General features: G+C 37.0%; 1 protein-coding gene across 2 annotated transcripts; it reads left to right on the top strand.

Moving 5' to 3' along the window:
* Positions 1-35721: 35721 nt before the first annotated feature.
* SPRED1 (sprouty related EVH1 domain containing 1) lies at positions 35722-143471 on the top strand. Of its 2 annotated transcripts, none has more exons than XM_010358441.2 (7): positions 35722-36613; positions 83791-83965; positions 106834-107002; positions 109347-109393; positions 124430-124588; positions 134375-134476; positions 137249-142696. In XM_010358441.2, exons 1-7 carry the CDS (start codon positions 36582-36584, stop codon positions 137897-137899), a joined length of 1335 nt encoding a protein of 444 aa, XP_010356743.1. In that variant the 5' UTR covers positions 35722-36581; the 3' UTR covers positions 137900-142696. The 2 variants fall into 2 exon arrangements, with proteins under 2 accessions (XP_010356743.1, XP_030787321.1); XM_030931461.1 differs by lacking the exon at positions 35722-36613 and adding an exon at positions 81463-81551 and having other exon boundaries at positions 137249-143471.
* The last annotated feature ends 708 nt before the right edge of the window (positions 143472-144179 follow it).

Raw genomic sequence — 144179 nt, 5'->3', positions numbered from 1 at the left:
GGGAATATTCCAGGTAATTAGGACACAGGCAGGGTTTTTTTTTTGTTTTTTCTTCTTCTGATGCCTCCTCCTTCACTCCCCACATTCCCTCCCACCTCTTGCTACTCCCAAAGTCAGAAATCTTCTCTTTGAAGCAGCAGCCCCCTCCTACTCCCCCCTCCCACCTCCCACTTCTTGGTAGCCTATGAAGATGAGGTTGGAATAAAAGATAGTTACAGGGTTCATGTAAGGTGACAAAGCTGGCACATGTTAAACACTTAGTATTATACAGCCACCCCTTAAGAGTGCTCCAAATCCATCAGTCATCATGGAAAAATTAGAAGCTTTGCTGGATTCCTGCCTCTCCAAACAGATCTTCTGAACTCCTTAATGGACGCTATAATTCAGCACTTGAGAATAGAGCCTCAGACCAGCAAGCCTGTCTCTGAAACACACTGTCAGGCAACTTGAAACAGACAGAGAGGAGCAAGTCAAAACAATCAGCAATTTCATTAAGAGGATAAGATAAATCCTGAATGAGGCCCAAGTCTGACTCACATTGTCAATTATTATATATGATCTCTATGAGCAGGCCATTTTCCCAATTCACTAAAACATCTGTGCATGTCAATGGGCTAAGCTTTACTCTGCCCACTGCCCTCTAGCTGTTTTTGTTGTGGATTATGTAATTTGGTGAGTGATGCAATAAGAAGAATGCTTTCTACCTGTGCTTTGTACAAGATATTATCCAATGATTAGTGCGACAGGCTCGATGGCTCAGAATGTTGAATTTCAACACTCTAATTTGTTCTATGACCTTGGGCCTATTACTTCCTCTCTCCTGGCATCTGCTATAAAAATAAGAAGGAGCAAATATCCTTGCCTCTTTTTATCACCTGATCTGAAAACCCATTGTAACTGCCATGAAAATAAGCACTGGTCCATGAGACCAATGCCCAGAAAATTCAGGCTAAGATTCCTGGAAAGTGGGCAGTGGGCATCATTTAAAACACACATACAAAATTTACCTTTTGTATTTGCTTTTGCCTTTAGCTGTGTGGGAAGCTTTGGTGAAAGGGATTTAGATTTTCATTTAGTGATGTGAAGAAGAGAAAGAGGAGTTACAGAAGTCTAAGAGGCAAAAAGTTTGCTTTGAGGGCTGGGTGTGGTGGCTCATGCCTGTAATCCCAGCACTTTGGGGAGGCCAAGGTGGGAGGATTGCTTGAGCTTGGCAAGTCAAGACCAGCCTGACAACAAACGCCAAAATTGACAAATGGAATCTAATTAAACTAAAGAGCTTCTGCACAGCAAAAGAAACTACCATCAGAGTGAATAGGCAACCTACAGAATGGGAGAAAATTTTTGCAGTCTACTCATCTGACAAAGGGCTAATATCCAGAACCTACAAAGAACTCAAACGAATTTACAAGAAAAAAACAAACAACCCCATCAAAAAGTGGGCAAAGGATATGAACAGACATTTCTCAAAAGAAGGCATGCATACAGCCAACAGACACATGAAAAAATGCTCATCATCACTGGCCATCAGAGAAATGCAAATCAAAACCACAATGAGATACCATCTCACACCAGTTAGAATGGCAATCACTAAAAAGTCAAGAAACAACAGGTGCTGGAGAGGGGTGTGGAGAAATAGGAACACTTTTACACCGTTGGTGGGATTGTAAACTAGTTCAACCATTATGGAAAACAGTATGGCGATTCCTCAAGGATCTAGAACTTGAAGTACCATATGACCCAGCCATCCCATTACTGGGTACATACCCAAAGGATTATAAATTATGCTGCTATAAAGACACATGCACACGTATGTTTATTGCGGCACTATTCACAATAGCAAAGACTTGGAATCAACCCAAATGTCCATCTGTGACAGACTGGATTAAGAAAATGTGGCACATATACACCATGGAATACTATGCAGCCATAAAAAAGGATGAGTTTGTGTCCTTTGTAGGGACATGGATGCAGCTGGAAACCATCATTCTCAGCAAACTATCGCAAGAACAGAAAACCAAACACCGCATGTTCTCACTCATAGGTGGGAACTGAACAATGAGATCACTTGGACTCGGGAAGGGGAACATCACACACCGGGGCCTATCATGGGGAGGGGGGAGGGATTGCATTGGGAGTTATACCTGATGTAAATGACGAATTGATGGGTGCTGACGAGTTGATGGGTGCAGCACACCAACATGGCACAAGTATACATATGTAACAAACCTGCACGTTATGCACATGTATCCTAGAACTTAAAGTATAATAATAATAAAACAAACAAACAAAACAAACAAAAAATAGTGCAATGAACTATAAAGACTTAGAAGTCAAAAAAAAAAAAAAAAAAAAAGACCAGCCTGAGCAAAACAGTGACACTCTATCTCTTCAAAAGAAAAAAAAAATTAGTTGAGTGCATTGGTATGCATCTACAGTCCTAGCTACTCAGGAAGCTGAGGCAGGAGGATCATCTAAGCACAGGAGTTTGAGGCTGCAGTGAGCTATGATCACACCATTACACTCCACTCTGGGCAGCAGAGAGAGAACCTATCTCTAAAATAAATAAATAAATAAATAAATAAATAAATAAATAATCAATTAAAAATTATTTTAAAATGAAAAATAAGTAAAAATGAACATAAAAGTTTGCTTTGTTAGGTAAAAATAAGCTCTCACTTTACCCTAAAATATATTCTGTAAAGATCAGTAACTTAAATGTAAAAAAAAAAAGTGATGCCATAAAAACACTAGAAGAAAATGGGAGAATATTTTTGTAACCTAAGGATGTCATAAAATCCAGATGCCACAAATGCATACTGATGAATTTACTACATTAAACTGTAAAACTTCTTTGGAGAAGAGAAATAAAAGATACACACAAAGCCAATGTATCCAAGAAGAACTGGAGATGATGTTTGTATTTCACATATCTCCTTCATGTGAGGTGCTCTTTAAAAATCAATATGAAAATCATGAGTACAAAAACGAAGAAAGGATGTGAAAAGGCCACTTAGAAAAAAAGATATCAAAGACCAAGCAACATATGGAAAGATGTTCAACCATGTTTACAGTTGAACACAAACTAAAATCAGGTAGAGTTGTTTTTACCTATCACATTGAAAAACATTTCAATGCTTTTGGTGGAAGTATGGAGAAATGGGTATTCTACTTCTTAATGGCGAGAGTGAAAACTGATAGAAAACTGGCAAACTGGCAAGATACATTAGAGTCCTACTTATGAAGTCAAAGTTATTCTCTTTGTAGAAATTTATTCTGCAGATAGGCTTTCAAAAGTGTACAAAGATTGTTCATTTTAACACTGTAATAATGGAAACCTGAAAATGAACATACAGTGCACAGTTCTAGACCATTAGAAAGACACAGTAATCTGGATGTACGGACAATGTAAGATGTCTAAGACATGCTCTTGAGTGAAGAAAACAAGTTCCAAAACAGTAAGAATAGTATACTCCCATTTGAAGTTAAGAAAAGGATATACAATATTTAGAAGTGTGTGTGTGTGTGTGTGTGTGTGTGTGTACTTTTCCTGTTGTCTCTGAATTTGGGCTGAGGTTTCAAAATTGATAACAGTCAGTAACATGTTCCACCATGTTCTAAATAGAGGTGCTATCTTATCCATTTAGGACTTGCTAAATGGTGAACAAAACCCTATACTGTGACCCTTAGCCCTTCACCTACCGTCAGTCTCTATGTAAGAGTATATTAGAGGTTGATCAGAGTGAGGAAGAAGAGGAGAACCTGGATAAGAGTTGTTGGCCTACTAGTGTTAGAGCTCCAGGGCGTTGCCCGCCTCATGAGACAAGCTGCACAGGGTGCCAAGTTAGAGGAAAAGAGAGAACTTCGGAGAGAATGGGGGGCTCACTAGAGGGAGAAAAGCCATCCCACCCCCAGCTGGACTGTTGCCAGTCTTCAAAAACTCAGAGGGCTTCCTCCTCTGGTAAGAGTGTAGTGAGAGAACTTTTGGGTGAGTTGACCTTTGTTCCCTAGAACTCAGGGGTACAGAACGAAGTGCCTGCCTGTTGAGGATGAAGCTAGGATGAAGCAAAGAAAGACGGCTGTGGTGGGAATAGGCTGTTCTTCCAGGCTTCTGTGGGGCAATGATGCCAAGCTTTCCCATGGGCTAAGTGATCCTCCTGGAACATTGCCAGGCTAGTGCCATCTTGAAAAGAACTTGCCCCCAGAGAGCTGGCTGCCAGGCCAAGATAACCCCAGCTGAAACATTCTGTGGAAGGAGGGGAACCACTCTGCTAGGCTGAGAGAGCATCTCCCAAAACAAATGGTTCAGGGAACAGAGAACGAAAGTACTGCTTCAACAGAGGGCATTCTCCGAAAAACCTATAAAATCATCCGTAAAGGAAAAAGCCCGCATTAGGTATGCACTATCCAGAGGGCATTGGTCTGATTACAAAGCACCTGTTGAGCAAGACCTTGTTCTGTTACCTCTCCTCCTGCCCCTCAGCTCGGTCCTGGAGTAGCCAGGTTCAGCAGGGGATCCAGAGGAGTGGGAAACCTAGGCAGAGTGGACAGACAAGCCAAATCCCACCTTCCTCTTCCTCACGGCAGATTTCTGACCCAAGGCCAGGCCTAAACTAAGAAGAGGGGAGAAGTTTAAACTGAGATATGAGAAGGAACTTTTGATTTTGATCAGATTGACCTTTTAAATACACTTGAAAATAAAAGAATGTTTTAACATCTAGACATGTTTGGAAAAGCCATAGGATCTGCTCAAAATACTGTCTAAGGTCTATGGAGGGAGACTAGTGAATGGGTTTGAAGGGCTTGGGTTAGAGAATAAAACAAAGCTACTTTTCTGATTTCACCCTATTTAGTCTAGCCCATTCACTATACCAGATACACACGCACTAAACACTCCTGGAAAGATAAACAAGACACTGTTAGCTGTGCTGACTCAAATTGTAGGATTAGGGCATCACCACACAGGAGGGGGACTTTTTACCTTATATTCGTCTATGCTTTTTATATTTTTAAATGACAAACATAAATAACTCTTAAAAATTAAGATGTTTTAAATAAGGAAATAATACACACTTTGTGGCCAGATTTATGAAAACTCATTGCCTAGGGCATTTATAGTATCTTTCCCAGAATCCTCGCCTTCACCTTTCACACAGTTAACTACTGCCTACTTGGCCTAATCAGCTTGTATTGGGTGGAGTTCCCTGACCATCTAGTTGGCCCTACAAGGCACCAGAACCTTCTGGCATCTATCCGTCAAAGTGTGCTAGAGAACAAATAGACCAGGGAGGCAGGCTCCAGACAGCCAGTGCTGTGGCCAATCAGTCTCACATAACCAGGAGCATCTGCAGCTGCATTCCTTAAGACTTGAAAGCTGCTGTCAGGGCTCCTGAGGTATATATGATGTTTCAGAAGGTGTTCCCAGTATGAATAAGCCCAGGTCGGGAGAATTCCATTTTTTTTTTTTTTTTTTTTTTGAGACGGAGTCTGGCTGTGTCGCCCAGGCTGGAGTGCAGTGGCGCGATCTCGGCTCACTGCAAGCTCCGCCTCCCGGGTTCATGCCATTCTCCCGCCTCAGCCTCCGAGTAGCCGGGATTACAGGTGCCCGCCACCACGCCCGGCTAATTTTTTGTATTTTTAGTAGAGACGGTGTTTCACCGTGTTAGCCAAGATGGTCTCGATCTCCTGATCTCGTGATCCGCCCGCCTCGGCCTCCCAAAGTGCTGGGATTACAGGCTTGAGCCACCGCGCCCGGCCGAGAATTCCATGTTTTAAACTGGGATGCCCTTTCATCACCCATCGATCCTTCATTCAATACATACTGTCAACCTAGTACACTGTATTATGCCTGATACCTATTTAGCATGTCATGAAAAGAAAACAAATTGCTGACAATGTTGAGAAAAGGAAAGAGGAAAGTTCTTCAATGGCCCTTTTTCCTATGAATTATTTTGTTTATATTCTGTTGTCTTTTCATGTCAAGCCAAAGGCATAGATAGTCTACGTACTTATTAACACCTATGACTGTGGTAAGCTAGTTGCTCACCTTCAGGTCCAATGGTCTGAGAGTGGGCTGCTTACCTGATGGCTCCGTCAAAAGAACAGAAGGAATCCAAGAAAGGCTAAGCTCAAAGGACTCCATCACAGCCAAAGGCCTCATGCCTTTATTATTATTTATTATTATTATTATTATTATTATTCTTTAGAGACAGAGTCTTGCTATGTTGCCCAGGCTGCAGTGCAGTGGCACGATCTCGGCTCACCGCAACCTCCGCTTCCCAGGTTGAAGCGATTCTCCTGCTTCAGCCTCCCAAGTAGCTGGGATCACAGGTGCCTGCCACCATCCCTGGCTAATTTTTGTATTTTTAGTAAAGATGGGTTTTCACCATGTTGACCAGGCTGGTCTTGAACTCCTGAGCTCAGGCAATCCTCTTGCCTCGGCCTCCCAAAGTGCTGGGATTACTGGCATGAGCCACTGCGCCCTGCCAGCCTCATAAATGACAGTAGCCAAAAAACGTACCTCACTTTGCAAATCTCTGTCCTCCTTTTCACTGTGGGGGAGTTTATGTATCTCACCATATTTACTCTTCTGAAACCTATAATTAGAGAGCGATATACTCCAGCCTCAGGGGGAAACAACCAAGACCTCTCTCCATTTGCTCCAGGGAATACTGAGGAGACTGTGGAGAAAAAGGCAGAAGTAGATGGTGCGCTGCTACCTTGCTCAACCCTCAGCCCCTGGAGCCCCTTTCAGGCCTTCGACTCCCAGGGTGCCTAGGCCTCCTTACATGCAAGCACCACTCTGGGGTATGTGCCAGGTTGACTCTTGGCAGCTGTCATCCAGTCCTGTGGGTTGCAGGGCCCGAATCTCTGAAATCCAAGACAAGGTGAGAACCAAGGAAAAGGAGGGCCAGATGTGGGGAACAATCGGAAAGGAGTATAGAGAGAGAAGGGCAAAAATCAGGCAGCATCTCTAGCAGTAGCCCAAATCCAGACCCATGGTCAGGAGCCCAGGTAGGTGCCTGAGGCCAGTGCAAGGCAGCAGAGGAAAAAAAGGATTGAGGGAGGGTGGAGAAAAGGATAGGTCGAGAACTAGATTGTTTTTGAAAAGTGGAGGCAAAAAAGAAACTTGAAGTAGAGGCAACTTCCATTTAGGCTTGGAAGCTCTCTTCCTCTTTCAGTAGGCTCTCACTGTACTTAAGGAATATGACCTGCTAGGGTCATGCCACCGACAGCCAGCCCCTCCCCACTGCCCCCGCCCCGCACCGTGGGTAGCAAGGCTAGAGAAATGGCTAATAAAATAATTAACCTGGATTTTGGAACATGCATATGATGATAAATATAGATCCTATCTCTCTGACTAGTTAAGCACCACCACAAGACTGCTGGGAAAGGAAGTTGCACAAGGCTGAAATATAACAATTAATTAACAATGCAAAAGAACATACTCTGAAAGGTAAGGACAGGAAGCACTCCCTAATCCTATAAATTATTCCTGCTTATTGAGTGCTAAAAGCACAAGTTCCAGACGTATATAAATAATATATTTGTATAAATAATTGAAAACACAGGGAAAATTACATAAGCAAGAACCAAATCTAAATTTAGCAAGGCCTCTGGCTTTTAGAACCCCTACACATTACGCTTCTCACCAAGCCCCAGGATCTTATCCAGGAGAAAATCAAGATGAGAAATATTTCACAGTATCATATGGACCTGGCCACAGCATTTCCTTTCTCTGGTTTTCAGTTTTCGCACCTACCAAAAAAAAAAAAAAAAAAAAAAAAAGAGAGAGAGAGAGATCTGAAATCAATGAGCTCTAAAATCCCTTCCAGCTCTAACATAGTCTCTGAGCATCCCAGGTATCTCTGAATTTCAAATGGATGGCTTGACCTATCCTTAAGCAGCACTTCCTGTAATGACATTGGTAATCTTGGTTTGGTGTTATTTAAGTAAGCTAAGGGATGATTATCTTTGGCCAAAAGAGTATACTGTGACTACAATCTCAGTTCATGAATTAGCTAATTGTTTCTCCCTCCTTGGGAAATTAGCCTGTTGTCTGTTTCCTCCAGAGGAAGACTTTACATGGTGCCAAAAGCTCTGGTGTAAATTAAATAAATGGGCTTCATTTTCTAAGTTGTGTGAAATATAGGAGTATGCATTCCACAGTCTTCTTTCCTCCAGCAATGGTCATAATTGAATTTAGAGATAAATTATCAAATAACCACCAGTAGCCTTGGTTAATGACAAAGGAAAAAGTTAAGTGCGCTCCAAATTTGACATAGCTTTCTTTCTTTATAACTCTGTTTGGACTCAGAGATAACAGTTAAATCACAACTACCATGTACTGAATATGGACCATGTGACATTATCTCTAATCTTATGATAATACGGCAAAGTAGGTATTACCAGGGAACTGAGTCTCAAAGCTTAAGTAACTTGCCTGTGGGCCCGTAAGAGACAGAAATGAGATTTAATCCAGATCTCATCATGCTCCAAATCAAATGCTCTTTCCAGTATTCTCACAATAATTCTGAGGTCCTTCTCAAGAAACACGCTGTGCCAATTAAGCCTATAGGCCTTAGAGACAGTATATCAGTGTTTGAATCCTTGATTTAGAATTTACTAGCTCTGAGGTATTGCATAAGTTTCTTAGCTTACTTGAGCCACTGTTTTCTCATCTGTTGATAGTAACAATATTTATTACATAAGGTTAAATATGCAACACTACAATAACACAATGAAGCAAATATATGCACTTAACACATTCCTCATATGCATCCCTTGGGGCTGGAGACCTTGGTATAGTGATCCAATTTTACAGGTCTGTTCACCTTAAGTACACACCCAACTAAATCACATGCAATGGTCACTTCAACTCTTTCCACAAGTAATAGCTCTTCACTTTGGAATGACGTGGTTTCATCCTCACACAATTACTCTGTTTCAAATTGCATCACAATTCTTCAGGACTTTTTCAATGGCATTTTCAATCCTCATACAGAATTCTGGGATTCATGTTAAGGAACATTACCCAAGTACAAAAGTAACAGCAAAAGTAAGAGTATTTCCCAACTACAGTGTAGAATAGTTGTTTTCCACTCCCAAAGTTTTAAGTTTATGTGAGTGAGAACACTATTTCAGATTCTAGTGCCGTACTATCTCAAGATTACTCATCCTTACCCAGTGTTATTATTTGAATATTTGTGCCCCTCAAAAATTCATTTAATTTCCAATGCAACAATATTAAGAGGTGGGGCCTTTAGGAGGTGTTAGGTCATGAGGGCTCCTTCTTTACAATGGTTAAGATTCTTCTAAAAGAGGCTTCACATGGCCTTCTGCCCTTTTTGCCCTTCCACCTTCTACTATGTGAGGACACAGAACTCAAGGTACCATCTTAGAATCAGATACCAGGCCCTCACCAGATACTGAACCTGCCAGCACCTTGATGTTGGACCTTCAAGCCTCCAGAATGGTAAGAAATACATTTCTATTATTTATACATTGCCAAGTCTCAGGTATTTTGTTACAGCAGCATAAGAGGACTGAGATACTTGGTCATACAGCAGTTCTATTCAACTACTCAACTATGTAATTAAGAATAATTTCTTTGATGTCACCAAAATATTTCTACCCTGTATTACTACATATCTGATATCATAAAAAGAGAAAAAAATAAATTGTGTTATAACTACCACAACTTCACACCCTTATTCATTTTTCCCTAATTTTTTATATACATTTTCCCCTTAAAGTTGATCAATAGTCACAAATCAATATAAGTATTTATTACCATTTGCCATGTACATTTATAACTATTGATAACCAGATTAATGAATATAAAACTGAAGGGTCTCATCCTTTTTAAACACAAAACATATGTTGTGAGCTTCAAAATATTTGAAAACTTCTACCTTCAGATTTGTCTTAAAATCAATTCTGTTATCTTAACCAGAAATAATTGAATCTAGCCTGGGGTGGTTGTTAAAATCAAAGTGACTTCAAAAAGTGGATCTAATTCAAGTGAGAGTAGGCATATAAGCCCTAAACTTACCAAGCATGGATCTAAGAGCATTGGAAATGCTGAATGGTTGTTGTAACATGTGGAGCTTTCTCTTGATACAGAATTACTTGTAGTGTTGAACAGAGGATTACCAAACAATTTTTTAAAATCTCATGCAAAAGTAACAGGATTCAATGTGTCTTTGATGAATGATATTTAAAGAAAAAAAATTCTTTAAAAAAAATTCCACTCATATAAAACCATCCAATCCCAATTGGCCATCATCACTGTGATTTCCTGATCTATGACTTCTTTGTCTCCAACTCCATGCTCTGATTGCAACTGTCACTGAGTCACACAGCCTGCTCTAGGCATGGAGCCAATTTGATTACAACAACTGCTTGTGTGAGAGAGAAAGGTAGTTTTCAGGCCTTAGCAAATGGTTCACCCAAGCTTCTGACTCTGGGGCATACATTTTGACTGTCATTCACAAGATGTAAAATAAATAGGCACTAACCTAGTAAACCAACAACCTGGAAAATACATATAAACACCGAGTTCTATAACTAGGACACAGAAAGAATGATTAGGTTGATCCCACGCTAGTCTTATAAAAAGCACACAGGAGCTCAACCACATTCCTCAAAAGCACAATTTTCATGTTCTCAACACTTTGGCAATCTTATTATTTTCCAGGTTACAACTGTGGCTTGCTCATTTTTGAAACCCAGGTGGCTAGTACATGGTATATGAATAAAAAATATATGTTTAACTGAAGTGGAATAAAAGTAACTAAGCTACCTAGAGGCAGAAAGGTATCTGCTAGGTAGCCTCTTCCATGCAAAAAGCTGCTAATTCAGGGTTTTGGGGGGTGGGCGGGGTGAAGAGAAATATAACTACTCTTTTAGTCTTTAAAATTGGACTGAATTGTTCAATTTTAAATTAGTTATTTTTGTTTCATGGCCTGTTTTTTTTTAAAAACATATAAAATAATATGGTATTCTACTAAGGTAGGTAAGATAATAAAAAATTATGCATACAAATAAGATGTCCTAACCACTATGACAACTGTACAAGATATCACTCTATTTTCATATTTCTATGTTGCTTTTTATGATTCAGATCTCAAATATAACCTACAATACTAAAATTATTCAAACCCCTGAAAAGAAGCCTTTTGTTATGTCGTTCTCTCTGGCTAATAGTACATCCTTGTTTCATTCATATATTGTAGTTTGCTCAACAAACCTGTATTAAATAGGTACTTGTGGGAGACAGAAAAATAGACTAAAAAATAAGAATAGTAGCTACCATATAATGAACACTTCTTAGTCTCCAGTTCTATGCTAGTGCTTTACATGTATTATCTCATTTTATTATCTCAGCAAACCTATGTGGTTGCTACTATTCTTACTTCCACTTTACAGATAAGGACAGCCAGAGAGGTTAAGTAGTTTGCCCAAGGTCACCTGTCTAATAAGTAGCAGAGCTAAAGTTCAACCCAGAACTCTTTGACCCCAGAATCTAGTTCTTTCCTGTTTACACACAGAGATAGAACCAAAGGGGAAGATACACTTTCTTATTCTAACCTGCAATTTGGATTGTCAATGAGACATGTGCCTGAAACAACTTGAATGTTTCTAAAAGAATATAAAAGGTAGTATAAGACAGCCCAAGTAAGCCAGGCACAGTGGCTCACGCCGGTAATCTCAGCACTTTAGGAGGCCAAGGCAGGAGGATCACAAGGTCAGGAGATCGAGACCATCCTGGCCAACATGGTGAAACCCCGTCTCCACTAAAAATACAAACATTAGCTGGGTGTGGTGGCGGGCTCCTGTAGTAATCCCAGCTGCTCAGGAGGCTGAAGCAGGAGAATCGCTTCAACCTGGGAGTCTGAGGTTGCTGTGAGCTGAGATCACACCACTGCACCCCAGCCTGGCGACAGAGCGAGACTCCATCAAAAAAAAAAAAAAAAAAAAAAAAAGACAGCCTAGGTAAAGGACCACAGTTTAGTAAAGTGAATCAAATATATTTAAGCAAAGTAGAACTTCGTAAATCCCAGGAAGTAAACCCCAGGCCAGAAAGAATCTGCAATTTTCGTCATCCCATACTTCCTCCCTTTAGAATACTCATCTCCCAGCTCAGTGCACTCTTCTGTTTCTGTTTTGCAGCTGGGCTGTCCCCCAGGGCACTCAGCTTTCCATAGGTCTCATGGCCTCAGTAGAAGCTGATCCTTCTGCCCTCTTATTTAGCTGAGTCAAACCTAGACATCTTCCAAAAATATTCAACTAAGAAATGAAGGGAGAAATGGAATGAAGAGGAGAAAGAAGAGAAGGAGGAAGGCAGACATTAAAAAAATTAAGACAGCAATAAAAAAGAACATTTGAAATTAATGAAAACGAATGTTTACAAATGCCAGCTTTTTTTTTTTTTTTAAGTTTTTGTTTTCTTGCTTTGTTTTGATTTGTTTTCTAGTCCTAAGGAAAGCCTACTCAGATATCTATCTATTTAATTTAGTAAATTTAAAGATTTCAAGTTTCTTTCTTTGCATTTGTTGGGAGATGGAGGTAGATGACAGCTAAGGTTTCTCTGTGCCTATTGTGCATATATTATCTAATTATGACAGCACACTGAAGGTGGTATTATCAACAGCTTTTTATGGCAGGAAACTGAGGTTCTGAAAAATGAAATACCTTTACTAAGGGCCTTAGCTAGCCAGAAGCAGAGATGAGCAGGATTTCTGTCCAGGCTCTTCTCATGGCTTTACTTTGCAACCATCAGAACTCTCGCTTTATCTTGTCTTAAGGCACTTCTTTGTGCCTCTCAGTCCTTTGCATTCTCTCCTGCACCCACAGCTTCTCCAGCAGTGGAAGCAAAAGTCTCAGCCCTTGGGCAGTATACTTAAAATGGAGGCTTCGAGATTACATGTGAAGACTCTCAGAATTCTTGGGTTCAAATCTTCATGGACCGTGCATGTGTGTAACTGTCACTTTGGACAAATGCCTTAACTTTTCTGGGATCGGGTTTTCTCATCTGTAAAATGAGAATGAATAATGCTACTACACACTTACAGGGTGAGAGCTAAACATATAAGTACTAAGATAAAGTGATCTGAGCTGTGCCTGACACAGATAAGCATTACATAATTGTAAGCTGCTGTTATTACGGAGGTTGTTATGTGGAAAGAAATAAGACATTAAGACTTTAACACTCTCCTTAAACATGACATAACCACACTCACTGAATCACTCTGCTGCTGATGGGCCAGGTTTATGGTTTGAGTCAATAATGGTAAACAGCAAGGAATGCCCAGAAAAAAAAAAAAATCTTAGAATTTCCCAAGTCAATATACTCTATTACATTGGTTTTTGAAGTAATGTGTCATCTGGAAGAAAGCAAATCCTGTGCTGGCCATTTTGGGGGTATATATATTTCTTTGAGCGAAACAGGAACTATAGCTACACAGTTATTTCTCTAGAGGCTAGAATAACATTCAGAGTTTGTAGTTAAATGTTTTTACTATACACAACTACAGCCTTCCAACTATGTTTCAATCCAATACAGATGTTATAAAAACACTCCCAGAGAAGGCAGATTGAATGATAGCCCCAAATATGAATTATTACCCCAAATGGACTTTTCTTCTTGGAAGAAAATGTTCTTTTATTAAAGAGATATCCATAGAAAGATGATAGAGATAATATCTCTCTATCTCTAGTTCTATTATAGAGAGATAGATATAGTATATCTCCATCTAGTTCTATCTATCTATCTATCTATCTATCTATCTATCTATCTATCTATCTATCTAATCTAATCTATCTAATCTAATCTATCTATCTAATCTATCTATCCAGAATTTATCTGTCTAATCTAATCTAGCTATCCAGAGAGAGAGGATGATATAATTTAGAGGATGAGAGGAAAAGACTTTTTACAGCCATGGCCATTTAAAGAAACCCTCATTGCATGAGATATAGCTTTAAGTCAGGCCTGCTTTCAATGACCTGAAGGATTGAATACATCCTTTTAAAACAGACTGATTGGTTGGGAGATAGGCTGGCTAGGAAAAATCAGGAAGTCTTTGACTTAATAATATTTTAAACATAATTAATAGTCTTGCTATACTGTATATTGAGTTCACATAAAGCCAAACTTCTCTCTTATCTCTAGAATTTATCAGTTATTCTTAGAATATTTTGAATAAGGCCTGGGCAATTTTATTTTTAACAAATTCCTCAGGAAATTCTGTTGCACACCAAAATTTGGAAACCACCAACATACTTTTTAGGGGCAGCATCTCCTTTTCTTGGATATTTAGGTTTGTTTGTTTGTTTGTTTGTTTGTTTATCTGAGATGGAATTTTGCTCTGTTACCCAGGCTGGAGTGCAATGGCGCTCTCCCAGCTCACTCCAACCTCCGCCTCCTGGGTTCAAGAGATTCTCCTGTCTCAGCTTCCCAGCTGGGATTACAGGCATGCGCCACCACGCCCAGTTAATTTTTATATTTTTAGTAGAGATAGGGTTTCACCATGTTGGTCTCGAACTCCTGACTTCAGGTGATTCACCCACCTTGGCCTCCCAAAGTGCCGGGATTACAACCGGGAGCCACCACGCCAGCCCAGATATTTAGGTTTGATGGAAGTTTTTCACCATTACGAATTACTCTGTGATGACCATCTATATAATAACAGCTTACTTTTTTTGCGTATTTCCCAGGTGCCAGCCAATATGCTACATATTTCCTTAGAACCAATTCTCAAGAGATAGAATTACTGAGATAAATTTTGTGTTTTTTAAAGGTTTTCGATGCCCTTTGCAAAGTTGCCAGTCCAGAAGGTTTCCTCTGTGGCCACTTCGGCGGTACGCTCCACACTTCTACGATGGGAAAAACATTGATGGCTGTATTACATGAAGACTAGCATTCAGCTATCAGTTCAGTAAGCACTCCCAAACAGTGGCTCATTCAAGACACTTGGAAAAGATCTAGCACAATGCCCTGGCTGGCACATCATATCTTAGCAGCTATTGTTGCTAAAAGTAGCACTCCTGAGTGGTTGCTTCCAGGAAGGCCTATCCAAAATCCAGCCACAGGGACTGTATTCTGTTTCTGGGAACTGGCACATTTCACATGCTGTCCCTTCTAGGGCCCACCAAGGCGTAGCTATCTCTGGTAGTCAAGGGAACACAGAGTAATGTGGAAATGCTTGGTCCAAGATCATTTTTTATAGAATTCAATATGAAAATGTTCTGATATCAGACAAAAAATACATACACTGACCTATGTGCCCAGGTCATAAAGAAATTAAAGCTAGCCTAAAAAAATTCAATCACATAAGCATACTAGAGTGATCCAGTAAGCAAAAAAAGAAATGTTTTTTCTTCCATCCCACGTTGCTTAGATTTTCAAGGAAGGAAATGTGTGGAGAACTCTGAATAATGTGTGTTACATTTTCATACCATATCTTAGCCTTCTAATGTGGGCAGAGACAGAAGAAATCATTTGGAAGGGTGGGATTTTTGTATATAGGACCAGTGTGAGATGCTTTTCAGCGGCTACCTACATAGGTATTTTTAGTATGACCGTCGCAACTTATTATAATGCTAGCATTAGAAAACAAAGCCACCTTGTTTTCAAAAACAAGGTTGATTTAATGAACATCACTACATGATCTAGGATCTATATACAAATAGTAAAATGCTGAGCTCTTTACCTCTAAATAAAGCAGAGCAAAACCACTTACTATCGTGGAAGTGTAGAATTTTGATAATGGAATGGATTTTACATTTAATTGGCTTCTCAAATCTTTCTAAGACCATAGTAAGAGTAGAGACTATAAATAATTTCAATAGAGATTTAGCCCCTACTCTTACAAGTTATGAAATTAAAGCACAGAGAAGTTGAGTGAACTTCTGAAGGTCTCTTAGCCAGCAAATGGCAAGTATGATATCTCACTATAAACCATGACTCAATTTAGTGTCTATCCTTTTATTTTATTTTCCTCTTGGTTTTCCCAAACAGCTCCCAAAGAATTTGCAATCTTTACATATAAATGTTTTCCCTTGAGGCAAAATAGTAAATGGGTTATAATATAAAAATAAAAGTGTATTTTTTCCTCTCCACTCCCAATGTGCCTCCCCATCCTTGTCCTTTCAAAAACCTTGTGTACGTTGGCTGGGCACAGTGGCTCACACCTGTAATCCCAGCACTTTGGGAGGCTGAGGCAGGTGGATGACGAGGTCAGGAGATCGAGACCATCCTGGCTAACACGGTGAAACCCCGTCTCTACTAAAAATACAAAAAATTAGCCGGGCCTAGTGGCGGGCACCTGTAGTCCCAGCTACTCAGGAGGCTGAGGCAGGAGAATGGTGTGAACCCGGGAGGCGGAGCTTGCAGTGAGCCGAGATCACGCCACTGCACTCCAGCCTGGGCGATAGAGCAAGACTCCGTCTCAAAAAAAAAAAAAGGCCTTGTATATGTTACATGTGTGTCTCATGACCGTGTGTCTATCAGAGCAAGCAATCTTCATGTAGATTTGTGAAAAGATAATATTAGAGTCAATTGGCAGATGGGAAAGCAATGAAGGGACAGAATGAAGGGAATATTTTCTGAAGTTTTCAATGAGGAAGATTGGAGACAGGAAGAAAAAGAAAGCTGTTTAGAAGATAGATCAGAAAATAATTTGTTTGCTTTGAAAGCAGTATAGTGTTGTTTGCTACTGCAGCCAAACTGAGCATCTGAAAGCAGGTCTGGCATGTAGTGAATGCTCAGTCAGTGTCTGTGGAATAAAAGTACATGAGTCTGGCACTAAGGAGACCTGGGATTTGTCTCTAGCTTTCTCTCTAGTCCTGGTCAACCCACGTTTCTGAGGCTTAGTTTCATTATTTATTATATAAAGGGCTTAGACTACATTATTTCTGTGGTAGATATAGATGCTTGCTTTCTGCCATGCAGCAGCTTAGTGAGGGACCTGCCCCCTCCAATTTCTTTTTTGTGATTTTTTTTTTTTTTTTTTTTTTTTGGAAATTGAGTTTCACCCTTGTTGCTCAGGCTGGAATGCAATGGCACGATCTCAGCTCACTGCAACCTCTGCCTCCTGAGTTCAAGTGATTCTCCTGCCTCCTGAGTAGCTGGGATTACAGGCATGGGCCACCATGCCTGGCTAATTTTGTATTTTCAGTAGAGACGGGGTTTCTCCACGTTGGTCAGGCTGGTCTCAAACTCCCAACCTCAGGTGATCCAACCCCCCACTTCTCGTCCCAAAGTGCTAGGATTACAGGTGTGAACCACCGTGCCCAACCTCCAACTTCTTTATCTATGTGGTTACAATGGGAGCATGCTATAAACCACCAAACTGATAAAATCTGACCCTGCCCAGATTGGTCAAGGTCGTGCTCATGGTCAAGGTCGACTGATCGAGGCATAGGCACTCCCAAGCTGGGCTGATATGTATCTTTCACAAGGAACTTCAGAACTGGAGCTAAAGAGTAATATCAGCTTCTTTCTGGTAGCTGAAACTGAGGATATGCAAACCTACACCTGGTTGGTGGCCACCTTCCCCCAGTTTGATCTATGTGGTGAAAATGATCAATAGACAATGAGACAGAAGAAAGAAGTGACACAAAACATAGAACAGAAAGACAGAAACAACTTTTAAATCCATGATCCTGGTTGAATGTGATGCTCAATGTATCCCTGTCCTTTATATAATGAGAGGACTCAGAATCCTTACATTAAATTTCCCACTAAAAAAATTACATTAGCCAATAAATTATCTATTAGTTGAGATGAAAACAGTTACATGCAATATATTCTAATATTTCTTTTGTTTCTAAAAGTTGAAGGTTTTAAGGACTGTAAAGGCTAAAGGCATAGCCAGATAGGAACATTATACTTTGACAGAAAGCAATTGCAATGTAACTGGAACAGACTTGAAAACAGAAGATGTCTGCTGAAGGTAGATTTCCTAGAGTTAAGATCAAAGGCACATTTTTACATTGGGGAGTGAAATAAAGTATCATCTTACCTAAATGTGAAGGTAAATCAAGGAGTATCTGGAGAGAATGGATATTATTTCCACAGTCCTAGAAAAACTAAGAAGCAGATAGACTCCTCTGTCATTATTTAAAATTTTTCTATTTTGTTCATCATGAATTTTTATGTATTAATTTGATTTTTATAAAACATTGCATTAAAGTATTATTTATCTTCACTACCGAGTTTTTTGGTTACCCTTTTACATTTTTAGCTTGAAGTCCGTCACTCATCTCATCTTAGGCCTGAGAGTTCCATCTGTACAAAAGTTTAAAGCAAGGGTACTGGTAAGGCGTGAAACGGGGAAATTATAGAAGCTTTAGTACCTGCTAAACCAAATTAAATAAAATAACTAAATAGTATATTTATAATTTGCCTTTCTGCACCTAATTCGTGTCCCCAAGATTTCCTCACTCTGTAGTAGAGTAGTTTTAAATTTTCAGTAGTGACCTCAGTATATATTTTGAACAATTACTGTGTAAGCAGTATAGGACAGGGGCCAGGCATGATGGCTCACGCCTATAATCCCAGCACTTTGGGAGGCTGAGGCAGGCGGATCATGAGGTCAGGAGATTGAGACCATCCTGGCTAACACGGTGAAACCCCGTCTCTACTAAAAACACAAAAAATCAGCTGGGTGTGGTGGCACTCGCCTATAGTCTCACCTACTCAGGAAGCTGAGGCAGGAGAATCCCTTGAACTCAGGAGGCGGAGGTTGCAGTGAGCCAAGATGGTGCCACTGCACTCCAGCATGGGTGACAGAGTGAGACTCCGTCAAAAAAAAAAAAAAGGAAAGGAAAAGAAAGGAAAGAAAAAGAAAGGAAAGGAAAGGAAAGGAAAGAAAAAGAAAGGAAAGGAAAGGAAGAAGGAAGGAAAAGAAATACAGGACAGGAACTAGAAGTATATTTCCTTGGGACTCTGAGGTAAAGACTTTTGTAATGAAATGTGGAAAGCTTTCAGTCTTGTGCTGTGGGTCTGCCTTGTCACACTATATTTTTAACCTGATGGCTGATGAGGGGGCAGAAGCCCCCCTCCTACCATACTGCACTGTTCTCATGGATGGGAGTCATACTCTCCTATTACTATTGTGTCATTTAGTTTTAAGTGTGGATCTGAACTGGGATTGACATCCAATACTGATCTGATAAGAAGCTATTTCTAAGAGAGGTTCTGAAGAAGCACAGATAGGCTGGCTCTCCTAGTCTGATGTATACAGTGAAGAACTGACTTCAGTATTCAAGTGGTCTCTGAAAGGGGTGAAAAAAATCCCAGGATGTACACAAGATGATTTTAAGGAACAGAAATAATATTTTAGAAATTTTATTCTTACTTGTTCTTTGTTGCTTTCATTGTTGAAATTTTATTTTGGAATGTTTATAATGAACGTATTTTACCATAGCAATATATTTACATAATTTAATCATGATTTTTATTTAGGGGTATATTTTATAAATTACCAATAGAGATACAGTCCATTCTTTGATGTTGGGAACAAGGATAATGAGATTGACAGATTCACATTATGTAAATAATGCTAGATTTGGTTTGAGTCAGAAAACATGAATTAAAATCCTAGCCTGCCTCATACTAGCCTATATAAGCTTAGGCAAATAACTTGAGTGTTTAGTTTCCATATCTGCTAAAGGGGTATATGAGGCTAAAATACAATCATGTACATAGGATTGAGCAGAGTTTGTGGTATTTAAAATTTTAAATAGTGTATCAATTTCAGATACAATTATTAAACGTTTTTATATTCTTAGCATCTCTACATAAATGTATCACATTATTATTAGACACATAAAAGAAACAACATTCAAATCTGTAAAGTAAGTTTTTTTGAAATAAGGAATATTAATCCAAGTGTCTGAGTCTAATTATTGGGTAATAATTATTCCGTAGACAGTTTCAGTGGAGTAAAGATTTTCCCTTTTTTTCTTCTATTATTATCCCAACAACACCTGCTCAGTTTCATTTTAATCCATAGCTTTCTAAAGAGATACCCAAATAATATCATTCACAAAATCCTTTGGCAAAATATTCCATGATCAGTGGTAGAAACCTCAGACAAGAAATTGCAAGCAAATATATTGGTTTGGATCTTTACACAACTTTTTTTTTTTTTTTTTTTTTTTTAATAAATGGCCTGGCCTTAGGCCAGACAGGAAGGAGTTGGAAAGGAAAAGAACATTTTTTTGTTTTGTTTTGTTTTGTTTTTTTTTGACAGAGTTTTGCTCTGTCACCCACGCTGGAGTGCAGTGCTACAATCTCCTCTCCCTGCAACCTCCGCCTCCCAAGTTCAAGCAGTCCTCCTGCCTCAGCCTCCTGAGTAGCTGGGACTAGAGGCAAACATCACCACACCTGGCTCATTTTTGTAATTTTTAATAGAGATGGGGTTTCACCATGTTGGCCAGGCTGGTCTTGAACTCCTGACCTCAAGCGATCCTCCTGCCTCAGCCTTCCAAAGTGTTGGGATTACAGGCGTGAGCCACCGCTCCCAGCTAAAAAGAATTTGATTGGAAAGAAAAGTGTCACCTGTCCTGTCCTTGTATCTTTGTTAGAGAACAAATTCCCATGCCACCAGAGAGGAGCTTTCACTTGAGCCTGGGTAGCACTGCCTCACGGAACAAGGTTTCTCATCTTTAGCACTGCCAACATTTCAATCAGATAATTCGTTGTGGTGAGGGGCTGTCTTTAGTAGTAACCCTGGCTTCTATGCACTAAATGCCAGCGGCTTTCCCTCCAACCTTGCCAGTAGTGACAACTAAAAATGTTTTAGACATCACCAAATGTTTCATCACCAAAACAGTCCTCGGTTGAGAAACACTGTCACAGAGTGATTCTCATTACCTTCTTTACTGTGCTCAAGATGAGGTGAGTCTAATGAATTAAGGAGAACTTGAAATCCAAATCAGAATTCTATAATGTTTCTGCTATAATTTTTTTTCTATCTTATCTCTGCTATAACTTTTTAAGGGCACACTTTGTACATATGCCACTGGCCTGTATTAAGCCTAAAAGCACAAATCAATGAATATAGAGTTGATCCCATTTTGCTTTGTAAGAGTTCGTCTTTTACAATTTTTGTCAGCCTTAGAAGTACAGCAGGGGGAGATGCTGGGACAATATTCCTGTATTAGAAGAAGTATGTCTATAGGTGGAGTGAAGGGGGTGGCTAGGCCAGAGACTAGGGAGGATTAGGAAGACCAAATCCAAAATGCAGTGCATTTCATTAGTGCTGATAGGAGCAAGCTCGGGTTAGTTGGTCATTGTGTTGGTGACCTGAGAAGGTTGGAGGGTAGTTTTCCCCATTTCTTTTTTATTGCCTCCCTTTTGTCTATATCTCTATTTTTCTTTCTTTTTCTCTTCTCTTATCCCTTACTTCTTTCTTTTCTCCCCTTGTGCATCCTTGTGCATGTTATTCCTCTAGTTCCTTTCCCCTCTGTTACTATTTTAGTCAAGCATCCGTCATGAAAGCCCAGCCTCATGGTTGTAAGTGGGGTTCTGGAACAAGATGGCCCGAGTTTGAATCAGAGCTCTGCTACTTTCTTGCTGTGAAACCTACTCAAGCATGTAATTTAGCCTCCATGTGTTTTCATTTCCTTACCACTAAAATGGGGATGATATTAATAGTACCTATCCCTTGGTTAGCTTAGTATTAACATATGTAAAGTGCATAGAAGGGAGGCTGTGGCAGGCAGTAAGCACCCAATAGATGTTAACTATTATGATTACCTTCACATCCCCTACCCTGCAGGGAAGAACACAACCACACACTTTTACATTAAAGAGTCTAGCAACATTTGCCTGTTTGTATTTATTGAGAGAATTATTCTGTATTACTGGTTTGGGAGAGGAGAAAGTTAGGCATCTGTTTAATAACACTTTCAGGAATAAGGCTCATTTAACACCTTTGTGCTGGGGAAAGTGCTGAGAAAACACTATGAACAAATGTACATTTTATAGTAACAGAAGTAATTCCATTGAATTTCTCTCTGCAGTATGTGTATTGTTATTGCTAGTCTGAATATAATGTATGCAATATTTCTCTGTGGCTGGAGGGAAAGCAAATTTTAAAATTACATAAATAAAAATAGAATATTAAATATAGAAAATGAAATTTTGAAAAGCCTTTCTGAACAAGACTGTTATTTTTCACCTATTATTTTTCTTAGAAAAGACAGTGAGCTACTGCTAATAGTGTTTAATAAATGAATATTCTCTGTATTAGTCAATTTTCACACTGCTATAAAGAACTGCCCTAGACTGGGTAATTTATAAAGGAAAGAGCTTTAATTGACTCACAGTTCAGCATGGCTGGGGAGACCTCAGGAAACTTACAATCACGGCGGAAGGTGAAGGGAAAGCAAGGCACCTTCTTCACAAGGTGGCAGGAAGGAGAAGAGCAAGCAAGAGCAGGGAAAACTACCTTATAAAACCATCAGATCTCGTGATAACTCACTCACTATCACGAGAACAGCATGGGGAAACCACTCCCATGATCCAATCACTTCCCACCTGGACCCTCCCTCAACAGGTGGGGATTATGGGGACTAGAATTCAAGATGAGATTTGCGTGGGGACACAAAGCCTAACCATATTAATCTCATTACAGTTACTTCACAACAACAGCTAACGGTATAGCTAAGGGAATTGAAGCAAAGAGAAATTAAGAAACAGGTAAATTAGGGAACTCACTGAAGAAGAAACGTGAATAAAATTAAACCTAGTGATTAGGGAAACACAAAATAAAACAACAATAGGATACCATTTTGGTAGGGCATCACACTGGCAAAAAATAAGAGATTGTTAATATCCACTTTGGGTGCACCTATAGAGTAAAATGTACTCTTACACACTACTGGTTAAAAAATATTGGTAAAAAAAGGAACAGTGTTTTCTGGAGGACAGTTTGGCATTATCTTTCATTATTTAAAATATTCATTCTCTTTGACGTAGCAATTTCACTTATATAAATCTTTCTGAGAGAAATCTTTGCCTTTAAGTCCAAATATAAGTGTACAAGGGTAATCACTGAAGAATTGCTTTTGTTTGTTTGAGACAGAGTCTCACTCTGTTGCCCAGGCATGATCCCGGACCACTGCAACCTCTATCTCCTGGGTGGGTTCAAGCAATTCTCCTGCCTCAGCCTCCTGAGTAGTTGGGATTACAGGTGCCCATCACCAGGCATGGCTAATTTGTGTATTTTTAGTAGAGACGGGGTTTCACCATGGTGGCCAGGCTGGTCTGGAACTCCTAACCTCAAGTGATCCATCCACCTTGGCCTCCCAAAGTGCTGGGATTATAGGCATGAGCCGCTGCACCCAGCCAAAGAATTGTTTTTAATAGAAGTAACAAAATCTAAAACAATAAATGATCGATGTCCATTTATAGACAGAAACAGATATACAGAAATAAATAACTTATAGTATACCCACATTATGAAATACTATATAACCATTTAAAATAATGAATACTCATATAAAAATATACACAGCTTGTTAAAAAGTAGCATTATAATACGTAAAACCTGTATTTATTATGTGTGTGTAAATATATGGAAAAGGATCTGAAATTATACACTTGTATTCTAAACTGCTAGTAGTGGTCACCTTTGAGAAAAGTGGGATTGGAGTCCTCACTTTTTCTCTGTACACTTTTTAAAACAATTCTAAGTTTTTACAAGGAGCACTTGGTTTAATTATCAAACGATCAAAAATGCAATTTAGCATATTTGTCTTTGCACTTGGGGATTACTAGGGTTATATATGGAGAGTGCCTGTGGACTTTAAATTCCAGTATATGTGATTTGAGCTAAGTATTGAAATTTCTTCATCTTGATATTATTTTGAGCCTTTTAAAAATTATTGCTCTGGGCCAGGTGCAGTGGCTCACACCTGTAATTCCAGCTCTTTGGAAGGTCAACGCAGAAGGATCACTTGAGCCCAGGGCTTCAGGAGCAGCCTGGGAAACAAAGTGAGACCCTTTCTCTACAAATATTAAAAAATTAGCCAGGCACGGTAGTGCACTCCTGTGGTCCCAGCTACTTGGGAGGCTGAGGCAGGAGGATTGTTTGAGCCCAGGAGTTTGAGGTTATGGTGAGCTGTGATCGTATCACTGTGCTCCAGTCTGGGTGATACAGTGAGACCCTCCCTGTCTCATAAACAAACAAACAAACAAACAAACAAATAAATAAATAAATAAATAAATAAAATTATTCCTTTGAATTACACATGACATAGGTGCACATAAGTGTCTTTTAAATTTCTGAAAGGCAACAGGCAATTTCTACCTATCAACAATACTAGACATTTGGGGAAGATAAAGGAGATTTTAGGAAGTAAGGCTACTGTTTTCTCAATCTGATATTCAGAGCAAACACTAAGAATCAAGAACACTTTTTGGAATAAAATAAACATAACAAAAATATGTCTAGTATAGAATTTTTACATGCATTCATAAGAGACAAGACAAACAGAAGGCCTAGTAAAAACTATATTGGAATGGGCAAGATGAGAATCAGAACAGGTGGCCCTCTACATTTAGAATTTTTTTTTTGAGACACAGTCTCGCTCTTGTCACCCAGGCTGGAGTGCAGTGGTGCGATCTCAGCTCGCTGCAAGCTCCGCCTCCTGGGTTCAAGCCATTCTCCTGCCTCAGTCTCCCGAGTAGCTGGGATTACAGGGTGCCCACCACCATGCCTGGCTAATTTTTGTATTTTTAGTAGAGACGGGGTTTCACCATGTTGGCCAGGCTGGTCTCAAATTCCTGACCTCAGGTGATCCGCCCACTTCGGCCTCCCAAAGTGCTGGGATTACAGGTGTGAGCCATCAAGGACAGCCAGGCATTTAGAATTAATACAAAAGACAACCACTCTCAGTTCTTGGGTTGGGAATCAAACCAAGTGCATTATGTAAAAGATAATTTTCTCAGAGTATTTAGGTACTAAATTAGGAGATTGCTGAAATAAGCCACAAAGGACCCATATAATAAATAACTGCCAGAAAGTATAATTGAAAACAAACAAGTCAGCTACATAAACATCCACTGGGTCACTGTGTGGTATTAAACAGATATTTTCCCAGGGAAAATGAACTAGGTGCTGGTGAAAAGGATAGTATATTTAAATAGGTTAAAGGTTGGGCAATGGCTATGACAGCTTAACTCTGATGGGGTTTCTTTTTAAGCCAAGTCCTAGCCTTGTCATATAAAAGTGTACCTAAAAAAAAAAAAAATAACCAAACATGTATCAAATCTCTCTTAGCTTCAGCTGGCCCTTTGAAAGTTGAAGTTATACAAATAAATAACAATTAGCAGAATTTTTCTATTTACCTTCTCTTTGAACACATGGTTAAGTCAGTTTCAAGGACTGTTTTTTCACTTCTTTTGTTCTTGTTTATGTTTCACTATAATGCTTTATGGTAACTCATCTGCTGTTAATCCTCTATTTTATGTGAAGCAAAACCAGTTTCTCCTATAGTAACTCTTATAGCACTTACCATGGTAATGGTAATTACCAGTTTACACCTTTACTAGACTATAAACTTCTTGAGGTCAAGAACTGCTTTCATTTCATCTATAATAAGAGCCTGGCAAATAAAATAAGTAAGTCAATAAATTAATGCTGCTGATATAGATCTCTTCTGTGAGTTTATCCAAGATGGACCCTTTGAAAGTTGGACCTAAACACTACTCTCTAATGAATTCTAGATGGCTCCGATAGTTTCCTGAAGGTTCTCTCTATCGTTTATTGAGTACTGTTGGCTCTGTAAAATAGGATAAATATCAGAAGTGAAGGTGATAAGGAAAAGTTTAAAAAGAGCAAAAGTGGGTAATAATAATTGTTAGTTCAAGTGATTTTCAAGCAAATTTGGTATTTTCGATATATGAAAAGTAAAAATAAACTGGAATTATTCATAAGTAGAGTTTATGAATTTGGATGAAAGAATGTCAAAATTTCTATGCCATTTATACAGTTCAATGCATAGGAGCTCTAGAGACATAAATTCAAAATATAAACTAAGAGTCGTCCTACTACAGTAATAAATTACTATTCCCATAATAAACTAACATATAATAAGTGCCTATCTGACATCTCACTTTACAAGTTATTATACAAAATAATTTGTGTAATAAATGATAATATGAAATTTGAGACTTCATAAAATTTGGAAAGGATGGTTAGCTAAATACAGACATTAAACAAATACATAGTTAAGGACAGTATCATGGAACCAATAAAGGATAATTACATTTCTAAGACATATTCTGGACCAAATAATTTAAGATTGCAGAAAGCAATTTTATTTTCCCAGATCAATTCCAAAAACCTCTATGGAAAATATCAGGAGATATATAGTAACATATTACTTAAAGACAAGGATAGATTCTGAGAAATGCATTGTGATGCAATTTCCTCTTTGTGTGAACATCATAGACTGTACTTATACAAACCTAGATGGTATAACCTATTGCTTCTAGGCTACAAACCTGTACAATGTGTTACTGTACTGAGTACCGTGAGCAGTTGTTACACAATGGTAAGCATCAATATTTGTATATCCAAACATAGAAATGGTACAACAAAAGCGAGGTATTATAGTCTTATGGGACCAGTGTCATATATGCAGTCCATCATTGACTGAAAGTCATGAGGCATCTGACTGTACTTGAAATAGACAAGAATAAGACAGGTAAAGAGAGACTGTTCAAAATGCATGGCATCTTGGCAGGGGATCCAGAAGGAAGTCTGGGACGATCCAACAAAAGAAGGAAACTTGACATAAACAAAAATTGGCTAAAACCCAGGAGGCAATGAGGGTGTTAATCGTTTTAGGGCTTTTTGATAAAGAGCTTTAGAGTTGAAGGAGGCATTCTCTAGGATGAAGGAAAGCCAGTGTCTTAGGATTTTTAATCTTATGGAAAATGAAAACATCTCTTTCTGGTGATGTAAGAACTGGCCAGATATCACTGGACTGAAAATTTCAGCATTTTCAAACATAGAAGTTTTCCTTCGGGTGTGTATTCTTTACTTCTTTACACAAAAGTACTAACGATAATATCATAGCACTTCAAAACAGACACATTTGAGTATGCTAATAAGATTAGTGTCATTGGAGAAAAAACAGTTAATTTTATTACTTTTTATGGCACTTAGTCATATTGCAATTTATATTATCTAAATGTTTCCTTCTGGTTCTATGTCTCCCTAGCTAGACTGTAAGTTTCTGGAAAGCAGGCCTCCCTGTACCTAAAGTAGTCCTGTGGATTCTACCACGTGCATATGTCTATAGTCATCTTCTTTCTAGCCCTATGAGCAGTGTCCTCATTTTTCTCCTGTATAGATGATTGCAACCACCTTTTTACTGCTCTCCAAATCTTACAGTATAGCTAGGGAGACGAGGAAAACCAAATGGAAATATTTCAATAATATAAAATGTTATACAAACATATAAAACATATAAAAATAATTGCAATTTTTCCCTTGAATACTGACATTTTCTTTATAGCTCTCCTCCCACCTCTACCTATATTCTGACTTTGAATTATCACTATTAAACTGCACACACACACTGTCAACACACAGGGCTGGAAGGGTCAATGTTGCATGGAAATGCAGGGTCTTTTGTTTTGTTTAGCTTTCTAAAATTATAGTGAACCACATGGAAGCTACAACAAAATGCAAAGTTTTAAGGTCTCCTGAGTGAGTTACGTAGAAACACCAGGCTTTACACATGCCTAATGAAGTGTAAAAAAGTCCCATTAAAAAGTGTGATGTTGCAATGGGAAGAGGAGGGAAACTTCAGGTAAGCTAGAGAGTTGGGGGGAGAAAAAGACCTTTTTTTTTTTTTTTTTTTTTTTTTTTTATAAAAGCACAGAGATTTTAGAGAAAAGAATGAAAGCAGGGAGCAGCTGTTAAGGTCACAGTCCCCTACCAGGACTGCAGGGAGCTACGGGTGAGCAGTGGGCTTAATCCAGAGATAAGCAGAGACAAGGTGCTGAGTGGTGCAAGTCACAGGTCAGGAAAAAGAGGTTAAAGGAAAACAGGAATAAAATTCCTGTTTCGGGGTGGGGAGCACAGAAAAAGGGCTGGAAAGGGTGATGGAAGTATCCAACTTTTGCATACTTGTAAGCTGGACGAGCTTGAAGAACAAGGTTAGGAAGGGACACTGTTAAAGATAAAGGGATTACTGGCCGGGTGTGGTGGCTCACACCTGTAATCCCAGCACTTTGGGAGGCCAAGGCCTGCAGATCACTGGAGATCAGGAGTTCAAGACCAGCCTGGCCAAGATGGTGAAACCCCATCTCTACTAAAAATACAAAAATTGGCTGGGTGTAGTGGTGCACACCTGTAATCCCAGCTACTGGGGAGGCTGAGGCAGGATAATTGCTTGAACCCAGGAGGCAGAGGTTGTAGTGAGCTGAGATCATGCCATTGCCCTCCAGCCTGGGCAACAGAGCGAGACTCTATCTCAAAATAATAACAATAATATTAATAATAATAAAGGTAAAAGGATTACTTACAACAGGGCTTCTTAAACTTTAATGCACAGAAGAATCATATGGGGATATTGTTAAAATGCAGATTCTAATTCAGGAAGGCTGGAATGGAGCCCAAGAGCCTGAATTTCTAACAAGCTTCCAGGTGAAGCTTTGCAGCTTTGAGTGGCAAGGATACGCAATATTAAACATGAACACTTAAACATTTTTTTTTTTTTGAGACAGAGTCTCACTCTGTTGCCCAGGCTGGAGTGCAGTGACGCGATCTTGGCTCACTGCAAGCTCCGCCTCCTGGGTTCATGCCATTCTCCTGCCTCAGCCTCCTGAGTAGCTGGGACTACAGGCACCCACCACCACGCCTGGCCAATTTTTTGTATTTTTTGTAAAGACGGAATTTCACCATGTTAATCAGGATGGTCTCGATCTCCTGACATTGTGATCCACCTGCCTTGGTCTCCGAAAGTGCTGGCATTACAGATGTAAGGCACCGCACCCAGCCAAAATATTTCTATATACTGGGTGTGGTGGCTCATACCTGTAATCCCAGCACTTTGGGAGGCCAAGACCTATGGATTGCTTGAGCTCAGGAGTTTGAGGCCAGTCTGGGCAACATGGCAAAACCCCCGCTCTACAAAATACAAAAATTAGCTGGGCATGGTAATGTGTGCCTGTGGTTCCAGCTACTTGGAGGCTGAGGTAGAAGGATAGCTTGACTCTGGGAAGTGGAGGTTGCAATGAGCTGAGATTGTGCCACTGCCCTGCAGCCTGGGCAACAGAGCAAGAAAAAAAAAAAAAAAAAAAAAAAACCTAAAACTAAACAAACAAAAACCATTTTTTTACAAAATAAATCAGTCAATGAATCTTTGCTTCCCAGTATAGATATCTTCTGTGGGTTTATCAAAGACTTATATATCAAAGATAATTATGAAATTATCCTCCCTTTCACCCTTAGTTAATGGCAATGAAGAGATAATCTACAGTGCCCCAGTTCACACTAACAATAATATATTTGAGAGCATAATCATTGTTACATGTCTACTTTAATAACAAGATAACTACTTTTTTTATTTACAGCAACACGTTTGCACATTAATGTGTCTAAGAAAACAACCCATGATGACAGAAATGTTCTATATCTAGACTGTTCAACAGGATAGCCACTAACCACTTGTGGCTATTGAGCACTTGAAACATGGCTAGTATACCTGAGGAATAAACAGCCACATATTGCTAGTGGTTACCATGATCATCAATATCTGCTAGCATTACCCAGAGACAACCAGATGTTATTCGCCTTCTGATTGAAGTAGTCCTATCAAGGCTCTAGATTGAGCAACCGATTTACAAAAGAGACTCCAGATGTCCCCAGACCCTACTCTAAGAACTGATGGTATAAAGGAACTTATGTACCTGAGGCCCACAAAAGGCAGCTGATAACAGCCAAGGAATTTAATTCTTTCTTTATCTAAAAGTAGGATTCCCCTGTTAAATCATTATCCAAAGTAATAATGACTTGAAAGTCTAGCCCACCAAATATCCTATCTTTGAGAAATTGTATATAATGCTGAAATATACACACACACATGCACACCCACACACACAGAATTTTGAAGAAGATGATATGGGGTTGAGATCTAGCCATGCCTTCACTACTGTGTAACCTCTGGGACCTCTCTGATCTTCAGTTTGCAAGTCTCTTTGTAAACGGGAGTTAATAATAATACCTACCAGAAGGGTGCTAGGAAGGTAAGTTCCTGAAGGGCAATGCATATTTTAAATGTAATTCTATACAATGGTTAATTAGTACTCATTAAAAGGGAAGGCAATGCCCTATTTAAAGCAAAATCCAAGGAACCAACCTAGAATCTTTTGTTGTACGAAATTTGTGTTACACGTGGCCTTGGATTCTTTTATGACGGGTATTTCAATCTTTCATATTTGTTGTAGTGGGACATAACCGTTAAAGAATGAGCATGCTAAAGCCATTTGGGAGAATAATGGTAAGTGCTTTATTTAGTAGTGTGGGGTCTGGTAAGCATCCTCCCTGCTAAGATTATACAGAAAATAAAGGAAATTGCAGACTGCTCATTTCCCTCGTACTCATCCTAATCTTGTGGAAACTTCCTGTAAAAGGCAGTTATAGCATTAAAAGTAAACTGATTACATACTCACCGGATACTACCAAACCAACAATTGCAGTCCTTCGGGGAAAAAAGGAAAATAACAGACTTATCCTTTTTACTTTGTATTAGTTTGGAAGAACATGGAAATCTTAGTGATGGAGAAGCGGACTCATGCCAGAGGCAAGGAAACTATTTAGAAACATGGTTACCACTTAGTAATTCCACTAAGAGGCAGGCCTCATTAGCCAAGCAACTGGTTAAACTAAAGAAAAAAAAATCATTTATTAAACAAAGTACACCATGAAAATAGGAAGTTCCCATTGATCTAGGCACACATTAACTACAGTTTTAAAATACAAAATTTTAATAACATCTGCTAAGGAGTAATGTTAAGGGTAATTTTAGAAATGGAAATAGGCACTTGTATTTTATGTGCTTTTAGAACCTCATGTGTTGGCATGGCTGTCTCCTCTTTTGGCTTCTGAAGAACACAAATATCTGATGAGAGCTTCTAGTGCAAGGCACAGTGTATGTGAAATGCTCAACTGCAATAGTATTAAGTCCCAATAGGAAGCCAGAGGGGATTCCTGATTTTGACTCCAGTGTCAGTCAATATAGCTTCATTTTTATACATAGTCAAGGCTTTTCACCTAAAAAGCCCCTATTACTTAAAACCACTGCTAAAAAGGATGCCAAGAAAACATAAAGGGCAGCCCCTACCTTCTTTTTTTTTTTCTTTTGAGACGGAGTCTCGCTCTGCCGCCCAGGCTGGAGTGCAGTGGGTGGATCTCAGCTCACTGCAAGCTCCGCCTCCCGGATTCATGCCATTCTCCTGCCTCAGCCTCCCGAGTAGCTGGGACTACAGGCGCCCGCCACGTCGCCCGGCTAGTTTTTTTTTTTTGTATTTTTTTTAGTAGAGACGGGGTTTCACCATGTTAGCCAGGGTGGTCTCGATCTCCTGACCTCGTGATCCACCCGTCTCGGCCTCCCAAAGTGCTGGGATTACAGGCTTGAGCCACCGCGCCCGGCCAGGGCAGCCCCTACCTTCAAGTCACTAAAATTTAACTGGGAAAACAAATATAAACTCATAAAAAATGAATCAGCAAAAATAATAATTACCAACACAGTATAAACAGCAAAGGCAAAAATAAAAGAATCTGAGAAGACCAATTCTGAATTCATAAGAAAGATGATTACTATGGGCTGAGCAATGTGAAAAAAAGAAAAGAAACTGAATTGGAGAATGGCATGCCATCTGCCAGTGTCTCAGTGACAACAGCCTACTTTTTGCTGTCCTTGTGAATAAACCCTGGTCTGATACCTACATGGAACTCAGAATCCACTTGTGCCTTTCTTAACTTGGATCATATCCTATACTGATGATTACTTGGCAACTGTGCTCTTGTTCCTCCCTCTTTGACCCATGGATGCTATTGATAATTAATTACCTCTAACAGGTCATTAAATGGTTGTGGCTAATTCCTAAAGCTGAGGACAATAATACAGTCACTTATGATAAGCAGTTATTGTGACTAGCTTCCTTCCCACAGGCCCATCTAGAAAACACAACTGAGCAAATGTAAGTACCTCCTTTCTTGCTGAGCCCGAATGTGGCCATAGAATTCTTCTTGATTAGTACCAACTGAATGGCGTTGGAACTTAAGACAAAACTGTGATCTATATTTAGCTTCTCACAGCTGGCTGGATCCACCTTTCCTAACTGAACTATCCCTCTGGCCTTGACCAGTATCTGTCTAAGCTTTATGGTACACCATGAACCAGCCTTTATTGTGTTTGGCTGGAACACAGCTTTCAATCAGGGATGTGCTGGGAGACAGGATGACAAAAATGGTTTCAAGGAAAGGGGGAGTAGATGATGAAGGACTAAACAGTCAAGTACCTGGCATACTTACAAAAACATGGCCCCATCGTGGACCTAGTGATCACAATTTCTGAGCTGGGGTCTAGGATTTTAAGTACTTGCAGTGGTTTTAAAAAATTATTATAGAACATTTTAAATTATAAAATAGTAAAGAGAATGTGTTCATCATTAATCTATAACCAATCTTGTTTCATCTATATCCTTACCCATTCTTCCTAATCCTCACCTACAATCCACCCCTCCTCAGTGGATTATTCTGAAGCATAATGTTTTATCTGTAAATATTTTAGTACATATCTCTGAAAGGTAAGGACTTGAAAATGTTGCCATAAACCAATACTTTAAAAAAAAATTCCTTGCTCTCATCGAATCTCCATGTTTCTCCAGTTGTCCCAAATTTAAAAATAATTAAGTCACAATCCAAGTAAGGTCTCACACATGGTCTTTGGTTGCTGTGTCTCTTTACTCTTAAGGTCCAGACACCTGGATAGATCAGTCAAGACCTCCTGAGTATAGAGCAGCCAGTGATTGACAGTCAGACTAGAAGATCTCTTGGCTCTGAGCAGTAGCACCATTTCTGACTGCTTCAGAGTAGAAGACTCTGAGCTCTGCCAAACCAAAGCTAAATTTTTAAAAGTTGGTAAGATCTTTAACAACTGGGTGAGAGAACTACAAATGCGTTGTTGAAAGAAAGGCACAAAAGTGTCCTAGAAATGGCATAGGACCACCAAAGACTGTGAATGGTTTGGTGATTATGTCTTGGTCGTAGAGCTGAGAGCAATCTTTAAAGCATTAATTTGGGCTATTGATCACATCTTGCTCCCTTTATGTAAGCTGTGTGTGGAATGTGGAAGTAGCCAGCACAGTGCCTGGCTCATGACAACCAAGATTGTCCCAAAGACTGTACTGACGATTTCCTTGACACACTGGAACCTCAAACAGATGCAAATCTTCAAAAGAGAAAGGCCTTTGCAAATGACCAACTTTCCTTCTATTTAATCATAATAACTGTGATAGTTTCATTTATTGATGGCTAAGGACTAGGCCATGTGTCTAGCAACTGGTAATTATTTGTTGAATGAATGAACAAGAATACTGAATGCTTTACATTTAATCCTCAGAGCACAGAGCCCCTATCACTATTTTGCCATGGAGTTTATTACTATCTCTGACAAAATAGTAGTAAGAACTAGGACCTATTCTTACTATGAATTCTTAAATCTGTTCTAAGTAACTATGCATATTATTATCTCGTTCATCAGCACAACAGCTCTATGAGTTAAGTACTATTATCCCCATTTTATGTAGGCCCAGAGTTTCAGTAACTTGGATGAGAACACAGATTATAACTGATGGGACTTGATTGAAACTTGAGCAGCCTAACTGGTTAACCGTAGTCCTGCAAGGGGAAGAGGCCAGTATCAACACTCCCACGTATACGTTCTTCACAAGAATAAGTTCAAAAAGGCAGGTTTAGAGGTCATGTCTAGCACAGACCATCACCAACATTGCCCCTTTCTTTCTTAGAGTAAGGACAATGCCGCTGCTGAGGCAGGAAGCAAGTTACATAAAGAGACCTCAGAAATCAATGGGATGTTTTTTTGGGGCACGTTGACTGGTTTAGCACCTCTGCTCATTCGTCAAACATTTATTAAGCACCTGCTACGTGCAAAAAACTGTTAACAGGGTACTACTGTGCACGCTCATTCTCAGAACAACAATCCTGCGATTCCTGGAGAGGGATGGTTGGAGTGCTGCCTTGTTGAGAGGTTCTCCCAACTTCTTTTTTTCCTCGGGAATTGTTCTCTTCAATGTGGCACCAGCGGCAACCTTCATTCTTAGGTCGTACAAACCTGAGAAGGAAGAGGAAAACATTGCACGCAGGGCGAGACGAGACTTATATCTGGGAAGATGCGTCAGGAACTTGGGAGCGCTTGGGATTCAGTGCCCTAGGGTGGTTCATGTAGAGGCTGGCTTTCTAAGTAGAGAAGAGATAATAGAATTTGCAGAGCCAGGAGCTTTGACTCCTGTGGCTGGGCTGACCTTAGGCTCCAGCCCGCAACCCCAGTAGGTTTCTGTGCAAATATCTTTTGAGATGAATGCATACATTGTCCTCTAACAATGCATTCGTGACAGCTGTCTATCCAATCGGTCCGCCTCCGTTCGGAGCAGTTCGTGCCACAGAAGCATCTCCTGCGCTATAGTTATGCAACCTCACTCGCAGCGGGAGTTATTTCCTCCGTTCTGGCTGCGCCAGATTCATGTAACACGCCTACCCTGGGCTTCAATGGAAGTCGTTCTCCATTAACAATCACTCCAGCTTTCGGAGATGAATGCCCTGATAGCATACCCCTTGCGCAGTAAGAATCCAGGCAGCGAGGCGAGGTGTTAAAACTAACACACATACATTCTCATATTCTCTCTCTCTCACACACACACACGTCGTGCATGCAGCTAGGGGACTGCAGCAATGCAACTGGGGGACAGCAGGAGGAGCTCTCTTTGCACAGTCCCTGCTTCTAACCCCCACTAACTAAAGATGAACTCATGCCAGTTCCATTCTTTGCTCTGCGAGGAAAACATACACACACAAACACACGGCAGAAGAGAGTAGCCTCCAGATAGCCCCTCTGAGCCACACTGTCCTTCTAGCCTCTTCGTTCAAGCAACCCGGATATTCCAAGCAGAGTAACGGGGAGTAAAGCGCCACAACAATGCAACCTCCCTAGCAGCTCCCCTCGCAGCTCCCACCCCCACCCCCTTTCGCGGCGTGCCAAGAGTTTGGAGCGCGCGCACGCACACCGAGCACGGTGCAGGGCGGATATCCCTCCGCCTCCCTCCCCCTTTCCCCGCTAAGTGGCTCGACAACGATTTGGGAAATGAAGGGAGGAGGGAACTACTTTCCTGAAACTTGCTATGCTGCAAACGACTTCGAGTTGCAGTGATTCGCCCGGAGGCCGCGGCTTTTAGTCCTACCCACACACCCTCACAGCCCGGACACCCCGCTAGGCAGCCCCACCCCGCGCCCGCTCTGGCCTCCGGGGGAAGCGGGCGGCCGGGAGAAGTCGCGAGGGACTACTTCGCCTCCTTCTCTCGCGGGCGCCCCTGGTTCGGGCAGCGGCGGCGGCGGCGGAAGGAGCGGGCGGCGTGAGCGCTTCCGCCGCCCCCCTCGCGGCTCCCCTCTCTCGGGGGTGAGGAGCTGGCCCGCTGAGCGGCTGGTGGGCACCGGCTGGTGGGGAACCTGCGTCCGCTCTTGTCCTCTCCCGCCGCTTCTCGGGATCCTGCCCCCCGGACCCGGGCCCGCCCGCTCTTATCCGGCCGGGTGGGAGCGATCGGCTCGCCTGCCCCTCGCCTCACACGCTCCCCGCCGCCCCCTCCTTTCCCCTGAGGAGGAGTCCCGGCTGGAGCGTGTCTGGAGGAATCTGCCGCCGCGGGGCCCCTAGCCCGGCTCTGCCCGCGCCTGAGGACCGACCCAGGCGCCGCCGAGGGTTGAGGGGCAGCCAGCGGCGAGGCGGGAGATGGTGGGGTGGGCTCCGGCAGGACCGCGCCGCCGCTGCCCGGAGCCTGGGCTCGGCACCCCCCCGCCGGCCCCCACCGAGCGGAGCTCTGCTTCCTCTTCGCCGCATCCCTGAGGGAAGCGCCGCCTCTGCTCCCGGGTTCTCCGCCCGCCGGCTCCTTCCTGGCCGGACCCCGCTGCGCTCCACCCCAGTGGCTGGAGGAGCAGCTCTCCAGTCAGCCTTTGCAGCCTCTCTGTTTTTCCCTTTCCACCGGGCCTCCTCGGATCCCTTGGCTGGGCACTGAGGGGGGCGAAGAGGCTGGGGTCGCCACGGCGGAGGTTGCTGCCGCCACCCCCCTGTGGGGGTGGCCGGGGTTCCCGGCTGGGGGGGCACCGTTCTGGGTGAGGCATCCACCATGGTGAGGCCCCTGTGCCGCTGCCCCCGCGCCCCCCCGGCCGCCGCTGCCTCCTGCCCCTCGGTGCTGCTGCTGCTCCCCCGCCTGCTGTTGCTCCTCCATCTCCAGATCGGATCACGGTGAGGGAAAGATGAGCGAGGAGACGGCGACTTCTGACAACGAGTAAGCGCCTCATTGATCTCGATTGCTAATCCCCTTCCCCCAATCCGCCCTCGGCTCTCCCCCAGACCCATCCGAGACTTGGGTGCCGGAAAGCTTGCGACCCTGGAGAGTTCGGTGCATCTTCTGGAGATAGCTGATTTCTTTAGCCATTTTTAGTGGCAGCACCCCTCCCCATCCTCCCACATTTAGTTGCTTTATTTTGGGGAAGGCTATTAAGTGTTGGGAGAGGATGGCAATTGTACGTCCATGAGATGGAATAATGTGGGTGGATGGAAGTGGAGTAGAAACTACCCCTTTGCCTGTTAGAGCCCTGTCCCGTCCTTTTTCACTCACATACCAGTCACCATACCCTCAATATCTATCCTGCTTCCTTTATAGCTGTTTCACTTGGAAACTCGTGTGGGAGCACCTCCTGCAGCAAACTGCTCTTGAATCTTAATTCGATGAGTCAGTGACTCTTAAATACCGATTAAGCCTTCACACTCTCCCCCTCCCCCTTTTAAACTTATGACCTATAAGATTCTTGTAAAAAATAGGGTTAGGGAAACGTTTTTTAGAATTTAATAGGATTAAGGACACCTGGAGTGTGGGAGATGTTGAGCTAGAGTTTACCTTTGTGAATATTGGACGTGTCTTCATTAGGAACGGAGGAGAATTTTGAATGCTAATTTTCCCCTTTCAGCTATGTGAAAACACATGATTTACGTTGATTTAACCGAATTTACATTGCTGAATATGTTGGTGATTTCATCAACTTTTAGAGCATTCTGGTTTAAGTTTTTGCTCATTTGGGCTTTCTCCTTGCTTTCCAAACGAAATACTTCGTCTTTTAAATGTTTTGCTTTAACGTTAACAGCTGCATGGAGAAATAATGGTTGGCAACACTTTTCTATTGGGAAGGGATTTAATTCCAAGCAGAATATTAGCATCCGTTTTCTTGTAATTAGGTTCAACTTTTGTTTATCTTTGGAGGGTTGGAAAGAGTTAAGTGAGTTAAGACTTAGTCCTTTGGATGCATTCCTTTAAATACAGTGCATTACTAAAGTCAGACTTTTTTGAAAGAACTTTATAAAGTCTAGTGCGGAGTCCTGTTTAACGTGAAATAGCTAGAGAAAGGCCAAGCAACATTTCCTCCCCCCTTACTCCCTCCCCTCCCCAAAACACACGCTTCTGCTGAGCGGGTCGTAGAAGGAGGTACATTGCTGCAGTGTCAGTGCAGTGTAGAAGCAGAAGTGGCAGCCATGTTCTCTCTCTTTTTGTGAATCGCCCTCATTTGCATAGCACACTCTTCATTCATAAAAAAAATAATTAAACATCCATCACCTTGGACATCTTGAAAGGATTTCCCAAGAAAAAAAATTCGCGACTTGTTTGTCTGTGTGTAGGTTTTCGAGTTCAGAAGGTAAGAAGAACGTGAAAATTTAGGTTAAATTTAAAAACACACACACACACAAACAACTACCCCTGTTCTGAGAATGTTGACACAGTTATGTGGGAAATATCAGTTCGGGGAGGTGCTGGGATCACGTGATCGCCTCCATTCATAAAATACCTGGCTGTCCATTCACAGTGCAGTACAGTGTCTCCCTGCCTTCTGCAGATTAGATCTGCTTTGAGGGAGATCAAGAAGTCTATTTCAGATAATGGTTATTTAGGAGAAAAGCTGCTAAAAACGCTGAACGGAATGACGGTAACTTTTATTGGTATCTTTCAAACAAATAGTTTGGATCAAAAATGTTAAGTTTTCTTTCAGAGTGGGGAAAAGACTTCTTACCAGTTGAATTTTTTTCTTAAAGCAGTTAATATCTCCTTGTTTCCTTCTTGTTGCAGCTAATAAAAAAGCAGATGATGGAATGTGAATTCACACATGAAAAATACATTTTTTCTAAATGGCCGTTTTTTAAATACTTGCCATAAATAACTTGAGAAAACAGGTTTTTTTTTGTATAGTGATAGTGCATTCTACTGCTATTAAAATAAACTGAGAAAATACTCCCAGTGATTTAATCCCCAAGATGTCGATATTTGAAACACCGAGTGGCAATCTTCAGTGGGAGAATTGCTTTAAATATATATTTTTAAATCCAAATGTACTTAGTATGGGACAACTTGGAAATTATCTCACTCACCCAGACTTTTAAAATCGTTTTTTCACAGATTTATCCTGCTTTATTAATAAATTATTCCCTAGGAGCTTTGTAATACTTTTAAGTTTGGGTAGGGCGATAATAATATTTAGCATAATATTTTGGTTAACTCTTCATGGGAACAAAATCTTGGGGGTTTTACCCTAAAAAACTCTATTATATTAGAAAATAATGTGTTCATCTGATAATCAGTTTTACTAGAGCCAGCATTGTTTGCTTGTGCATTAGATAAACCACAGAGTGAACTTATTTGGAATGTAGCTTTTAATATGGTAGTTTTTATCTCATCTTTAATAGGTGAACTAATGTTTTGAAATGGAAATTTATTATTTATAGGCATATATTAGGAAGAAAGATATGTATCATGGCAGAAGCCATTAAGGCCGTAGCACAGTTTAAAACTGCCCTGTAACATGGATTTTATTTGGGCCTTACATTATTTTCCCCTCTTCTCTTTTTTAAAGCCATTGCTCATAGGGATTTAATTACAGTAGGGACTATTCTTAGTATTCTTTACTTTCTTTTTCACCTGATTTCAACCTTCGAGAAAAGTGAAACTCACCAGTTTCTTGGGAAACCATTAACCCTTTCTAGATAGCCATTGTGGTAAAACCCAGTAAGGCCTCATTCTGAAATCCTCTAGTACATGCTGTATTATTTGAAATTAAAGTTCTGTATAGAGAAATGGATAACTCCTAGGCTGACTGTGAGAATATATTTAATCAAGAATTAGTGGGGGATCTGTTACGTGTAAGGATTTGCTTTAATACCAGACCAAATAAGGAAGAAATAAATTAGAATAGAGTAAAGCATTTCTTAGATGGTTTCACATTTATGTTTAAATATCTTACTTTTCAAAAATAGTAAATAAATGTACTCTAGAGCAAAATAGTTTGTGTTATAAATAGTAGAGGAAATAGCCACATAAATGTTTGTTTTGTAGGTAATTTGCACAGAGATTGTTTAATACTCCAGTCAAATGTTTCCGATAGATACAACTGTACCATATTTTACATTATTAGCCTTCTAAATAGAGTTTTAAACATTTAAAGGCATATTATATAATACTTAGTTTTTGTCCTTTGGTATTGAGTGTATGTAGCACTACATGTCCTTTTCTCAATTTGGCCAAAACATTTGGAGAAGTGAAGTAGCTGAAATAATAAGCATTTTGCTTATTAGGCTCACATTAGCCAGAAACACTTGCTATGTCAGTATTAGGTTTTCTAATAGCAAGTTGGGATTATATTAGATTTTGGAATTAGGTTAATTAGAATTAGACCACGTATGATAAACGTGCTATGTTGTAATCTGAGTTTGAACCATTTTTCCATAAACAGCAAATTTTTGTGGTTATATCATTTAGTGCCTCATTAAAAAATATACCCAGTGGTGAGTTGTTTTTGATGATAAGTGTAAATAAACATATGTTCACCCCATACATTTTACATGTGTATATGTATGTACACACATACACACACACATATATATAATTGGAAAACATTCTAGAAATAAATGGAAGCATTGGAAAGCTGTGTATATACATCTAATGCTTGTTTATATAGATGTGGTGTATACATAATATAAAAATTTGCTTATTATTCAGTTGACCAATGTAAAAATCAGTTAAATGCGCACTTGCTTCAACTTAACTTCCCTCTGCTTTCTCACTTAAAAGTTTATGATCCTAAATTATATATTTTAAACACATTATGATACCATACCTAGAATTCCTCTCCTTACAAACTTTTGTAAATTCGTCATTTTTCCCCAGAAGACCTTCTCTCTTAGCCTCTTTCAACACTCTTTCCCTCTGTATTGCCTCTGTACTTTGTACATATGTATATTAGTTTTAAATTCATATAATATTGTGATTATTTACTTATTTCTATGACCGCTATTCTGTAATCCCCCACTTTTGTTTGTATGCCTAGCACAGTGCTTTGATGGCAAATGCTCTACAAATGTGGTTGAATTAATGGAGCCATATTTCCTCATTTTTTTTTTTGTTTTCTCTGAATTTGTGCATTTGAGATCGTTAGCTGTGTTAGAAAAATAGTCTGAAAAAGAGTATGGGAAAAATAAATTATTACCTGTTTAGGAAGCCTTACCTTATTTTTTTAAGACCAAAATTGGTCTGATTTTTGACATGTTTTGTTTCTGCAAGTTTGAGAAATAACTTAGGTCAGGCTTAAAACTGTCCTAAATGCTATTGGGATGTTTGCATGTGCTTGGCCTCTGAGTTATGTGGTGTATCTGAAGACCCGTGTTATATCTACAAGAAGGTAGACATTTGTGTCTCTGTCTTTTTTGGCATAGGAAGCCCAACATTTAGGAATATGTATCTCCAGCTATTTATCAGTTGTAAGTTCTTTAAATTGCTCTCCCTTTCCCCCATGGTTCCACATTAGTGCCACTGGTGAGGAACTGACTAGGGATAAAGAAGTGAAATTGATCAGGAAAGGGTAAACAGCAGCAGATTCCCTGATTTTATACTGCAGCTGTTGGTGACTGAGAAGTGCCTAAGGGGAAAGTGTAACAATTTAGCCTTTTCTGTTGTATAACTTGAACTTGACTAGTCTTACCCTGTTTGGGGAAATGATTGGTAAAGACAAGCCTGCTTTTCTTCTCCATCTTTCAGTAGGAACTGGAACGACATTCAAAATGCCAATTTAAAAAATGCTTCACCCCATGTAAGAGTAGTAGTTTATTTCAGATAAGGTACAAAATGATCTCTAAAGTGAATAATACTTTATTTGCAATTCTACCATTAAATAACAGATGTTAACATTTTGGTATACATGGAAACCTTTCTTATGTTGGTGATGAAACATACTGATTTATTAGATTTTTACTGTGTGCCAAGCACTTGCTTTATCAAAGCATTATGTAGTTTATGTAGATATATATATGTGTTTATTCTCAGTGGAGTGGAATTGCACAGTGGGTACAATTGTAGCTTAATGTGAATATTTTCTTAAGTAAATATTCTAGAATATAATTTTTAGTGGCTACATTATGTTCAGTGCATGATATACGTTAGTTTTAATCAGTCTGCTATTGTTGGGTATCTTAGTTATTTTTGAACAATATTGCATACCATCCTGAGTTCTGTCTTCATCCATATCTCTTACTTTTCCCTTGAGATAGTCTAAGAATGGAGTTAAAAGAGAGGCAAATATTTAATTTTATTCTTTCTGCTAAATTGCCCTCTAGAAAATAAGTATTTAGTATATGAGAGTGCTTACACTTCAAATGTCTGCATAGTTGTCTGAATTTTTCTTTGCCAATTTTGAAGGTGGAAAATGAAGTCTTATTTTTTAAATGTGCTTTATGGTAAAATAAAATTGATTTTAAAATGCATTAGGTTGTTTTGGGGTAACTAGAATGTCTTTAAATATTATAAATAGAATTTAAGTGCTCATGTAAAAGCCATTTGTACATCGTTTATTTAACTCTTACCATCTTCTGTGCAGTATGGTATAGTCTAAAGAACACTGGACTTGAAATTGGTGGATGCATTTCTTTTGTAGCTATTTTTAATTTATTCTCTAATCGTGGACTCTGTAGACCTCAGTTTGCTGATTTGTAAATTAAAGAATTTGGACTAAGCATCATATGGGCTCTTCCTTTGTTGGTGTATGATTTAGACTTTAATTTTATTATATTGTTATTTTTGACATACTTAAACGAAATACTTAAGAGTAGAAGTGGTAGGATGATGAGGTAAAAGCATGCATTTTGAACAGTTAAGATGCAAAATTTGGAAACAATTGGTATATTAATAATCTTTTAAGACTTATGTTGGGCTTAATAGTCATGTATCTTTGATGACACAAAATTTTGTATTACTCGATTTTGTTTTTTATTTATTTATTAATTTTTTAAAGAGGCAGGGTCTTGCAGTGTTGTCCAGGCTGGAGTGCAGTGTAGTGGTATGATCATAGCTCACTGCAGCCTTGAACTGCTGGGCTCAAGTGATCTCCCACCCGCGCCTCTTGAGTAGCTAGGACGACAGGTGCGCCACCACACCTGGCTAATTTTTAAAATTTTTTGTGGTGATGGGGTTCTGCCCAGGCTGGTCTCAAATTCCTTGGCTCAAGTGATCCTCTTTCCTTGGCCTCCCAAAGGGCTGGGATTACTGGCATGAGCCACCATGCACAGCCCTCATTTAAAAAAAGAGAAAAATGTATGGCCTCCATCTGTGAATGAATAAGTAAACAAAAGGCTATTGGGCTTAAACACCAACTTGATTAGTTCTACAAGGAATATGCTAACAAGATACCAGTCTTTGGCCGGGCGCGGTGGCTCAAGCCTGTAATCCCAGCACTTTGGGAGGCTGAGGCGGGTGGATCACGAGGTCAGGAGATCGAGACCCTCCTGGCTAACACGGTGAAACCCCGTCTCTACTAAAAATACAAAAAAAAAACTAGCCGGGCGCGGTGGCGGGCGCCTGTAGTCCCAGCTACTCGGAGGCTGAGGCGGGAGAATGGCGGGAACCCGGGAGGCGGAGCTTGCAGTGAGCCGAGATCACGCCACTGCACTCCAGCCTGGGCAACACAGCAAGACTCTGTCTCAAAAAAAAAAAAAAAAAAGATACCAGTCTTTATGCTTTACTTACAAAAGTAAACCTTTTCACTAGATCCTTTATACAAATCAATAATCTAACACTAAGGGATAACAGTATATTAGTTTAAGAAGTTAACTCAGGTAATGAATTTTATTATTCTTTAATGTTTAGATTTATGATAAGTATTGTGTCATAGCTGCATCTCAGAATCCAGAACCAAAATTATCACATATCTGTGAGATTGTTTTTTTGCGATACTCAGAATGAAAAACAGTTCATTAATAATGAATTGTACGCTAAAGTGTTATGTTGCTATAGACAAAGCGTTCTTAAAATTCAGAGTCTTTGTGGGCTTGAAGGAAAATGTGACATTATTCTTACTAATCTCTAACTGAAATATGTTAACATTCATAAATTAAAGGAAATGTTAACAAGCCATGACAGTATTAGAGGTACTTGTGACAGCAAATGTATTAGTTTTAGTTTTCATGGCTGCTGTAACAAAGTACTACAAATTGGGTGGCTTAAAAAACAACAACAAATTTATCCTCTCACAATTACTAAAGGTCCAAAATGAAGGAGTTGGCAGGGCCATGTTCCCTCTAAAACCAGGAGGGGAATCGTTTCTTTTGTCTTCCTTGCTTCTGGTGGTGGTTGGGAATCTTTCACATTCCTGAGCTTGAAGCTGCATAACTCCGTGTCTTCATCATCACATAGCAGTGTTCTCCCTGTGTGTGTCTATCTTCATTTGAATGATACCAGTTATTGGATTAGGAGCCTACCCTACTGTAGTATGACCTCATCTTAACTAAGAAGGTCATGGGGCTGGGACTTCAAAATGTATTTTGGAGGAGACACAGTTCAACCCATAACACCAATAGAAACTACAGATTTTTTTTTTAATAGTACAATTGCTGTTAGCTGTTACAGCTATCATAAAATACCATTTATAGTCATCACTAATTTGAAATTATTATAGTTATTAAACCTATTGCTAGAGCATATATTTTAAAGTGTTAATAAGGAACCACATTATTACCGTATCAAAATGAAAAATATTTTGGTCCCTATGTCAATATATTTAATTTCTTTTGTAATACTGTATATGTTGTTTTAGGCCCCTAATATTGTTCTGAGAAAGGGGTCATAAGCTTTACCAGACTGCCAAAAACATCCATGACCCAAAAGGTTAAAATCTTCTGCAATGGACAGAAGCCCAGAAGCCTGAACCCAAAGATAGAAATATAAAATAGGAAGAGTAAGAAACATGAGGATAAGATGAATAACTTCAACATACAGCTAACAGTTCCAAAAGAACAGAATAGAGGAGAGGAAATATTACAAAATAGTGGCTGCAGATTTTTAAGAAATAGCAAATCAAACCTCACTCAGTGAATTAAAACAAAACAAAGCCTCACAGTCAAATGGGGTTTATCTTGAGGATGTAAGAATGGATCAACATGAGGAAAGCAGTGCATTTTATCACATTAGAAGATTAATGGAGAGAAATGATATGATCTTAATAAATGCCAGAAATGTCATTTAATCTCTGCCCATGATAAAGTCAATGTTCATAAATATAGAGTCAAATTATTTTTCTGCTCTCTAGAATTTTAGATTTTTAATTTTTCTGATTTAAAACAAGGGTGTGGGATTTACTCAACTTTGGGGTTTTAGTCCAAGAGTTCTAGAATCATAATTGATTTTTTTTGTACTTCTGAATTAATATATCATTTCTGTTACTCAGATGTAGGATTGACTGGTGAAAATTGCCTTGTGTCTGAAATTTCTGAGGTACCTTGCAAAGCATTTCTTTCTGTGTTTGGAGAGCAAATAATAACCTTTAGTAAATTAAAGAGTAATTGGAATTAAATTTTAGTCTAATATCAGTTTAATAATTTTATGTCTAAATTTTATCTGTATAACAGGAGTCATAATTTGGATAAAGGCCATTATGAACTTGGAATGTGGAATGTAATTCTTTTTCCTGGTAGTATTTAGTGATACCATTTCATGTGATTAAACACATTTTACTTGAGCTGTTCACGTGGTTAGGAATTACATTTACAAATACACAGTGTTTTTAAGTGACTTCTGTGTATTAGCATCCTGTAGCAGGATTACCAAAAATTTAGATAAAATTTAGTGAGTTATGTCTTTTCTGATGCCACTTTTTCGAAGTTACTGTGACTTTTACCACTTCAGAGTGTTCTATTAACTTCAGCACAGTCATTAAACTCTTTTTTTTTTTTTAAACTGTTTTATTGTGTTATTTTTATACTGTGAGATTGGAATTGGGGAGTTCTGGGGTTTTCCCCCTTAATATGTAAAAGCATTATTAAATATTTCAGAAGTTTAGTTGCTGGATTATATATATTGACTTTTTACACTTTCAGGATAGATTTTAACGGGGACCATTAGTAACTTTTTCCCAAAGAAATTCAGCTCAGTGGCATTTGAATGAGTGCTTACTAGGCACTTGACTTTTGCCTTAACTTTGGAGATACAAAGATAAGTAAAACTTTAAAATTGCTATCACAGTCCAACAAGGGAAATAGATACTTCTAAAATGTGATGGGTGTTCTGGTTATAAAGTTCTTCAAGGCTCAAGGAGAAAGTGATTCTACCTGGGAGTGGATGGCAGGATGGTGACTGTGTGTAAAGGAAGGCTTCAGAAAAGAAGTGGCATTTTAGGAGTCAGCCATGAATGAGAGCATGGAAAGGGGGAAGGGCATTCCAACCAGGAAGAGAGGGGGCAGAAGACAAGCATAGAAAGAAGAAAAAGTTGGAGAGAAGGCCACACCTTTTTGGATACAGTTGTTTGGAGGAGTTGTGAGGGATAAGGCAAGTGTTAAGGGACCAGATTGTGAGTAGTATAGGTTTGTGCTTACCTGTGTATCACCAACTGTGGGGCAAGGGGTGGTTGCTAGGCCTAAAATATGAGACACAAGATGAGCATGGCAGAAGCCCCTGGAAATCAGTTTTTCTTGAAAAGTTGAGGAGTATTTATCTGACTGATTAGTAATAAGATGAATTTTGAACAGCGTTCCCATTAATTTTATAGATGCAACACTCAAGAGTTCAAAGAAAATTTGTTCTTTGAGCTACCCTCCCTCCTCACCACAACTGTCTTCAGTCAGTAAGCATACTTAATGAGAGGCACCAGGTGAAGTTTTCATCATGTAGGCAGTGGGGAATCAGTATTTTAAGTGAGGGAATGATAATCCAATTTGTGTAAAGCAGGGCTTGTTAGGACAGTTGATTGGAGGGAGAAGAAAATGAACTTCAGTTGATGAGGAAGATGTAATAAGGCAACAAAACAGAGCTGGGAGAAGAGCATTTGGAACTACTGGGGACTCATATGAGACAAAATTAAAATGTCCAACGATTATTTGACTGAATATGAAGGAAGGAGTAGGAAGGTTGTGAGATGACTTGAACATTTTAAATTTAGGCTGCTGTAGTGCTTTTAAATGAAAGTGGGAATAGAGGTGGACCTGGTTTTTTAAATGGGAAAATAACCCCACAATTTTGATCTTTTTTAGTCTCGGTGCTTACTGGATGTCAAAGTAGAAAGTGTCCACAACAAGGTGCTTTAACTACAGGTTGAGTTCTCAAAAAGGTTGAGAGCGTAGAGTTATAGTGACATCTTCAGCATACATAGTAGTTGAGGCCAGTGGAAAATTTCCCATGGAGAATATTAAGTAATAATGGAAAGATGACAGATGAGAAACAGCAGTGTTTTTAAGGGAGAGCAGAAGAAAGAAGAGACACCAAAAGATGGAAGTGGCTTAGGTGGTAGGAGAGCTCTGAGAGGAAAGTATTTTAGAAGCCAAGGGAAAAAGGAGTAGTAAGAAAGTGTTAGATATTGCAGAAAAATTAGATTGGTGATTTCTAAGACAAGGATTTAACTGTTAGGATGTCACTGACTTTTGTGGGAGTAATAATGGGGACAGAAGTGAGGTTTTGCTATAGGCTGAGGGTGTCCAATCTTTTGGCTTCCCTGGTCTGCTTTGGAAGAAGAATTGTCTTGGGCCACCCATAAAATTCACTAACACTAAAGGTAGCGGATGAGCTAAAAAAACTCACTGTTATAAGAAAGTGTACAAATGTGGGTTGGGATGCATTCAAAGCCGTCCTGCATGTGCCCCATGGGCCGTGGGTTGGATGAGCTTGTTGTAGATTAAAGAGAAAATAAGTGCTGAAGCAGAGAAGTCACAGAGTAGATGCTAGTCATTTAGGGCGAAGTTAGTAGTTGAAGTTATTTGTTGACTGATGTCAGTAGTGGAGAGGAAGAGAAAGAAAGACTTCAGGAATGGTGTAATTGATGGAGCAAGGCCTAGCACAGTTTATCAAATTGTTTTACTGGTAGTCAGACACTGTTAGGTTTAATCCTTCTAGAGATCATGTGAGCTGAGTATCCATAGTCTACAGATGAAGATATCTGAGACTCATGAAAGGTTTAGTAATTTGCCATGGCCACACAAGAGAGTAAAGTGGTAGAACTGAGATTCAAATTGCACAGTATTTATACCACACTGTGCGTCATATACTTTATTGACAGACTAGATTTTAAATAAAAAATTAGCTTGAAGTGGTAGATTGACACATAGAATTGACAGCTGTTTTGAAGAACTGAAAGTTTTGGTAAAGTTAAAGAGCATGTAGAGTGTAAGTGGGAAAAACGGAAAGACAAACAGATTTTGATCATAGAACAATGGCTCCAGAGTGATGACATGTAAGGGAAGATTAAAGTAGAAACAGGGATGAAAGTTGTTGGAGAGGCCAGGATCTGCTAAAATTTTTTTTTTTTTTTTTTTTTTTTTTTAAAGAAGTAAACAATATGGATGTTTGGATAGCTAGGGTGGTATCAGGAGTTGAGGTGGAGAGAAATCCTAAGCCAGTGCCAGTGTATTTAATGTGTGTGGGTTGAGTGACTTAGAGTGCTAGTATCACTGTTGCCACCTCCCTCTGCAATCAAGAGACGGGGTAAGGATTTTGGAATTGGAGGTTGAAGAAAAGCGTATTGGGGAAGAGGATAAGAAAAGGGAAGGGTTTAGCTGGGAAGATTTGAGAGTGTTAGCAATGATAGGATGTCATGTAATAATGGTCCTATCAGGAACGAGTGATTCTGAGAATTAGGAAGCAGAGGGGAAGAGAGGCATGTAAATAAACTATTCAAATTAAGGTCTTATTAAGAACTTTACATTTTTATGAGAGGCAAACCAAGATGTTGACTGTATCAGCAGGGTTTTATCCAAATATATTGTCATTTAGGGGATTTTGTAGCCTTTGAGTACTCCATTCTTAATGTGGTTAGAGAAGTCCTTTCAAATAAAAATTTACTAATTTAAATTTTACAGTTAACCTGGTGTTCACAACTAACAATCCTGGGGTTACTGCTGACTGTAGCATTAAGACATTGGCAAATAACATAACTTGTCTTTGTGCTTGCTTTTTCATCTATAAAACCAGGATAATATGCCCCTGCTTCGGAGGGATACAACCTCTGAATGTAACCTCTTTCCCTACAATAACATTTTTGATTAGAGATAAAAGAATATTAAACAGAACTTTTAGTTCTTGAGAAGGAAGGTACTCTGTTTATAAAATAATCAGTGCTCATTTTCATTTAGCCTGAAGGTGGGGTTACTTTTTAAAAAGGATTATTAACCTGCTTAGAAAAATTGTGTTTCATTTTAAATGTTAGAAAGCAACTTTTCAGAAAAACTTAAAATCTAAACATTCCAACATCAGAAAAATAATTTATATTGTGAAAATTTTGTTCCATGTTCTGGGCAAAGACTGAAGAGGTAGATATAACCAGTCTTGAGTAGGTTAATAAGAGAAACAACTAGCTCTAGCTAGTTTTTTGTTTAATTCTTAATACAACTATTTAGTTATAAAAGGAGTATATTTCTAGAACTTACTAAAATAATTTTAATACCTGAGCACAGTTTGGAAGTCTAAGTAGATTCGGTGTCTTGCCATCATTTTTAATGGAAAAAAAAACATCTTTCTTACAGTTCAGTCCAGGAACTTTTTCAAATATTGTTGTATGGCAAGCAGAAATCTATTTTTGTGGGAGAGAATAGGAGAGGAAGATTTTTCAACTTAGGGAAATTATTAAATTATTAAAGGTTTAGAATTTATTTTTTTTTTGCAGCTGTAATTAAACTAAGATTACTACTAGATGGATGCACTAGTTCTGCCAGCTAGAAATTCATTGTTCTTGATTTACTCTGTTAACTTTAATTTGGACAGCTGATGGTCTTTAAGCTCATGTTTAGTTAAGTTTTATGGTCATTAACAACTAAAGCAAAAATACATTTACATTTTGCTTTAGCCTGATGTTTAGTCCTAGTATTCTGAAAAAAACTGTATAATTTGTTAATTCAAAAATAATTGCCTTGGACACATAATCACAAACTTGGTTTAGGAATGAGTTATGTGTGAATCAAAATCTTAAATGAGCATAAATCAGGAACCTAAAAATATGAAGAATGCACATACTTTTTCTCTTGCTGAAGGTTATTGGATCCAAAAATCAAACTTAATTAACTTAGTGACAGTTAAGAACATCTAACAGCCCCAAATGATATATCAAATTAGGGCCAGGCACCGTGGCTGATGCCTGTAATCCTAGCACTTTAGGAGGCCGAGGTGGGCAGGTTGCCTGTGCTCAGGAGTTGGAGACCAGCCTGGGCAACATGGCAAAACCCTTTCTCTACTGAAAATACAAAAAATTAGCCAGGCGTGGTGGCGCATGCCTGTAGTCCCAGCTGCTCAGGAGGCTGAAGCATGAGAAATGCCTGAACCCGGAAAGCTGAGGTTGCAGTAAGCCAAGATCGTGCCACTGCACTCCAGTCTGGGCAACAGAGTGAGACTCTGTCTCCAAAATAACTAACTAACTAACTAACTAAACTAAAGTAAAATAAATCAGGATATTCTTCAACTTTGTACTATCATTTTTAAAGAGAAGAGAGTGGCGAGAGATGAATGAGACAGACTAGCTTCTAGCCACCTTAGTTTTCCTTAGCAGTGTTTCCTGGTCTTGATACTTGAAGAGCAAGCAAACTTAGCTTCTAAGTGAACCAAAAAGAAAAAAAAAAATTATTGGATGTTGTATAGACTCTACTGCTTTTGAGTTTGAACTGTGTTTTGTGTACTAGGCCCTAGCATATAGCACATAAGAAGGATACTTTGACTTATAATTACTGGCTAATATCAGATCATTCAATTTTTGCATTTACCCTCAGATTTAGTCAGGTGGAATAAGGAAAAAAATGAAATTAAGCTAAAACCCTTTAGGAAGACAATGAGCAATAATTACATCAAAAGAAATCAACCAAAAACCCAGCACACTTTTCAATTGCATCTAGTTCCATACACATTTTTGCTTGTGTACATACACATATTATTTACTTGATAAAGTATATCACCTGATATACTTAATATAAAGATTTAGGCATATGTATAGTTTTTAAATAATCATTTTAGTACCTGTAATATTTCACAGTTTTACCAAAAGTTTACCTACTTGTTATCTCTTTAAAGAACACTTTAGGTTTCTAGCTCTTTGCTATTACAAATAACATTTTTAATAAGCATCATTTTGCATATAAATATTTTCTTCTGTTTAATTTCTTAAGATAAATTTACGGGAGTGGGATAACTGTGTCAAAGAGTACAAGTGGTTTTATAAAATTCTTAATATCGATTACCAGTTCTGAAAATTCACATTTTTTTCTATTGTAGATTATTTGTAATGAAATTTGTTCTCAAATTTCTTAGATTCCATTTTTGTTCTTTGGTACCTTGTGGTTTTATGTAGCTCTCAGTACATAATTAAATGAGCTCATATTTGAGTAACTAACAGCATTGGCCTAAAATCATTTGATGCATTTAGTCTGTATAACAACCATTTAAGTGTTTGTTATATTGTTACTACCAGTTATAAAGCTGAGGAAACTGAGGTGCGGGAAAGTTAAATGACTTGGCAAAGATTACATACTTGGTGAAGTCTTACGATTCCAGAGCCTATGCTTTAAAACAATGGCTTTTAGGCTTTTTGACTGTGTCACAGTAACAAGTACATTCTGCATTTTGACATTTTGACATCAGCAGTGTTCATACACACAGGTATGCCGATAGGATATACTTATGAAAAGATGTAGTGTTTAAAAAGCTTTCCATCTTTTCCTAATACAAATAATTAAAAACATTTCATATTGGGAAAACAACTGTCCCAGTGATTAGAATTCAGTGTTCACATAAATCTGAGTTAGTTTACTAGATTTAGAAATAATTATATACTTATAAAAGATTAATTTGCAGTACATTGCCATATCATTTGGAGCACTTCAGTGAAGACATCTGAAAAAGCAATGATGTAATAACATTTGCTGTCTCTCCTCTAGCCACAGCAATTCAATTCTGAATTCTGCAATCCCTCACAGCTCAGCCTTGAAACCCACTCTTGTGAGTGTCCTATGCCTTTTAGTATTATCTCTTATTTTCGTGAAATAAGCTGAACATAAATATGAATCTTCACTACCAACAAGGAGATACATCCTTAGAGGAGAACAACATCCCAAATCACAGTAGTTTAGAGCAGGGACTTTTTCAATGGCAGTGGGTCTCCATCAGCATTATCTTTTCATGTAGAATGGAATAGAGTACCAAAGTCAGCCTGTATGTTGTTACAGTAAATCGTGTTGTTTTGTGAAAAGTTATGTGTGTGCATGATACACTTGCCCTAGTGACTACCAATCATCCCCAAACAAATTCACAAGGATGTTGAGACCATGTAGGGGGCGAGGGAATAGACTAAACATTTAAAAGTAACCAGAGTATAGTAAATGATAAATCATCATACAGGACCTATCATTTAAAAAGATACTGTTAATACTCTGTTATTTGAGCATACTTTCCTTATTGCTTTATGTTAATGAAAGTAAGGTAATTAAAAGATTTTTCACAGGCTGTGTTAAAAGTTTATGGCTTCAGTCTCTTAACCTTGTTTTCTAAGTTTTTAAGTTTTTACTGTTGGTTCCTTTAATAGTAATCGTATCATCTTAGTTGGAGAGGGATTCCTGTCTACCTTAGTACATTTTCAGTCTTTGAAATCATCAGATTATAAAGGAGTTGTAGAAACGGAAATCATATTTATAGTGCTAATATTTTTTTTTTTTTTTTTTGGAGACGGAGTCTTGCTCCGTTGCCCAGGCTGGAGTGCAGTGGCGCGATCTCGGCTACTGCAAGCTCCGCTTCCCAGGTTCACGCCATTCCCCTGCCTCAGCCTCCCGAGTAGCTGGGACGAAGGCTCCCGCCACCACGCCCGGCTAATTTTTTTTGTATTTTTAGTAGAGACGGGGTTTCACCGTGTGTTAGCTAGGATGGTCTGGATCTGCTGACCTTGTGATCCGCCCGCCTCGGCCTCTCAAAGTGCTGGGATTCCAGGCGTGAGCCACTGCGCCAGGCCGGTACTTTTTCTAAGAGACAGGGTCTCTCACTTTGTTACGCAGGCTGGAGTGCAGTGGCACAATCGCAGCACACAAACCTTGAGCTGTTGGGCTCAAGTGATTCATCTGTCTCAGCCTCCTGAGTAGCTTGGACTACAGGTGCCTGCCGCCATGCCCAGCTAATTTTTAAATGTTTTGTAGAGACAGGGTCTTGATTTGTTGGCCCGCCAGGGTGGTCTCAACTCCTGAGCTCAAGTGGTCCTCCCATTTCAGCCTCCCAAAGTGCTGAGATCACAGGTGTGAGCCACCATGCGTACTAGCATTTAATTCACTGTCTCTCACAGTTTTTTCCAAATGTTTGTTACTTTACTGAAAGATACTACCTTTGTTATCTGCTAAAATTTTTACTTCCGTTTGCTGCCAGTTGGACTTTATTAGAATTATTTGAGAATCTAAAGCAGTGAGTGCAGTAGAACATTCTGTGATGATGGAAACATTCTGTTTGTGGTATCCAATATGGTAGCTGCTATATAGTTATTTGGCTGTACTTGAAGTGGGTTTGAGTGACTGAGGAGCTAAATTTTAAATTTTATTTAATTTATATAGCCACAAGTGGCTAGCGATGACTACTGTATTGGATGGCACAAATCTGGAGCATTTCTTTCTTTTCCTTTTTTTTTTTGAGACGGAGTCTTGCTCTGTCTCCCAGGCTGGAGTGCAGCAGCGTGATCTCGGCTCACTGCAACCCCTGCGTGCCAGATTCAAGTGATTCTTCTGTCTCAGCTTCCCGAGTAGCTGGGATTAAAGACGTGTGCCACCATGCCCAGCTAATTTTGTATTTTTAACAGAGACAGGGTTTTACCATGTTGGCCACGCTGTCACGAACTCCCGACCTCAGGTGATCCGCCTGCTTCGGCCTCCCAAAGTGCTGGGATTACAGGTGTGAGCCACCATGCCCGGCCCAAATCTGGAGCATTTCTGTTCCTTCAAGCCCAACATGTTTTTTGAAAACTATGACATGTTCTCCATTCACTCTGTTGAAGAAAGTTTCTAATTTTCTTTTCATGGAGAGGTAACTTGAGGTAGCATAGCTTTTTCCAAAATGTGGAATTTGCCACACTGGTATGTAAGATAATTTTAGATGTTTCACAGACATGGCATTTATATTAGTCTGTTCTCGCTGCTATAAAGAACCATCTGAGATGGGTAATTATTAAGAAGAGAGGTTTAATTAACTCAATTCTGTAGGCTACACAGGAACCTTGGCTGGGAGGCCTCAGGAAACTTACAATCATGGTGGCAGGCAAAGGGGAAGCAAGCATTACCAAGGCAGAGCAGGAGGGAGAGCGAGCCAAGTGGGAAGTGCTACCCACTTTCAAAAAACTAGATCTCATGAGAACCCTATCACAAGAACAGCAAGGGGGTGGTCTGCCCCTATGATTCAGTCACCTCCCACCAGGCGCCTCTTTCAACACATGGGAATTACATATTCGACCTGAGATTTCAGTGGGGCACAGAGCCAAACCAAATCAGCATTAAATTAAATTTTGAAGTTACTCCTTTCTTAATACTGGTTGAATTTTAAATTTAAAAATGTATGTATGTATATATACTAATTAGTATACTAATCTTCATAGTATAAGCTTTTGTACATAGTCTCGAATTGAGTGAAATGTTTTCTTGAAACATTTCTTGTTGATACCTTTGAGGTCCTTCTTTATAAAGCCAATCTTTATGATCTGCTAGATGAACCATAGATTGTTGTTTGTTTGTTTTGCTTTATTTTACCTTTTAGACACTGGGTTTTTAAAGATAAATATTATATAAAAATGTTTCTTCTGGTGATATGAGAATTTACTTAATAATTATCGAGTGGCAAAGTATTAGACCCAGTAATAAATACCTAATTATCCATATATCATGCCAAAGTGGGATATTATCTAAATGTCAGATGTTAAAGTGTTTAGATTCTATGAAAATAGTGTTTAGACCTGTTTCAGTAAGGAAATGTCTTTTAATTCAAAGTCGTGTATGCTACATATTTTAGTGGTAATTAAATGTTTCAGTGCAGCAGACCCTGAAGGATCAATCACACATGTGCATTGGAATGCTGGGCTAGTAGAAACAGCCAAACAGATGGAGATCAGGATGTTGCAGCATTTCTTATTAGTCACATTTAGTCCATCTCCTAGATTTTACGTTGCTCTTAAGTTTGGCAGTCATTAATGTTGATATTGAATGAAATAGATACAACATACATTTGTTGAGCATTTATTATATGTTAGAGAAAGGATAGGAACTAACGTTTTTGAAGCTTATGTGTTCCAGGTGTTTGGACAATAGGCTTTGGAGATGAATAAAATCTAGATCTTTCCATCATGCAGTTCTCAATCTAATATTAGAAGTAAATGATTGGTTCTTTGGTAAAAAAGAACTTAGAGATATTGATTCCCCGCTAGGGGAAATACATTTTTCCCAGTAGAGTGAGAAAAACTGCTGAAAATAAAAATTATTTCATTTAAAAAATTTCCATTTGTATTTTAGATTTGGGGAGTACATGTGCAGGTTTGCTACAAAGGCATATATCATGATGCAGAGGTTTGGGGTATGACTGAACCTGTCGCCCAGGTGGTAAGCATAGTACCCAATAGTTTTTCAGCCCTTACTTCCCTCCCTCCCTCCTGCCGTATAGTAGTCCCCAGTGTCTATTGTTCCCATCTTTATGTCGAGGAGTGCCCAATGTTTAGCTCTCCCTTGTAAGAACAGTGGTATTTGGTTTTCTGTTCCTGCCTTAATTCACTTAGGATAATGGCCTCCAGCTGCATACATGTCGCTGCAAAGGACATGATTTTGTTCTTCCTTGTGGCTGCATAGTTTTCCACGGTATATATGTACCACGTTTCTTTATCTAGCCCTCTGTTAATGGGCATCTGGGTTGATTCCATGTCTTTGCTTCAGTGATCATATGAGTGCATGTGTCTTTTTGGTAGAACGATTTATTTTCTTTTGGATATATACCCAATAATGGGATTGCAGGGTCGAATGGTAGTTCTTTTTTTTTTTTGTTATGAGATGAAGTCATGCTCTGTTGCCAAGGCTGGAGTGCAGTGGCGCAATCTTGGCTCACTACAACTTCTCCTTCTCGGGTTCAAGCCATTTTCCTGCCTCAGCCTCCCGAGTAGTAGGGATTACAGGCGCCCTCCACCACGCCTGGCTGATTTTTGTATTTTTGCTAGAGACGGGTTTCACCATGTTGTCTAGGCTGGTCTCGAACTCCTGACCTCAGGTGATCTACCTGCCTCGGCCTCCCAAAGTGCTGGGATTACAGGCATGAGCCACCGTGCGCCACCTCGAATGGTAGTTTGGTTTTAAGTTATTTGAGAAATCTCCAAACTGCTCTCCACAGCGGCTGAACTAATTTACTTTTCCAGCATTGTGTAAGTGTTCCTTTTTCTTTGCAACCTTGCCAGCATCTGTTATTTTTTAACTTTTTGATAATAGCCATTCTGACTGGTGTGAGATGGCATATCTCATTGTGATTTTGTTTTGCATTTCTCTGATGATTAGTGATATGGAGCATTTTTCCTTAGGTTTGTTGGCCACTTGTATATCTTCTTTTGAGCAGTGTCTGTTTATGTCTTTTGCCCTTTTTAAAATGAAGTTATTTGTTTTTGCTTGTTCAGTTATTTAAGTTTCTCATAGATTCTGGATATTACATCTTTCTTGGATGCATGGTTTGTGAATATTTTCTCCCATTCTGTGGGTTTACTCTGTTGATAGTTTCTTTTGCTGTGCAGAAGCTGTCAGTTTAATTAGGTCCTGCTTGTCAATTTTTTTGTTACAGTTGCTTTGGAGGACTTAGTCCTAAATTCTTTTCCAAGGCCCATGTCCTGAATGGTGATTTCTAGGTTTTCTTCTACAATTCTTATAGTTTGTGGTGTTACATTTAAATCTTTAATCCATCTTGAGTTAATTTTTGTATATGGCTGGGATAGCTGGCTAGCCATATGCAGAAGAATGAAACTGGACCCCTACCTTTCACCATATGTAAATTACCTCATTTTGAAGAAGCATCTTTATGTGTTATACTTTATAGTTCAGTAGTAGTCTTGTGATCTAAGTAGCTACAGTCTTAACTGTTTTTGATTCACTTTGAAGTTCGTATGGCATGATAGATTGTGTAAGAAGGGTTAAAGATTTATTGTCTGTTAACAACATAGAACTCAGGATCAAATGAATATCATGAACTTAATTTTTTTAACCTTAGCCTTAATTTTTATTTTTATGTATTATAAATATATATATATATGAATAATAGTTTTTTTCCTATAGGATGTGTAGGACTTCAGTGGTTTTTAAAAAATTATTCTCTTCACTATCAAGAGCTTGAAAATGGATAATTTGTAGCTAAATGATAATTAGCCCAGTTGGGTCTGGCATAAGATGTATGAGATGTGTCATTCTAAATCGTATAAATGGCCCAAACAGCCCAGATATCTGATTGGAAGATGAAGGGAGGATTTTATGTGAAGAACACAGTTGTAGTTCCCGACTCCTTAACTAACTTGACGTGAACCTACTGAACTATGTTTTTTTCTCCCTTTCCCTTCAGTTATTTATATTAAAAACTTGCTAAGACAAGTAATGACAGACAAGCGTGCTTAAATAATCCTGTCACTACTTCTATTTTGACAACCTAGATAATCTTGAGAACTTTTTCACTATCACATATTAAAGAGTTATTCAAAGATATGTGGCCATTATTGGTAATTATGAGCGAGTCCCCCTCCTGTTGCTGTGTTTATTCAGAAAATTCTTATGCTTAGAGTCTACTTTAAGATCACAGTGACAGGGAGACAGGATTCATTGTTAAATGGTCAGATTGCATTTTTAGAAAAAGTTTTTCCCTTTAGAGTAGAAATTTAAGCGTCCTTCGATACTCTTGGTTTAGAATAAAAATTCTACATGTAGGACCAGTTAACAACTCTAGTTCTTCCCACAGACTGGAAGGTGTTTTGGGGGAAACTGCCAACAGGAAGTGTCAGGCATCTTGCAGCACCAGAGTCGGAAATGATAATGAAAGCTGCTAACATTTGTATATGACTTTAGAATTTGTAGAGCACCTTTACGTGCGTTATCTCATGAGATTTTCAAAGCAGTTGTGAGATTTATGAAACTACATATATATTCATTCTCACTTTGAAATAATTTTATACCTACACGAGTAAGAAAAAATATACAAAGAATGCACATATCCTTCAGGCAGCTTCCTAAAATGTCTCACATAGCCAAATCGGAAAACTAGAATCTATACAATGTTATTATCAACTGACAATATTCGTATCTATTGATATTATTGAAATTTCGCCAGTTGTTCAACTAATGTCCTTTTTTCAGTTCAGGATATGATAAATTATGTTGCATTGTCATGTCTCTTTAGTCTCCTTTAAGGTGAAACAGCTGTTCAGCCTTTCTGTCTTTTATAACCTTGACACTTTTGAAGAGTACTGACCAGGTATTTTGTAGAATGTTCCTAAATTCAACTTACATGTTTTTGGCAGCAATACTGTAGAGTGAATGGTATCCTTGTGCATCAGTTCAGCAGGTAGATGGTGTTGATACATCCCATTACTGGTAAATTTTGATCATTTGGTTAAGAGGATGTTTGTTTTGCCAGGTTTTGCAACTGTTCTCTTTGTAATAAGTATCTTTTGAAGAGAGAGTTTGAGACTGCAGATACCCTATTTTCTGTCATTCATTTGTTACTATTTTTAGCATCTGCTGATGATTCTTGCCTGCAACAATTACTGTGATGTTTGCCAAATGATTTTTTTTTTCTACTTCCACCATTCCTTCCGCTTTTATTAACTGGAATTTTATAGAAGAGCCTTCTTTTCTCATATTTATTTAAATATTAATATCAATTATAATCCATCACTGCCATCATTTTTATGCTCTGTTGTACCAGATTTGGCCACTGGGAACCCTATCAAGTCTGTTTCTATGTCTTTTTGACATATCCCTTCATTTTTTCAGCACGTCCTTTCTGGTATCACAAGATGTTCCAGGTTCATCTCATGCTTTTCTTGGCCAGCTTTGGAACCATCCTATTACTTAAAGGAGCTCTAGTTCCTTTTATTGTATTTGGAAACTACTCTGTGGGTGCTAGATGTGCTAATTGGCTTTGGGATGAGGCTGGTAGTATTATTATTAGTGTTTTTTGAGACAGAATCTCGCTCTGTCTCTCAGGCTGGAGTGCAATGGTGCGATCTTGGCTTGCTGCAACCTCCGCCTTCCAGTTTCAATCAATTCTCCTGCCTCAGCCTCCCAAGTAGCTGGGACTACAGGTGCACACCACCATGCCCAGATAATTTTTGTATTTTTAGTAGTGATGGGGTTTCACCATATTGGTCAGGCTGGTCTTGAACTCCTGATCTTGTGATCCACCCGCCCCAGCCTCCCAAAGTGCTGGGATTACAGGCGTGAGCCAGTGCACCCCACCACTGGTGGTATTATTAACCCTCTTTACAGTTGGAGAAAACTAAGCTGAAGTTAAAAGCCTTGTTCACAATACCTAGGTAAAGCGATCCACTTGAAATGTAAACTTGGACCTTCTTAGTGTGGAGTCTGGGTTCTTTCTGCTTACTCTCCTGTGTACTGTAGTATTCCTTTCTTAATGTTTGCTTTTCCATTAATTTTGTCATTTTTCTTGCCGCACAAGGACAGGACACAATCTAATTAAAATAGATTCAAGAAACTTACTTGTTAATAATAGATATAGTTATTTCAAAACAAAAAATAGTCATTGCAGTGCCACAAATATGTATCATATGCTTGCCATGAGTAAGACAGTGTGCCAAACATTGCTGGTATGTATTTGCATATGTACTAGGAGACATTGTGCTGAGAATGTTTTTGTTTTTTTACTGTGGCTCTTTTCCCTGGATATATACTTAAGGGGTAGAGATAGGTGTACGACAATTGTAAATTATGTCATTATCCATTAATTCAAATGGCTTAGGATTTATATATTGTATAAATATACAGAAATGTTATATATATAGTATTTGTTTACATGTGCCTCCTTTTTAGTGCACTATTATTTCATAATTATAGTAATACTGTATACCCATTACATGATACTGCTTCATAATTATAATATTATACACATTAAATGATATGTATTTGCTACCCACAGTTAAACACTTTATGTTGTTGCATTTAATTCTCACAGTAGCTTCATGAGTTGGTCTTATTTTTCCCATGTTTCAGGTGACCAAATAGACTTAAATTGACTCACCCAAGTCGTAATAAATACTGTAAGGTGGATTTAAATGTAATTTTTATACTACCCTACAATGTGAAATACTGTTCCTATTGTAGATGTATTTTGTTCAGGCTTTCAAGTATCATTTTAATTCTAATGTTAAGGATTTGGTGAGTACGTCTGTTCTGTTTAAACATATTTTGATTTACACATTTTGGTCCTGTCCTTTCTCAGTTTATGCCTGATTTATGAAACACTGTAGTTTATCCTTAAGAAGTCGGCCGGGCGCGGTGGCTCAAGCCTGTAATCCCAGCACTTTGGGAGGCCGAGACGGGCGGATCACGAGGTCAGGAGATCGAGACCATCCTGGCTAATACGGCGAAACCCCGTCTCTACTAAAAAAAAATACAAAAAAAAAAACTAGCCGGGCGACGAGGCGGGCGCCTGTAGTCCCAGCTACTCGGGAGGCTGAGGCAGGAGAATGGCGTGAACCCGGGAGGCGGAGCTTGCAGTGAGCTGAGAGCTGGCCACTGCACTCCAGCCTGGGCGGCAGAGCAAGACTCCGTCTCAAAAAAAAAAAAAAAAAAAAAAAAAAAAAAAAAAAAAGAAGTCTTATCGCAGTATCATCTTACTAACTTATGGAACATTCTTCTGGTCTATAAAGTTGTGTTAGGTTAGTGATCAGCATCCACAAGTAAAAAGAGATGGATATATTTGTGTGCTAGTTTATAATAACAGGCTCATGCTTGGTGTGCATTTCTTTTCTAGGTCACCATGATAGTTTGGGGTCTATCTTTATAAAAAATGATAGTAGTATTCATAAAGGTCATCTTTGTGCTTCTACATTAAGAGAAGTAAATTTATTAAAATTTCTGGTGTCAGTATAAGGACTTCTTAAAACTTTTAGGTTAAAGGTTACATGTGCGGGTTATATAGGTAAATTTGATGTCATGGGATTTGACGTACAGATTATTTCATCACTGAGGTAATAAGCGTAATACTCAGTAGGTGGTTTATTTGATCCGCTCCCTCCTCCCACCCTCAAGTAGGCCCTGGTGTCTGTTCCCTTCTTTGTGTCCTTGTGTACTCAGTGTTTAGCTCCCGCTTATAAGTGAGAACATGAGATATTTGGTTTTCTATTCTTTCATTTGTTAACTTAGGATACCCATGGCTTCCAGCTCCATCCATGTTGCTGCAGAGGACATGATCTCATTCCTTTTTATGGCTGCGTAGTATTCCATGGTATATATGTACCATGTTTTATTTATCCAGTCTACCCTTGATGGGCATTTAGTCTGATTCCATGTCTTTTCTCTTGTGAGTAATGCTGTGATGAACATACATGTGCATATGTCTTTATGGGAGGATGATTTATAATCCTTTGGGTATATACCCAGTAATGGAGTTGCTGGTTTGAATAATAATTCTAACTTCTTTCAGAAATCGCCAAACTGCTTTCCACAGAGGCTGAACTAATTTACATTCCCACCGGCAGTGTATAAGCATTCCCTTCTCTTCACATCCTTGCCAGCATCTATTATTTTTTGACTTTTTAAGAATAGCTATTCTGACTGGTGTGAAATGGTATCTTTTGGTTTTGATTTGGATTCTTCTAATGATTAGTGATATTGAGCTTTTTTTCATGTGTTTGTGCTTGTTGGCTGTGTATGTCTTTTTTTTTTTTTTTTTTAAGTGTCTGTTCATGCCCTTTGCCTACTTTTTAATGGGGATGTTTATTTTTTGCTTGTTAATTTGTTTAAGTTAATGTAAGGATGTATTAATGGCAGTGGCAAGTAATATAGAATTAATTATATCTTAGATATTTAATATCAGATTTTACAAATGAAAACAGGTAAGAAATAGGAGAAGGTAGAACTATTTGTGTGTGTTTATTCACTAGCAGTAATGAAAATAGGAAACTCTCAGGACAAAAATTCATGTTTGTTACTAGAGAGCGCTTAGAAATTATTACTCCTGTCTGGGAGTGGTGGCCTATACCCGTAGTCCCAGCACTTTGGGAGGTCCAAGTGGACAGATCACTTGAGCCCAGGAGTTTGAGACAAGCCTGGGAAATAAGATGAAACCTTGTCTCTACCGAAGATTTAAAAAATTAGCCTGGTGTGGTGGTGCAAGCCTGTAGTCTCAGCTACTCTGGAACCATAAGTGGGAGGATCACTTGATCCCAGGAGCCAGAGGTTGCACTGAGCCGTGGTTGTGCCACTGCACTCCAGCCTGGATGACACAGAGAGACCCTGTCTCCCCCTCCAAAAAAGAAGGAAATTATCCCTCCTTTTTGTAAACTTTCTGTGTACGTTACAGATTAATACTTACTGTTATTTGCGGGGGATTGGTTTTAGGACCCCTGACCAAATACTAGAATCTGTGGATGCTCAAGTCCCTTATATAAAATGATGTAGTATTTGTGTATAATCTACCGATATCCTCCTGTGTACTTTAAATCATCTCTGGGTTTTTATGATACCTAATCAATGCAAATGCTGTGTAAATAGTTATACTGCATTTCTAAAGGAAGAATGACAAGGAAAAAAAAGTCTGTACATGACAAACACAACCATTGTAGCCTAACTACATTTTTTTTTTTTTTGAGACAGAGTCTCATTCTGTTGCCTAGGCTGGAGTGCAGTGGCAAAATCTTAGATCACTGCAGCCTCTGCCTTGTGGGTTCAAGCGATTCTCCTGCCTCAGCCTCCTGAGTAGCTGGGATTACAGGTGCACACCACCATGCCCGGCTAATTTTTGTATTTTTAGTAGAGACAGGGTTTCACCATGTTGGTCAGGCTGATCTTGAACTCCTGACCTCATGACCTGCCTGCCTCGGCCTTCCAAAGTGTTGGGATTACAGGCATGAGCCTCCATGCTCAGCCTCCTGACTACATTTTTGCTCCAAGGTTGGTTGCATCCAAGGTTGGTTGAATCTATGGATGTGCTACCCACGAATACTACAACCGTGGTATACCCACGATATGATCTTACCATATTTGAATGTTAGTCGGTGACCAAGAAGAATTCTACCACATTTTCTTATTGTTGTACTTTAAATACGGTTGAATTTTTTCTGTAGAGCAATTACCAGTATGAGTCCAAGGCCATGATTTATGTAAGCTATAGCTCTGCAATTTAGATTGTTTACTAAAATTTAGTCTTAAGAGTAGATGCAGAATATTATTTCTTGTTTTCTTAATCTTATCAGGTTGCAAATTAGCATCTCAATCAAAAGAGGATGCGTGTATGCTGTTTTGTGCCAAACAGCGCTTTCCTATTCTAATCACCACCTCTGAAGTAAACTTCCATGGTGCTTTTGAGTTGTTTCTGCCCAGATCAAGGTTCAGCTTTCTTACCTACCGGTTATGTGGTTCTGGACTCCTGTAAGCCATAGTTTCCTCATCTGTAAAATGAGGATAATCATCAGGATTAAATATAATCCTTGAAAGCATTGAACCATATCTGCACATAGCAGATACTGAAGTGTTGAGTGCCTGTTAATATTAGTGGTAATAGTAGTAGTAATTCATTGCAAGGAGACATTAAAGTTCCTAATAAAGAATAAGAACTAGGTAATACATGACAAACATTTGTGGGGGTCTATCTCAGATAATTGTAGGAGTCTTCAGTGTTTCATGGAATCAAAGAAGTTTGGATTGGGAGAGGGTTTTGATTAGCATCTTTTCTTCCTTTTATAGATGAGGGTGCTACATCTTGGAATGATAAAAGAGCTTGCTTGAACTATTACAGTTGTATGTGTCAGTCTCAATAGAAGCTTGGTCTTCATGACTGTAAGTTCAGTGTTGCTTCCACTGAATGTTGCCTTGGTCAATTTTTTCTATAATTTGCCGCTGATAACCCCAGTGTCTTTAAAGGGAAGTAATTTGTTTGGGAAGTCATCTTTTTGTTTATTTTTAGGGATCATTGATGTTAGTAATCAACACTGGTTCTTAAAGTGTAGATCATATAAGTTTGTAGAGAAATACCTCATTTGCCTCCTTAAAGGAACACAATAGTATAATAATGTTTTTTGTCAGAATCTCTTCATTAATCCCTCTAGCAACTTAATGAAAATCTCCAAAAGCACTATTCAGATTCTCATGATAGCCGGAAGGGTATTGGCAATAGATTGATTATTTAGCTTATAGATGAATTGCTTGTTTACTCTTACACATTTAAAAAATACAGAAAGGTACAAAAAAGATAACCATATCTATATCCTTATCCAAAATTAACATGGATGTCATCTTTGTGTTAGATTTTTAAAAATCCATTGTTTTTCGTGGAGACAGTTATAAGTGAGTTAGACCATTAAATCTTTCTTACCTAAAGATAAGAGATTTAAAAATGTGATTTTTAGCTTGGGGCTACTTAGGACATTTGATTAGACATTGTACTAATAAAGACAGTAAGCGGATATGTGGATCAGCAAACTACGTTTCCTTTGATAATCAAAAGCAATTGTTTGCCAAACCACAATTTAGAATGAATGAGTAGAAATTTAACATCTCTTATAACTTAAAAATAACTGCTTATGTTGTGAACTCTATAGACCTTCATTCAGAATATGTAATTGTAAAATAGATGATACCTTAAAAGAGAAAACAGTGAATCGCTTTGCTGGTGAGTGAGCCTAGCTCATCACCTAAACATCCGTATCTCAAAGGTTATTATTTATTCTTTTCTAGTACATATATAACCATTGTGATAAATTCATAACCCACCAGTGTGATGATATATTTAGAAACTACATTAAATGAGGACAAGATGTAGGAACTGGTCAGGTTGAACTTGGAGAAGAGTTGATCATTGAAATATTAGTTATCTTTAAATAATTGAAAACCTCATATAATATTAAGAGTAAACTTAGACGATTTTGTCCCGGAAAGTAAAAAAAGATGGGGGAGTAAGTTTTGTTTCTACGCAAAAGAGAACTTCCTGATGATACGATTTTTTTGATAATGGAATGGACTGTCTTGTGAAATTGGGAGCTTCCTATAGTTATTTTCAAATGGAGAGTGAAAGAATTGACCATCTGTGCATCTTTGTAAAAGGAGTATTGTGTAGTGTGTCAGATTAGTCTAGATCTTTTAGGTTCCTTACAACTGCCTAAGTTCTGTTTTTTTGATTTTTTGAGATGGGGTTCTCTCTTAACCCAGCTTGGAGTGCAGTAGTGTGATCATAGCTCAAACTTCTGGTCTCAAGTGATTCTCCCCACTCAGACTTTCCAGTAGCTAGGACTATAGGTGTGTGCCACCATGCCCAGCTATTTTTTTTTTTTGGTAGAGACAGGGTCTTGCTATGCTGCTCAGGCTGGTCTCGAACTGCTGGCTGCAGGTGATTCTCCTCAGCCTCCCACGGTGTTAGGATTATAGGCATAAGCTACCGTGCCTGGCCTTTTGATTTTTATACATGTCATACACTGCTCTGTTTCTTACATTTCCACCCTGTGAGAAATGTACATTTTTGTATAAAAATACATAAAATGCATAGCTTTAGAGACATGTACAGTTTGGGATTTATGGATGAAGAAGAAATTTTCGACCCCAATTAATCTTTTGGAATTTACTCAGTTCATGTTCACTTACAGAAGTTCCTGAAACTTCTAGATGTAAAGTCGATACCTAGTTCAGTATGAGCTCTTACAGGGCAATAAAGCTGATTTTATTGCTAAAGAAAATATGTTCTTGTGGTTATCTATGGAATGAAAAAGCTTTACTTAAGGGATTAATTTGATGCTTTCTGAAGTTGTCATAGTCCAATGGACACCAGCATGACTGAGTTCATACATGGTCCATAATACTCCATGCATGTTCCATAAATACATCTTTTGGGAATGAATGTTGGTTTACATTCATTAAATTAACATTTATTATTCTGGCCGGGCTCGGTGGCTCATGCCTGTAATCCCAGCACTTTGGGAGGCTGAGGCTGGTGGATCACTTGAGGTCAGGAGTTGGAGACCAGCCTGGCCAACATGCTGACACCCCATCTCTATTAAAAAAAAAAAAAAAAATAGCCTGACGTGGTGGCGGGCACCTGGAATTCCTGCTACTTGGGAGGCTGAGGCATGAGAATTGCTTGAGCGGGGAGGTAGAGGTTGCATTGAGCAGAGATTGTACCACTGCACTCCAGCCTGGGCAACAGAGCAAGACCCTGTCTCAAAAAAAAAAATTCTTGTTCCATTCCTTATTCTACTCAAGAAGCCATGGATGGTAGGTTTGATTTACTACAGCTATGTCTGATGTAAAAGCCACTGATGTCGATGGATAAGCAGTGGTAGGGTGGTTTGAGTTTGGGGATCTTGGAAACACCTGAAAATTCTTATCTGTTCCCATTTCCTAATAGCAATGGGAAATATCTCCTGTACATCTTTGCTGTTTTTATTCAGTTTGACTTTGCAGATGAATAGTTTGTAATTTAAAATTTGTCTGATGATAGCTGTTTTTATTTCTTCATTTTCTATTTTTTCTTTAAGGACACTGGTTTGTAGGTTTGTAAGTCCCTCGCTGTCATACGTTGTTTTAAACCACTGTTTTCTTGCTGCTTTGGGGACTATGACACTGATTTGAATCTAGTATTGCTTATAGTTAAAAAGCTTCTTGTAAGTTCTAGTGTATTTCCATTAGATACTGGATTGCTGAACATTTTGGGGTGTAATGAGGTATATTAGTCTGTTCTCACACTGCTATAAAGAATACTACTTGAGACTGGGTAATTATAAAGGAAAGGGATTTAGCTGACTCAGTTCCAGAGGCTTAACAGGAAGCATGGCTAGGAGGCCACAGTAAACTTACAGTTATGACAGAAGGCAAAGGGGAAGCAGGCACCTTCTTCGCAAGGCGGCAGGAGGGAGACGAGAGCATGTTAAGAGGGAACTGTCAAACACATGTATAACCATTGGATCTAGTGAGAACTCACTATCACAAGAACAGCATGGGGGAAACCACCCCCATCATCCAGTCACCTCCCACCTGGTTCCTCCCTTGACGTGTGGGGATTACAATTCAAGATGAGATTTGGGTGGGGACACAGAGCCAGACCATATCTTGAGAGGTATAGGGAATAATGTGAAAGGATATGTAGATAAGGTCAGCATGTTTATTTGTGAAATAGGTTATAGATTTTGTGATTTGTTTCCTTGTACGTGTCAGGGGCATGATGATGGAATCTACTTTTTTCAGTAGGTGCTATGAGCTTACATGTAGACATATAAAATTGTAGAAAATGAAATATATGATTGATGGAGAATATTTACTCCAAATGTTCTTACTTTTATATAAGCGAAGCTAAGAGTATGATGTGAGTGACTGTTTTCCTTTCCAGTCACAGCAGGACTAGAACAGCAGGGATTTAAATCCTTACTCAGTGATGTGATCCTGTGCAAATCACTTACCCTCTTGAAGCTTCATTTCCCCATCTGTAATTTGGAGATAATACCCCTCTCCAGGGTTCTTGTCAGAATTAAAGATAGTGTCTTTAACCAAATATTCCAAATAGATTAGGTAGATAGAGCTGCCTTACTATGGTCTAGCTGCCTCACTTGATAGTAAAAACTAGTGGTAAAAACTAGATATGTACTATTGAATGTTTATTATTAGAGCTCAGATCACTTTGTTTTACTTTAGATAGTTTTCTTTGTCCATGTGATTATAAAAGAAGAAAACAAAGATTATCTCTACTTCTGCTGCCAAGGGATAGCCATTATGACATTATGTTGTAAATTTTTCCAGATTATCTTTTAAGGCATATTTGATACATTTTAAAATGTTTTTATTTCTACAAAACTGAAGTTATATTGTTTTATACTGTTTGGAAGTCTTTTTATTTACTGTGTCAGCCTGTGAAAATTCACATTATAATAGTGGCTAAAAATTTACTTTTAGTCAATTTCTTAGTGGTGGGTCATTAGGCAGTTTCAAGGGTTTTTATTTACTATAATAAACAATGTTATGATATACAGTTTTGTTCGTACGCCCTTGAGTACATGTCTCTGTTTCCTTAGAATAAATACTTAGATGTTACATTTCTGGGTCTAAAGGTATATATATTTTTAATTTGCCAAATTGCTCTATAAGATTTTCTTTTATATTATGATACTAATCTTTGCCATATATGATAACGTGTTTTTTCCTACTTTGTCATTTGTCTTCTAATATCTTGGTGTTTTTAACAATACAGAGATTTTACATTTTTATGCAGTTGAATATAGCACTCTTGTCTTATAATTTCTGACTTCAGTGGAAGTTTTAAATGGTATTACTCACCACACAACTATAAAAATATTTCTTTTAATGATTACATAGTCTTAGTTTTAGTGTAATGCAGAGATTCAAGTTTTAATTTTTTTTTCAGATGGATAGACTTTTACTTCCCTTATTCCTTGAGTAAACCTGTTTTCTACAGATTTGATGTTCCTTGTTATTACCTACTAAATGTTTGTATGCATTTGGATGCTTTCTGAGCTCCACTCCTGTGGTTTTTAAACTGTATTGTGCATAAGGGGTTACTTAATCTGGGATTTTTTTTAAAAAAGCCTGTTTGTGGGCCTTGCCTCCAGAAATTTTGATTCAGAAGTTTTGGTGGGATCTAGGAATCAGTTTTATAATAAACACATTTGGTTATTAAGATGCATGTGTTTTATGAGCCACACATTGGGAAGCCTTCCTCTGTTTCACCTGTACCACACCATTTTAAATACTAGATCTTTTTTTTTTTAATATTTTTTTTTGCTCCCAGCTGCTCCTGTTGCCTGACTGCCCCCTCCTTCTCCCTCTCCCTCCATTCAAGTAATATATTTTTACATTACACTCGGATAACTACTAGAAAAAGCACCACCTCCAAATTAAAATGTTTATTTATTCAGCAGATATTTTCAGTGCGTATTTTGTGCCAAGCACTCTTCTAGTTTAAGGTTGTATTCAAGAACAAAACAAAGATCTTTGAGTTTTTAAGTAGGTGTGAGAGAGATCACAGAAGATAACAATGAAATTATAGTAATTAAATTTTAGTGCTGTGGTAGCATAGGCTACACGGTATGGATGGCAAATGGAGTGGAGATGGTGGCAGTAGGAGCACCCCATTGAGAAAGTGACATTTGAGTAAAGCAGAGAGTCTCTTGTAAGGGAATCTGGCATACAGAATATCTGGGAAGGGGTTTAGGTGGTGAGCACAGTAAGAGTAAATGTCCTGAAGCAGGCATAGGCTTGGCATGTTTGAGAAGGAGAAAGAACAGTGTAGCTGGAACAGGGAATGGGAGGGAGAATGGCTGGAGATGAAGTCACAAAGATTACAATAACCAATTTTTGTAGGGTCTTTAGAGTTTGGACTCTTTCCATGCATGAAATATGTGGCTCATGGAGGTTTTTGAGCAAGACTCACATGACCTGATTCATGTTAAAAGGACCACTCAAATGTTCTTGGCTTTAATGTATACTTAAGGCTCATGTTTTTCAAGTTATTTTTTCCCCAGAGTAGTTCATCAGTATTTGAAACTCAATTTCCAATAAATGAGCAGAGATGTTAGAATTGTTATCCTTGAAATACTAAGCTTTGCTTCCAGAAAACATACAATATCTTCTAACTCATTCGTGCCCTTTATACCCTTATTAATGTTTTGTAGATTAGGCGGATGTGGAGGCTCAAGCCTATAAACCCAGCACTTTGGGAGGCCAAGGAAGGAGGTTTGCTTGAGGCCAGGATTTCTAGCCTAGTCAGGGAAACATAGTGAGACCCTGTCTCTACAAAAAATGAAAAAATTTAGCCAGGTATGGTGGCAAGTGCCTGTAGTCACACCTACTAAGCTGAGAAACTGAGATGGGAGAATCACTTGAGCCCAGGAGTTTGAGGCTATAGTGAGCTGTGATCATGCCAGCCGCACTCCAGCCTCAAAAAGAAAGAAAAGTTTTGCAGATTGCTTCAGATTAGCTCTGTACATCATTATCCTATCACTTTTATATTATTTTTATTGTGAATTGGCTTTTTGTATGTGTGGCAATTTCTAAATCATTGGTAAATAGCTTTTAAACTTTCCTCTATCTAACCACCATATTGCATTCTCTTATTTTTCTAATGGGAAGTCTGCTTGTACCTTCTAAGTAAGCAGTCACATAATCTGCAAACAAGAATAATTTTTAAATGAAGATTTATCTTTTTTCACCATCTCCTCTAATCATTACTTATGCCTTTAATTTTTTTTCAGTCTGTGGTAATGTCCTGTTTCTGACTTTAACAGAATGCCACAGGTATTTCATTTTTAGGCATGGTACCAATTATTGAAATAAATTTTTATTACTGCTGTAAATTACGTATTATTAATTGAGCCTTTACAGTGTTGATGAAGTATCTCGTACTTCTTTACCATGAATGGTTTTAAGAATAAATGTTGAAATTTTCAGTTCTTTTAAACCATCATCCGAGTAAGTAAAGTTTTTCTGAAGCAGTGTCTTTTGATTGCCAGTTTAGTTCCCTTTCCAGTATTTGAATCAAGGAGTGCAAACTTTGTAAAAATAATGTTGTCCCACTTTATCAAATTTATGTTTGAAATTTCGCTCCTCTTTTCTGTTTTTATGTATTTTTATTCATACTACACATTATTATATTGCTACTGGTATTATATCTACAATCCTATTTAGATGGTGAACTTCTTGAGGGAAGGTATAGAATCTTTTTGTATGTTTCCCATCACACATGTCTTATGTAATAATGCAGCTGTTACCATGTTAAGTTGAATTGCATTACCTCCTTAATTATTTAAAATGTGTAATAAGGCCTTTATTCTAGAGATTAGAAACAATTGAAAAAACAGAAAAATGCAACAGAGGTCAGAGTTTTAGAAGCACACTGGGTAGCACAGTTTTACCTCCAAAAGACATCTTCAGTCTATTCAGTTTTCTCATTTATTTGTCTAGTTATCTCATTATTCTAGTCTGTATTTCTCACTTGGATTTCTAACACGCCACCTTCATCCACTGCTGACTCCCTTTCCCCCACTATCTTTTCAATCTGCAAAACTGATTTTTCTTTAGATATACATCTCTTTCATTGTTTCTTTGCTCAAAATATGTTTTTTCTTAAGATAAAGAACAAAATCTCTAATATGGCCCTGTATGAGCTGGTCCATATATCGCATTACTGCTGCCTCCCCACTTAAAAAAAAAAATGTCTATCTGAATCTTGTAGAATATCGTTTTCTCTAATGGTCTTTCTTGTCTTGCGGCCTTTGTATACATGTGTATGCTTCACATCTGTGAATTGAACCAGCTGCAGATTGAAAATATTTGAAAAAAATTGCATCTTTACTGAACATGTACATACTTTAAAATCTTATATTCCCTAAATAATACACCGTACCACTGTTTACAGATGATTTAAAGTATACAGGAGGATGTGCATAGGCTGAATGCAAGTATTTTGCCATTTTATATGAGGGACTTCAGCGTCGAGGATTTTGATATTCAAGGGAGGTCCTGAAACCAATTTCACACAGATACCAAGGAACAACCGTAGCCTTCTATCAGGAGAGCCTTTCTTCTCCTTCCTTTATTTTTTCTTGTTTTTCTAATTTCCTCTGTGCTTATCCTTCTGATCTCTTAGGATCCAGAGTACACCTGGTTCCTGGAAAGATTTGAATCATGAGTCACTCTGAGATACGAGGTGGTCTTCTCTGAATGATACACAACTGAGACAAGTTCTGTATCTTATGGTTTTTGCTTGGATTGTAACAATATACCTGTTTTACACTTCTCTGTCTTTAAGAGTTGCTTCTGGAGTCATGTTTACCTACCGTAAGTCAAAATTACCTGATCACAAGGGTAAGAGGTAAATGAGTATTGGTGGAGGAAGGGAGCTCAGAGGAGGAAGGTAGAGGAAAGTACTGAAAATGTTCTACTTCAGGCTTGTTTACAACTAAAATTTCATGACATATTTTATTGTCTTCATAGAGATTCATGAATATGACAGGTTAATAAATGGAGAGGAAGGTTGGGAGTTTATATGCTTTTCTATTCATTTATTCAACAGTGTTTGATATATTCAGCATCTATTGTGGCCCAGATAACACTCTTATTAGATACAATAGTGAGCAAGGAAAACAAGGTTCCTACTCATCTGGAGCGTAAATCCTATTAATGGAGGACAGACAGTAAATTAAATAAATAAATAAATAAAAATAATTTCAGATAGTCATAGGCATTATGAGGAAAATAAAACCAGAAAAAGAAATAGTGGAGAGAAGGTGGATGGATGCTGGTGCTACTCCGAGGAGGATTCTTATTAGCTGATAGTTTAGAAAGGAGCAGCCAATAGAATATCTCAGGAATACCCAAGTAAAGGAAACAGCGTCTAGAGGCCCCATGGTAGAAGAGAAGTATTACACTTAAGGAGTACAGAAATACTATTGTTGCAATATAGTGAGTAAGCAATAGGATAGGTGGTCAGAGAGGTATAGGCTTCTAAGTTATAGCTACTATAAGATTTTAGATTGCCAGGCTATGCTAACTCAGTATTTTTTTGCTTTGAATATTGTCTTTTTTTAGTGTTTTTCTTTGGAACTCAATATTTAGGATTATCCAAAGCCCAAAACTAGAGTAACTTTTGGGTTAGGCTACATAACCTGCAGTGATATGAGATAAATTATTCTGGATAGAATTTTGCACAACAGATTTTCAGTTAGTTTATTCAAAATGATGATTAGTTTTCTAGTTTACCAGTATTCCAAATACAACATCATAACTTCCTCAGAAACTTAAACTACAGGTTTCCTGTGCCTTAACCCTTAGGAATGAGGGAGTAGACCTTGGGAATCTGTGTTTTTAGTTACCTCTAAATCAATGGAATTTTTCGCTGAAAGAAGTTTTGCCGTGATTCCTGATTATTGGTGTGGTCATTATTAAATGAATTTGTTGGAGTTTTACAAACTTTGTGTTCCATGTTTAAGAAAAAGTGCAATCAATGCTTTGAAATGAAAAAAAAGGTCATCTCTTTAATTTGCATTCCTCTTATTCTGAATAAAATTACCTTTTCTGTATTTCGTGGCATTTATATTTTTCTTCTGTGGATTTTATTAATGAACTTGGCCTGTTTTTCCTTTGTGTTGTTTATCTTTTCTTACTGATTTTTGGAGTTACTTTTAAGGAAGTATCTTTTTTTTTTTTCCTTTTATATGCCATTTGTGGTAGACAGAATATGTCCTGCCCCTCCCCAAAGATGTCCTTGCCCTAATCTCTAGAACCTGTGAATATGTTAGGATTTTGCAACTGTGATTAAGGTTGTGAGCTTTGATATGGGGAGATTATCCTAGATTATCTGGATGAACCTAGGCTAATCACATGAGCACTTCAGTGGATAACCTTTCCTGACTGTATAGGACCGTGGTCAGAGAAGATACAACTACAGAATAAGGTTCAGAGAGAAGCAATATTCATGACTTTGAGGATAGAAGGAGGGAGCTATGAGCCAAGGAATGTGGATGGTCTCTAGGAACTGGAAAAGACAAGGGAAACTGTTTCTCTTTTAGAGCTTCTTGAAAGGAATGCAGTACTGCCAATGCCTTGATTTTAGCCCAGTGTGAAACTCTTTGGACTTCCAACTCACAGAAGTGTAAAAATTTGTGTTGTTGTAAGCCACTAAGTTTGTGGTAGTTGTTAGGACAGCAATAAAAAGCTAATACATGTGTGTTATATATTTTTTTCCCAATTTGTTATTTTTGTCTTTATTGTTTATGGTGTTTTTACCATGCATGAATATGTTTAATATAGTTGAATTTATCCTTTTATATTTTAATGGCCTCTGGATCTTAGGCTTTCCCTACTATAGGATTATTTTAAAATTTTTCATATTTTACTCTAATGCTTTTATCTCCTCATGAACTCTAATATTAATGTTGACTTCCTGTCTTCTGTGTTTTGGTCTTTTGTTGAGAATGAATACTTTTTATACTGCACTTCTTCTGCCATAGACCAAGAGAATTTCAGAATGAAATTATAGTATCAATGCTAGTAATTAAGGAGTCGTGGGGAATGGACACTAGTAGGACCAGAAGGCAGGGGACATTCAAAGTAGCTACTGTTTGCGCTGTTTCCATAGGTTGATGATACTGTCTAGCAGAACCTAAAATGATTGATTCTAAAGGTGTAGTTTGTGAAAACCCCTATTCATCCCTCATATTTTAGTTTTATTTCTTCTTCTGGAAGAATTCCCAGATGTCTGCATTACATGAACAGTTTGTGGAAGACTTAGATGACTGACATTTGATACTGTATTAGTTTGTTTTCACGCTGCTGATAAAGACATACCCAAGACTGGGAACAAAAAGAGGTTTAATTGGACTTACAGTTCCACATGGCTGGGGAGGCCTCAGAGTCATGGCGGGAAGTGAAAGGCACTTCTTACATGGTGGCAGCAAAAGAAAAATGAGGAAGAAGCAAAAGCGGAAGCCCCTGATAAACCCATCAGATCTCCTGAGACGTATTCCCTATCACAAGAATAATATGAGAAAGACCAGCCCTAATGATTCCATTACCTTGCCCTGGGTCCCTCCCACAACATGTGGGAATATGAGAGATACAATTTAAGTTGAGATTTGGGTGGGGACACAGACAACTCATATCATTCTGCTCTTGGCCCCTGCAGTTCTCATGTCGTCACTTTTCAAAACCAATCATGCCTTCCCAACAGTCCCCCAAAGTCTTAATGCATTTCACCATTAACGCAAAAGTCCAGAGTCCAAAGTCTCATTCGAGACAAGGCAAGTCCCTTCTGCTTGTGAGCCTATAAAATCAAAAGCGGCCGGGCGCGGTGGCTCAAGCCTGTAATCCCAGCACTTTGGGAGGCCGAGACGGGCGGATCACAAGGTCAGGAGATCGAGACCATCCTGGCTAACATGGTGAAACCCCGTCTCTACTAAAAATACAAAAAACTAGCCGGGCGAGGTGGCGGGCGCCTGTAGTCCCAGCTACTCCGGAGGCTGAGGCAGGAGAATGGCGTAAACCCGGGAGGCGGAGCTTGCAGTGAGCTGAGATCCAGCCACTGCACTCTAGCCTGGGCGACAGAGCAAGACTCCGTCTCAAAAAAAAAAAAAAAAAAAAAAAAAAGCAAGCTAATTACTTCTTAGATACAATGGAGGTACGGGTATTGGGTAAATACAGCCATTCCAAATGGGATAAATTGTCCAAAACAAAGGGGATACAGGGCCCATGCAAGTCTGAAATCCAGCAGGGCAGTCAAATTTTAAAGCTCCAAAATGATCTGGTTTGACCCATGTCTCACATCCAGGTCATGCGGATGCAAGAGGTAGGTTCCCATGGTCTTGGGCATCTCCACCTCTGTGGTTTTGCAGGGTACAGCCTCCCTCCTGGCTTCTTTCACAGGCTGGTGTTGAGTGTCTGTGGCTTTTCCAGATGCACAGTGGAAGCTGTCCGTGGATCTACCATTCTGTGGTCTGGTGAGTGGTGGCCCTCTTTCAAAGCTCCACTAGGCAGTGCCCCAGTGGGGACTCTGTGTGGGGGCTCTGACCCCACATTTCCCTTTCACACTGCCCTAGCAGAGGTTCTCCATGAGGGCCCTGCCCCCGAAGCACTTTTGCCTGGGGATCCAGGTGTTTCCATATATCTTCTGAAATCTAGGCAGAGTTTCCCAAACCTCAGTTCTTGACTTCTGTGCACCCACAGGCTCAACACCATGTAGAAGCTGCCAAGGCTTGGGACTTCCACCCTCGGAAGCAACAGCTCGAGCTCTGTGTTGGCCCCTATCAGCCATGGCTGAAGCGGCTGGTATACAGGGCACCAAGTTCTGAGGCTACACACAGCACAGGGACAGTGGGCTCAGCTCATCCTGTGAGACCAGTTTTTCCTCCTGGGCCTGCGGGCCTGTGATGGGAGGGGCTGCCATGAAGGTTTTTGACATGGCCTGGAGATGTTTTCTCCATGGTCTTGGGGATTAACATTAGACTCCTTGCTACTTATGCAAATTTCTGCAGCCGGCTTGAATTTCTTCTCACAAAATAGGTTTTTTTTTTCTGCTGCATTGCCAGACTGCAAATTTTATGAACTTTTAGGCTGTTTCCCTTTGAAAACAGCATAAAATGGCACCCAAGTCACCTTTTGAATGCTTTGCTGCTTAGAAATTTCTTCCGCCAGATACCCTAATCATCTCTTTCAAGCTCAGAGTTCCACAAATCTCTAGGGCAGAGGCAAAATGCCACCAGTGTCTTTGCTCAAACATAACAAGACTCAGCTTTGCTCCAGTTCCCAACAAGTTCCTTATCTCCATCTGAGACCACCTCAGCTTGGACCTTATTGTTCGTATCACTATTAGCATTTTTGTCAAAGCCATTCCCCCACATTTTCCTGTCTTCTTCTGAGCCCTCCAAACTGTTCCAAACTCTGCCTGGTACCCAGTTCCAAAGTCACTCTCACATTTCTGGGTATCTTTTCAGCAATACCCCACTCTACTGGTACCAATTTACTGTATTAGTCCGTTTTCACGCTGCTGATAAATACATACTTGAGACTGGGAAGAAAAAGGTTTAATTGGACTTAACAGTTTCACGTGGCTGCGGAGGCCTCAGAATCATGGTAGGAGGCGAAAGGCACTTCATTATGTGATGGCAGCAAGAGCAAAATGAAGAAGCAAAAGCAGAAGTCCGTGATAAACCCATCAGATCGCTTGAGACTTATTCATTCCCACTAGAATAGCACAGGAAAGACTGGCCCCTATGATTCAATTAAGACCCCTTGGATCCCTCCCACAACACATGGGAATTCTGAGAGATACAATTCAACTTCTGATTTGGATGGGGACACAGCCAATCCATATCACATACTTAACTGTAATTAATAATTCTTAAAGTTAAAAGTTCTGAGAGGAGACTGTCACCTCGGTTTTTTATACAAGATCATCATAAATAATGAGACAAATTTAGACAATTTGGTAGTGCGGATGTAGTAACATAAAGTTAATTTAATATATTAAGTCATTGTAATAACATTTATTGGGCACCTAACAATGAGCCAGGCAAAATGCTAAGAAATGTACATGCATAACCTCATTTATTTCTTATAACACTGTGATAAATATTATTATCTCCATTTTATAGACCAGGAAGAGGGATACAGAGAGCTTAAGTAATTTGCCCAAGATTACAACTTTTTTTTTTTTTTTTTTTTGAGACAGAGTCTCGCTTTCTCACCAGGCTGAAGTACAGTGGCGTGATCTCGTCTCACTGCAACCTCTGCCTCCCAGGCTCAAGCAATTTTCCTGCCTCAGCCTCCTGAGTAGGTGGGACTATAGGCGCACGCTACTACGCCCAGCTAATTTTTGTATCTTTAGTAGAGATGAGGTTTCACCATCTTTGCTAGGATGGTCTCGATCTCTTGACCTCATGATCCACCCACCTTGGCCTCCCAAAGTGCTGGGATTACAGGCATGAGCCACCGCACCTGGCTCCAAGATTACAACTTTTCAGAGGTGACACTGCCTTTGGAACCTAGATCTGACTTCTTATTAAACGGAGTGCCATGTTTAATATTTGCTCCAGTTTTTGGAGTTGCCAGTGCTAAAGGGATAATTCACATCTTCATTTTTCTAATCAAACCCAGCCTTTCTCTGTAAGATGAAGAAATACCTCTTTCATTAGGGTTAATGCAGTAATGTTCTCCTGCTGCTCTTAGAGCTTTTAAAATACAAATCAGAACATTCTACTTTCTTGCTTATTGTCATCCTGTGGTCTCTTTATCTTGATAGAGTACTAACCTTGAGCATAGTATGCATGGCTTGATATAGTAAGTCAACTACTCTTTTATTTCTTTCTATCGCTTATGTCTACCATCATCTTTTGAACTTTATATTGGTTCTTAAATATGATATACTTGTGTCATGCTGTCTCTATTGAGTGTCCTTAGCTTTTTATCTACCTTATATACCGCTATTAAAAACCTACATCAAATATGAATACTAGTAATCTCCAGTATTCCCATTATGTGGCAATATATTTTTGCCCACTAGATCATGAGCGTCTACAGGGAGAGGATCGTAACTTTTCAATTTAGTTTATGTAGTATATGAATCTCATGGGTTAAGTGAATAGATTACTGAGTAGTAATGTGGTTATCTTCTGAATATCTGCATTCTACATAGTTTAGAAAGCAAATACTTAACCTGTGAAGTACTATATCATCCTAACCTACTTTTGTTAAATGCTTTCCTTTTCTCTTCTACCTATCTCTGTAGTAAATGTTTAATATTTGGATGGTTAATATTTACTTAAAGTATATAGAGAGCAAAGGGTGTTTTGTCACTATAAACATCCCTCAATGGATAAATAAGTTCCTGTTATACTGTACAAATCTTAAGGCATCCTAAGAACCTTCTCAATTTGGTGGTTGGTGGAGCGGAGGTCAGGATTTTGTTTTAATACTATTGTAATTAAAAATGGAAAAAGTTATCTTTTTTTCCTGTATATATATTACTATATCTTCAAGAAGGTGTTCCCTCCTTTATATTAGTTTCCTGTTGCTGCTGTAGGCAAATTACCATAAACTTAGTGACTTAAAACAACAGAAATTTATTATATTTTAGCCTGGAGGTCAGAAATACAAATAGGTCTCACTGGGCTAATATCAGGGTATTGCTTGGGTATGTATTATAATAGAAAAGAAAGGTATAGAGAGAAGAGAAAGACAAACAATTTATTTTAGAAATGTTAAGCTTAAGAATAGTCAACCAGGCTGGGCGCGGTGGCTCAAGCCTGTAATCCCAGCACTTTGGGAGGCCGAGACGGGCGGATCACGAGGTCAGGAGATCGAGACCATCCTGGCTAATACGGTGAAACCCTGTCTCTACTTAAAAATACAAAAAACTAGCCGGGCGACGAGGCGGGCGCCTGTAGTCCCAGCTACTCGGGAGGCTGAGGCAGGAGAATGGCGTAAACCCGGCAGGCGGAGCTTGCAGTGAGCTGAGATCCGGCCACTGCACTTCAGCCTGGGCGACAGAGCGAGACTCCGTCTCAAAAAAAAAAAAAAAAAAAAAAGAATAGTCAACCAAAACAATATAGATGGCCAGCCGGCTATTTTATAAATGTATCCAAATTTAGGAAACTGGTCTGAGCAAGAGCCAGAGCTGTACTGCTAGCTATTTTGTGTGTGTAGCAATGGTTCCTAAATTGGTGGGCCAGGGTGATCATAGATGCTATTGTGATTAAAGCTATATACTATCTCCCCTGAAGAAAATGCATATGTGGCAAAAAAAAAAAAAACCTCACATTTGATTACAATTTTGGAGATTCATAATCCTTTCCAGGAGGTTCACAAAATTAATCTTTGGTGTAAAGGCCAAAGTTGCTTTGCTGCAGATTTATAGGCTCTCTGAATTTTGGATTCATCAAGATAACATTTCCTTGCACATTAGTTATTTGAGTGCCAGTTGAGTGGAATTACAGCATCTTCTGTCAAGTAAATCGTAAAATTATTGTACTTTCAAGAGAATAAAAGTATGCTAAGTAAAATAGTCGTGTGTTTTACAATAGGTATAGGCTCTGAGAAATACATTGTTGGGGTATTTCATCATTGTGCACACAAACATCATAGAGTGTACCTACACAAACCTAGATGGGAAAATACACTAACACAATAGCTGATGAGCTTTAAAAAAAATCACACAAAAATTTCATAATGTTTTAAGAAATTTATGAATTTGTGTTGGACCTCAGTCAAAGCCATCCTGGGGCACAGGTTGGACAGGCTTGCTGTACAGCATGTTATTGTAATGAAAATTGTAGGCAGTTTTAGCACAGTGGTAAGTATTTGTGTATCTAAATGTCAGAAAGGTACAATAAAGATACAGTATTGTAATCTTATGGGACTGTTGTATATGGGATCCATTGTTGATGGAGACATTATTATGCAACACAAGATTCTATTTAGAAAATGAAACCAATGTAAAATCAATGAGAATTTCGTAGGAGTCAGTATTGTGCTACAATGCTTGTTAACTTTGTTTTCCTGTTATTAAGTTGAATACATATTATGTTTAACATATTAACTGATAACAATTAGAGGGATGGGGATAGATAGAATTTTAATTTATGAACATCATGCACAATTATTTTGCCTAATAATTGAACATCTGGTTAATATAAGTATTATAAACTTGTAAAAATGTTACAAAAACTTGCATAATATTGTATTGTAGACTCATACATGTGTTAGCCAATGAGCTAAAAAAAATCACAAAAAAATTTCACAGATACATTAGTATGTATGAGTCTAGAGTACAATATTATGGTCAGTTTCTGCCTTCTTGGTGGAGAGAAAAGGAAGAGTTGGGAACTTTCAGTTGTGACCAGGAAATGGGAAGAATGGGAATCAGTATTAAAACCGTGCACATATTCTGTGTTCCAAGAAATGTCCCAATGTGTGGTTAGAGCCTTTAGGTTCGTTCTCTAAGGAACTTGACTATCAAACACTTTAAGTGTTTTAAGCCTGGTGTTTCCTTATAATGGACACATAAAACAAGCAAAACACATATGGTAAAATCTCACATCTCCAGACTGTGTCTTCCTTGAGACTTCTACTTGTCTAGTAGTTGGGTGGGGCATATAATAGGTTTGGTAATCATAAAGCAAGATCATTCTGTAAGGGAGAAAAGAAACTAAAAAAGCAGGTCACTTTAGGTGAAGGACACTTTGTGTTTCAGACAGTTAAAACTACTAGGGCTTGTAAAACTTCCTGCAACTATACTCTTAATTTGATTGTTAAGAAATATTTTGCCAATATGTAAATTTGAAATCGCTGCCATACATTTATCCACAAAGTGCAGTAAAGTATAGCTTTAGAGTTTTTCTGGTTCATGTGTAATATAGTACTGTCATTTCAAACAAAACTACATGGTTCAGTACAACTAAGGCAAAATTTGTCTTCGTGTTTGGTCATCTTTTGCTTTTGACTTTATTGAAATACCAGCTGAAAATTTTAGGAAATGAAGCTCATGGATGCCACTAAGAATTTTAGATGATTTGCAACACTTTACTTGTTTTGTAGTTAAAATCTTATCAGCAAGTTCTCTTGGCTCTACCTCCAAAATATACCCAAATCTCTCTATTCCTCTTCATGTCCATTGTTATCCTAGTTCAATTCAATATTACCTTTCACCTGGATTTCTACGTTAGTAGTTGCTGTGGATTTAATGTTTTTGCCCCCACAAATTTATGTTGAAATTTAAACTCCAATGCAACAGTGTTAGGAGGTGCGGCCTTTTGGGAGGTGTTTAGCACCTACCGTCATGAAAGTGAGAGTTCTACCTTCATGAATGGATTAATATCCTAATAAAAGAACTGAGGGTGTCCATCCCTTTTTGCCTGTCCACCTTCTGCCATGTAAGGACACAGCATTCCTCCCCTCCAGAGTGCACCATCTTGGAAGAGGAGACTGACCTCTTTCCAGACAGTGAACCTACTGGTGCCTTGATCTTGGACTTCCAAGCCTCTGGAACTGTAAGAAATAAATTTCTCTTTATCATTTACCCGGTCTGGTATTCTGTTAAAGCAGCACAAAACATACAAGACAGGAGTTTAGTTCTCCTGCTGTGTATGAAAGGATATATTTGAAATTACTGTTCAAATATGATCAGAGATTAGAAATTGAGTTACAGTTTAGGTTTTTAATAAAGAAGGAACATCTTATAAGATTCTCTTAATTTGCTTTAGAGTGGAGGCTAGCCCACAAATGTGGTTATTATGTAGTCTGCTCCCACTGCCTTTTAAGATACATGTCGTGGTTATAGTGGTGGAGTTTGCTCCAGCCCATCTCAGGAGGATTTAATATCTACATCGACCCATCCTTTATGCACCCGCATTTCTCTGACCATTTCTCTGAGTTGAAGATTGGCAAGAATTGGGTCCAGATAAGAATCAGAGCCTCTGAATAACTAATAAAAAGCTTCCACAAAAGAGTAAATTGTGAAGCCAAAACCTTTTAGAGTTTCTATATAAAGAGTTATTTTGACCCCAGTAATAGATAATTATGGTTCATCATGAAAATTCAATTATTTCCCAGATCCTATCTGATTTTGAATTACCAGGATGGCAGTATCTTCAATTTTCAATGCTTTGTTGTCATAATGATAACAAAAAGTAATACTCATATAGTGTTTGTTATGTGTCAGGCATGGTTTACATTTATTGTAAGTGAGTGCTGTTATTTCACACATAAGATTGAGGCACAGAGGTTTAGTACCTTTCTCAAAGTCATACATATAGTAAGTTTCTAAGCCAAGATCCAACTTGTGGAAGTTTGACTCCAGAATTCTCACTCTTCACCACAACCCAGTGCAACTTTAAAAGTATTCTCTAAAAAATACTTATGTCCAGAATATATTTTTAAAAACACTTCTAAAAGTAATAATAAAGATAGTGTAATAAAAAATGGCCACAGATGTAAAAACAAGGTAAACAAATGGCCAGAAAGCACATGAAAAGATGTTCAGCATCATGAGTCATTATGGAAATATAAATTTAAAACGCTGTGGGATACCACTATATACTCAATATAATGAGTAAAGTTAAGACTGAAAACACTAAGTATTGGCAGGGATATGGTGAATCTGAAACTGGCATACATTATTGATGGGAATGTATAACAGTACAACCACTTTGGAAGATAGTGTCTTGTATAGATAAACATGTACCTATCCTGTGACCTATTCCACTCCTAGGTAATTATTTGAGAAATGAAAAAATGTCTACAAAAAGACGTACAAGAATGTTTATAACAGCTTTATTCATAATTGCCAACAACTAGAAAAATCCAAATACCTATCCATATAAGAAATAATAAATTATGATTTATTTAATTAGAGGACTACTTAGTTTAAAAAAATGAACTTCTGATACGCAAAACAACATGAGAGAAGGAAGTCAGATAAAAAGGGTACAAATGGTCATTCTGTTTGATTCCATTTATGTGAAGGTCCCAAACAGGCAAAATCTCTGTGTTTGGCATAAGGGTTTTGGAGTGATGAAAATGGTCTGTATTTTGATTATCATGTTGATTACACATGTGTCTTATTGTCTTTGGACTGCTATAGAAAAATGTCATAAACTCGTTAGCTAATAACAAATTTATTTCTTATAGTTTCTACGAACCAATTTGCTTGTTAAGTAATTTAAGTAGAACACTTTTCTTTATATGATTTGTGTGATTGAGATTCCCAGTTGGTAGAAGAAATTAAAAATGTAGCATCTAAACTAAGCATGTTTGTTTCAGCATTTTATTTATAATATATTCTGGAACTGTTAGGAACTTCTACATGGTACAGTTGAATGTGCTGAAATACAGCAGTTTGTCCTGGTTATAATATTGTAGCAAATGGACATATATAGTCAAGTTTTATGGTAGCCTGTGTAGTTTGACAGTAGTTGTCTTTGGGATCCTTCACAGTTTGTTCCATGGCAATAAGATGTACTGGAACTACTGAAATGATGAATTGAAGTAGTAGTTTTGTAGTCTTTTATTACGAGATTAGTCTTCAAAATGAAGGACAACCTTTAAAGTCTGTTTGTGGTTTTTGACCTTTTTCAAGTAGGTTACTTTCTGTGGATTTTCATGGAAGTAGTAAACACCTTAGTCACCACATATTAACTAATGTGGTCTTTGGTTTCTCAAACAAGACTGATGGCTTGACTGTTTTTTGTTTATGGAAAAGCTAATTCCTGATCTTTGCATCTATTTTAGTAATAGTTATGCACGAGTGCGAGCTGTGGTGATGACCCGAGATGACTCAAGTGGTGGATGGTTACCACTTGGAGGGAGTGGACTAAGCAGCGTCACTGTCTTCAAAGTCCCTCATCAGGAAGAGAATGGCTGTGCTGACTTTTTTATCCGTGGAGAGCGACTCAGGGACAAAATGGTAATGAATAATGTATCTAATACTATAATTTTAGGATACTTCTACAAAAATGAATTATCTGTTTAAAATTATGATCAGTATACTGTTGTGAGATTTTTTTCATCTATGAATCAATGATTGTTTCTGGAGCTGTTTCTGTGATAAAGACAGTGAAGTACAACATTTTTTTTCAAACTGAGACTGACATTGATGCATACTTGTTGGGGGTTGGGGTTGCTGCTTTTCCATTTAGGTTTAATGCAGAAGTTAATAAATAGTCTTCCTAGTTATGAAACCGATTACGTCCTGCCTTCCCTTCTCTCCGCTATTCCCTAGACTAGAGATTGGCAAATTGTAATCCATAAGCCAAATGCAAGCCCACCAGTTGTTTTTATATGGTCTGTGAGCTAATAATGATTTTTATATTTTTACATGGTTGGAAAAAATTAAGAAATAATAATTTTGTGTAACGTAAGAATTATATGAAATTCACATTTCAGTATCCACAAATTAAGTTTTATTCAAACATAGCCCAGGTGATTCCCTTATTAATTCCCTTATTTTCTAGGCTCGTAAGACTACTTGGTGGCCAGCCTAATTTTCAGCACTATTGTCTTCTGTGTATATGTGTGGTTTCTTACTTGTATACATTTTAAAATATCAGTTTAACCTTTGATAATGTTATTTGCTCTCTTTTAATTAGTATGGAAAGCTCCTTCACTTTCTTTGTTTCATTTGTGGGCCAGAAACAACTGATTACATCTGAAAAGCTGAGTAATGTTAGCGCCATTTCTGTATCAAGAAAAAGAAGAGCGGCCGCACACGGTGGCTCACGCCTGTAATCCCAGCACTTTAGGAGGCCGAGGTGGGCGGATCACGAGGTCAGGAGATCGAGACCATCCTGGCTAACACGGTGAAACCCCATCTCTACTAAAAATACAAAAAATTAGCCGGGCGTGATGGCGGGCTACTGTATTCCCAGCTACTCGGGAGGCTGAGGCAGGAGAATGGCGTGAACCCGGGAGGCGGAGCTTGCAGTGAGCCGAGATCACCCCACTGCACTCCAGCCTGGGTGACAGAGTGAGACTCTGTCTCAAAAAAAAAAAAAAAGCATACAATTAGATGCTAAATAAAAATAAAGTGCCAAAATAGAGCCTTGAAAATAACGAGAATTCCCTTTAAATATATATTTGTGGATCTGTTTATTTAGCATCTTGGTTATTATGTTTTGCGCTCCAAATAATTCTTCCATGCATGAACACTTTGAATATGACTTACTTTCAGTTTGGGGGCTTGGTTTCTTCATATATATATATTTTTTTTACCACTGAATCATTGTAGTAATTCAGAAAGTTGCTTAACTTTCAGTGCCCCAATTTCTTCCCCAGTTAAAGGGAGAGTTATCCTAAATCATCTTGAAAGCCTTCTTGCACTAATGTTTTATGAGTTTATGATTCACCCATGCTGCATATTATATAATGTGTCTCAGCCAGAATATGTTTAAGTAGAGAACCCTGGTTGAAGTCAAAAGTGAAATATGATGCGTATGTCATCTTTTAAAAAGTTTAAATTTTTAAAGGTGGCCTGGCCTTGGATAAAATGGGATCTGGCATATCAATGCTTTTTTAAGCCTGGAGACATCTAAGAAGGCACCTATGATGGTGTAATGCTTCTGGTCTGATCTAATAGTAACTGGGGAATATTGTTGGAGAAATTGTCTTTGTTAGAAACTGAGTAAAATGGTGAAAATCTAAGGCATTTTTTTCCAGATAAACTTTTTCTTAAGAACACAAAGTAATAGAAAGTAAAATGTGGAGTAAGAGAGAAAAATGCTTGCTCGAAAAATTATAAGAACAAGGAAGGATGGCCTAGATGAGAAATAGAAAAAAACTCAGTGAAACAGAATGTTGGATATAGTAGAGATGGATAGTTTAGGATAATAAGGGACCAAATCTGCATAACTAAGTATGAGCCTGCTCATATTGATGGATTGGGTGATTGTTCAGAGTGTGGCTTTAACATAAAGCTAGTGAAAATAAACCTGAGATTCAGAAAGAACACGAACTTTTATTCCCTATGACAGAGCTTAAAAATCAAGAGGACTTACCCTAGTCCCTGGGTATAGAATATTGATAGACTAATAAGAAAATAGATTATTTTGCTAGAAGTACTGAATCAGAACACCTGTTGTTTCACGTAACCATTTTTCTTTGAGGAAGCTTGTTACTTGTGAAATGGGGATAAGAAACATCTCTCATTGTAGCCATAAAGGAAAAATTGCTTTCAGTCAGAAAGTTGTCGTATTTCTTAGAGGGATTAACTATAGTATAGCCTTCTAGGTTATGGGGACTTGTGTGATCAAAGGCAGAGGCAGCAACTTACGACTGTAAATTGAAAATAGCAAAGTCTTGTGAAATCTCAAGACAAATGAGACAGTGATATTGAAATAAGATTAATTTACACCCTCTGCTGGGTAATACACTCTGATCAAGACTACTTCTGAAAAGCCCAGTAGTAGAATTGACATATACATACATTAGTTTCCAATATCACTGCATTTTGAGGTCACTAATGTTCATTTCTATATTCATTGGTTTTATTCATTGGTTATTCATTGGTTTTATTTTAATCCATTTTCCTGAGTTCTAGTTTCTTGATTTTTTTTTTTTAAAAAGTACTATGATTACTGAGTCTGTAAGTCTACAGGGTTCCTCCCAGATTAATGGTAGCTTTCCTTTAAAAGCCTTCTCAGTGAATAAACAGTGCACTTTAGTAGTAGTTCTGATGTAATAGTTATGTGAAAGATAGTTGCTGAAAACTGTTCTGTAACCGTTTTGCCTGTGGATCACATCTTAGAATCCTCTACCTTAGATGAATTCTGGAAGTGAGATTGAATGGCCCTCATATATCCCATGTGTAAATTCATGCCCTTGAGGAAAGAATAAATATTGAGAAGAGGAGTATATGACCACTTACGAGGCTAATAAATACAATATTTTAATGAGTGTTTATAAGTCAGAATACTGATAACAATAGTGAAGAAGATGGCCCTTGTCAGTTATGAGAGAACCACTTTCACAGAAAACTTTTCCAGCCGTTGATTTACAATTACAGGTACTAAAAATAAGCCTTGTTACAATTCCCAGAAGGTTATATACTTTACTCTTTAATTTTTATTATTTTTATTTTTTATTTTATTTTATTTTATTTTTTTAAGAAAGAGGACACAAATAAAGAGCAGGCTGCCTGGGACTTGTTCAAGAAGACATCATTTTGTGTAATTGGGTCAGTGTTTAGTCATTCACTCACTCAGTGATCCTATGTTGCTTACCTATAAAGCATCTTTATGAGGCCCACAAAAGGTGGAGCTTATTTCCTGGCTTATCCTTTGATACTCTAAATTGGAGCTTTCCAACCTGCGTGCCATGAGTGTCTGGGGCCTCCAGACTGCCTTATGCTATTGTTGTATATGTGCCTGAGGAGAGAAGAGTTGAAAAGCACTGCTCTGCATAATTGGCTTTCATGCTTTATGGATGATTGAGAAAGAAAGAATTTGAAAGAAACACCAGGGGTTGGTGTTGTAGCCTAAGAAAATGAAAGTACTACCTTTCTTTGAGACACTTGGGGATGGAATGATCGTTGTCAAGGACAGATTCTGAGAGAGTCTTGGCCGGGTGTGGTGGCTCATGCCTGTAATCCCAGCACTTTGAGAGGCTGAGGCAGGTGGATCACGAGGTGAGGAAATCGAGATCATCCTGGCTAACACAGTGAAACCCCATCTCTACTAAAAATACAAAACAACAAAACAACGATTAGCCAGGTGTGGTGGCACGCGCCTGTAGTCCCACCTACTTGGGAGGCTGAGGCAGGCAGGAGAATTGCTTGAACCCGGGAGGCGTAGGTTGCAGTGAGCTGAGATTGTGCCACTGCACCTCCAGCGTGGGCGACGGAGTGAGACTCTTTCTCAAAAAAAAAAAAAAAAAAAAAAAAAAAAGAAAGAAAGAAAAGAAAGTCTTACTTGATGTGTGTGAGCTGTAGCTTCTGTTGCCTTCTAAATCTTTAAAGCCTTGATTTCTTCCTTTAATTCTTTAATACAAGTTAGTATTACCTTGGAGCACATGTAATTTAAATTGTTAACTAAAATTTAACTGTTCATTTGTGTACATCAGAGAGTTCCACATTGCCTATTTAGTTTTTATTAGATATAATGGTTCTTCTCTGTAAGTAGGACACTTCTGTCTTACATTTTATCAAAATGTTTACCATTTGTATAGGTTATGTTATTTGACCATTTTTAGCTGATACATGATATGTGACATGTAAATTTAAAACACTGCATTATAATACAGCTTAAGATTTTTTAAGTTTCTGAATTAACTAGTAACAAAATGTTTGCTAAAACAAAATGTTTGCTAAACACAGTTTTTAGTTATGGGGATCTAAAGTAGTTTTTCCTTAGTTTATTTAATAGATAATAAAATATTATAAATTTGTCAGTATTATTAAAATTTGCTAAAGCTATGCTTTTTAAACCATATTATGGGCTAAGGTATGACAAAAGAATAGGCTGAGTAGAAAGATAGGAGTCTTTAAAAATGCCTGAATTCCTGAAGATGCTCTGTGGGGACAAGAAAAAGCAAGTTTATAAGACAGTTACCATTATAAACTTAGAGTGAGAGGTAATATTGAAATGGAGAAAGGAAAAACCAGAAATATTTCCAGTTTAAGAAGTTGCCAAAGAGATTAAGAAATTGTTTTTAGGATTAATAAGTAATTAGGTTGTGGATAAAATTGTTTATAGAAATTGAAGTGCCTTTAAGATAATGGTTCTATTGTTTAAAAAGAGTATGTTTTAAAAATAAGGTTTCTTTCCAGTTACTGTAGCCTAAAACAAAATTTGAATATTTCTTTTCTAGGAAGAAAATAATGTGGTTATAATATAGCAGTAGCTTTATTAAAAATGAGACTCACCCTTTCTATCATGGGGGAATCTTAAAAGACCAGGGAAACATCTTTCTGCCTTGGGTTGAACTTTATCGAAGTGCAGAACAAGAATTTCCTGCTAAGCTTTTCCACTGTGCCTCTGAATTATTCCTTTGTGAAACTTCAGTCCTACAGAAGTGCTCCTCCACTAAAAACCAATTGCCCTAACTAACTTTTCCTTAGGATTCAGCCTTCCTAGCAGTTTTTTTTCTTGAAAGATACTAGTTCTCCTATTCACCATAATACCACAGTTAGGAAAAGAATGGGAGTGGGAGTAGAGATAGTGGAGTATTGTTATTGTTCCTTATTTCCCTTACAAGTTATTACTCTATCACCCACATATATAAATCCCATTATTGAATCTATGTAGCTTTCAAATCAGCATCTATTAGCTTTCCTTTTCATCTACTGATCTTAACAATTTCTTCCCAAAGCCAGATTTTCTACATCTGAGCCTCCTCATCATTCTTGGCTACTTTTGTTTGCAGTCTCGACCTTCTGGTCTTCATTTCATCAGGCTACTTTTCTGGATCTGGTTGTTACCCAGAACTGTTCCATTTGAGGAATTTTATAATTTCCTGTCGTTTCTTTTTTATTCCCGTCCTACTGCTCTTTAATTTCATATCTTCGCTATTACATTGTGCCTCCAATTTGTTCCTTACTTAACTAGATTCCTTCTGGCTTCAGTATTTTTTTTTTTTTTTTTTTGAGACGGAGTCTCACTCTGTCGCCCAGGCTGAAGTGCAGTGGCGCGATCTCGGCTCACTGCAAGCTCCGCCTCCCGGGTTCCCGCCATTCTCCCGCCTCAGCCTCCCGAGTAGCTGGGACTACAGGCGCCCCCCACCTCGCCCAGCTAGTTTTTTGTATTTTTTAGTAGAGACAGGGTTTCACCGTGTTAGCCAGGATGATCTCGATCTCCTGACCTCGTGATCCGCCCGTCTCGGCCTCCCAAAGTGCTGGGATTTCTTTTTTAATTTAATCTAAATCTTTTCAGTCAATCTCTGAAACAACCCTTTCATTCATATTTCAGTAGACGATATGTTGCTAAGTTTTTTTTAACCTTACTTGACACTAAAGGAACTTCATTGAATCCTACAGTATTTTCTTTTAATACTCTTTTTTTGGGCCAAGCACGGTAGCTTACGCCTGTAATTCTAGCACTTTGAGAGGCCGAGGCGGGTGGATCGCCTGAAGTCAGGAGTTCGAGAACAGCCTGGCCAACATGGTAAAACCCCATCTCTAAAAAAATACAAAAAAAATTAGCTGGGCGTGGTGGCGGACACCTGTAATCCCAGCTACTCAGGAGGCTGAGGCAGGAGAATTGCTTGAACGTGGAAGGCAGAGGTTGCAGTGAGCCGAGATCGCACCATTGCACTCCAGCCTGGGTAACAAGTGTGAAACTCCGTCTAAAAAAAGCGAAAAATCTTTAAAAAGAAAAATCTTTTCTTTTTAAAGGTGAGTTGTTCATTCATGCAATAAATATTGTTGAGTGGCTACTCTGTGCTAAGTACTGTTCTAGGCACTGGGAATATGTAAGTGAACAAAAATAGAAATCTCAGTTCTTAAGAGAATATACATTCCAGTGAAAGATAAATATTACAATAAGAAAACAGGAAAATGATATGCTAGACAGTACTGAGGGGAAAAAACAAATTAGGAAAAGGGAGTATAGGGGAAGATTTTTGGTGGGGATGGGGATTGGTTAAAATGTGTGTAGACACAGTGACCAAGGAAGGCCTTACCAAGAATGTAGGTAACATTCATGTAAAGATTATTTATATTGTGAATAGGGTCTCATATTTTAGTTTGTATGTTCAGATTTTCAAATCTTGAGTATTCTTAAAGTAGAATAAAGTTATCTTGTTTCAGTTCTTATGTTAAACTGTATAAGATCTTGAAATTGTTTGGATTTGGTGAATGTTCTCAAAATGTGCATCAACAGTAGTTATAAACTTAGGAATTATCAGTGATCCCTCCATTTATTCAAACAGATCTTCTTTATTCTTGATTCTGTTTCATTCTTTTAATCTGTACCCCTCTCATATCTTTCCTGCAAATAAGCCTACTTTTTTTTTCATTGTCCAGTTTTACCTGGCTCCTTCTAGCTTCTGTGTTGTTTACCATAATTAAATTTCTAAAACTTAGGTCTAATACTCTTTTAGGAATCCCCACTAATTTCCTAGAGACTATTTCATCTCCACATAGAAAATGTTTATAAACTGGCTCTGTTCAACTTTGATTTAATCTGTCTGCCTTTTTTCTCAAAGGTAATAATTTCCATGGTAGTGCCTTACTGAGTTACTTGTAGTTCATCAGAAGTACAATGCATAAGAAAATGCCTTTCCCCTTTTACGTTAATAAATATGGCACTATAAAGATAACATTGAGAGATTATGTGGAGTAGAGAATGTTGATAAACATGTTGTTAATGCTCAGAAAACAATAATTGCAGGAAACAGTGGTTTCCTTTTTACTGTCATAGATGGAAAAATAGGAAAACTGGGTTAAAGCACCTTGGGCAAACCAATTTTGCTGTGAAGAATTGGAACTGAGATAAATGGTAATAATAACCAGTCTAGAATCCTGTTCATTTCATTATTAACCCATTGAAAACGTAATAAATTAGGGATTAATTACTTTCTGTGCAGCCATGAATTTTGTAGTTTTCCCCAGCGGTTGTTTTGCAACAGTTAATTATTTAATATTGCTAGTATACCTTGAAGAGGGGGGAAATGTCTGCCTATTAGCATTTCTATTCTCTTTCCCTGGAGCCTTGTGGGAACTGGTTCCTGAAAATCAAGATTTAGAAAACGTCCCAAATTACTATACCTTCCTGGTTACCTTTATTTTCTCATTTAGCTTAACACTTTCACCTTTCTTCAGCGTACTCTTTACTACTACATTTCCTCTTTCTTCTTTCAAACCCTGCATTTGGTATCTGAAATATTTCCTCTTTACAATTTATTTTAAACTAGCATCATTTCATTCTTTAGTTACTGCTTTTCACTGGTTGATTTGGTCTGTCAGCCTCATTAATATTATCTTGGCTTCATCATTCTCTTTTATACGTGATTGTGGTATATTTCATAATTTATTTCACATCCTTTCCATTATCTTCCAATTGCCATTAAACTGTAATAGCCTCCATCATAGCTAAATTAAAGCCCAAACTCTGACCTCAAATTATCGACCATACTTATTAGCTTTCCAAATGTTTCTGCATTACTTTGGTTTTATTACATTCTAAATTATAATTTGAATGTGTCCTGCTTTTCATTGAGTGGTTGACTGTTGTATTCCTTTGTTTAATCAACCACTGAGTGCCTTCTATGTGCTTGACTTCCTGTATTAGTTTCCTTGGGCTGCCATAACAAAATAACGTAGACGGAGTGGCTTAAACAACAGAATTTATTTTCTCACAGTTATGGAAGGTGGGAAGTCCAAGGTATTGGCCAATTTTCTGTTTCTGGTGTGGGCTGTCTTCTTGGCTTTCAGACTGTCGCCTTCTCAGGGTGTCCTCACATGGTCTAGGGAAAGAGCTCTGGTGTTTCTTCCTCTTACAAAAGCACTAACCCTATCAGATTAGGGCCCCACCTTTATGACCTCATTTAACCTTTATCATTTCCTCACAGGCTCTATTTCCAAATGTGGTCACTGTAGGTATTAGGACTTTAACGTATGAATTTGAGGGGAGCACAATCCCTTCAGTCCATAGTACTTCCTATTCCATTCTACTGTTGCTGTTGATTGTTAGTTGAGTAGTATTCTATCATGTGCATGTACCCTCTCTAAATTATTGTGACTTTGATATGAAATTGAGTATCTGCTAGTGCTAGTTTTTCTCATTAGACTTCTTTTAACTTTTGTAGGGAGGGGTATATTTTTGCTTATTCTTTCAGAATGCTAGACATTTATGTTTTTTCATATATAGGTACATTCACTTAAGTTTTTTCTTAGGGATATAAAAATGTGGCAGGGGGCTATTGTAACTGATATATTTTAAAAATTATTTTTGGTATCTTTTGAAGCTCTTCATGCAGCTTTTAGAATAATGTTAGACAATATTGGTGTGATAATATCTCTTTATTTTCTTTGTGAATTTAAAGGAATTTCTAATGTTGCACAGATAAGTATGATGTCAGCTATTGTCTTGAGATGTCCTTTATCATGATAAGAAAGTGTTCTTATGTTCCCTGCCTCCCCGGACTAGAATTTGGTACTAATTTTTATGAAATCTGGTTTTGCAAATGTCTCACAGACCTTTTAAATTGAAGTTTTTGTTGATATAATTGTAGATTATTAATTGCTGTTGTAAGAAATAATAAAAGAAATGCTATGTACACTGTACCCTGTTTTCCCAGTGGCAACATTTTGCCAAACTGTATTGTCATATCACAAGGAGGATATTTCTGTTGATACAATATATCATATTCAGATTTCCTCAGTTACTTGTATTCACTTTTGTGTGTATTTAACTCTGTACAGTTTTACAGTTTTATCACGCTTTCACTACCACAGACAAGATGCAGAACAGTTTTAACAACCACAAGAATCTCTTCTTTCTGTTGATTTTATCACCACATCTATTTCCCTTTTTGCCATGCAACCACTATTCTCTTCTCTCAATTATTTCTGTAATTTTGTCTTTCAAAAAATGTTATACAAGTGTAATCATAAGTATGTAACCTTTCAGGATTGACCTTTTTTCTTTCATGATCATTCTCTGAGGGTTCATCCAGGTTATTGAGTATCTCCAGTGTTTGTTCCCTTTATTGTTGAGTAGTAGTCTGTGATATATATTTATATGACTTATTAAAGGATGTCTCGGCAGTTTCCAATTTGGGGCTAAATATAAGTTTGCTGTGAACATTCACATACATGTTTTTTTTCTGTGAATGTAAGTTTTATTTCTCTGGGATAAATGATCAGGTATGCAGTTGCTGGTTGTATGGTAGTTGCATATTTAGTTTTGTTAAGAAACTGCCAAACTTTTTTCTAGAGTGGTTTATCATGCCACATTGCCACCACCGGTTTATGAGCATCCATTTTCTAAGCATCCTCACCGGCATTTCAAGTAGCCACTGTTTTTTGTTTTACGCATTCTGAGAGATATGTAGTGATAATAACTTACTGTGGTTTTAATTGCATTTTTCTGATGGCTGATGATCATCTTTTCATTTGATTATTTGTACCTTCTTTGGTGAATGTCAGTCTTTTTGCCCATTTTCTTATTGGATTATTTGAGGGTTTTTTTTTTTTTTTAGATAGAGTCTCCCTCTAGTGCAGTGTAAGTTGTGATACTTAGATCAAGAGTTTGTTTGTTTTTTTCCCTATGAATGTCCATTTCTTGCGCCATTGTTGAAAAGATTGTCTGGATTCCTCCCTTGAATTACTTCTGTACTCATTAAAAATCAGGTAAGCGTATTTGTGTTCTTTATTATGTTCCATTTCTCTATTTGTCCATCCCTCCACCAGTACCACACACTGTATTATTGTGGCTACATAAGAAGCCCTAATACAGAGTAGAATGATTCCTCCCATTTTACTCTTCTTTCTCAATATTGTTTCAGCTATTCTGGGTCTGTGCCTTTCCGCCTTTCCATATAAATTTTAGAATATTCTGTGTGTGTGTGTGTGTGTGTGTGTGTGTGTGTGTGTGTGTGTTAGACAAAGTTTCTCTCTTGTTGCCTAGGCTGGAGTGCAATGGCGCAATCTCAGCTTACTGCAACCTCTGCCTCCCAGGTTCAAGTGATTCTCCTGCCTCAGCCTCCCGAATAGCTGGGATTGCAGGCACCTGCCACCACGCCCGACTAATTTTTGTATATTTAGTAGAGACGGGGTTTCACCATGTTGACCAGGCTGGTCTTGAACTTCTGACCTCAGGTGATCCACCCACCTTTGCCTCCCAAAGTGCTGGGATTACAGGTGGGAGCCACTGCGCCCAGCCAAATTTTAGAATATTCTTGTCTGCATCTACAAAAAAACCTTATGGGGGTTTTGATAGAAATTATATTAAACCTGTGGATCAACTTGGGGAGAATGGACATCTTTACTATGATGAATCTTCTAATTTATAAATGTGCTGTGTCTCTGTTTAGGTCTTTGAATCCTTTCATTAATATTTTGTGATTTTTCAGTACATAGATCTTGTATGTTTTGTTAATTGTATACCTGAATGTTTTTCTTACATGTTTTGTTAATTGTATACCTAAATATTTTGTTTGGAGCAATTGTAAATACTATTGTGTTTTTAATTTTGGTTATTGCATGGCCATTGTATATAAACATGCTATTAATTTTCATGTGTTGATCTTGTATCCTGTTACATAGACATATTTAATTATTTATGCAAATTCCCTGGAATGTTTTAATGTTGACATCATGTCATCTACAAATAGGAAGGGATTTATTTCTTTCTCTTCAATCTATGTGTCTTTTCTTTTTCTTCCCTTATTTCTGTGGCTAGAACCTCCAATTCTATATGGAATACAGTGATAGTAGAGTACATCCTTGCCTTGCTTTAGATATTAACCAAAACACATACACTCTTTCATCCTTTAGTATGTTGTTGACTGGGGTTTCTTGTAGGCATTTTTTATCAAATTGAGATAATTCTACTCTTGCTAACTTGCTGGTAATTTTTATCATGACAAGGTATTCGAGTATGTTAAATTTTTCTGTGTCAATTGATCACATTAGCCTGTTGATATGATAGATTATATTGATTGATTTTTAAATATTGAACCAGCCTTGTTTCTGCAATAAATCCCACTTGGTCATGGTATATAAGTTTTGATACATTGTTGGACTTGGTTTGCTAATATTTTGTTGAGGAATTTTGCATTTAAGTTCATTAGAGATAATAGTCTATAGGTTGGTGGGATTTTTTTGGTACTGTTTTTGTCTGATATTGGTGTCAAGGTAATACCGGCCTCATTAAAATAAGTTAGGAAGTATTCTGTTTTCTGGAAAAGATTGTAAAATTGGTGTTAGTTCATTTTTAAATGGTAGAATTTTTCATTGAAACTATGTCAATATAAAGATCTCTTCAGGCCGGGCGCGGTGGCTCAAGCCTGTAATCCCAGTACTTTGGGAGGCTGAGGCGGGCGGATCATGAGGTCAGGAAATCGAGACCATCCTGGCTAACACAGTGAAACCCTGTCTCTACTGAAAAATACAAAAAACTAGCCGGGCGACTTGGCGGGCGCCTGTGGTCCCAGCTACTCCGGGGGCTGAGGCGGGAGAATGGCGTAAAACCCGGGAGGCGGAGCTTGCAGTGAGCTGAGATCCGGCCACTGCACTCCAGCCTGGGCCACATAGCGAGACTCCGTCTCAAAAAAAAAAAAAAAAAAAAAAAAAAAAAAGATCTCTTCAGAAGATTTTAAATTACAAATTCAGTTTCTTTAATCGTTATAGCACTACTCAGGTTATCTCCATCATAGTTGAATTTTTATAATTTGTGATTTTTAAATAATTGGTCCATTTCTTTTAAGTCGTCTTAACTTATGAGCATAAAGTTGTTCTTAGTAGCTCAGTTATTCTTTTAAAGGGTGCAGGAACTTTAGCAATATCCATTTCATTCCTGTAATTGGTGATTTGTGGCTTTACTCTTTTGTCAGTCTTGCTAGAGATTTATCAATTTTATTGATTTTTAGAAAAGTAGTTTTTGTTTCATTGATTTTTCTTCTATTTTCAGTTTTATTTCTGTTGTCATTTTCTTTTTGCTTGCTTTGGGTTTATTTTGCTCTCCTTTCTTTAGTCTCTTGAGGTGGGAACTTCAATTATTGATTTGAGATTTTTCCTCCTTTGTAAAGTCCAGACTTTTGAAAAGACTTCAATTCACTGTAGTATAAAGTTTTGGTTTTATAAAATTTAATGTTATTTATTAAATTATTCAAATTTATGCATCTTTTTTTTACCTTTCAAAGGTTGAATATCTCCAACTATCATGTTTTTGGATATTTTTGTGTTTCTAAATGGTTTCTGTGTTATAATAGGGTATTGCTGTATCAATTGGTCCATAAGGTTCATAACTGTTAAAGCCTTAGATCGTCGAGATTCATTTCATCAACATTATATGAGCCCATCTCCAAATTATAGAAATCCAGTGAGGGAAAAGAGAATTGCCTAAGCTTATTTAGTTTTATTCTGGCAGTTTAGAAATCTAGCAGCCTGTGGGGACCTGGGAAAAAGCTGAGTCAAGAAGCCTGCGCCCGGTTGTTTTTTATTATTTTTTAGTATGCCTACTAGGAGTCAGAGCCGTATTAATTCCTAATTAGGAGTCAGTTTTGACAATGCCCTCCTCTTTTGCTCGTAGAATTCCCTTACAGTATCTATAAAAGGTGGTGACATTCTTGTTTTTTGACCTCTAGTCCTTGCCATATTTCCAAGAGGTGCTGGTGGAATCCCAGTGTATCTCACCTCACATTCCCTCATCCCATGTCATTCTTGCTTTCTAATCGTTCACTTTTGTTAATAGTTACAGGTCTCTAATGGTTTTCTATTTTATTTTTCAGTTAGTTTGGTAAGTTACAGATTTTTAGGAAATTGGCTTGTTTCACATAAGTTTTTGTATTCGGGGTCATAAAGCTTTATATTGTATTCTTTATTAATTTTTAAATCTTTACTTTTAGTTTTATCTTCCTAACATAGTTTTCCTCTTTTTCTTCCTAACATAATTTGTACTTTTTCTTTTTTTCTTGTCCATTTCACTGGTCTTTGCAACTAATCAACTGTTGGCAAGGATACTCTCAAGACCTTTTGTATACCTTTTACCTAAATTCACCAATTTTTAACATTTGCCACATTGAATGTATCATTTTTCCCCTCTCCCAACACACACACAAACACACTCCAACACGTGCACAAAAACCACTTTTTTTCTGAACTATGTGATGTAAGTTGCATTACAGCCTGCTTTTTACCCTGTTGGTGTATTTTTCCTAAGGACAAGGATATTCTCTTACAAAATTATAGTATATTATCATATTTAGGAAATTAACATAAATACATTACTTTAATCTACAGTCCCTATTCCAGTTTTTACAACTGTCCGTGTAATGTTCTTCTGACAATTTTGTTTCTTCAGTATAAGATTATGTTGCATTTAACTACCATAGCTCTTTAGTCTTCTGTAAAATGAAGCAGTTCCTTAGTCTTTAATGACATAGACATATTTAAAGAATACTGGGCAGTTACTTTATAGAATGTTTCTCAATTTGGATTTTTCTAGTGTTTAGCCGTGATTAGATTCATATTATTCATCCTTACCCACAATATCATGTAACATCTTGTGCCAGAAAGTAAAGTTGTACTCAAAGGATGAAATCTTGTTGAAAAGACACAAGTCAGCCTGAAGGAGTTCCCTTTATCCAATTAAATTAGGATAAATGATTATAATTCATTGACTAAAACAGGAATTCATATTATCTATATTCTAAACAAGCAAGCAAATGGGGGAAAAGTAGTTCTTCCTTTCTGTAGAATTTTTTTAATGAATTCATACTCTTTAAATTCTTAATACTTTTTTGGGGTTTATTATATTCATTTTTAACATTTTAAATTGGCCATTGAGTTCATTTTGTTTTCAGATTTTTATTTTCACTCTAAGCTTTTTAAACTGCAAATTTCCTTTTTGGCTTCTTGTTTTGGATTGTTGCATGACACAAATTTTTATATGGAGTTAATTTCATTATCTTTTAGTTCTAAGGGTTTTCTAATTCTCATGCTGATATATTTGATTCACTTGTCATTTAGAAACAGGTATAATTTCTTTCAAAAGAACAGGTATTATAAATTAAAATTGTATTGCATTGTGTTTAGAGATTATAGCTTATGCGATAACAATTACGTTTGTCAAGATATATGTTATGTTGTGGGTAAATGATTAATTTACCTAAGTCTTCCACATATTTTAGAAGAATGTATTTTTCAGGTAATTCATACAGATTTCTGTGTGTGTCCCATAGGTCAGACATTTTAATGGTGGTATTCAGATCTGCTTTATCTTTACTAATTTTGTGTCTATTTCATCTATCAATTATTGAGACATATATTCAGGTGTCTTACTGTGGTTATATATTTGTCAAGTTTTTCTTGTGTTCTTTTATTCTTGGTTAATAAAAATATATGGATTATATTTCTACTAAGTGAACTTTATTCGTATTACCTTTTAGCCTAAGAGTCCATTTTGCTTATTACTCTTGGCATCCACCACCTTTTCCCAATATTATGATGTCAAGTTTAATTCCAGCTGCACACTTTTTCATATCCTTGTAGTCATGTGAGGCTCCCGTTAAATTTTATTCCTCTATTGGTTGTTTGTTCAAATTTTTATTATTTGCACACATATGTGTATATTTTCTCGCCTTATTTATTTCAGTAGGAACTAGGTAGGAGTATGGGTTTGAGTATGGAAACTATAGATACTGGTGTTCCAGTTACTATCTTTTTGAGTGAAAGTAAAATACGTATGTATGTCTGACTGTCGAATATCTGATCTCTTTTGTAACTTGCTGGTTTTTTATATGAACTATTTAGTCATATAAAAATAATGTGCCATAATTATGAAAATATGATACCATTTTCTTTTCTTCTTTCCTCCTTTATTCCTTTTTTTCTCCCTCCTTCCCTTCCTTTTGTGGTAGCTGAAGGTAACTGAACTGCTATTGTGTGAGAATCACTGCCATTGCTGCTTCTGTTACTATTTTTTTTTCAATTTCTAAAGTCCCACTCAGCTCAGAACACAGTGTTAAGCACAAAGTTATATTAATAGACAATCGTAAAACATGTATTTGATAATTCTATATAGAATGTCATAATGTATTTCTTAAAGGGTATGAGTTTTTATATCATTCAGAAAATTAAAGTTCATAATAAGAGGCAACTATTTGAGAGATCAGTTATGACTTTGGTTATCAAGTAATTTAATTTGAATTTGGAATTATTATTTTAAAAATGAAATTATTTTTCATTGGATTCAAAGGTATTTCAGAAAGTTACTAGTAAAAATTTTTATGTCTGGTTACCAAGCGTACTACTTCTTAGATAACACTATTTGTGAACATGTAATTATCTACTTGTAAGGTAGCAACTATAATATAGTACTTAGTAGTTTGAAAGTATATATTTAATTGTACTCTCTTCTTCCAAATTATTAGTTGTTATTAGTGAAACAAAAATGCACGTACACCCATTTTTGGCTTGGTTTATTTTAAATGCTTCTGGCAAGCAACACAGTTATTTTACGATGGGAGTTTTGCTCTATATTTCCCAAAATAACTTGGAATAAGTCTTCAGAAGTTGTAGTTATTTAGTAACCACAGTTTCTCCCCCTTTTTTTCCCTTTGTAAATTCTTACCCTGGAACTTTTTGCAGGTGAAGGAAAAGGGTTGGAGATTGAAGCATTTTTACAGCCTTTAGAATCCATTAACTTAAACTCCTCAGAATTTATTCACATAAATTCTTTGAAGTGCTTACTACTTGTATTTGTCACTCAAACACCTCTGTCTCCATACTCAAAAATCATCACTTCATAAATAATGATCTCCCATCCTCACATAGCAAGTAACCTATCGTGGGGTAGTGGCATCACCTAGTCACCAACATCACCATCACTAAGATTTATTGAAGATTTACTGTGTGTTGGGCAGCATTTTGAATACTTTATGTATTAGCTCATCTAATTCTCAAAAGTCAGCTGAATGATGAATGGTAGAGACTGGATGGGACCCAGCAGGTCTTGGCTACAAAGCCTTGCAAGCTTAACTAATTACTATACTGAATTCCTCTTACACAGTAGTAACAGTTTTCTTCTTCCTTAGGAAGTGAATGTGTCATGCTCCTGCCCTATTCTATTTTTCATAGCTTAATCATTATTTTGAACACTTTTCACTCATATAAAAATCCATTTTTGTTAAACAATTTTCTACTTCCGCTGGCCCTTAACCTGGTGTAGTATAAGGAAACCATTTGTCTTCCTTCTCCCTTCATGTGTATCAGATTTTAAGAAATTTATGTCAACAGTATTTTCAGTTTTCTTGAAGTCCAGAGTTCACCTGTTTATCTATATTTTCATAAATAACATCTGTTTAATGTTAACAGACAAAAAAATAGAAAATAAAAATAGATTTTATAAGTTGTTCTTTTCGTTACCACTGGATTGAAAGATCTTCTTAAAATATCTGTGGTTCCAAAAATATTTACCTTGCGAGTAAAGAATTTAGACCTCTATGTCTTAAGCAAATTAAATTTGTTTAGATTTGTGTTGGAATGCAGAGTTGTGCTACCAAACACACCTACATATTGTATTTTCCTCCTTTATTATTATAGTCACCTTCCTAGAGCTGGCTCCAGCCAGTCTATCTGCAGCAATTATATTGTACTCCAACCTGGCAAGATCTGTTTGTGTGTAAAAGTCTGAATTTTTCTTCATGCAGTCAGTATAAACATTTAAGTGCTATTGAATTTGTTGTGGCTTTTTCTAGTTTAAAATTTTTCATTAAATGTTTCACTAAAACATTACTCTAATTTGTTCTTTGTCAACCAGCCGCATTTTTAATGAATCAGTGAAGGGTTATTCATGTCACATTATTTTAGCAACCTATTCTTGATAGTAATTGTTGTTGAATGAGTCCTACATTTAATATTTACTTTACAGTAGCTGTCTACACTTCTGATGTCTTTCCAGTTTATTAATATGAAGTATCTTTTGAGTAAAAAAGAGGGTGAGGCCACTTACTGGTTGGCTTTTAAATTTATCTTTACTATCTATTTTATGAATGTCTTTCATTAATATTGTGGGGGCCTGCTGAAATTCACACCTACAGCTAATTAATACTAGCAAGAAGTTTGTTCAGCTTTTAATTAGAATTAGGGATGTGTTCCAATGCACTGAATATTTTTAAGATTATGTTTTCAATAGCTTCTGGCAATGGCCTTTAGGATAGTCTTAAGACTTAGAATTATTTATTTCCTTTTGCACCATGTCTTACCTTACAAAGAAGACAAGACATTAATTGCCATTGGTAATTAGTCTAACTTCCTATTGGCCAGAAATAATGTATCCCTTTACCTCATTTCTCCTACAAAGTAAATAATTGACTTGGTAATATGGGATTGGTTGTTTTTAATCTCTTGTCAAAGATGTAATTGCTATTTTCTACAGTTTGTTTGCTAATTATGCCCATTTCATATATGGTAATTCAGCACTGATCTCTGCTTCCTGTATGACTGTTGTTACTAATATTACTGTTATCTTTTAAGATACAGAATTAATACAGTGGAAACTACATTGGGCTAAAGTCAGAACTTAGTGTTCTGATATAGTTGAGAAGGGACAGTGAAAATAGGCAGTAGGTTTCAGTAATTTTAAGAATCCTCTATCCCTTAAAATTATTTTTGCTTTTCAGGAATGTAGGTTTAGTTCTGATCAGATGATGAGTAAACATCTTCTGAGGCATTCTTTTTCTTTGCTTTCTTTCTTTTTTTTTTTTTTTTTAACAACTTTCAACCCCATTGATTTGTTTTTTTTTTTAAAGTTTGAAGTAGATAGTTGGTATCCATCTCTGTTACTTAATCAAGGTGTACTATACATTGTCTTTAGTGTGATTAAAGTACATTTTTAAAAATGCTACTTAAAAGCAAAACAACTTTCTAATATATTATGTCACTTAGATAGATAATATTGTACATTGCATAGGGAACCTGTGAGAATTATGTAAATGAGTGATAGACTCTTCTTGGAGGCATATCCTAAAAAATATCTACAAAGATGTTGGGCGATTGTGCCAACAGATTACCTTTTTTCTGTTCCACTGCCTATTCCAAAATTCATTTTAGCAACTACCATAGAAGTTTTTACCTAAAGGATAATCAGTTTTATGCTACATTAAATATATAATAGCAACAGTATTTTCTCATATTTTATAGATAGAAGTAAACAAGTTGAGATAGTTTATAATTAGTATGTTTTTGTACTGGTTGGTACGATATTTAAACTCGGTATTTTCATGACTTTTCGGTGGAACACATTTCTGCATAGGTACTTATGTGAGTCAAAGAGCTAGTTCATTAGCCTCTTCATTTCCTCAGTGCATTTTAAAGCTCATTTTTATTGATGTATTTGTAATTTCATCTTTTAGATTCAAGGGGTACCTGTGCAGATTTTGTTACCTGGGTATATTGGATAATGCTGAGGTATGGGGAATGATGGATTTTGACACCCTTGTACTCAATAGGTTTTCAGCTCTTACCTCCCTCCTTCTCTTTCCCCTCTAGTAGTTCCCAGTGCCTATTATTGCCGTCTTTGTGTGTCTGAGGATCCATTGTTAGCTCCCACTTATAAGAAAGAACATGTGGTGTTTCGCTTTCTGTTCCTACATTAATTTGCTGAGGATAATGGCCTCCAGCTATATCCATGTTGCTGCAAAGGACATGATTTTATTCTTCTTTATGGCTGTTTAGTATCCCATGGTATATGTTTTATAAGTATATATGTACCACATTTTCTTTATTTAATCCACCGTTGATGGACACCTGGGCTGATTCCATGTCTTTGCTATTGTGAATAGTGCTTAAACTTATTTTTAAAACTACTTTTTCTGTGAGTTTCGGGAGGCTCTAAACAATAGATGCCTTTTGAAGACAAGGTTAGGGTAGATCACATTAAAATTTTATTTATCTGAGAGTTAATAGTTGAAAGTTTTAATTTTGGAAAACAGAAGAGGGGGCTAATTCAGTAATATTTTCATGTATTAAAAATTAATTTAGTGGTATTATATATTAAAACTAGAATCAAACTGTTCTTATGTCCTCACCTTTTTAACAATTCCAATTTAGCATTGTTTTACAAAATACTGCTTTTCCCACTGTTTATGGATATAGTAAAAATGTTGCAGTAATTTCTGACACTAACATTTACTTCCCCTTGAATTCTAGAGCTTAATCATGAATTGTTGTTGTTGCAAAATGGTTGTAACAAATATTTAATAGTAAATCTGTGTAAAATGCTTTAGCAAAGTGCTGACTTATAAAAGCTCTGGATATATGTACGCTCTTTTCTTGTTTTGAGTTGGAGTTTCACTCTTGCTGCCTAGGCTGGAGTGCAATGACACAATCTTGGCTCGCTGCAACCTCTGCCTCCCAGGTTGAAGTGATTCTCTTGGCTCAGCCTCTTGAGTAGCTGAGATTACAGGCACTCACCACCATGCTCGGCTAATTTTTGTATTTTAGTAGAGACGGGTTTCACTATGTTGGTCAGGATGGTCTTGGACTCCTGACCTCAGTCGATCCACCTGTCTCAGCCTTCCAAAGGACTGGGATTACAGGCGTGAGCCACTGTGCCTGGTTGTTAATTCTTTTCTAATACGTGTAGAGTCGTCAAAGTATAGGAAGCAAAACTCTTGAGATAATTTCACTGCATTGCCTATAAACAGGCAGGACTGAACCTTAGTCACAGTTTTGGTTATTTCTGAATTAATAAAAGTTACTACCAAGAATTATTATATTCAGTGGTGTGCTGATAAAAGGTTTAGCAATCAGCTTTCAGGAGGGGACACAAGTCAATGATTTATAGCATTTACATACCTCCACCATGGCTGCTTTCAGTCAGCATGCCATCATTGCATATGGCATTGGGAAGAAATGAGCAGTAGTGTGGCATTACGTAGTATTTCTACCATACAGACATAAACTACCTCAAGAACATAGGTAATTGTGAAAATAGAGTAAAATAATTAGGAACTGATGAGTTTTGTGTATTTATTATTTTGTTTTTAATGTAATTTATTTCATTGTAGAGTTATATATTCTAGCTTTTTAACAATGGCTTCCAAAATTCCTGAAAATTTAATACCTGGCTCTTGGGAGCCAGTATAAGCAGACTGTAGCAGACCTCCCCTCCAAAAGTATAAATTAGAGATTCCTAGTCCATGATCTATGAATGAGTTCCTAGGGAAGTGCATAAAGCCTGAAAGTTTTTCTGAGGAGAAGTATTGGTGTAGTACCTAATGTTTGTCTGCCACTATAACTTAAGGATTTGGCAAATAGACAAAGATCAGCTCATGCAGGGCCTAGTAGGTCATAGTAAGAATTTTAGTCTTGAAAGCATTGAAAAGACATTGAAACTAGGAAGTGGTCCAGTAAAGTTGCTACTTTTTTTAAGAAAAATTATTACTCTACCTGCCGAGTAGTGTAATTACTACTAGTAATTCACTACTACTAGTAATATATGAGGGGATCATCAGCAGTGCATGGAAGAGATGTGCAAGTGGTAATGGTGATTGGAAAAGAGTGGAGGTAGTGGAAAGATAATATTTCACCAAATACCAACTGAGCATTTATTATGTGTCATGTGCTACTATGGGTTTCATTTGAATTATTTTTAATTATTTCCTCCTATTTTCTTATAGGAGATCTTAAAATAATTAAGATGTGTAGTTCTAGTCTTTTTATTAATTAGATTAATTGCAAAGATCACTGATAGATCCACTTTTGTTTTATATAGTAATAGTGACAACTAGCGTTAAGTATATTGTGAATATGATGAAAGACAAAGGCCCAGGAACGAAAGATTGAAGAGACCTTATAACTGTCCTGGAATGGATCGTACACTGGAAGGATTTTTAAAATGCTATAAAAGACATTATTAGTATAGTAGGCAAAAGTGGAACATGGTCTATGAAACATGGTCTATAGATTAAAGTTCTGTGCTGGTTTTAAATTTCCTGAATGAGATCACCATACTGTGATTACATAAGAGAACAGTATTGCACTTAGGAAATACACTCAAGTGTGTATTAAAGATCAGTAGAACATAATATATGTAACTCCTTTGAAAGAATTCATAAGTGTTTATACATGGACATATGCGTAGAGAATGTTAAAAATTAATGTGATAGGTCTGGATAAAGGGCAAACAGGAATTTTCTGTTATTCTTGTTACTTTTCTACAAATCTGAAATACTTCCAAAATAAAAAATTTAAAAACCAAAGGTGTATTGCTTCATACATTGCATGAAGCTCTTTACATGATTGCACATTCGGTCATTCCACTCTAAGCTCTGGGATATTTTAATACTGCAATTTCTATTTTAGAGATGAGTAAACTAAGGCTTTAAAAAGTTAGGTAACTCACTTAAATACATATTTTGAGAAAGTGGCAAAGTGTATTTCTTTTACTGCCATGACCGTTAAATCCTTACACAAAATATAAATACATATTTTAAGAAATTTAGGAAAATGACTTTATTTTATTTTATTTTGTTTTGTTTTGTTTTGTTTTTGAGACAAAGTCTCACTGTGTTGCCCAGGTTGGAGTGCAGTGACCTGATTTCAACTCACTGCAACCTCCGCCTCCTGGGCTCAGACGATTCTCCTGCCTCAGCCTCCTGAGTAGCTGGGATTATAGGCGCATACCACCACACCCAGCTAATTTTTTATATTCTTAGTAGAGATGGCGTTTCACCATGTTGGCCACGCTGGTCTCAAATTCCTGATCTCAAGTGATCCGCCTGCCCTGGCCTCCCAAAGTGCTGGGATTACAGGTGTGAGCCACTGCCCCCAGCCAAAAATGACTTTAAAGAGTTAAATTTCTATTACTACCAACCCCCTGCCTCTTTCCTGGAACTAATTTCTGATATATTCCTCCGGAAATTTTGTGTGCAATGGGAGTGTATATATGTGTGTATTCTTTAAAATGGGAGTATAATAAGCATCCTGTTTATAATGTGTATTTTTTTATTCCATCTTAATCTCTTTAGTGAGTGACTTTGTGAAGACTTTATTTAAAATATTAAAAATAATTCATTAAAAAGTAATAGCTTTTTATCACCTCAGTTTGTATTTATGAGCTACATTAGATGCATTTGATACATGTATATTAATTTTTGGTATTTGGTTTTTGTCAGGTGGTTTTGGAATGTATGCTTAAAAAAGACCTCATTTATAATAAGGTCACTCCAACATTTCACCACTGGAAGATTGATGACAAGAAGTTTGGTCTTACGTTTCAAAGTCCTGCTGATGCTAGGGCTTTTGATAGAGGTATCCGAAGAGCTATAGAGGATATTTCTCAAGGTAAGCATTCTTGACTATTTTCTTAATTTATTTATCAGTTATATATAGTAGAGGTTATCTTTCTTAAGGTTGACCAAAAGTAGTTTTCACACTTTAACCATGTCAGCTTTTGTGATATGCGACCTGGCTTTGAAACCTCACAATAGATGAAGAGAAAATAATAGACTCCTTAACCTGATTTGTATCTGTCACATCATAGTCTATGTCAATTGCATGTACTATCTTGAATAGTCCATCAACAGCTGACTTCAGAGAATTCAAATGTTTTAAAATAAGAGCTTGAAGGAAGGGGGACTAGAAATGTACAGCTGTGAGAATCCCAGTTGGTATTCTACTTGTGTATGTATGACACCAGTCACATCCTTTTTTTGGGTAATTATATAGAACTTGTAATATTCAAATGTATGTAGACTCTAGTTATTCCACGACAAAAGTCTTTACTTTATTGATTTCATTATTGAGGATTGGCAGAGACTTCCAAACCTCATCTATTCCTTTGTTATCTTTCCAGTCTATTAAAATGTTAACTCAAAAGCATACAGATTTTGAAGGGAAGAATATGTTTTTTTATTTAAGACTGAGTTATGCTAGCTTAAAAATCACATTAAAACCCATTTCTTCCCATAAAGGTAGAAATATCTAAGACTTGATTTTTTTTTTCTAATTAGGAAGGAAAATTATTTCAATTTAACTTTCTGTATAAAGTAACTGAAAGTGTGCTAGACTACATTATGATTTGTGTATTTTGAAGATGTCATTTTAATAAGAAAATCTGAAAACATAAACTGTGAGACCAGTCACAGCCAAAAACATGGAAATACGTTGTACAAATCTGTTTTGATAGTGCATGAAACTGTAGTTAAGTAATTTATTTAGCTACTTTAAAAGATTGGAATTTGGTAAATGAGTAATTTTTTATTCTGATCCAGAAAAAATTACTATGAAGTAATAGTACCCATTTTGTATTTATTGTAAGACCCCATAAATTCTCCCTAGATCAGTGTTCTTAACCTTGGCTACACATTACAATCACCTGGGAAGCTTTTGAAGCTTAAAATGACTTAGTCTCCACTCCAGACCAGTTGAATCTATCTGGGGAATGGAGTCGAGTCATCCCTTATTTTTCACAAACTCCAAGTAAGTTCAAATATAGTGAGGAATTGTTCTCTAGTCAAGTAATTGTAATTTGAATTTGAAGAAAAAAAATAAGAAACTTAAAAAAAAAAAAAATACATGATACCCTGTGCCTCATTCCACAGAGATTCTGATATATTTTGGTTTGACGCCATACTCTGGCATCAGTGTATTTTTTGACAATTCCTCAGTTGATTCTAACCTTTAGCAAGGTTTGAAGAACCAGTGCTTTAAAGAGAAAAATATTATCCATGGCTGCTGGAATTTATATGATTTAAAGTTTTGAATTACTTTTAAGCTTATGCTCAGGTACCATAACAGTTTACCTCTTTTCACTAGGATCAAATAGATGGGGTTTAATGTTTTAAAAAATGATTTATAAGGAGTAACTTACAAACTCCTAAGTAGAGTAGACTATAGTACTTAGTCTGCCTTGTTATTTTTGAACATTAAAAAACATTAGCTAGCATTATTATCAGCTGTTATATAGACTTTCAACAATCTCAAATTGCTTTTACTTGACCTTCTGTGACAAAAAGATAAAATATGCTGCTCTTTCAAAAGGGCGCATTTCTCCTTATCTCATGCCTACTCCATGCTAAGCTGTGCCTCTCAAGGGTAGCATGAATTAAGAATACTAGGACAAATCCTTTCTTATTAATTTATTGAAACTAAAGGTACCCTTAACAGCATGAAAATTTGTACAGAGACATTGATGCACAAAAGTCAGTAACAACAATTGGCCTTTAACTATCAATAGTGGATTAAAACTCATTTGTTTTCCATCTTAGCTAAAGCAACTAAAATCCTGGTTATGGGTACTAAATACTGTTTCCTGGGTCAAAGCATTTAGAAAAATTGAATAAATCGCACCTTAGCATCTCCAGAGCAGTGTAATTATAATCTGCCTAGTAATTGGCAGTATTTGGGAGAAACTAGGGGCAGGGGGTGCTAGAGATAGTATACTTTCAGAGAAAGCATCTCGTTAGTTAAGCAACTGGAAATTTTCCTATAGAAGAAGGAAATACTTAAGATTGTTCTCCATTATTCTAACGGGCAAATATAAGTGGCCAGTATCTTAATTGCCAGGCAGTCCAGAAAGATCTCTGATTAGTCTTCTAAAGTATTATAATGACGTAATCAATTAGTCATTAATACTGGACTCTAAGACAAAAATTCTATGCTTAATTAACCATATCTGTTTTCTTAGGATGCCCCGAATCAAAAAATGAAGCTGAAGGGGCAGATGACTTACAAGTAAGTAACGGCTTGGAAGGAATTTGTAAAACATAAAGGATGGGGAAGAAATCACTACCTTATTAAATAAACTTATGAACTGCTAAGAATATTTCTTTTTTTTTTTTTTTTTTTTTTTTTTTGAGACGGAGTCTGGCTCTGTCACCCAGGCTGGAGTGCAGTGGAGTGGCCGGATCTCACTCACTGCAAGCTCCGCCTCCCGGGTTTACGCCATTCTTCTGCCTCAGCCTCCTGAGTAGCTGGGACTACAGATGCCCGCCACCTCGCCCGGCTAGTTTTTTGTATTTTTTAGTAGAGATGGGGTTTCACCATGTTAGCCAGGATGGTCTCGATCTCCTGACCTCGTGATCTGCCCGTCTCGGCCTCCCAAAGTGCTAGGATTACAGGCTAGAGCCACCGTGCCCGGCCTGCGAAGAATATTTCTAAGACACTGTATTTGTCAAATTTCTCCAGAAAAAAATAACCAATACAGGTTGAGCATCCCTCACCTGAAAATTTAAAATCTGAATGTTCCAAAATCTGAAACTTTTTTTCTTTTTGAGACAAGGTCTTGCTATGTTGCTTAGGCTGGTCTCGAACTCCTGGGCTGAAGCGATCCACCCACCTCCCCACAATGCTGGAATTATAGGCCTGAGCCACCATGCCCGGCCCCAAAATCCAAAACTTTTTGAGTATAGACATGACACCTCAAGTAGAAAAAATTTACACTTGACCTCATTTAATGAATCACACTAAAAATGCAGTCAGAATTTTGTCATGCCTGAAATTATTTTAAATCATGTATAAAATTACCTTCAGCCTGTGTATTATAAGGTGTATAAATATAAATAAATTTAATCTGTAAAGTTGGGTGCTATCCTTAAGATGTCTTATTATGCACATACAAATATTCTGAAATTTGAAACAGTTATGGTTCCAAGCATTTCAGATAAGAGATATCAATCTTTATATAGAAAGTAAAGTTTCTTTTTTTTTTTTTTTTTTTTAAGGAAGTGGTTCATAAGATTGTGGGCTGGGTTGGCAGAATGGGCAGGCATGCTGGAAATTGGCACAAGTTGATGTTGCAGTCATGAGAAGGCTGAATTCTGTTCTCTTCAGAGGACCTCAATCTTTTTTCTTATGCCTTTCAACTAATTGCTTGAGGTCACCCACATTATGGAGGATGCCTAACTGCCATATTATAAGGACATTCAAGCAACACTATGTAGATATTCATGTGGTGAGGAACTGAAGCCTTCAGACAATAGCCATATTAGTGAGCCGCCTTGGAAGCAGGTTATTCAGCTCCAAGCAAGCCTTAAGATGACCAGTTGTGCCATGTTTTCATTGCAACATTATGAGGAACCCTGAACCAAAACCGTCTAGTTAAGCTGCTCTTGAATTCCTGCTCAACCGGAACTGTGAAATAATAAATGTTGGTTATTTTAAGCCACTAAATTTGGGAATGATTTTTGACTGATACAGATTCTGGAGACCTGAAAATGGAGTGCTGCTGCAACAAATACTAAAACATGGGAATGACTTTGGACTCAGGATTCAGACAGTAAATAAAAGCTGGAAGGTCTTTGAGGCGAGTTTTAGTAAAGTTCCGAAGAGACTGTTACTGGAAGCTTAAAGGTCTTTGGATAGAGCGTCAGTGAGGGCTTAAATGAAAATGAAGAAAATCATATTGGAAAATGGAAGAAAGGGAATGTTTGTTTACTGTCTGAAAGCTTAGCAACGATGTCACCTGGCAGTAATGTGGGAAACAGAAAATATACCCTATGTACTGGGTGGTTAAGCTAAGGAGTTTTCAAGCAAAAGGTTGAAGCTTTTTGTCTGATCTCTTCTTACTACTTATGATAAACAGTAAATGAGAGAAGTAAGCTAAGGAATGACTCTTAAACAAGAACCCAGGACTTCGCTGGTTTTGAAAATTCTCAGTTTCTCAATATGTCAAACGGCTAAGATTAAGAAATGGCTTCTAAGCAAAGATCAAATCCAGGGCCTTCTCAGAAAAGCATTGTCTAAGGATGTGAGTGTAGGAGGATTTAAGATGAACCTCAGAGAATCTTTCAATCAAAGTAATAGGTCCTATAAGAAGTATAAGTGTATGTCACATAGCGGAAGTTTAAGGTTGAGAAGAGTTTTTCTCATTTATGAGTGTGCTTTTTATCTAGTGGAGTGGACCTCTATAAGATTCACAAAGTTTTTTGACGCATTATATTGGCAGAAATACCACCTTTGATTGAAGAGGGGCCCTTTGAATCCCCAAAATTCTACTTGCAGGAAGCAAGTTGAAAACACTATACAGATGCAAACTTGGCCCACCTTTCAATGAAAATAGAAGGAAATTAGAAATTAGAACCAAGATCTCAAAGGCCAGAGCCAAGAGTTGCGAAAATCTATTCCCAGGTCCTAAGTTCCACTCTAGGAACTTCCAACGTTGCCACCTTGATTTCAGAATTACGTGCACCGATAACTATGTTGTTCCTCTCATTTTTTCCACTTTTGAACAAGAAAGTGACATGGCAGTTATCCTCTGCCTGTCCTACCGTTGTCTTTTGGGTATGTGTTGGGCAGATAATTTGTATCTTTAGTTCCAGATCATCAGATTGAGAGAAGCGATATATATTCAAGGAGCAGCATTTAAGGAACTGCATATACCCAGGGAGTTTCATCTGTACCTGCACCTGTTTAGAAGACAGCATCCTATAGCTTTGAAGATGTTGCTGTAAAAAGATGAGACTTGTAGGGAGTCATGGGAGGGTAGAATGTATTTTGAATATGAGAAAAATATAAATAATTGGTGTTCAAAGAGCAGTGAATTATGGTCGTTTTAAAATATGGAAACATTATTTTATACTCCTTTCTTCACTGGAGTCTAATTCCCCTCTTCCTGAGTATAGGCTGTTCCTAGGGACTCACTTCTACCAAACAGAATATGTTGAAAATGAAGTGTGACTTCTGAGGGTAGATGATAAGAAAGTTTCTGGCTTCCATCTTGCTTTCTCTCTTGTATGACTCTGGGAGAAGCAAGCTACTATGCATGGGGACACTGAAGGAAATGTATGAAGAGATCCATGTGAGGAATTGAGGTCATCTACCAACAACCAGCAAGGAACTGGAGCCTTCTAACAACAACCACGTGAAGTGAATCATCCTGAAAGCAAGTCCTTCGGCCACAAACAAGCCTTCAGATAATTACAGCCACTGCCAGTCTCTTGACTAGAACTTCATGGGGACTGTGAGCCAGAATCACCCAGCTAAATTGGTCCCACATTTGTGACTTACAGAAACTATGAGATAATAAATATTTGTGTTTGAAGCTGCTAAGTTTTGTGGTAATTTTTAATGCATCTATAGGTAAAGAATGCACAAGCAGAAAGGGAACTTTAACTTTTTCTTAAGATGATTAGAATGATAGCTAATTTTTTCAGAGTTACAACTGCAAAGAAAACTCTTAGATTTACTTTAGTACTATTTATTTCATTTATGATGTTCCAAAGGTTTAGAAGGTCATTCTTCTTTTGGAATGTATAGGAAGTTGCAGTGTGTTATGATTTATCTAGCTACTTTATTAGGAATAAAATACATGTTAAGTTTCATAATTCATCTTATGTGGGCTTGACATAAATAAATGTTTTGAATACAGATTATGGTTTAAGGTAGTGTTAATATCAGGTTTACTTCATTGACAATTGTTTACAAAGACAATGTAGTTTAAAAGAATAACGCATTGTCTAATTTTTTAACACAATAAAACTAATGATAATGTTATATTTAAATAAATGTTTTGAAGGCATTAAATGCCAGAGTGGAAATCCTCTCTCTTTTGAATGTTCATTAATTAATTCAACAAATATTTGAGTACCTATTTTTGTGCCAATAACTTTGCTAGACATTTCCTTCATAAGCTATTGGACAACTTTCTGCTTTCAACAGTTAATGTCTTCATCAATTATCATAAGTCAACAGAAAGAAATTTACCTTTCTATTTCATATCTGTCTTTGGAAGGTTTTGTAACAGATCATCATTTGAATTTGAAATCCTATCTTGCTCATCTTTTATTCCTGATGTGTAGTATAGTGCTAATCACATACATAGTTGGCACTCAAGAAAAGTTTTGAGGAAAAATCTTAAAAATTAAGATTTTTAAAAACCTAATCAATAAGAAGGTATGACTGTTCTTTTCATTTGGTTTCTTTCTTTGACTATTTTAATGAGGCAAATGAGAGCTTTTGGTTTTTTGTTTGTTTGTTTAGAGACAAGATCTTACTCTGTTGCCCAGGCTGGAATGCAGTGGCATGATCTCAGCTCACTGCAGCCTTTGTTTCCTGGGTTCACGTGGTCCTCCCACGTCAGCCTCCCAAGTAGCTGGACTATAGGCACGTGCCACCACTCCCAGCTAATTTTTGTATCTATTTGGTAGAGACAGTTTTGCCATGTTGCCCAGGCTGGTCTCAAACTCCTGGGCTCAAGTGATCCACCCACTTGGTCTCTCAAAGTGTTGGGATTCTGGCATGAGTCACTTTGCCTGGTCTAGGTTTTCGTTGTTGTTTAATGCTAGCTTATGCCTTGTTTTAAGATCATTTTTAGTGGTGACAGAGTTGTCACTTACGACATTTACAGCTCTTATTGTTCAGATATGCTGGATTGAGAACAAAACCCACAAAACTTACCTCACAACAGGCTTGAGGTTAAAAGAGGAAAAGATCTTAGATATGCTTTGGGGCAGAAGAAAGATGAGATTTGATTGATATGAAGTAAAATATTATCATGTTTTCTCATTTGGCCATTGAGAAGTACATGACTAACTTAATCTTTTTTAGAAGTAAGTAATGTCATTTCTGAGCCAAAATGATTAGAAGGCTATGATTTATGTTTGTCTAATTTTGCTTTAGGCAAGGGATATGAATTGTTCATGTAATGATTTTCAAAGGTGGTAATATTTTAATAAGGCTCTATATCTGAAAACTAAGTGGACTGGCTTTATTTAGGTAGTACAGAGTATTTCATGGTACTGCAGGCTATCACAATCCTTTAGTAAGTGCTGCCTTAACAATTTTCAGAAAGCCCTGATGTGTCTTAGATTGAATTTTCTTTATTACCCAATAAGAGAGCAAAAAAATTCTCTGTATAACTTTTTGCATAATGTTTTGTTATTTAAAATGTTATTGACTCTTAGACTAATATATGCATATTTTGAAAACTGTAAGGACAAAATTAGGAATGATTCATTCCTACCCAAAAATAATTACTCTTCATATTTGGATATTTCTGCTTAGGCTTTTCTTTCTTCTGACATCTTGTATACAAATGCATACTTCCTTTTAAAAGCACCATTGGGATCATACTTCTAAAATGCAGTCAGCTTAAAATCTCTTGGCCATTTTCATTGTGTCAGTCTAACTTCAGAGTCTTTGATCTTAGCCATTCCATTATGTAGCTATACTACAATTTAATCATTCACATCATCGAATATTTCCCACAGCCTTTTACATACATTTTAATTTATGTCTTTGAGTGTGACGTTAAGATAAAAATCCTAGAAATACATTTGTCATTTAAGAGTTGAAGATTTGTGTGTTAGCAGGATGTGTATAACTACTCCTTATTAACTCAAAAGTAGATCTACAGACAGTAAACAATCTCTGCAAACCTAATACCACATTAAGCCAAACTAACTCTTCATTAGAAAGGTAGTTTAGTTCTTCTGTTGAATAAGCCAGGTTACAGGACTTGTTTTCCTTTACTACTATTGCCAGACAGTGTGTCTTGCTGCATTTTTCATATTCCTTGTATATTATTTCATCAAAGATGGCTGTGTTCAGGTAGCTTAAAGAAAATGCTATATGCTGTTAATGTTTCCAGTCAAAGCTCGTAGACAAATAGAGAACTAAAAATTCAAGGGCTGGTTTGTTCTTACCCTTGAGCTAATCAAACTAAAGAAATCTAATGAACAGAATAGGAGACAGTTGTGGCCGAATTTAAAATGGATTGAAACTGGAAACACTACACCACAATGTTAATAATGGTTTTTTTGGGCTTGTGGAAGTAGAGTAATTTTTTTTCCTTTTTTTCTATGCTTCCTAAGCTAGCATAACTTGAGCATACAATTTTAAATACCTAAAGAATTGCTATGGTAGCATGTTTAACACATGTAATGCCAAGATATAAGGGCTCTTTACCAAAGAAAAAATTTAAACCACTTCTGTCATTTAAAAAACCAATGATATAATTGTTATAAAACTTCAGTAGGATATGAGCCAGCCACACATTTTGCAAACCTGTAATTTGTGATTTACAATTACAAGAATGATGTTCTTGAGCAGTATGTTGACTGTGGTATCCCTTTTTTCTGCATTTGATTTATTTGTTGGGAATCATACATTAACAAGGGTTTGCAAAACAGCACTAAATTTTCTCTGAGAGCCAGCACTAGAATATGGGGCGCAAAGGGAGGAGAGAAGCAAACTTTGTTTTTGTTTTTTCTGCAGCTGTCATCTGGCCTTATGTTCTGCTCAAGAGCTACAGCTGGAATTATTTTATTGCTTTACTCTGTATCCTTTTGCCTCTACACACAAAATTGCTATAGAAGTCTTTGAAAAATAAAAAGTTAGGCAATCACTTATCAACCATAAGAGAATAATTCTTATACCAGCAACTGAGAGAAAAACAGCTTTTCATTGTGCACTATTGGCATGGTTACTTTGTAGACATTACACATTAGCCTGTGCCACCATACAGTACTAAAAGCATGGAATGTGAGTATATATAACTGCTATAGATGTTATGTTTTTTAAACTAGAGATCATGCCAGTGTATTTACAGTCTTTGTGCCTATCATCTATTAAACTTTTTGCTCTTGTGGAAGATTTTTGGGATTTCCCACCACCTAATTTTATCTTATGTTCATGTTTCCATAGTAATTGTCACTTTTCAGGGGTTATAACCCAGTAAAAAAAAATAGAAGTTTGTCTAAGTCTGAACACTTTATGTTTAATCATATCCAAATTAAGAAAATGTTTTGGTTATTACTACAGGTTGAGCATCCCTAATCCACAATTCAGAATCCTCCAAAATTCAGATTTTCTTAAGCACTGATATGTGGCTCAAAATAATGCTCAGATTTTGAATTTTTTTTATTAGGGTAGGTATATTATATTGTATTATACACATTTATACTTAGGTTGAACATCCCTAATATAAAAATTAGGTAAGCGATAAGACCCAGTGTGGGCAGAGATGTAAGGAAATGGTTCCTCTGTCTTACACAATTAAGGGGTTTTTAGTTGATAACATAAGTTTGCCAAAGGGTAGCTTGGTAATGTAATTGAATATGTATATATACTTTATTCAACAATTCCATTTATAGGAACTAATACTAAAGAAATAATACAGGTACACCAAGATATATGTAAAAAGAAGTACATTACAATGCATATAACAGAAATTTGGAAATGTAAATGCCCATAATTAGAGTATTAGCTAAGTAATATATGACATATGCAATACTGGACTTCTCTGCAGCAGTTGCGAAGTGTAACATGTATACTGATATGGGGAAGGTCCATGGAATGTTAAGGAGTGAAGAAAAGGAGCCCTGTATGGATAGACTAATATAAATGGGATCAAATTATACATAGCATGTAAACACATATACGTGCATTAGGAAATTTAGGAAGATGTATGTCAAATAGTAATAGTGGCTATTTGACAGGGATAGTTATGGAAATAATTTTTATTGTTTTTATAACTTGAACTTTGAATAACAGTTATTCAGAGATGTTTTTTGCCTGGTGTGATAGCTCATGCCTGTAATCCCAGCAGTTTGGGAGGATGAGATGGAAAGATTGCTTGAGCCTAGGAGTTCAAGACCAGCCTGAGCAACACAGTGAGACTCTGTCTCTACCAAAAGCAAAAAATTTGCCACGTATGGTGGAGTGCACCTGTAGTTCCAGCTACTCAGGAGGCTGAGGTGAGAGGATCATTTGAGCCTGGAAAGTCAAGGTTGCAGTGAGCTGTGATCATGCCACTGCATTCCACCCTGGGCAACAGAGCAAGACCCTGTCTAGCTAACTAGCTAGAGTGTTTAGATTTATTATTGCTTAAGGAGCTCTTTTTATACACTTTTTTTTCTATTATGTCACATTTATTCCTGAGGTATCAATGTGATCTGATTATTGGATATTCGCTTGTCACAGATTATAGAATTCTCAGTGTGCGCCAGGCATATAGTTCTATGCTCCAGGGATAAAACTTAGGCAGAGTCCCTCCTTACAGGTTGTCCTAGTTCGTTCTAGCTGCTACAGCAAAATCCCTTGACTGGGTAGCTTATAAACAAAAGTAATTTGTCACCATTTTTGAGTCTGGGAAGTCCACTCTCAACAGACTGCCTGATGAGGGCCCACTTTCGGGTTCATAAGTGGTACTTTTTGGCTATATTCTCACATGGTGGAAAGAACAGGACAGCACTCTGGAATCTCTTTTATAAGGACACTAATCACATTCATGAGGGCTCTACCTTCCTAATTGAATCATAGCCCCACCTCCTAATACCATCACATTGGTAATTAGATTTCCACATATGAATTTTGTGGAGGACACAAACATTCAGAATGTAGCACTGGTTCATGGGAAAAATGTAAATAAAATAGTACTCAGAATATACGGTGATAGATACATGTAATTTTAAGGTAATTCAAAGGAGGGAGTGAATAACTTGTGAGTGAATCCACAAAGACTTTTTAATGAGTTTGTGGCTGAGGTTAAGCATAAAACAGTTTTTTAGTGGAAAATTTGAAGCATGTCATTGTTGGGCAGAGGAAGCGACTTGTACCAGAAAATCAGAAGTATGAAACATCAGATGCTAACAGAAAGAAACAGGTACATCAATATTTGTAAAGCAAAGAAACGAGGATGAAAACCAGTAGGAACAAGCCATATTAAGAAAGCATATTGACTCTTTAAGTAACAGACTGTGTATTCATTTATTCTTTTGTTCTTTCTTGGAGTTTCTTATTCACATAAGGAAAGCCACTTTGTAATTTTTAATAAGATGGATCCATTATAATAGGAATTAAATGACAGATATACATATAAGAGTGAACAGTATGACAGCACCTTGTCTTGGTAAGAATATGGAGCACTCATTGTGGATATATGAATTGTTTAAACCACCTTCGAAAATCATTTTCATTATGAGAACTGGAACATATGTATATCCTGTGACCCAGCATTTCTATTCTTGGATATCTTCTAGAGAAACTCTTGGGCATATATACCATAAGGCCTATACACTATTATTCCTAGCAATGTTTATTGAAATAGCCAAAAATTAGAACCACCCAAACATCCATAGGCAGAGAATAGATGAATAAATTGTAGTGTTCTTATCCAGACTCTGCCACCTAGTAACTTTTATTTTAGGCAAGTTGCTTAATCCCTTTGAATTTTAGTCTCTTCATATGGAGTAGGTTGATAATGCTGTGTACCTCAAAAGATGATTGTGAGGATTGAGTTAACCCATGTAAAGTACTTGAGACTGTCTGATACATAGAAAATGCTCAATATATTTCAGCTATCATTGGTACACAGAGGTAACATGACTGATTATTGCTGCACATGTCAATGTGAATGAATTTCACTGAAAAAAATTGAGCAAAAAAGTTTCAGAATGTCCCACGATATCAGTCAGTTCAAAAGCATCTATAACTAATATTGTTAAGGGATATATGTGTGGTAAAACTGTAAAGAAGATAAGAAAATGAAAAACAATATGACTTCAAGATAGGATTTATCTGCTGAGGGTCCAAGTGGTACAGGTGGGGGTGCTAAGATGGAGAAACACAAAGGAGTAATTAGTTGTATTGGTTATGTTCACTGAAGTTGGGTGACAAATGCACACGTTCTATTATTATTTATTTGGTTATGTATATAGTCCTTTATACATATAAAATAACTCCTTAGAGAACCCATGAGTCCCCTGGTTGTAGCCTTAACTCCCCAGAACTATATTAATAGTTTGGTGTGTAATAGTTTTTGGTATTTTAAAAGTAAAAATATAAATACATCAATTCATCCTTCTATCAGTTAAGACAAATGGGATCATGCCATATTGACTGTTCTGTACCTGGCTTTTTTCATTTAACAATAGCTTGGGAACACTGAAAATATCATTTTAATCGCTGCACAGAATTCTATCATATATTATAATTTTTAACCAGTTCCCTGCTGGTAGAGCCGTAAAATATTTTGATTCTTGTTTTCTTTGTTTTTGTTAAAAAATAGTGCTACTGTGATTGCGTGTGTGTGTGTGTGTATCTGTATATGTAGTCAATCTCTCGAAGTAGAAATGCTGGGTCAAAAAGTATGGATTTTTCTTTTTTCCAGTGGCATTGTCAAATTGCACTCTCACCAACAGTGCAAAAAAAGTATTTCTATTTCTCCAAACCCTTGCCAACATTGAGTGTTACTATGTATTTTTTACATCTTACCTAGTGTATAAAAATGGCATTATACTTTCATGTGTCTTTAATGGTCAGTATGTTTTCATGTACTTACTGTCCATTTCTCTTTCATAGGAAAACAAAATTGGGCTTTATCTTGTGAGTCTCATGTTTCCTAGGGAGAGAGGGCCCATTTCTATGTACTGTGTAAATTATGTACCTTGCAAAAGAGTTCCTTAGTGAATACTTATTCTCCTCCCTGTCCTCTCCAGCATGTGCCCAGTCTTCCAACAAAGCTTTGGTAATTGGAAACCTTAAGGGGTTTTGAACAGAAAAACCAATTAGATTTGCCTGAAGAATAATGGGACAAAGGCTGGAAACAAGGAAATCAGTTAGAAACCTACTGAAATAAGACAGGCAAAAAAAAGATAATGAGGGCTTTGCATTAAGACAGTGAATAGTGGGTATTGAGAAGAGGAAATGGATTTGAAAGATATTCAGAAGATTACCTTGTTTAGAAAATTATTTTATTGACATAAAGACATATTCTGCATGAATTCAGAAGGATTTGGGCAAAGGTATAGTATGTCTCTCAGTTAATTATTTCAGATGAAGAGGGAAAATGTATTTAAGCTAAAAAGTGATTTCATTGGTACAGTATATTTGTATTTTAAGTATTATGATTTATCAGGCACAGTGGCCTGTACCCATCTGTGGTATCAGCTACTAGGGAGGACCAGTTGAGACCAGGAGTTTGAGGCCATCCTGGACAACATAGTAAGACCCTGTCTCTTGAAAAAAAAAGGCAAAACAGGAATAGAATTGATGCTAAACCTGTCTCATTCTAGCAATAATATTAATTCATAAACAAATTGAAAAAAAGAGTCTCATTGAGTTACCCCTCCAATAAAGTTTAAAATAATAATTTAAAATATAAAATGATTATATATCAAAAGTAAGGGAGAAAGTATTCAGTACCTTGATTTTAAAATTATATAAAAGTAAGCTTACAAAATTGGAAAATTAATCATACTATCAAGAAGTATTAACCTTCATTTTATTTCCTTCTAACTTCTTATCTTTTTATGACTGTGATAATACTGTAAATAAAATTTTATATACTGAGTTTTTAACACTAAACATTTCCTACATTGTATATTACATTATTCTCAAACCCGATTTCAAATGACAACACCATATTTCACTTTATGGGCATATCATAATTTGCTTCACCATTCTCTTATTATGGCATGGTTAAGTTGTTTCTTTTTACTATTAAAAATAGTTCTCTACCTAGAGGAAAAGAAGTTATACGAAAAAGATACTTGCACATGCATGTTTGTAGCAGCATAATTTGCAGTTACAAAATACGGAACCAGCCCAAATGCCCATCAGTCAATGAGTGGATAAAGAAAATGTGGTATACACACACACACACACACACACACACACAATGGAATGCTACTCAACCATAAAAAGGAAAGAAATAATGGCATTTGCAACAACCTGGGTGGAATTGGAAACTATTATTCAAAGTAAAGCAACTCAGGAGTAGAAAACCAAACGTTATAGGTTCTCACTCATTCTCACTCATATGTGGGAGCTAATCTATGAGGACACAAAGGCATAAAAATGATACGTTGGACTTTGGGGACTCGGAAAAGGGTGGGGGTGGTGAGGGATAAAAGACTACACATTGGGTACAGTGTACACTGTTCAGGTGATGGGTCCACCAAAATCTCAGAAATCACCACTAAGGAACTTATTCATGTAACCAAACACCACCTGTTCTCCAAAAAAACTAGTGGAAAAAAAAAAAAAAAAAAAAAAAACTTTAAAACAACAACAAATAATAATTCTGAGAAAAATACTTTGTGCCTAAAGCTTTTTCCATTTTAGTACTCTTTTCTTTGCCGGATTCAAGAAGTGATCAAAATGTGTGAATGTTTTAAAAGCTTTTCGTACAGTTTATTAAAATTGCTTTCCCGAAAGAGTTGTTCCAGATTTTATTTTACTTCTTTGTGTGTAGAATTAGCAATGAATGAGTATGCCTGTTTTCCTTATCACCACTTTTTTAAAAACTTGTAAATTTAATATGCATTGAAACTTTTAACTTACTGAAAGAGATAATTAGGTAGTAGGAAGATACTTTTTTTCTAGTTTAGGATTCTCTAAAATGTTAATTTGATTCTTACAATTCATGAATAATATATACTTCATTGTAGATTGTATACTTTGCATTTTCAAACAGTCTTTTGTTTGCCATATCAGCCACTTGAATGATGGTTTGGTTATTTTATTCGCTGAGACCCGTTTAGGTGTGTATCTATAAATTCATTGTGCAATATGAACTATTCCTAGTTAATAGGTTAATTCCAGGTACATTGGTAAACATTTAAAAATCATTTGTTACTTAAATATTACACACAGTTTAATGAAGCAACAAACCCTTGTTATATTTTCTTTAAAAAATTATTATTTAAAAAGTATTATTTAAAGTAAAATGTGTTAATGTTTAATTTATAGGATATAAGTAGAATAACCCAGCTCATTACAGCAAGACACTAAGTTTGTTCATATGCAGATTTGTTTAAGTCAGCTTTATTTTAATTTATAATTTTAACATGATTTCTCAGTTATAATTTAGTAAAAGATAACCTAATTCAAAAAAAGTCTCAATTAAAAGCAATATCTTGTAATTCACTGATACTACTCCTAAAACTTACACTTGTTTATAGTTTTCAATCTCCTGAGTATCCCAACCCTGAGATTGTTTAGGCAGCTATTCAATTTGTAATAAAAAGAAATTGTGCACCTGTAATCCCAGCACTTTGGGAGACCGAGGCGGGTGGATAACTTGAAGTCAGGAGTTTGAGACCAGCCTGGCCAACATGGTGAAACCCTGTTGCTACTTAAAAAAAAAAAAAATTAGCCTGGTGTGGCAGCGGGTGCCTGTAATCTCAGCTACTCAGGAGGCTGAGGCAGAGAATTGCTTGAACCTGGGAGGCGGAGATTGCAGTGAGCCAAGATTGCATCACTGCACTCCAGTCTGAGCAACAAGAGCAAGACTCCGTTTCAAAAGAAAACTAAAAAAAGAAATTGTGATTTAGAGAAGTTAAAGTACGACAAGATTCTAACTTAGATCTTTTCTCACCTATTTTTTTCTCCCCAGTATTTTCTTCTATTCAGTTTGCTTATGATTTTTGACAATTATTTGAGTCATTTATTTTCAGAAATCTCTGAAACAAATACATTTCCTGAAGTTTTCTACTCTTCCCACTTTTGATTATGTATTTTGAAAGCATGTTTGCTGGATATCAGTGTTTAGCCAACATTTTTCCAATATTTTATCAGCAACTGTCACAACACGTTGGGACAGCTGTTATGAAAATTGGGTAAAAATAGCAGCCAATTTTGACATAATTTTAAGTGACAGTAGATTCTCAGATATATTTTTAATAGTTCAATTGCCTACTCCTTGATGCAATAACAGCTTTGAGTTTCAAGAGCATTTTTAATTATTATTATATCCTTGTTGATAGCCCAGTGTCATAAAATAGCGTTGGTATTACAGTGATTTTCTGACTGAGAGATTGAATGCCAAAGGAATTAAATGGGACAAGGCTATTTTTTCTCTAGAACAAAAACTAGAACTTGCATTTATACATTTAAAATATCTTAGTCATTTTTGAATTTTATTTGATAATTTTAGAAGTAGCACCAACAAAATCTTTTAAATCTTTTAAGAAGAAAAGCTTATGGAAGGTTTGAACCCTTAAAATTGTTAGCCCTATAGTGGTTGCTCTGAATTATTTTAGAATAAGCTAGTGAAAGTGTTTCAGCCACTTTTACTTGGGTATCAGCTTTTTTCTTAAATAATTACACAGTGATGGGAAAAGTAATATCCCATTTCTTTAAAAAATTAAATGAAACAAAGCCCTTCCAGGACTTTGTGTTTTGTAGTGTGCTAAATTTTACTTACTTAACATTTATTTTACATAAATTATTGTTTATGACATTTTAAAAGCATGTCTTTAGTGAGTGTCATTTATTGAGCATATCTCCCAACCTAAGTAGTGAGAGTGCATGATTTAAATCCTGCATAATCAGCAAGTTGAGGCTAATTTATTCATTCACTCATTCAACACAGTAATAGACTACTGTTGTCTTCTGTCTTTTGACTCACTATCAACAGCAGAGTTCTTGGAACCTTTTTTTTAACTTGCAAAATAAAACATAGATTTGTGTTTTCTTCCTAATAATATCTGCATTTTCTATGTACATTTATCACTTTTATTATAGTTAAAAGCATTATTATAATTAGCTCTTCTACATGACATGGTTAGCCTTTTAGTTCTTCATGTTATTTTTAATAAGAAAGCCCGTTTTTCTCATGAAGTTGAATTTTTCTAAAAGTTCATATTACTGTATTTTGACATAGCTTTCTAACCACATACATTTGAGTTTTGGGAATTGCAATTCATAGTGATGGCAGTGAGATATACTTACTGACTTGCTAAATATTAATACATTTTTAGTATCTTATTTTGTGGTGGTGGTGGTTTTTATTCTGGCAACTAATGAGTTGAGGGTTGTTCCCAATAGGCAACTGAAGAGGATTCTTCCAGTTCTCTAGTGAAGGATCACCTTTTTCAGCAAGAGACAGTTGTTACCAGTGAGCCTTATAGAAGCTCAAATATAAGACCTTCTCCCTTTGAAGATCTGAATGCCAGAAGAGTCTACATGCAAAGCCAAGCCAATCAGGTAAAAAGATAAAAAGTATTTTTTCAGCATGTTGTTTATATGTGTAGAAATTGGATGATGTCTTAGATGAGAACATTAAAACCATCTGCCCTTTACCAGACACAGTAAAACAAACAAACAAACAAAAAAAAACCAGGATAATTTGATTTATAACGAATCAAATCCAGAGTGAAACAATAAACATATATACCATAAAGTCCTATATGGGTGTAGTGATTGAGCAAGGGGATATCACAAGCATTCTTATTTTACCCCTTATCTCACAGGAAAGCTTTCAATATTTATCATTAATTATGATGTGTTTACTATATGTTTTTATAGATGTCTTTATCAGATTAAGGATAACCTTTTGTTCTTACAGAACTAAATTTTTATTACATGCTTTTTCCCCAGTAATTGAGGTGATTCTATTTTTTTCTTCCTTTATTCTGTTAAATTGCTGTCATTGGTTTGCAACCTTGCAGTCTTGGAATAAACCCATCTTGGTTGCCATGTGATATATTCATTATACACACATACATACATATATACATATACATTCAAGCATATGGATTTGTCAGTATTTCATCTTGGATTTTTATGTCTGTGCTTATAAAAGAGATAAACGTAATTTTCCTTCCTTATAATATTTTTTTTCCTTTTTTTTTGAGACAGAGTCTCACTCTGTCGCCCAGGCTGGAGTACAGTGGCATGATCTCAGCTCACTGCAACCTCTACCGCCTGGGTTCAAGCGATGCTCCTGCCTCAGCCTCCCGAGTAGCTGGGATTACAGGCACCTGTCACCACACCTGGCTAATTTTTTTGTAGTTTTTAGTAGAGATGGGGTTTCATCATCTTGGTCAGGCTGGTCTCGAATTCCTGACCTCGTGATCCACCCGCCTCAGCCTCCCAAAGATTGCAGGTGTGAGCCACTGCACCCGGCCCCTTACAATGTTTTTATCAGGTGTTGCTATCAGGGTATGCTGGCTTTATAAAATAAGTTGGACAGTATTTCTTTTTTGCATGTATGGAAGAGTTTAAGATTGGTTGTTACTTCTTTCTTAAAGGTTTGGTAGAATTCCCCAGTGAAGCCGTCTGGGCCTGGATTTTTTTTTTTTTTTTTAGATGGTTTTGAACTTAGATGGTTTTGAACTGTGGAATTAGTTTAACAGACACAGGACTGTTCACGTTTCCTAATTCTTTTTGTGTCAGCTATGACAAGTTATAGTTTACAGTAACTTTGTCTATTTCATCCAAATTTTTAAGTTCATTGGCATAAATATATCCCATTTTTGGTTGCTGATATTGAAAATATGTGCCTTCTCTCTGATTATTCTTGCTTAGGAGTTGATCATTTTTAGCCTTTTCGAAGATAACTTTTGGATTTTTTACTTTTTTAAATGTTTGTTTTCTATTTCATTGATTTCTGCTTCTATTTGCCTACACTATTAAGTTTTAGCTTTACTCTTCTTGGTTTTAGATTCTTATGAAAGCTTAGTTTCTTGATTTTTGTTTTCAGCTTTTTCCCTCTTTTTCTTTCTTTTTCTAATGTATGTATTTAAGGCTATAAAATTTCATTTCAGTGCTCCTCTATCCACATTTTACAATATTTTCTAGTTTATTCATTTTTAATGGAAAATTTTAGACATACCAGAGGTAGAATGAATAAAGGAGTAAACTACCATATGCTACTCTGCTTCCACTACCTATCATTGGCAAAATGATGATATGCCCTATTTTTACCATTATTCAGAAACGGAACAATTTCTGAATATTTGGGGTTTTCTAGTTTTCTCTTTAATGTTACAAATAAAGATGATTTCATGTATGACTTCATTTTTTTGATATTTGTTGGAACTTGGTTGATGGCCCAGCATATAGTCAGTGTTTTTTGTTGTTGTTGTTTTATTTTTTATTATTATTTTTTTTTTTTGAGACGGAGTCTCTATTGGCCAGGCTGGAGTGCAGTGGTGGGATCTCGGCTCACTGCAAGCTCCGCCTCCCGGGTTCATGTCATTCTCCTGCCTCAGCCTCCCAAGTAGCTGGGACTACAGGCGCCTGCCACCATGCCCCGCTAATTTTTTGTATTTTTAGTAGAGACGGGGTTTCACCATGTTAGCCAGGATGGTCTTGATATCCTGACCTCGTGATCCACCCACCTTGGCCTCCCAAAGTACTGGGATTACAGGCGTGAGCCACGGCCCCTGGCCCAGTGTTTTATGTACATTCAAAAAGAATGCACATTTTTAGTAGTTGGGTATAGCAGCCTTTTTGCTGAATTGATCCTTTTGTCATTATGAGATACCCTCCTTTGTCTCTAGTAATACTTCTTGCCTACAAATACTTTTTTGATGTCTGATTACATCAATTTTCTTCTGGTTAGCACTTTCACAATAGTTTTTTTTTGTTTGTATTTTTCCTTTTACTTCCAACATTTCAGACCTCTCTTTTAAACCATATATAGTTGGGTTTGGGTTTTTTTTCCCCAGAGTGTCTTTGTCTTTTAATTGGAGTATTTTGTTCATTTACTTTTACCACAATTATTGATATAAATCTACCATTTTATTCATTTTTTATTTGCCCCATTTGCTGCGTTTTTTTCCTTCACTGTGCTTATTCAAATATAGTTACTTGATTCTCATCCCTTTATTAGCTAATTAGTAATACAGTTGTTCAGTATTTTTAGTGGTTATTACAAATGTATCTTGCCTCCTTAAAATCTATCCTGTATTAGTGTTTTACCATTTTCAGGATAATGCACAGATCTACAGTATCTTAACTCAGTTTACCTCCTTTTTACCTTTTATGTAATTGTTATTACAAACTTTTATCTCTATAAAATTTAAAACCTTGCCAAAATATTTTAAACAGTCAGCATTCATTTAGGTTTATTCACCTTTTTATGACTTTTGACATTCTTCAATACGTTATGTATTATACTTCCATCTAGGATCATTTGCTGTTTATTGGTGCTTGCTGAACCTCAGTTTTCATTATCTGAAAAAAATCTTTTATTTCCTTCATTTTTGAAGGATGTTTTGCTTTTCATTGAATTCTGTTACAATTTATTTTCTTTCATCAATTTAAAAAATGTAATACCATTGAGAAGTTTCTACCCTTCCTATTAAGAAATAATATCTTTATTGTTTTCAGATGTTTTATTATGCTATACCTAGGTATTAGGTTATGTATTTTGTTTTGGGTGTATGGAGCTCCTGGAATCTGTGACTTCATGCCTTTGAACAGATTTAGGAATTTTCAGCCAGTGGCTCTTTAAATGTTGTTTGAAGCTCAGGGAGAGTTAAAGACTGGAGATAAATTTTGGAAATCATTATCAGAGAATGAAAATTGAAGCTATGGGGACAGTTAGAATTACTTTGGAAGACTATGTTCTATTTTAAAACTATTAACAGTAGGGAATCACTAAATACTGAGTCAGTGAGTTAAGAGCAGTCACATTAGGCGAACCAGAAAAGGGTGTCTCAGAAGCCTGGGGAGGGCAGTGATGGAGTAAGGAAAGGAAATGATGGAGTAGTTAATTAATATTTTATAGCAAAAATGCCCCAATAAAATTGAAATTCATTTCTATAAAGGTAATTGATAACTGTACCACATTTTCAGTGGGATTAAGAGGTGTGCATGACTGGAGAGGAAACAAAGATGATATTTGCTAGCCACTTCTCTAGAAGCTTGACTGCAAAAGCCTTCCTTAACAAATAGATGGAGTTCGAGGGGTGCAGGGTCAATAAATGAATATGGTCATAAGATGAAGAAAGTGGAGAAATTAAAAGATTCGGGACAGAGAGAAATTGATAGAGAAGGGTACAACAGAGACTGTAAAGACAGGAGAATTGCATGAGAAGAGAGAAGTGCAAGTGAAGTTTAGGTAGAGTTACGGATTTGCTATGGAGACAGAAAGTTAATGAAATTCAAACTTGATTAATTCAGCATTGTGGGCCCTACTATTCTTGTCCTAAAGTCTTAAAAGTGGGTAGAGAGAGAACAAAAAACCTTCTAGATCATCTAGGACCTTTTCTTCCAGCAACTCTCATACCATAGCAAATACAGTTTGAATTATTCAAGGTGGACACGGATTGTAAAAGTCTCTGGGTAAGTCTCCCAGGCTCCCTGTAACTTTATTTTTCACTGATCATTATTATTAATTTTTATCATAGCTGGTGACTACTATGTGCTAGATACTATTTTAAGTGCTTTACTTATATAACTCTTAATCCTCACAACAAACTGGCAAACTACCTAATTTTAGTGATTAAAAATTATCTGTAGTTTATGTATGTTGTCCAAATTTATTATGAAATTTTATAAAAAATTAAAGAAAAATTAAGGAAAAAATTGCAAGCCAGTTTTACCTTGAGCAAAATAATTGCAAGAATAAAGGCTAAAAGCAATCTGCATGTTTTCGCTAGAGATTTTGGGATATTAAAATGAACCCACCAGGAGTCATATTTGCTTGTAAACGTCCAGGCATCCTATGAGACATTTGAATCTGGAGATACTCATTTTAACAGTTTTTAATACAAAATATTTTCCCACATACTGAGTGGGCAGAAAAACTCATGTCAGCGTAGGAGAGAGGTAAAGTATGCATATCCTGAACTAAGTCACTGATTCAAACAGTTGAGCAGGGAAAGAAAACACGGTGAATGGAACACAGGGATGTTACGATATACCAGTATTCCTCATCCCAGGCCCAGGGAATTTATTTGGCCTACCTTCTTTGGCTGAAAACTATACATTTAAAGGTGTTCTTTTGATTGATGGGGAAAAAGAACTGAACTCTTCTTCCAAAATAGTAATGGTTGTTATGATGGGGTGGTTGAAGAATGTAGTTATCAGGTAGAAAGCACAAAAAGGGCTAAATAACTAGAGAGAGAGAAGTGAACAACATCTGGCAGACAGCTCTTAGCTTTGGGATTATGACATGGCCTCTAGAGCCTATTCTGTTTGGGTCTGAATTCCAGCTTCTTTACTTACTAGCTGTGTGGCCTTGGACAAGTTACTTACGTTCTTTGTGCCTTAGTATCCTCATCTGTAAATTGGTATAATATCAGTATCTACCTCCTGGAGTTGTTATAAATATTAAATAATTAATCTTTTATATATAAAGCACTTAGGAAAAATGTCAAATAAATAGAACAATAATACTTGTAATTGATACTTTTTCTTATCTCCAAGATTGATGTGACTTAGAGAAGCAAGGGTTATATTATATAAATTTGCATAACTAGATGTTTACACATTTGCTGATGTTATAATCAGTGAACTTCTCAATTTAATAGGAATTATAATGGAATGGTTTTCTCTTTTAAAGCTGCAGTAGACCGTAGCTATACATACAGTAAAGAAATATTGTAGAAGTTTCTTAATAGGAATAAAACACAGTACCATTCAGCACAGTGCTGTTAGGATAGTGTAGCAGTTGTCCATTTGTATGTGACCCAGAAGGCCTCACTGGATGAGTTTTCCATAGTACAGAATCTGGCCCCCAGCTTGCAGACCAGACACCTTATTTTCTTAGGATACTAGGACTAAAGTCATTTTCAGAGATTCAAGTAATCTCGAGTTTAAGAAAATGATATGTGAAAATCAGAACATAAAATTTGATTTCAACAGTCCTGAGGACTGTAGTTACTTGTAGTAGCCTGATTAACACATTCTCTGCCTAAAATAGGTCTTTATGAGATCATCACTGAAAGCTAGCTTGGTGAGTGTAAAATTTCAACAAAATAACTATGTCCTTTGAATGTTTAATAACATTCAACTGGGGTAAATTGATGGGTCCTTTTCTACAACAGAGGAACAACCTTGCCAAAAGGACTAGACAGTTGCCTTGCTGAACTATAAAGAGTAAGCTAGCAAGTTAACTTACTAGTTTTATGAATGCTGCTAGAAGACATGGCTGCTGAGTCAGAGACAAAGGACTTTGTTATTCTTCACAGTACAATAGTAGCATGAGCTTCATGTTTGTGTTGGTTTCCCTTGCTCCTCCAAATCCCGTGGGAATGATGCTCAGAAATACGTTGTCCACTCAGTGGGTTTGCATCCCAGCTTTGGAACCCTGAACTTAGGGAAGCCAAGTCTTTTATAATGACTTTTAATGCAGTTCAATAGCCTGCCTTACTTGCTGAGGAAGGAGATACGGTCTTTGTTATACTGGACACTAAACAAGCCTGTTTCCAAAGGGGAAACACTGTGTCTTTCAAGGGTTTCACTGTACAGATGTCCTTGAAAAGATAGTCCAAAACAAAAGGCTGGTAGTGCATATGCTCACTAGATCTGCAGAGATGGGACCCATAAAGCATTGTCAACAGCGTTAGCTTAGTTACCTTAGTAAAGCTTCAATAGGCATTGCCAGTGTTTGTCTTTGACTTGTTTTTTAATGCTTTGAAGAGCTAGTAAATCTTTTGAGGCCAGGCATGGTTGCTCACCCTTGCAATCCCAGGACAATGGGAGGTTGAGGTAGGAGGAGCACTTGAGACTAGGCTTTTGAGACCACCTGGGCAACATAGCAAGACTCCATCTCTAACATATAAATTTATATATATAAATTAGCCGGGCATGGTGGTACACACCTGTAGTCTCAGCTACTCAGGAGTCTAAAGCAGGAGAATTGCTTGAGCCAGGGAGGTCCAGACTGCAGTGAGCCACACACACCATTGCACTCAATCTGGGTGACAGAGTGAGACGTCATCTCAAAAAAGAAAAAAAAAAATCTTTTGGATGGATAGATACATTGTTTCAAATTCTTAAAGGCCTGGAAGCCATTATGTAGTTCTTTAACTCAGTTTCTTTTACTTTCACATTACCGGGTTCATTTCACTCTAGACAAATATGACAGCGTATGTCAGAGATTTATGACATGTTTAATACATAAAAAAGAATATATTCACTGAATACTTGAGAAACCACCAAACAACTTAAAACAGGAACACCCCCAATCTATACCTTTGCTTTCATCCTAGAGGTAACTATTTCCTGGAATTGTTTTTGTCTGACATTCTCATGTTTTCCTTGATAGTTCTAAAACTTGTTTCTTTTTATTCTCCCAATTGTATATTTCAGTTGTTTTCAGGTTTTTGTGGTTATAGGCATACTGCTAGTACAGACTTTCTTGTCCGCAACTATTCATGTGCGTGAGTTTCTTTAGAGTATTTAGCATTGGATTTTTGACATTGATGTGCTACAGAAGGTTCTGGGACAAATTGGACTTTAGGATTGATGTGTATGTACCGTGTGTACAGGGAATATGTATTGAGTATTTGAAAGACTTTGGAAATAACTGTGATTGTTCCTTTACAAATGGATTTTAACTGCATGCTCTCACATGGCCTTGATTGCTAGGTAATCAAATGTTCTGTGTCACTTGTCTGTATATTCTGGATTCAGATCTTTCTGTGTTTTATTTGCAGCTAGTATCTCCTAGTTTGTGATTATTTTTCACTCTTTGTGGTGTTTTGGTGAACAGACATTATAAATTTTAATGCAGTTGAATTTATGATATCTTTTATTATTTTTACAGACCCCCCCTCCCTATCCTTATCTTAAAGATTTTCTTCCTAATCTAAAAGTTTTAAAGCTTTGTCTTTAATGCACTTTAAATTGATTTCTGTGGTAGGGATCAAATTTTATTTTTCCACATAGGTTACTAATTGTCCCCTCACTGTTTATTGGAGCCTTTCTCTGCACTGATACGCAGTACCATATCCGTCACGTCAGATTGCTGTGTATGTTTGAGTATTTCTGATGTCTCTAATCGACATTAGTGCCACATTGTCATCTTTACTCTAGAAATGCTGTAGCTCTATAATAACTTAATATTTGTAGAGAAAGTGCCTAACTTTGTTATTCCTCTTGGATCTTTTTTTTTCCCCCCCGATTTGGCTGTTTACCCTTTTAAAAAAATTAGAATCAGCTTGTCAAATCTGGTGACGAATCCTTTTATGGTTTATATTTGAATTTCTCTGAATGTGTATATTAGTTTAGGGGATAATTTATCATCTTATTCGTGAATATGATATATCCCTCTGTTTAGCTCTTTTTCTGTATCTTTACATAAAACTTTGCATTTTCTTCTTTGTGAAAGGATAATACATATTTTATAGGATTATTTCTTTGTACCATTTTTATTGTTTTATTATAAATGGAATCCTTTTAAAATTTTAATTGTGACCAGCTTTGAAGAAGCATCTCTTAGGACTTTTTCAGCTGATAAATTTTCCTGAAGATTATAGCAAAAGTACCAAATTTTGAGGATATTAAAAAGCAGAAATTAATTGGGTATAACTTATCACATCTGTTTTTAGTAAGTGTGAAAAAGTCAATATTGTCCATTTATTTGTCTTTTCACTTAGAGATTGTGTGAGAGAACTAATATTCAGATACCCTATTGACTCAGGTAGTTTTCAAAGTGTGTATTAAGTGGTGTGTATGACTTTTTTCTGAGACAGTGGTGAGAAAATGGACATTTTTACTCTTTAAAATAGTTCTTAGAAATACATATTTAATATACTAGTTGAGGTCATTGTATTCTACCAGGAAAGAAAATTGTTCTCTCTGCTTCCTTTTGTGTAATGTTCTTCTATTTTTCACTTGACCAAATATCTAGCTTATTCTGTGTTTCCTTCAAGTCACATTTCCTTTCATGCCTTCCCAGACCATTTAATCCATAGTTATTTCCTCTTGTTAATTTCTAAATTCTTACATATTCTACTTATAAACATAGAATGGCCTCCATATTGTATCATTAAATGCAGAAACCAAGGGCACAGTACAAAGGGTCCTATTTTAAAGCTGTGTGTGTGTGTGTGTGTGTGTGTGTGTGTATGTGTAAAAATTTTTGGAAGAACAGACTAAAAAAATTTTTTTTATGATAGCTTTTAAAACTGGGACTGAAAGGTCTAAGATGGAAGGAAGATTTTTACTTCATGTGCTTTTATACTATTTGAAAATTTTGCTATCTGCATGTATTACTATTTTCAGGGTTATAGTTTTTATTAAGTATATAACAGTAGGAGTTGGATCAAAGTTATCTGGAAAAATAAGAAGTAAACAAGATTGCCAAAATGTTGATGATAACTGAAGCTAGATAATAGACCTGTGGTGATTCATTACATTATTCTCTCCTTTTATGTATATTGGAATTTTTCATCATAAAATTTTAAAAATTAAACATTCATACATTTTAGCTGTAATTTAGGTCTGAAATGGGCTTTGCAATTCAAACACTTGTAAATGTATCAGGACACTAAAGATTCCTATTTTTTTATTGCTATGTAATTCACCTACCACAAAATCATCCTTTAAAAAAGTATATAATTTGGTGGTTTTTATTACATTCACAAGCTTATGCAGCAGTATCAAATTCCATATCACTTCCCAAAAAACCCACACTGATTATCAGTCATTGCCACTCCTTCCCTATTCCTAGCCCCTGGCAACCATTATTGTGACATGTGTAACTGCTTTATTTCTTTTTGTGGTTGAATAATATTCCACTCTATGGATTTACTACATTTGGTTTATCCATTCATTAGTTGATGAGTATTTGGGTTGTTTGTACTTTTTTGACTATGTATTCGTTACTTGTTAAAGTTTAAATGTGTAAGAAAAGACCTACAGTTTTTGTTTGTGTTTTAGGTGGGGGGAAATAATTATATTTTATTCTCAAAACCGTTTTTGAAAAACTTTACTGCTAATAGGTTATGAGGTTTTGGAATATACACTGTACATAGTTTCATTAAAAGTAAAATTCTTGTGTCATTTAAGTAGAAATTGTTTGTATTTTAGATAACATTTGGTCAGCCAGGCTTGGACATTCAGAGCAGAAGTATGGAATATGTACAGCGGCAAATATCCAAGGAATGTGGAAGCCTAAAGTCCCAAAATAGGGTAAGTAATGTTAGTTTTTCTTCTGATTTGGAATTTAACTAATTAGTATATAGGTGAAGTTTTCTAGTCTTTCTAATTCTCCATATACTTGAATTGTACTAGAAAATTTTTCATTGTGTAAATTTGCTGCATATGTGCTTATAAACGCCATTAGTTAAAAACTTTCCAAACTTCTCATTCGAGTCTAAAAGATTGCTGGAGCTTTTCATCAGATAGGACCAAAAGGAATTATATATTGTTAATTTAATAAACTGTATCTGTCACCCCACCCTTAGCTCAGACCTAAAAAATTTTTTAACCCTAATTCCATATATCTGGGGACCAGAAGTGTGCCCCAAACTGAGTCAGATGCTTACTTGTAGTAGACTAGTAACTATGTCCAGGAACTAGAGCTAAAAATACAAATTTGTGTAGTTAGAAGCCTGCATTTATGGATGATGGAAGGAGTCAAAAGACTTAATTTTGTTCTTTGGCCTCAAAGAGCCAACCTTCCCAGAAGGGTTGTGGAGGTAGGGGTATTTTACGTCATTTTTCAGAGATTTTTTGTGTACCAAAGCTATAAACATGTATGTCTTTGTATTAATTTGCTAGGACTCCCACAACAAAATACTACAGATTGGGTAGCTTCAACAACAGAAATTTATTCTCTTAAAATTCTTAGAAGTCCCAAGATCAAAGTTGTTGGTAGGTTTGGTTTCTTCTGAGTACTTTCTTCTTGGCTTGCAGGTAGCTGCCTTTTCACTTTGCTCTCACGTGGTCTTTCCTCTGCACGTACATCCCTGGTGTCTTTCTCTGTGTGTCCCAATTTCTTCATAAAGAAAACAGTCAGATTGGATTAAAGTCTCTCCTAAGGGCCACATTTTAACTTAGTCACCTCTTAAAAGGCTCTGTCTCCAAATACAGTCACATTACTGGAGGCTAGGGCCTCAACATATGAATTTGAAGAGGACATAAGTCAGACCATAACATTTTGTCCTTTGTCCCCAAATTCATGCCCTTCTCACATGCAAAATACATTCATCCTCATCCCAGCAGCCCCAGATATAACCCATTCCAGCATCAACTCTTAAGTCCCAAATCTCATCCGAATAACATCTTTCAATCAAGTGTGGATAAGACGAGGTATATGTATCTTGAGGCAAAATTCGTCTTCAGCTATGAACCTGTGAAATTTGTAATTTCATAGTACAAATACTGTAATAGGATAGGTTAGAGAATATCATGGTAGGAAAGGTACAGGATAGGCATTCCTATTCAAAAAGTGAGAAGTTGAATGGAAGAAAGATGTCATGGGTCCCAGGCAATTCCAAAACCTTACAATAATTCCATTAGATTTTTAAACTTTTTAAAATATTTTAAGATTTTTTAAAAAAAGATTTTAGGATTAAGAATAATCCTTTTTGTTTTAATGTTCTGCCTTCTGGGCCCACTGGAATGGTAGCCCCACCCTCTCAGCTATAGGTGTCAGCATTGCCCCCAGGGCTCTAGGCTGCTACAGCCTGGCCCACTGACACTGAGGAATTGACCCCACCCTCTGGAACTGAGGAGAAAACTGCCTGCCTTCAGGCTCATTCTTCCCTTTTGTTGAAAGATAAGTCATATTTCACATTACCCCCTTGGCCCATCCTGTAGAATTCCAGAAGTCCAACAGTCTTCCTTCATTTTGTCCTGACTCTGTCCCCTTCAATCCAGATTGACAGCATTTCGTTTTACCATGTGATTGTCCAACCACACCCTAGATATTCTCTCTGAACATGCTTTCTCATTTTATTGCAAATGGGTAGACATAGAACGCATCAAATCTTCATATTCTATTCCTTTTTGCTTAACAGTTTCTTCTTTCAATTTGTGTCTCTCATCTCGAATGTTACTATAAGCAGCAAGGAGAAACTAGACTACATCTTCAACACTTTGCTTAGAAATATCTGCTAAATATTTAGGTTAATCACTCACAAGTTCTACTTTCCAAAAAACACAAGAACACAATTTAGCCAGGTTATTTGCTGCTTTTTAACACAGGTTGCCTTCCTTCCAGTGTGCAAAACATGTTCTTCATTTCCGTCTGAGAGCTTACCAGAATCACTTTTAAAGTCCATATTTAGAAGCAACAGTCTCTTCAAGGCTCTTTCTAACATGCATCTCAAAATACTTTCCACCTCTACCCATTACCCAGTTCCAAAACCATTTCCACATTTTTAGGTATTTGTTAGAGTGACACCGCACTTTGACTAATACTGACACTAAAATCAGTATTAGTCAAGGTTTTCCAGAGTAGAACCAACAGGATGGATGGACGGACGGACGGACGGACGGACGGGCGGGCGGGCGGACAGACGGGCGGAGGGACGGACGGGCGGAGGGACGGACGGATGGAGGGACGGACAGACGGATTTTATTTTAAGGAAATGACTCATGCAATAGTAGAGGTACAGATCCAAAATCTGCAGGGTAGGCTGTCTGGAGACCCAAGAAATAGTTGTAGTCTGCGTCCAGAGGCACCCTGCTGGCAGAATTTCTTCTTGCTCAGGGAGAGCTCAGTCTTAGTTCTAGTAAAGCCTTCAGTGGATTTCATGAGGTCCACCTACATCACAGAAGGTACTGTGCTTTGCTCATAGTCCACCAATTGAAATGTAGATCTCATCCCAAAAACATATCATGGAAACATCCAAAATAATATTTGAACAAATATCTGGACACTGTGGCCCCACCAAGGTGACACATAAAATTAACCATCATAGCCCTCATTGCAGTTTTTATTTGTTTCTTTTTTAGGTCCCTTTAAAATCAATCAGACATGTCAGCTTTCAAGATGAGGATGAGATTGTCAGAATAAACCCTCGAGATATCTTAATACGTCGCTATGCAGACTACAGACATCCTGACATGTGGAAAAATGACTTGGAAAGAGATGATGCTGATTCCAGTATTCAGTTTTCTAAACCAGACAGTAAAAAATCAGACTATCTGTACTCTTGTGGGGAGGAGACTAAGTTAAGTTCACCTAAAGACTCTGTGGTATTTAAGACGCAGCCTTCCTCATTAAAAATTAAGAAGTCAAAACGAAGAAAAGAGGATGGTGAACGTTCTCGCTGCGTATACTGCCAGGAAAGGTTTAATCATGAAGAAAATGTCAGGGGAAAATGTCAGGATGCTCCAGACCCTATTAAAAGATGCATATATCAAGTTAGTTGCATGCTCTGTGCAGAGAGCATGTTGTATCATTGTATGTCAGACTCAGAGGGAGATTTTTCTGATCCCTGTTCGTGTGACACTAGCGATGACAAGTTCTGCTTGCGATGGTTAGCCCTGGTAGCTTTGTCTTTCATTGTACCATGTATGTGCTGCTACGTCCCTTTGAGAATGTGCCATCGCTGTGGTGAGGCATGTGGTTGCTGTGGTGGGAAACATAAAGCTGCTGGATGAAATGGTCCAGTGCCAAAATGAGCTTAAAATCTTTGTTTCCAGGAATTAGCTAACTTGGATTTGTGGAAGCTTTTGGCAAGCAATATGGAATCTTGCCTGGTATCATTGGGGCCACACATGGAGGAAGCAGAACTCATCAGTTCTTGGCGTTTCACGCCATGCCTAACTTTTCCCTTGAGTGCATGGCATGTTTTGTTACAGGTTGTAGAGTATTTGCAGAAGGAAACCATTTCTGGTTATTTGGCTATAAAAAGTCAGCATAAAATATGATCCAACTAAAAGGGATTAATTTTTTGGCATTTTTGTGTATTTATGCATTAGGTGATGGGACTTTTAAAGGTTTGAATTTATTAGGACATGAACTAAAAATAAAAGTGCACTAGGGGACAGTTGATTTCAATTTAAGAAAAGTTAACACTTGGCAATTACAAGAAGTAAAACAAGTGCAACTAAATCATTTATTAGTTGTTTTTTGAAAGCAGTTTTATGTATAAATAACAAATGTTTATATTTAACTAAATGTAAGGTACGAATTATTACATATTAAACTTTTCTTCCCCTTCCTAGTTCTGAAGTAGATATATATATATGTATATCTACTGTCACATTCCATATATTTTGAATATTTAACTCATCTAGTTAATAATGTTTTTATTCCATGTGAATGATTTGATATTTTCATCCTTATTTCTCTTTGGCTACAATTTATATTGAGTTATATCTGTACATTCTGGTAATCTAAAATCCTTAAAAATACTCTAATAGCCTTGAGTGACCAACTTTTTTTTTAAAGCACAGATGTAATTGTCTAATGTTTTGATGGGAACGTAACACTTATTTTTATATAAAAAGAGACTGAGTAAACAAACATTATAGAAAAAAAGTGAAGTTTTTTAGTTGTTTTTGTGGTATTCAACCAGCAAGTTGTTTTCTTTCAGAGTTTCCTCCTTCAAAAAATTATATTGCATTTACAAATGTTTTACAAGGCAGAAAGTTTGACTGGATAGTCAGTGTAAAAGCTTCCTCTTGAGATCTTCATTTATCATTCTGCTAAACCAGAATATGTTCAGCTGTGTTACTAATTTTTTAGCTTAATCCTCAGTGCTTATTATTTACATAACAGTGATAACTTTTTATCAGTTACATTTTATTTTTATTTAAACTGGCCAAAAGCAAAATTATTTTATGTTAAAATGTGTGCTAAACTATCCCAGGAAAGTATTTAATCCAACATTGTAAATGAAGTATCTTGTACATATAAATGTATTTCTTTTGCAGAGCATTATATTACTGGATGTTTAATTTACAAAATAGTTGGATAAATGTTCCAACAAACTTTAAAGTACCTTGAAGTCAAATTGTCTGTTTTTGTTTTTGTTGTTGTTTTCTTAAGTGTTACATTAAAACTCTAACCAAGGAAAGGGTTCTTTAAGAACATTCCCTTAGAGGGATACAGTTGAGAAGTGTGCCTTTTTTTAATGGCTTGAAGTTTCAGAGGTGATAAAAATTAAAATCACACTACCATTTGAAGCTCATTTTCTATGCAGGTTTTTAAACGTCATTTATGTATCGTTCTTTTTATATATCACACTTAAGCTTGTGTTAGCTTTTTTCTTTTGCCCCAGATCAAATGGAACAATGTATATAACACTATCTGTCTGTAAAATACTTTTTTTAAGAAAGCATTTATATTTATATGACAGCTTGAACTGACAACATTGTGTATATAGATCATCTTGAAGTATTATTTCACATTGAAAAGAAGAAAAATATATTGATAACTATAGATGTTATGAAGAAGAGGGTATTTCTAGTTTTGTACTAAAAATCAATTGGATGAACTAAATCCAAAACATGACACTGTAGCAGCAGTTTTAAGTCTTATTTTTACTGTTTATATATTTGAATGCTGCTACAACAGATGATCTTCATCCCTGAAGTTTTCAGCTAAGCTTGGTTTCCTAGAATAGACTGTTAACTTTCAAAATTTTTATTGGTGAAATGGAAATACTGTTTTTCCTTGTGAATGAATTTTCATATTTGTAAGTGCTAAGTTTATAATTCAGGTTTGATCAAGGTGTGAATTACTGAAGAAAATAACTTGCTGGCTCTATAGGAAAATGCTGTGGAAATGAACTGTGTATATACTTCTGGGAGGAACAAATTTAATCATTTCTTCTGTTAAGCACTAATCAGTATAGTGCAACTCCTGGTTCTGTACTGTATTTTATATGCAACATATATGCTTTAATATTTTAATGTTTGTGCATTAATATTTTCAATTTGTTTAACCACTTTGCTGCTAAGATTTTGCCGTCCCATTCCCATTTTTTCCTTTACAATTTTAAACAAGTTTCTTCATTAAAAACTATGGTGATGAAATGGTTTTTATTTTACCTTGGATCTTTATAGTTAACATACCCAGTTTCTAAATCAGTCTACAAGACTAACTGATGATATAATGTTCTCTGAATCCCTATGTGGAAGTTTTCTTTTGAGTAAATTAGAATTCCTTTGTGAAAGCAAATGGGTAGTTTAAATCACTGATTCTTAAACATGTGTATAGGCACCTTCAGGAACATTTTCTCATTCTCTGTACAGATTCAGCACTGCCAATTGGCTTTTCCTCTAAAACTTTTCTTTGTTTTTATCTGATACAAGCAGATGGCTCAAGACAGCTGCTTCAGTAATAGTATTGAAAATGGAATCATCTAAATGGTATGACAAGCAAGACTGGTCCGATGAACTTGTTTTGTTCAGAATTGATAATTCTTAAATGATATTTTTCCTGGCTTGAAAAGGGACATCATTTGATTTCTGAAGAAGTATGTCATGTGGAGCTTCAGCACCACCTACTGGATGATTTCCAGGCCAGAGACATGAGATGGCAATAGGGATCTAACAGGGTTCATCACTACTACCATTAAAGGGCTATTTATGTGGTGACCACCTCTACCAGGGAAACCAGGAATAAGAACTATCTCAAAGGAATTGTAAAATGGTTATTTTCCTAATGTGTCTTGTTGGCTTGCTGAAAGATTTTAAGCACTTTTTTTCTTACATATCCTGTTTTAAAATATTGGTAGATATTTGGGACTGGCAATCAAACTTAATGGATGTACTGAGGCATTTATAGAACCAGTTGCTTTAACTCTCAAAAGCCATTACCATAATGGTATTTTTTTCCTCCTTCTGCCAGTCAGGGAGAATTTTTAAAAATAATTCTCAAAACATGGAAAAACATAATCACACCTGTATTTTATCATGACAACTTAAGAAAGAGTGTGTGTGTACGTTTCTTTCTGGTGTTTTTGAGACGGAGTTTCACTTTTGTTGCTCAGGCTGGAGTGCAGTGGTGCAATCGCAGCTCACTGCAACCTCTGCCCCCCGGGTTCAAGCGATTCTCCTGCCTCAGCCTCCCAAGTAGCTGGGATTACAGGTGCCCACCACCATGCCCAGCTAAGTTTTTGTATTTTTAGTAGAGATGGGGTTTCACCATGTTGGCCAGGCTGGACTCAAACTCCTGACCTTAGGTGATCCACCCACCTTGGCCTCCCAAAATGCTGGGATTACAGGCGTGAGCCACTGCCCCCAGCTGTGTGTATGTTTCTGAGATGATGATGGGGTGGGGTTAGAATTTAAAGGGAAAAACTTGAACTACATATTTTCATTGGTTATTCAGCAGTGCCTAAAATGAGCTTTTGAAGTAATGTAAATGCACTTTCAATTCATGTGTGTAGTGCCATCTGATATCTTGGGTAAGTCTTGCTTTTTCTTTCCTTTTTCTTCTCCCTTGCCCCCTTAATTAAATGGCACAGAAATGTTTCTTAATGTGCATGTAAGTCTCTAGAGACAGGAAATGTGCTTTCCTCTAAATGGTCAATGTAAAGAATTTTAAGGATATTTCTTGTATTGAAATTTATGTTCGATTTTGTGATTACACTTGGAAATATGTGTTAAATTGGGTTTTTAATTGTAGCCCAGAGGTGCATTAAGCAAGTGTAACATTTTTTCTGCATAAAACTTAGAAAACTTTAGTTACCTGAAAGGCAAGGATTCTTTACTGATTATTATGCTCATTCTTGATTTGACTTCCATGATCACATTTCAAAGTGTAAGAGGAAGCACTAGAAACTGGCACTATTCTTGCACTAAAAAAGTCTATAAATCATGATAATAGCACCATGAGGTCCTTTGCAGTGAGACAGACATAAAGAATGAATTTATTTAAAACAAACACAACCTGAGGTGATTTACATAAACCAAAAGAGAAAAAAAAAAGGCTTTAAGGTATTAGGTACTGTTTGCCTAGCAGCCAGGTGGTTATAAGACATTCATATGCTTTGGTACACTGAAATGCTAGCCATTATTCCTGAAAGCTTCTTAAATTGCACCAGTTGTTAGTTTTGAAATTTTTCAAGAATAAACGAGTTGAAAAGTCTTTGTATTAAAAATACACATAGATTTTTGTGAACATTTCCAGTGTGTAGTGTCATTTGCTTTCTATTTCTGACCTCAAAAGTGCCTCACTTGTATATTATTTCCATTAAAAGCTTGACTGCATTCTTTCTAATGAACAATGAAAAACTGTTTAACTTATGTCGTAATGTGTCTCCTCAGATACAGTTAACTAGCTTGATAGTTTTGAGTATATAATGTAAATAATACATTATAAGTTTGTGACCATTTTTGTTACATCATACCCATGTCATTGGACATACCAGATGATTATCATAAGATTTTATTTTAATGGTTTTTTTCTGTCCTGGAATTACCTGATTAAACCTCTCATGAATTCTAAAAGGACTTTTTCTTATTCTCCTAGAGCTTATCAAATTATCACATAAGAGATAATTACTGGAGGAGAAAGTAGTAAAAATGGAAGCTTTTGATAATTCTGTTCTTTAAAAGTATATTTTTAAACTGAAAGTTCACATATAGTTCATCTTAATAACATTTATTCATCCTTCATTCAGATATTTTTTAAGTCTCTTACCTAATAATGTTATATTTATTGATTTGGTAACATGTTGCAGCTAAGCTAATGACCTTAAGTGGCAAATGTTTAACCCAAGACTACTGATTTTTTTATATTCAAGTCAGTTTCATGGTTTTACTTAACTTACAATATAAACAAAAAATAGCGAATAATCTAAATGAAAGGTTATTAGGACAGTAATAAAAATTATAGTGTGTCTCAACACCGGAATAAGTTGGATTACTATGTTATAGTTTATTTGAAAAATCAAGGAGTAACTGTATCTTTACTATTAATTATGAAATGTAGTCTCATGTGCTTATTTACAGGTTTTTCAGAATTCACTTTACATTCTTCACATCAAGTTAATACCCACAAGTAAGTAGAATAGCTTTTATAACAGGGAAATTGAAACTAGGATTCTAGCTTGGCTTTCAGTAGAAGTGTCATGCACATAATGCTCCTTAAAGAAAAAGACATCAACATCAATGGTATGAAAACTGTAGTCAGTCTCTTTAAATCTAACTGCTCTAAGATTTGCAGTTTTAGTGAGATCTGAAATGATGGTTTTAAAAATACATTCATAATAAAAGTAACAGAATCACAGTTGAAATAATGTTTCTTTTGTCTTTATTCTTGTTACATAATATATTTTATACATGATTACTTTTAATCCTCAAATAACCTTGTAAGTATTATCTTCCTCATTTTTCTAAGGAAGAGATTTGGGCTTCAAAAGGTCAAAATATGGGATTACATAGAGGCACTAGGTCTGAAACAAGTTGGCTCCAAAGCATAGGCTTTTCTTCCCGATGCGGTTTCAGCTTTCTGTTACAGGAGTTACAGATATATTTCATAAAATCATCATTCTGTTAAAATGAAATTCTATTGTTTTAAGTTGGAGTAATTTTGTTTTATAAAGGAATAGTTTCTTAATTTCTGCTCTTGTCCATTTCTGGGCCCCCTATCTCACTGAGTTGTGGTATAGTGATCCATAGTATGGCATGGAAAATTTTTAAATTGGAGAATAATTGTGATAATGCTTCAAGATATGTTAGTTGTGAGCTGATTCAGTGGGAAGCACTAAAAACATAGATAGTTCAGTTTGTGGAATTGTTCATTTTGCTCAATTGGTGGTTTATTGGAGGGATTCATTTTCACCAAAGCAGCAACACTCCTTGAGACACTAGGAAACAATGCGCTAAAATGAGCCATGTATACAGTACTCTTCCGACCTCCTCTCGCCCCCTCCCCCCCGCCAAGTGATGAGCTATTCATCTCTTGGTTATTCCATAGAGCCTG

The sequence above is a fragment of the Rhinopithecus roxellana genome, chromosome 5, assembly GCF_007565055.1.
Source record: "Rhinopithecus roxellana isolate Shanxi Qingling chromosome 5, ASM756505v1, whole genome shotgun sequence".
NCBI lineage: Eukaryota > Metazoa > Chordata > Mammalia > Primates > Cercopithecidae > Rhinopithecus > Rhinopithecus roxellana.
This window is presented reverse-complemented; position numbering and strand designations above follow the sequence as displayed.

What these genes read in the sequence shown, in the direction of transcription:
- SPRED1 (XM_010358441.2), top strand. Translation starts at nt 36,582, where the DNA reads ATGAGCGAGGAGACGGCGACTTCTGACAACGA. An exon ending in TGCAAAGCCAAGCCAATCAG is followed by an intron (nt 124,589 to 134,374) that starts GTAAAAAGATAA and finishes TTTGTATTTTAG; the next exon opens with ATAACATTTGGTCAGCCAGG. An exon ending in GCCTAAAGTCCCAAAATAGG is followed by an intron (nt 134,477 to 137,248) that starts GTAAGTAATGTT and finishes TTTCTTTTTTAG; the next exon opens with GTCCCTTTAAAATCAATCAG.